General features: G+C 39.9%; 4 protein-coding genes and 4 long non-coding RNA genes across 10 annotated transcripts; 6 read left to right on the forward strand and 2 right to left on the reverse strand.

The window, feature by feature from the left end:
* Window positions 1-2,222: 2,222 nt before the first annotated feature.
* Window positions 2,223-4,483, reverse strand: LOC147650384 (uncharacterized). The gene is made up of 2 exons (XR_015276691.1): window positions 4,208-4,483; window positions 2,223-3,421 (listed from the first exon to the last, which is right to left on the reverse strand). It is a non-coding gene; the product is annotated as an uncharacterized LOC147650384 (long non-coding RNA).
* An 11,475-nt stretch (window positions 4,484-15,958) lies between these two features.
* Window positions 15,959-21,360, forward strand: CCNG1 (cyclin G1). Its single transcript, XM_086851645.1, has 7 exons — window positions 15,959-16,088; window positions 16,462-16,725; window positions 17,735-17,988; window positions 18,578-18,650; window positions 18,733-18,831; window positions 19,073-19,267; window positions 19,833-21,360. The coding sequence occupies exons 2-6, from the start codon at window positions 16,462-16,464 to the stop codon at window positions 19,262-19,264; spliced, it is 882 nt and encodes a 293-aa protein (XP_086707771.1). The 5' UTR covers window positions 15,959-16,088; the 3' UTR covers window positions 19,265-19,267; window positions 19,833-21,360.
* Window positions 21,361-23,914: 2,554 nt separating this feature from the next.
* Window positions 23,915-28,253, reverse strand: NUDCD2 (NudC domain containing 2). The gene is made up of 4 exons (XM_086851646.1): window positions 27,869-28,253; window positions 26,515-26,563; window positions 25,148-25,299; window positions 23,915-24,246 (listed from the first exon to the last, which is right to left on the reverse strand). Exons 1-4 carry the CDS (start codon window positions 28,055-28,057, stop codon window positions 24,163-24,165), a joined length of 474 nt encoding a protein of 157 aa, XP_086707772.1. The 5' UTR covers window positions 28,058-28,253; the 3' UTR covers window positions 23,915-24,162.
* Window positions 28,194-40,877, forward strand: HMMR (hyaluronan mediated motility receptor). The gene is made up of 18 exons (XM_023936273.2): window positions 28,194-28,451; window positions 28,923-29,021; window positions 29,593-29,669; window positions 30,494-30,574; window positions 31,286-31,474; window positions 31,709-31,795; window positions 32,071-32,171; window positions 33,205-33,279; window positions 33,413-33,591; window positions 34,367-34,515; window positions 34,812-35,026; window positions 35,605-35,721; window positions 36,545-36,703; window positions 37,816-37,968; window positions 38,072-38,171; window positions 38,433-38,609; window positions 39,103-39,265; window positions 39,907-40,877. The coding sequence occupies exons 1-18, from the start codon at window positions 28,397-28,399 to the stop codon at window positions 39,924-39,926; spliced, it is 2,196 nt and encodes a 731-aa protein (XP_023792041.2). The 5' UTR covers window positions 28,194-28,396; the 3' UTR covers window positions 39,927-40,877.
* Window positions 40,878-42,210: 1,333 nt separating this feature from the next.
* Window positions 42,211-55,706, forward strand: MAT2B (methionine adenosyltransferase 2 non-catalytic beta subunit). 3 transcript variants are annotated; one of them, XM_086851644.1, is made up of 8 exons: window positions 44,209-44,266; window positions 44,355-44,803; window positions 47,687-47,881; window positions 48,500-48,614; window positions 48,903-49,055; window positions 51,854-52,047; window positions 53,004-53,117; window positions 54,099-55,706. In XM_086851644.1, the coding sequence occupies exons 2-8, from the start codon at window positions 44,741-44,743 to the stop codon at window positions 54,267-54,269; spliced, it is 1,005 nt and encodes a 334-aa protein (XP_086707770.1). In that variant the 5' UTR covers window positions 44,209-44,266; window positions 44,355-44,740; the 3' UTR covers window positions 54,270-55,706. The 3 variants fall into 3 exon arrangements, with proteins under 3 accessions (XP_023792042.1, XP_086707769.1, XP_086707770.1); XM_023936274.2 differs by lacking the exons at window positions 44,209-44,266; window positions 44,355-44,803 and adding an exon at window positions 42,211-42,543; XM_086851643.1 differs by having other exon boundaries at window positions 44,177-44,803.
* Window positions 45,174-46,144, forward strand: LOC147650385 (uncharacterized). The gene is made up of 2 exons (XR_015276692.1): window positions 45,174-45,243; window positions 45,981-46,144. It is a non-coding gene; the product is annotated as an uncharacterized LOC147650385 (long non-coding RNA).
* A 23,281-nt stretch (window positions 55,707-78,987) lies between the features above and the next one.
* LOC111935748 (uncharacterized) lies at window positions 78,988-81,501 on the forward strand. The gene is made up of 2 exons (XR_015276693.1): window positions 78,988-79,146; window positions 80,071-81,501. It is a non-coding gene; the product is annotated as an uncharacterized LOC111935748 (long non-coding RNA).
* Window positions 81,502-125,037: 43,536 nt separating this feature from the next.
* LOC147650386 (uncharacterized) lies at window positions 125,038-131,489 on the forward strand. Its single transcript, XR_015276629.1, has 2 exons — window positions 125,038-128,972; window positions 129,235-131,489. It is a non-coding gene; the product is annotated as an uncharacterized LOC147650386 (long non-coding RNA).
* Window positions 131,490-143,364: the final 11,875 nt, after the last annotated feature.

Genomic DNA, 143,364 nt, shown 5'->3' on the forward strand with positions numbered 1-143,364 from the left:
AGAAATATTTTAGTTCCCACACAAAGGATTTTATTGGACTGTGATACCGTTAGGCATAGAATCATTTTATGTATATACACCAATAGAATATCTGTCATTACCCAGTGCAAGTTAATTTTGGGAGGTTTTAGAGTACCTACATAGTATTTCTAAAGGAGTTTAATATTTTCATCTGGATTTATCTGTAAATGAAGAAAACAGGTTGAAATTGTATCCAGCTCTCCAATATGTATAACTGTATTTATAAACATGGACGACTATTCCACAATCATTCCCATTTTTCAAACACCCAAGCAAAAGAACTTCACCAGAAACCATATTAACTGAACCTTGCAAGTCCTCCATGGAACATGGAATCCCTGCTGCAGACAGCTGATTTTAAACTAGTTTTTAAATTAGTGAGATAATCCCTATTTTTAATTTGATATTTCAGTAAAGGTTTCCATTGATCTCAGTTTTCCAAGTGCACTTGAATGCTTCTAAGTCACAGCAGTAGGCTGATTTTTAATTTTGCTTTCACACCACTTGATTGGATTCAAATTCTGTGAGGCAAAATGATATTTGGCAGCAAATGACACAAGATGCCACTTGGCATCATATTCTGATTTTTAAGCAGAAACTGTTGGAATGCTTAAAATCATTTCTTTGTCTTACTATACAGTATCTGAAATACAGGTCTAATTTATTAACAACTCCAAGGTCAAACAGAGGAAACCAGCACACTAAAACTGCCTTTTTCTGTAAATTGGAAGGACATTGATTAGATGAACTGGGGGAAAGTTCAAAATATTGCAGAGTAACATGTCTGAAAATTAAGACCTATTACATAGTCAAAAAACACTACAGACAAGTAGAGATTTTACAATCCAAGGATTCAAAATGGTCAGTTCAGGAATGACATGCATATTTTACAGACCACTGCAACCTCAAAACTGAATTTGATCAGCCTATGGTTATATCATGAACACTATTTAAATCGGGATATTTGACTTTGTTATGTTTAGCCCACATAAACACTCACTCTATCTCAGCTGAGCTGCAGTACCACAGAGTATTCTGAATATTATTTTCACGATTCCCCCACCCACATCTCACATTCCACTACTCTTTGTTACCCTCTCATCTCTGTGACTTTGCCATTTGAATGGCAATTTCTGCTAATAGCTTTACTCAGCTTGAAGACTGTGCAAAATGCTGAACAAAGCAGAACAAATAATTCAAGCACCTTTAAGAGGACTACAGAGCCCTTTAGCAAGCATTAGATAAGCTCCTGAACAAACAGTATTTATTTTGCAAATTATCCCTAAGGTCACTGAATTCCACAAAATCCAGAGGCAAACCCGACAAAGAAGAATGCACAAGGAACACCTTTACTTTCCTCTTCTAGTTAGGGTACTCAACCAGACTTAGAAAAGAGATGAATGAGGTTTAATTCTGTAAAGCAGCACTAATTCTTACTAATGCTTGCTTCTGGTAATCAAGAAGCTTATCAGAGAGAAAAAAAGAACAAAGCAGTGACAATACATCTCCCAGACTTCCTCTGGTACTCCAGGGAAGAATTCATCATTACAGACTCATGTTATACAAGGTAAGACTGTTTAACATCTCTTGATATTCACACTTAATACAGTGGTCAAGGGGTACAGTTTTTCACACCTGTTTTTAGCCAGCATAGACCCATTATCATTGAAGAGGAGACCTTTAAAAAGCAGTAATGAAATTTTGTCCTGAAGATACGGAAGGACCCACTATTAGTGCATTCCTCTGGTTTATCACCAAGGATGTAGACAAGACTCATTTCAATCTCTACTTCAGAAATATCCAAATAACCAAGACTTCAAGCCAACTTCCCCATAACTGGAAGCACAGGAGTAGGGAAATATGTGCTGCTGATGTTTGGGGCCCAACCTCCAAGTTCTGACCAGAAGCAACATCTCAACCTTTTCAAACCAAACATTTATTGAAATTGGCCTATCCTAAGAAAACCACTTTGTCAAAAATATCTTAACCAGCTGCCATTCATCAGTTAAGCATTTAGTCTCACAGAGGCAGGTTATTTTTTCTGTTTCTCTCCCAAACAGTAAGAACACCCCTGGTTTACTCAGGCAGTTCAAGAGTCACTAACATGCCTTCCCACACAGCTGTCTCAATTCAGCCTCACATCTGAGCAGAAAGCATGTTCACATGAAAGAGTGGGAAATGAGAGCCTGGCACTTGTTGGGTTTATAGACAAAAAGTAAGATTTATTTTGGTAGATGACAAAACTGACAAGAAACATAGATTTAGGAGCTTGAACATCACTAAATAAGCAGCAGGAATGAAAACATACCGTCCATTCAGACTTGCCAAACATCAGCTTCATTTGTGATTCTAAGTTATAAATCTTTTATAGTCTGGGGCTGTGGCAGTGTCCAGACTGTAATGAAACACTGACTCATGGAAACAAAGCATAAAACAAACAAAACAAAAACAAACAAATGGGAAAAAAACCCAACTCCAAACAACAAACCCTTGTGCCTACAAGTGACTGGGGTCCCACTGCAGCTCAGCTTGCAAGGCGTGAAACAAGAGATGTTTTCCACAAAAGAAGCCCTCAAAGTTACACTGCAATGTTCACTGCTGCATCAAAACCCCATGCCCTTCTCCTTGCATTCAAAAGAGCTGTAAAGAGTATTATTCATCCACTCAAGGGTCTGCCCAAGACTATTGAGAAGTCCCTCAGGTTCAAATATCTCCTACAAATACCCTTTTGAATACTGACCAGAAGTCCTGGCCCAAACACACTGTGTTAAGCAGCACATTAAAGAGACTTGGAATAACTGTGGAGGGGAACAAGTGCAAAACAGTCCCTATGTGACATTATATTCACTTACTCTAGAGCAAGGGTGTATCTGTTTCTGTGTCTCAGGAAAAATCCTACAAAGTCCACAGTATTCAAACCAAGAGGCAGCACACTTGTATTTGTATTTTATCGTTTTTCCCAGAACACCATCAAAAAGACACAAACAAAACATGACCACTCACACACTTACAGAGCTTGTACCAGAAGGAGCTTTTAAAATGTTACATTTCAAAGTGCTAAGATGATTGTTCACAGAAACAAAGCCAAGCAACAGAGGCACAGAGCACAGACAAGCCAGCACTGGACAACAGCCAGCACTGGAGCTGGGCAGGAACACAGTATTTCATGACATCCCCACTCTGACTTTAGCCTCAAAAGACTTTTTGTCCTCAGTCCAGCTCCCACTGCTGCCAGCCTCTGCCCTGATTTCAGCAAAAGGTTGACTGGGCCTCGGGCTTCAGTTTCAGACACGCTGGATGTGTGTTGAGTTCAGTTGTTGTGAAGAATGCTCAGCAATGACATGCTGCAGGTCTTTATCTCACAGCAATGACTCTGAAGACAGCCTTTATAGGTCTTCCTCTGTTGGTGTGAAAAAAGTTCCACGTTTCAATTAAATCAAATCAGATGTAAGAGAAAGAAAGGTATGAAACATTGAAGTGTAAAGATGCTCATAACCCTGAAAGAAAAATTAAACTGCATACAGTTTAGACTGCGTAAACCACACATTCTCATGTCACCAGCCAAAACAATCTTATTGATATATATTTTTAAATCTGACATTAGCTTGTAATAACATTTTCAAACAATAGGTCTTTCCTATTGATTTTCTGTGCAATCCATTACAGCGAATGCTATCACCTTTGAGTCAGCTACAGGGTTTTAACCTTCCAAGAAGTCTGGGAACACAAATATGACAGTTTTTCTGAGCAGCTCTGATTGCCGCATATTTTAAGTTATTCTGTAGAGGAATACCAGGAAAATAGCTTCTAGATGCATAATGTATAAGCTCATTTACAGGAAGCAAGGAACAAATCAAAAAGGGAGAAGTGACACCTAAGAAGCAACAGCAATTTTGTCAAGATACATAACAACTTGGAAATTTAACCTTATGGAAAACTCTCTTTATTCAGAGCAGACATTTTGACAAACAGCCTTTTAATTTGCAAACACTGCTTCCCAAAGGTAATGAAGAGTACCCAAAACAAAAAGAAAGGGCATTGCCCCTTGTCTCTGAGACCTCAGCACACAGAGATAACCTGTTAAAGCTCTAAAACGTAGACCTCCCTCCCACAAACACCCAGTGCACATGGAGCACAGAACTAGGCTACCTGGCCTACACATATTTACATACACATATTCACAAACCTCACAATAAATGTTAAATAGATGGTTTGCAAACAGAATGCTGCCATAATTCTCCATGCTTCTGCAGTTCTTCAGACCTAGACTCATATTAGATTCAGATCAGCAGCCAGCCAAGTGTAAATGCCTCCTAGGGAAGGGTTTCCCCAGACAAGATCAGAATTAATTTTCTTTCACAGCTCTAACCTGAAAACCATACTATGTTACAACATAATAAACATCCAGCTAGGAGTCCATAAATATTTAACTAATCAGTATTGGTTTTGTTTCAGGTTGCTTGACAATTTACAGCTGTGTGCTTAATGAAGCACAGGTTCTCCAGGCAGCCACAAAGCTCAGCAAATCACAAGAGGGGTGTTTTCCCTGCCCACATTTTAAGAAAAGATGTCCTAACTCCTGGCACTGACCACTCTGCTCTAACCATGCACGTACCAGCAGCCTCAAAGGAAGGAGCTGGTCCATCATAGACCCCGCTACTTGAGGCACAACAAGTGACCAGCAAAGATGCTTTAACCTCCACATTCCTTACAAAGAGAACATCTGCAGAATGCCTGAAGACATGCAGGTGCCAAAATGGCACCATTCAGCACACAAGGTATATTTGTACTGTGAACAAAAGTGCGAAGCTGAGTTGGAAAGTGTCACTTGCTCCTTTTGCACATTGAGACAGCAAAGACCACACAATACAGCACATTTAGCCTGCAGTTATCCCTTGGACAGCACACAGACCTACTCCTCCAACATCCTGCTCATCTCATCAGAAGTTTGCTGCCTACATACTTTGAAAATATCATTATGTTTTTATACAGACTGAGTTTAGATTCCCACCTCCAAGGCCCATCCATGCCATTGCTTACTGGGCATAGAAAGCAGGAAGCATAATTCTATGGTACAAGACTGCACTGGCATACTAGTAGATAAATCCAACAAAGAGAAATTTAGCTGGATAAATTTCTTAAATTATTTTAAATTTAAGTTTAAATTAAATTTTATTTAAATTAGTTTAAATTATTTGCAAGTAGAGCTAATATACTTGTTCTTCAGCTTAAAATAAAAGCTCTCCCTAGCAGTTAACTCTCAGAACTGAAGTGAGGATGTGCTCCATGTCACCTCAAAGCCAGTGACTCTATCACTTTTCGTCAACCAGAGATTAGATATCCATCTCACATTGCTCTAGCAAAGCCTTCAGGAAACTCTCATCATGTACAGTGGTGTTAGGAGGCACATAAATACAAACATCCCACCATTCCACAGCCAGCAGCAGTTGTGTTTGCAAGGAGTTACTCTTTCACTTCATTTAATCATCTGCCACGTCTTCTGCAGGGACCTCAGCTCACTGTTCTGCACCATTATTGCCTTGTGACTGCAGAGTTGCCAGACTCACTGGAACACAAGCTTATGTAAAGCTGAGCAGACACAGAGAACAAACAAAAGCAGACTGGACATAATATCAGCAGATTCTCAAAACCATAATATCCAATTACATAATTAATTCTACTATTCAATCCAGTTCTTGTGCCACCTCAGCAAGCTTTCTAGTTACAATCTTATCTTCACTGCTACATTAACTGCCCCAAAACCCTTGTCACTAGATGCCATATCAAAAAGTCCTCAATTGGTAGAGAAGTCACACTTCAAAATATGACATCCATTAAAAACACCTGCAGCAACATACATGTTTTCTCACAAATCCATTAATATTACTCAAAACTGAAAGCAAATTAAAAAAAAACCAACAAAAACATGATGGGTCTTACGTTACTGCAAAGGGAGGGGAAATTACTCATCTAAAACTTCCATAACTCCAAAGCAGCCACATAAGGATGCAGCAATTAAAAGATTTAAGTGCATGTAAGTAGATTTGGTGGGTATCATACTAAATGGTAAAATGAAACACTTTGTATGGAAAATAATCCTTCAGCAAAAAATTGCAAAACTTGATCATTTGAAAATCTAGAAAACTTCAGATACAGATTTGCAAACTCTATTTGTCAAGTGAGTGGATCATATTCCCTTCAGCAAGTTGTCCTGATTTTCTTCAAAACTCAAAAATCCTTCTAGGGGGAGGTTAAGTTAAAAGTCCTCTATATAAAAATATCTCCCTTCACATTCTTTTCTCGTATTTCTCAGCCCTGAATTTATAAAAGTAATTCCACAACACATTCGCTGAAACTCCTAATATAAATACAGCAAATCTCCCAGTCTGCAATGAGTGTTACATGAAACATGAGCAGGGACTGTGCTATCCGTGAGCCACCACTGCCCTCAGCCGGGAGAAGGCTGAATCTCACGTTCTGCTGGGAATGACTTCAATTTTCCACACGATTGTTTGTACCATTAGTTTTGGTACTACAGATCTGAAAATACATGCTGTCATTTACATTTTCCTTCAAGTTTGAGTGTCCTCTCTCAAAGGGATTCCTTTTAGATCCCCGAGCAAAACAAGGAGAAAAACCTGCTAGTACACGTGGGCAAACAAACAAAAAAATCACCAAACCAACAAACCCACAGCATTTGCTTCCACACGAGTGGTAACAAGTGATTTCAGTGCCAAATCCACAAATTCAAACACCAAATATGCAGTGCAAACAAATCAAAAGCTGAAAAAAATTAGGATTCAGATCAAATAGGAAGAGGTAACAGAACCAAAAATACTGACAATGGGAATAGCTTAAAAGAGCTCCACTATTATTTCTAGAGGCATAACTACTCAAGGGTGGATGAAAAACCAGCCTAAAGGGGGCAGGACAAAAACTGCTATTGAACAGGTATAATTTCAAAAAAAGGCAAAGAAATGGAGTCATGACAAGAAAAAATTGATTAACCATAATTTAAACCAAAACAATGTGTCACAAACAATAAGGAGACAGATCAGTTTAAAGGAGCAGAAGGAATCTCACAGCCTTGACCTGCTATGAGAGAGAAACACATAAAACCCAACAACCAATATTATTTTGCTCCCCTCTTAAGCAAATCACATCCCTGTCAAAATAATTTATGATTTTAAACAATAATTTTGGCTGTTATCATTTGATTTATAGCAAAAAAACCTATATGAAATGTCTCTATTCCACAAAACATACACTCATAAAGAGAATTCTGTTCCATTTAAGTTGATTTTTAAACATTCCCTACAGAAGATGGAGTCATGATAATATTTTTAAGGAAAATATTTACTTAGTTGTTTAGTCTAAATCAATCCCTAGCAGTATCATTAAATATTTGCCTATTTATTCCTTCAATGCACTACTCATTTGGTCCTTTTCACAAAAAAAAAGCAAAGTCATCCCTTCTCAGACTGGTAGCCCAGTCCCTAAAACTGGCAGCAGATTCTGAGGATCACAAGCTGAATTTTAACTGTTCAGTAATCAGTGCTGGTTTCTGCAGAAATTACTTGTCTCAGCTGTTTCAGATCTTGTAGTGGGAGGGTGACACAAACAGAAGTCAGTGAGGCTGCTCACAAGCATTTCTTTATTTAACCAAGGAATAATGTTTTCCATGTTTTCAACAAAGAGCCAGCAGCTTTGGCCAGCTGTGAGCAGGTTGAAGGGCACTTACTCCCACTACAGGATTACTGAGTACTTCCAGCACTGTTTGAGCCTCTATGAACTGATATCAGAGACCACTGACCAAAAAATGTGGAACTCTCTATACCATAATTGAAGAGAATGATGACAGAAATAAGTAGGAGCACATTCAGGTTGTAAGAGCAACACTGAGGGGACTGCAGCATCTCTTTGAATTACCACATTTCACAGCACTTCTCTCACCCATATATTAAAAAAATAAAAAATAGACTTTGTTTGCCCTCCTCTGAGACCTGCTTTTCAAATGCAGCACCAGACAAGCAGCACAACAGGGCTCATGTTTACCTCAGAGACAACACTGTCACTCCAGATACATTTGTCTGACATTTTACATTCACACATTAGGAAAGGATGACTATTTCTGGACTGCAAAATACTATCTGAAGGACAGACAGATTATATACCATGCATTCGAAAGTGGCAGGTTGCTATGGTTTCTCCCTGCAAGAACAAAATTCACTTCATTAGGTTATCTGAAGATCTCCACTGAAACCAAAAGGGGCCATCAGGGAAGCAGCCTATCCTTTAATCACAGCTCTGCCTTCATGTCCATTTTTCTTCTGAAACAGCTCTTGAAAAGAAGAATGTAGTTCTGCACATGAACTGAAATATCCTGATACTCCATATTCTGAGATGACCTCTAACCACAGAGTTGGCACAACAATATGCATACTGACTGACTTGGAAACTGCTGTACTATAAACCTATGGTTTAGAAAAAGATATTTAACTTTTGGTTGTTTAAACTACTACCTGAACTACTTAATTCATTTGATAAATCATATTTGGAATTAGCCGACCCTTTTCTTGAAAGTAAGACACAGATAACAGGACAAAATATTTCTTTAAAAAGACACAAACCCAGCCAAGGCAAATTCCCATGACCAGGTGTCACCTTGCTTCTGAAGGTTGTGGCAGGAATAATGTCTTCAAGTTACTCATTTTTTTCCCCCAACAATCTTTTCTGTGTATTTTTGCTTATCTCCAAGTCCTACATGATCCATCAAAAAAAAAAAAAAAATTACTTGCTCATGCCATCTCTTTGGGCTCTTCAGGAAAGCACAGGACCAAAGATCCCCAGGTACTGCTTTTAGCAAACTGTTTTCAACCACTGAGAGCTCCTGAGCTCTCAATTAATGTTTCAAGTTGCATTCATTTGGGATTTATTGAGAAGCTGACTTCGTTAAAAATAAAAAAAAGCTTCCAACTGCAAGTGATTGACTTCCTAATTTTTTTTTTTTCTTAACAAAAAAGACAAAACATGTATTTCCTTCATGTCAAGTCTCAGCTTAGAGGGCTCACCAATTGTTATTCCAGAGTAGTCAGGAACAATGAGCTCATTATCAGTAATCCTAAAGCAAATGTGCAGCACCCACACAACTGTTGGAAACATTCCATTCATAAGCAAAAAAAAATTAAAATATTGAAACATGAAGCATGACTTTGTAGTGTCTTGTAATGACTTAAGTATTTCCAGTGGTTCTCACTGAAGGAACCTGACACTTTCCCCAGGCTGCTCCTCTCATGGTGATTAAAAAAAAACCCACACACACTTTTGCAGGCTTATTAATCATCACAAGTGCATGGTCTCAGCTTTCCCTGTCTATTCAACAAATTATCCTGTGTTCCAAATCCAGCTGACATGACTCTTCGTAAAAAAGCAGTCCTGAATCTTCTCAAAGTGAGAGAAAATACCACCAAAGTGGCTGAAAATTATCAGCAGAGAAGATATAACCATGAAGGGTACAGGACTGCTGCTAGCTTTTAAGTTTACACTGCAGATCCATGATTTCATACCCCATCCACAACTTCTTCTAGGGCAGCCAACTACACACCAGTCATACTCATAATGCTTGCTGATGCTCTTAATTAAGGCTGGGGGAAAAGAGTGTGAAACAGCAAAGATTTCACTGAATTATGTCAATAGTTTTGGGGTAAAAGATTATTTTTAAAATCAATGCACCACAAAAATAGCTCAAAGAAATCACATAAGCAAACATACAGCACAGATACCAGATACAGACAGAGACTAGCATATAGATTACATATTACTCAAGTGCAGTAATAAAGAAAAAAATAGCTAATGGACTGCCATTATCCCTATCCAAAACAAGGATTTGGGCATTGTCTTTGCAGTCAAGGTAGAGAAACCCCTGACAGACTCCTCAATCTAGCAATTTCACATACTATACAGTAATAAGTTTTCTAGTTTGAAAAAAGAGATACCCTGTTATTATCATGTAATTCTTCTTTATTAAGAAAATAAAGAGAGAAGAAAGCATGCAGCTGATGTTTGACTAAGAACAGTGTAAGAATATCAGTAGGTAATTACAGTGCTTAAATCCTTTCCAGGTTTTTTATTTTTCCAAGTCTTTTTTTATTTATGAAAAGTTTTACAATCTCCATGGTCTGACAAAGTGTCCTTCTCTCAAATGATTTATAGCAAGGAAATGCAGAGCTCACTGCCTTTCTTTTTGGCCTGTAGGGTTTTTACCGGTTAAAATCTGAACAATGAAATGTAAGGCAAAAGTCAAAAGAAACTTTTGAATTAATTTAATCTACATTTCAAACAAATCACTTGCTGTCAGGGCTAACTGAGCCCCCTCTGGTCACTGTGACCCTTCTTCTTCAGTGAAGTTTAGACATCTAAATTCTTTACATTAAGGAGGGTGGGTGTTAGATGCATAAATTCATTCAAGAATCTGGATTTCCGCAAGCTTTGAAATGGGGCCTTTGAAATCAGATTTCTACAGTTCCCCTGAGCCTAAACTGAACTTAATACTATGAACAGAATTTCCCTAAAGCAGGTCCAAGTGACTTAAAGACTTGTCTCCTTTGCTTCCCACCTCTATTCCCAAGCTCTTGTACTTGAGCACATCTCAGATCCTTACTCTCTCCTATGACATACTTGATATAACGGGAATCAGTAACAGCAGAGAAAGTAAATCTCCTACAGGATCTTGTACTTCAGAAGCTTCACCTCTTTCCTTTTGTTTGCCTTTCTTAGTCTTGTGTGCACTTCTGTACAATTATGCTAATGAACTAAAGACAATTATTACAATAAGGGAACAAACACGAGAGAAGAGGCAGGCAGAAACCTTTCCAGCTGTTACAGTAATTTATTTTTTTTAACTGAAATCCCAGAAAAAATAATTGTAAGAATTTTTATGTTTGGATGCTATAGTCATAAAACAGCAAAGAGTGAAAAGCCAGCATTAATTTCTACAGCTGTCTTGAGAACGGAGTGCCAGAAGATACACAGTTCTCTTTCCACAGAGGGTAACAAAAAAGCTGAGGCCAACCCTGGGGCAAAGGCAGCACAGAACCTCACCAACAAAACCACCAGGCCAAAGCAGGAGCAGAGGCAGCCTGGTGGCAGCCATGGACTCCACTGTCATCAAAAGACAAACCAGGGGACACAGCAAGTTCAAGGCACATGTGGGAATCCAGTAAACAAGTCTGGCCAAGCAGGGGAGAAGACCAGCCACAGTCCCTCCTGGACCATAGCCTTGACCTTAAAAACTGAGGCTCCTGGATCCTTAGGCAAGGAGTATGGGTTGAAATCTCAGGTGAGACTGATGCACATAGTTAAGCCCTTGTCCTAGTTTAGGGCAAATCAGGAAGGAAAACTCCAAATGGGGATCTCCACAGGGAAATGCCCCTCCCCACTAACGGGTCCGGGAAAAAGGAAAAAAATTTCGTGGAGAGAAGTGGAAAAAGCTGTTTATTTAACAGAAATTGAGTAATATTAAATAATAAAACTTCTTGCTGTTCGATGGGATGGTAAGTCTAGGAAGAAAAGTCTTTTTCATGTGGCGTAGCTCGGCCTGCTCAGGTTCTCATCAGTCCCTCTGGCGCTGGAAAGTGCCGAGACCCAGGCCCCGGTGGGCCACAGGCCTGAGCTCCCGGGGTTTGGCTGCGTGTTCAGTCCAGAGCAGGCTTGAACAGATCCAAGAAAATTGGAAAAAAAACAAAGGTCCAGGGAACTCTTCTGCCTCAGCTAGCTAAAACTAACTAAAAGCCAGAGAAAGCTCTGTCCTGCTGTCTGTCCGTGCTGCAGACACCACAGTTCAGGAGCGGGGTGTGTGGGAGTGATGTTTTCCTTAACACACTGTGCTTCTTCTTCCCCCTCTCTTGCTCTCAAAGCCAGTCTTAAAGGTGCAGAACTTAATATATAACATAAACCAGACGATTGGGGATACCAGTATCATAAAGTCACCCCAGGACAGCCCTGAAGGTGCTGACTGTGGCAGTGAGGATTAGACACAGAGATTTCTGAAAGACATCTGACACAGGTTAAGTAGAAAAGAGGTGAAGATATCACTCCTGCAACTATCCACTCTGCTTCTATGGCAGGCTCACCAGCCACCCCTGCAGCACTCCCAGCACTTCTCAGCTTGGCACAGCCACAGACACTGGGAGCAACGTGTGTCCTCAGCTACCAGACCAAGAAAATTGTGTGTCCTTGTCTCAGGCAAGACAACCGCTGAAGAGGCAGAATAGACATCTAGGAGAGAAGATGTAGCATCTCTACTATCCAGTCTTAATCCTCTATCTCATCTCTGCCAGAGCTACATGGGAACAGCTGCAATGCATTTCAGAAGTTCCTGGTGCTCTCAGTGTTTGCAGTCACTCTCTTGAAGCACCTTCTACCCACACACAGCAGCCTGCAGAGCAGATGGAATATGTGCACCCACTTCAGACACTGCAGCATGAAATCTGGCAACTCAGAGCAAGACACATCTCAAGCTGCTACCCAAGTGGTTACAGTAGCCCCATGAAGGTGTTTTGGACTTTTATTTGACAAGTGCCTAAGACCAAAGAACATTTTAAAATCATAACTTATATTTAATTGGCATGAACTGCTTTTCCATGCCATCACCTCAGTCCAGAATCCTTACTGTAAGAACAAAAAACAGGCCTGTGATTTCTCCTGATGTTAATGGCTTCAAACCAGATCCATGGCCCATGCTGCTTTTTACAACACTCCCTTCTTCTATTTTTAAGAGCAATTTGAGAAATAAAAGCTATTTAAAACAAGCAGCATGAAAAGAAGTATCATTTGCTTCACATGATTATTATGTGCATAGCAATGACAGGAAGAATACTGCAAATGTTTTCCAACTCTTAAAAAAAAAAAAAAAAGAACACTTCCTTTGCAATATATAATTTTGAATTTTAATTTAGATAACTCAGACTATTTACTGGCAACATAAATATCCATATTCATGACATCTGATTTACTATAATCTTTATTTCTGATGTGCTGCATCTGTGAATACTTGAAGTACTTGAGTTTGCATTCATGGGCAATTATATGGGAATGTCATCCAATAGCAACAGATTGATTTACAGTTTAGAGTTCACTGCACCAAAAGACAATTCATTTTCTCTCAGATGGACTGTGGCATGAGACCTAGGATTGATGTTTCCACTCTCATTTTTTTTTACAAATTACTATTTCTTGTCTGATAGACACTCAAATCAAGGGCATAATAATGAGTCTCAAACAAGTGCCTTTTAGATGCACTCACTCAAGAAATAGTTTGCAAAGGTTTGAGGAAGGAAAGGAAATGGACAGCAAGTAAAAACTTAGATTTTATGCAAGTGTTTTAGAGGGAAAAGAGGCACAGGCACAGTATTAGGTCATTTCACGTTCACACCCAAGGACTTCCTCATGCTGACTTCCACTGAGCCTTCCTGAAATCCAAGCTCTTGCTATGAAAAACACATTTTTCTTAAAAATCTCTTCATGTTGAACTGTATTTCCTTCTAGTCTCACCTGCTGGAAGTTTTTCTGATGTACGAAGATTCTTCCAATAAAACAAATTTTAATTAATTTCCACAAGTAAGTGATAGGAAGAATTAAACCCACAATAAATCTCCAGTAAATAGAAAAGGAGAAAGTAGTATGAATATGGCTTTTGATGTATATGTTGAGTAAATAAGGTGATAAAGCATGCATCCATGAAGGACCTTTTATGGTCCTTCAAATCAAGGAGCACAACTGCAGGGAGCTCAGAGAGCACAACTCAGAGAGCTGCCATCAGCAAGATGTGTGTATGTTCAATAACTGTATCTGACTAATAATCTGACTAATCTTGACTGTATCTAACTGTATAGTCCAGAGCTATATATCACTTAATGTACTAGTGACATACTAACATGTATATCCTTTCAAGAGGGAAAAGATCAAATACAGTTAAGAGGTCTGCCATACTAAAAACCTTGCTTTCCAGTAAAGGTCAGTTCACTCCTCAAAAGAATTTTAAGCCTTTCAAGCAATTCACAGTAACCTTCATAAAATACCTTGAAAATTTTAGGCTTTAGTAGAAATAACACCTGTTATAAATGAAATTAGAATTTGGACAACTAGGTCCCTTGGGTTAATGTCAGTTTAATTAAAAATGAATACAATTTAGTAGATTGAATAGTAATTTGGAATAAAAGAATACAGTTTAGTAAAATAATATAATTTAGAAAAAAAATTACAATTTATATATATAATCTGCCAGTAATTAAGTATGATTAAAGCATAAGCAAAACAGACTGGGGTATGGGGAGGGCTTATGACCCCACCTCATGTACAAAACCGACCGGGGTACAGAGAGGGTTCCTCACCCAGCCTCATGTACAGAACAAAGCACTTCAAGCTAAACTTATACACTGTATGCTTATACATATTCATTAATGTTTGCCATATATTTCCTTCTATTTCCAGTTTTTCTGACTTTACATCACTTTTCTTCACAGTGCACGCCTCACTTGTTGTTAGGGGGTCTTCAGCCTTCCTTTGGTGGTCTTTTGGCGAAGGCTTCTCCTCCTCCTCATTGTCCTCTGGATAACCTTACAGGTTTGCACATGTGTACAAAGTGTTGTGTTATATAAGTCTACTAATTAGTCTTACATTTACTGATTTTTAGGCTCAATGCCTAAAGTCGTTCTAATTTTGTCCATCTCAAGGCCGTTTTCGTCTTGGGACATCACTTATCTTCCAAACTACATCCTGTACCTCAATTTTAACATTTAACATCTGTAAAGGGGTGCATCTGACTTGTAACACTGATTCTTTTGATTGCTTCTAATAGTAACTTTCCAAATAGTTACAGTTTAGTTAGCACAAATCAATTACATTTATTACAATGCCTCAACAGTTTTAAGAAAAAACTTAAGTACTTTGAACCCATTTGGAATTCCGTCATAATGGTCTGCAAAATGGATTCTTCAGCCATTGTTCAGTGTTTTTAAGGGACTGGTACTTTGGCTAAAGTAGCAGATAATGGAACATTTATTAAATAAATAAAAAAATGCCTTGAGCCTCAAGCATGCCCAAAACAAAAGCGCTTGGCAGTATGCAATTCCCTTTACTTGCTAGAGTCTGTTCAGGAATGGAGTATTTTCAGCTCCTGGAACAGTTTTCAATGCTGGTTTGAGTGTTGGATGTGTCATAGAATGTTTTTCTCCGCACTCCCGGGCTATGTTTGGATGAAACTATTTCTGTTGCACATCCTGGCCAGAATAAAGCAACGCCTTGATTCTCTAACACTACAAGTGTTATTGGAGGATTTCTGTTTTTCCTGCAGTTTTGGTGACAATCTCATCTTCCAAGAATGTACCAAAATATGTCCATGTGGCTGGAAAGCATTAAAGACATGAACCCTTTAATGCCTTGTAGCTGAGATGTTTCAGCCGTGCTAGAGGTGAGAGCAGTAAAGCACCGAACCCCGCCAGCCTTCAGCCCTGGGAGACAGCATCTGCCCTGGCCTGGAAACCCAGGAGCCATCGCAAGGGTTTAGAAGCCATTTATGCTTTAAAAGCCATTTGTACCAGGGCTGAGTGCACGCTCGGGGAGCTCCCAGCACTACAAAGACCGAGACTGTTAGAGGGGGCGGGAGCAGCAGGGCCGGGCCTTACGGGGCAGTGCGGGGCTCGGCCTCGGGCCAGACGGCGGCCGGGCCGGGCCGGGCCGGTCCCTCACGTGCCCGTCCCTCACGTGCCCGTCCCTCACGTGCCCGTTCCTCACGCGCCAGTCCCTCACGCGCCGCCGCTCTGGCCAATGGGAGCGGGGCGCGCGCCCGCCTCAGGCGCAGGCGGGTTGGCGGGGGCGGGACCCGGCGCGGCGGGGCCGCCAGAGGGCGCCACTGCGCGGGCGGGGCGGCGGCGGCGGCTCGCGGGCTCGGGGTGCGCGCCGGTGCCGCGGGGCCGGACTGTGCCCGGACTGTGCCCGGCCCCGCTCCGGACACTCCGGCCCGCCCGGCCCCTCCCCTCCCGGACAGGGAGCGCCGCCGCACAGAGAAGGTAAGGGCTCTCGGCTGGCTCCCGTCCCGCCGGCTGCACGTTTGGGTTCCCCGTGCCGTGTCCGCTCCTTTCCCTCCTGTCCCTGCCATGGGATGGGCGTTGTTCCTCTGTCCCTCCATCCCCCGGCGGAGCCCGCAGGTGCTCGTCCGCCGGCAGAGCCCCGAGGCGGCGAGGGGCAGGCCCGGGCATGTCCCGGGAGGCGCTGCCGGCGCGGCCCCGCCGTGTCCGCACACTCCCGGGCTGCGGGGCCGGGGTGCTCCGTGTGTGCCTGGGCTGCTGGTGCCGCTGCGCCTTGGCCCTAGAGTTTGTGAGGGCTTTGGTGAGTTTGCCGCATTTTAGCTGTTTGATTGGCTGGCGTTGTTTGTCGCGGCAGATGATCGATACCCTGGCGAGCGGCGAGGCCCGGGACCTGCTGCTGCAGCTCCCCGCAGCGCTGGAGCAGGAGCTGCGGGCTCAGCCCCGGGCCGCCGGCCTCAGGCTGCTCGAGGCTGCCCACGACAATGGCCTGAGAATGACCGCACGGCTGCGAGACTTCGAAGTGAAAGATCTCCTCAGCTTAACTCAGTTCTTTGGCTTCCACACTGAGACGTTCTCACTCGCTGTGAATTTCTTAGATAGATTCTTGTCGAAAATGAAGGTAAGGGTTTTTAAAGTATAAGCTCTCAGCCTATTTCCTATTCAACGCAAGAATTAGAATGTGTTGGGTTTAGATGAAAGCTTAAGCTCCTTCCAGAGATTCTTGATTGAGTGGAGCTAAAAAATGGTGTTCTCCGTTCAGATTTTGGTATTGTTGAAAAACGTGTTGCCTCTGGAGAAGGAAAAACTGGAGGATGCCCATGGACTAGGAAACAGGATGTGTTAATGGCTTAGACCAGACAGACTGCCTGTCCTGTTGCATAGATACAAGAACATCTGAAATTACTTCTTGTTTAACTGCCTTTTCAACCAGTCAATAAGCCTTGTATATATCAAGATGCTGTTAAAATCTGGTCAAACATTAGTTAGCACTGCATTCTCCTGTGCAGAAGTGACATGCTGACCTGGGTTGTTTTTAATTGTCTAACAAGACAGGATTACCATTGTACAATTTGGACAAGAACAAAAGCTTGTTTTCTTTGTGTGTTCAAACAAAAATGAGAAAGCTAGATGGAATAGATGGGAAAATGATGATTTCAAAGACCTCTGAATCCAGAATAAGTAGTAAAAATTGGGACTGCATTGTCTATGGAATCAAATAAGACTATATGTACGTATATATGTGTGTATATATACTTAAAATACAGTTAGAAACTCCCAATTTTTTACTGTCACCCAATATGTACAACACTTTAAGTCCTAAAAGCTTCCTATTAGGCTATTTTAGAAACTTATTAACAGGCCAGTTCTACTTTAATCAAAATTGTCCTGCAATCTTGCTTTTTAGATGAATGAGATGCAATTTAAAGTGTGTAACTGTTTTTTTGTTTGGTTAAATAAAGATAAGAATGTACGATAAAAGACTTGGTTTTCAATCTCCAAAAAACAAAACAACCCCTTGTCCCCCATAATTTTTTGATGAAATAGATCTGTGCCTACAGTTTGATACTTGCATGTTGTAATAGCTGATCAGAGGCCTTCTTTGAAAATAACATTTCACTTTTCTTTAGGTACAGCCTAAACACTTGGGTTGTGTTGGACTCAGCTGCTTCTACTTGGCTGTGAAGGCATCAGAAGAAGAGAGAAATGTGCCCTTTGCCACTGACCTAATTCGAATAAGCCAGTATAGGTTCACTGTTTCTGATATGATGAGAATGGAGAAAATCATATTGGAGAAATTGTGTTGGAAAGTCAAAGCTATTACAGCCTTCCAATTTCTACAGCTCTATCATTCATTCATTCATGAGAATTTAAGCTGTGAAAGGTACAATAGCTAATCCTGATTTTGCTATAACTATCTATGACCAGAGAATATAGAATGTAGGAAAAAAAGCAGGGAAATTGCTTGAGTAATTTGCCTTTCTGTACTTGAAAAATCCCACAAACTTTCCTCCTTACTGGTAATTGTCATAAATGTGAGCATCTGTGGTTTAATGTTATTGTAATTTTAAATATTGTTTGCATAAGTGGAATATTGCTCTCTGAGCTGGAAACCAAACTTGCTCAATAATGATGGTATAATAAATCTCTGCTTATGCTGCAGAGAAGTATTGCCTCATTGTAAAGATTGCAAAATCTGGTTTAAAAAAGATTCCTTTTGCTAGTAAGCATTGAAATTCCTTGTTAAGCCTGCGTTGATAATGCAGCTCTTCCCCAGTGTAACACAAGATTTATTTTTGGCATTGGGACTGCCAAAACTGAGCACCTGTTTCAATGTAACCCCAGAAGTTCTGGGACAAATGAGGCCTTTGTTTAGATAACGAACATTCTTGCTGCTTCTCTGAGTTCCCAAAGCGATGCTGCCTTGATCAAGCTTGCATTCATCTAGATTTACTCATCTGTTTTTATTACAGGAGAATTAATTTTGAGAGACTTGAGACACAGCTTAAGGCCTGTCATTGCAGAATCGTGTTTTCTAAAGCCAAGGTAAAAATCTTGAAAGTTCAAAGAAAATTAACCTGCTGAAACTTAACAAAGTAGTGTTTAAAAACATCTTCTCTCTCTCCAGCCTTCGGTGTTGGCACTGTCTATTATAGCACTAGAAATAGAAGAACAAAAATTGCTGGAGTTGACGGAGACATTGGAATTTCTGCAGTTACATTCCAAGGTATGTGCAGATAAAATTTCAGGGAAGGGTGGGAAAAAAGTGCATGGAAAGGTCTACACAGTGGGGAAGGGACAGGTGCATTGGCATATTGGTTTCTTTTGTGGATTTCTTGTGAGGTTTTGTTGTTTTTCATTTGGTTTGGGATATTTGGCTGCCTGTCATGTTGGAGAAGCTGAAAGTATATGTACAAAGTGAAGATTTAACTAGTTATTAACATAGGACATTCTGTCTTGTTATGTAGATAAGCAATAGAGAATTGACCTTCTGGAAGGAGCTAGTGCTTAAGTGCCTTACAGAATATTCCTCAAGCAAATGTTCCAAGCCAAATGTGCAGAAATTAAAATGGATTGTGTCTGGACGTACAGCTCGGCAGCTTAAACATAGCTACTACAGAATAACACACCTTCCTACCATTCCAGAGACCACCTCATAATGGGTAAGTCCTTTTAAAATCAACTTCTGACATTGTAAAATCAACTTCTGATGATGTAGAAGTAAAATTAGCTGTTAATTACCTCCAGAGTCCTTATAGGTTACCTTCTGGTATCATGGAGAAATAACTGATGGCTGTTTTGGTAGCAGAAATGTTCTACAGACATTGGGACTGCATTCCCACTAAAATGTGGGAATTTCCAAGTAAAGCTTGGAAAAGGGGAAAAAACCCCTTGCCTTGCTCCTATCCCAAAAAGAAAACCAGCTTGTTAGAATAAGTTTTTTGCAATTGTTCACTTAAGCCACTTACAAGTAAGACAATTTTATACAGTTTTTCTTGTATAACTGCTTAGTGAAGGCTAAAACCTGTAATGCAGTTACTGCTGTTACTGTTGTTTTACTCTGTAAAAATGGTCAACTTCTTCCTTACCTAGACTTTACTTCCAAGAGGCTACACATTTTTCTGTAAGAGCTCTCTTGCTGTTGTCTTGCTGAATTAAGATCTCATGCTTTGTTTGGCTCTTGAAGAAAGCACTTCTGTTGACTGGTTTGTTTGGGTTTTTTTATAGGAGTACAATAAAATGAAAAGACCATCCTGTGACCTTGCCAACAGGCACATGAATATTTGAGGAACAGTCTGAACCGTGATCTTAATAATGAAGAACTCAACTCATGGAAAGAATATGTAACATTTCAGACTAAAGATCCTTCCAGCAAATACCAGTTCTTTTCGTGATGAAGTCAACAGGAGTTGGTTTTCAGTCTTGGTAGACTGTTTACTAGTCAGTGAAATAACACAATCCCAATACAAGGAATTTTAACACCTTGTAGTTTGTAGAGCAGTTTGTATAATCTAACCTTGGTTTACAGTAATTGCAGGTGCTGAATTAGGTATTCATTTTTAAACCCTGGTTCACTTTCTGAGGATTATGCAATACTAGGAAAATCTGATGTGCAGTGCTGCAGTGGTTTAAGAAAAGAAAGACTAATCCCATTCAGTATTGACGACAACAGCAAATGACTGTCAGCTCACCTGGTGTGCTGTTTGGGCAGTGCCTTGTCCACGTGTTCTTGCCAGGATGGGCACTGGCCTCCTACTACAAACACGTTAAACATTAGCCTATGTGATAGCCACTGAACATGTTGAGTAGGTAGAGCAGCAGCAAAGAGAAACTTTACTGTGCTTCTCTAGGAAAGACAGTCACTAGCACAGCATCAGTAACTGCAGTACTTTGTAAGAGCTGTAGTTTACCAATGCCACGAGTTATCTCATTGAGTGTAGAAGCTTGGTGATAGCTAATGAAGACTAAGAAAAATAACTGGGTCACATGTAACCCTTTCATGGCCTAAATCTGACATAAGATTTCCAGAGTTTTGCTGTACTAGAGGTAAATGCTGATGCTGAACAGGCACATTGTTACAGTAGGAGCAGGGCTAGTTCCCCATCTTGGCATGTGTGTAGGAGCAATCCAGTTGAGAAACATTGAAGATTTCTTCAATTCTGATCTCTTTGAGCTCTGTAAAACACAACTGTTCTGAAGACCAGGTCAGTATTTGAGGCATTCATGCTTCTAGTGCTAACAAGGAAGTGAATAATAAGAATGTATTATTGTATGTTAGATGAAAAGAGGTTCTGGGAGAGTGTTGCTAATGTCCTCTTGAATTCTGCATCACTGTGGGACAGAGGCTGTTTGCAACAGGCTGTTAAACCTGATTGTCATATGAACTGATGGAGTGGAGAAGCAGAGATCAAGAGTGTGGGATGAGGTGTTAGCCAGCCAACCCTTCCCTGTAATGGTACCAGCTGAGGTGGAAACTATTCTTTGTATATCTCAAACTCGTTAAAGCTTTCACAGAAGACTCCATACCAAAGCTCTCTACTGGACAAATCAAATCTTCTCATGAGCTCATGGGAGTGATTGCACTGCAAAATGTGTAACTGGGTATCAGACCTGTCAGTGCTGCCTGGGCATTGTGCTGACCTGTGCAAAGTGATTCAAAGGTGTGGTCAGCCTGCTGGGAGAGGATGAAATGTGCAATTCTAATTGTCCTGTCTCAAGATAAGTACCTTTAAATTAAACATTGAAATGTACTTAACTAAGTAGCTTTTTTCTTGTTCATTATGAAATGTCTTAGTAGGAAGCCTATAAACGTGACTTACAGCTGAACAGTACCTAGAAAAAACTTCCAGGCAAGAAGGTAAGACATAATGAAGATATTTTTTTTTTCACAATTTAGTTTAATAAGATACTGAGGCTGCATGGAAACAGTTAGAAGACGACATGAGTAAATGGTAAATATCTCATAATATCTGTTCCTCAGTAGTGAATCACAGAATGGGTCAGGTTGGAAGGGACCGTGGGTGGGATCAGCTGGTCCCATCTCCTTGCTCAAGCAGGGCTATCCCAGAGCACATGACACTGGATTTCATCCAGATATTTCTTGATTAACCCCAGTAAGACAGACTCCATATCATCTCAGGGAAACCTGTTCTGTGTACAGTCACTGCACAGGAAAGAACTTCTTCCTCCTGTCCAGGTAAAACTTCCTGGGTACCTGTTTCACAGAATGACGAGGTTGGAAGAGACCTCCAAGATACCGAGTTCAACCCATGCCCTAACACCACAGCTAAATTGTGGCACTGAGTGCCACATCCAGTCTTTTTTTAAACACATCCAGGGATGGTGACTCCACCACCTCCCCCAGCAGACAGCTCCAGTACTTTATCATCCTTTCTGTAAAATACATTGGCACAGCTTGAGACTGTGTCCTCTCATTCTCAGTTGCTGCCTAGAGAAAGAGACCGACCCCACCTGCCCACAGCCACCTTTCAGGAGGTTGTAGAGAGTGATGAGGTCACCTCTGAGTCTCCTTTTCTCCAGGCTAAACAACCCCAGCTCCCTCAGCCGTTCCTCACAGGGTTTGTGTTCCCAGCCCCTCACCAGCCTCGTTGCCTCCTCTGGACACTCTCAAGAGTCTCAAGGTCCTTCCTAAACTGAGGGGCCAGAACTGGACACAGCACTCAAGGTGTGCCCTCACCAGTGCTGAGTACAGGGGGAGAATGACCTCCCTGCTCCGCTGGCCACACCATTCCTGATCCAGGCCAGGGGCCATTGGCATTCTTGGCCACCAGGGCACAGGGCTGGCTCATGTTCAGCTGCTGTCACCAGCACCCCCAGGTCCCTTTCTGGGCACTGTCCAGCCACACCATCCCCAGCCTACAATACTGCAGGGGGTTATTGTGCCAAAATGCAGGACTTGGCACTTGGACCTATTAAACTTCATCCCATTGGACTCTGCCCATCCATCCAACTGTTCCAGGTCTCTCTGCAGAGCCCTCCTCCCTTCCAATAGATCAACACATGCTCCCAGCTTAGTGTCATCTGTAAATTTACTAATGAAAGACTCAATACCCTCATCCATGTCATCAATAAAATATTGAACAGACGTGGCCCCAGCACAGAGCCCTGAGGGACACCACTGGTGACTGGTCCCCAGCTGATGCAGCACTGTTCACCAGCACTCTCTGGGCCCGGCCATCCAGCCAGTTCCTAACCCAGCACAGAGTGCTCCTGTCCAAACTGTGGGCTGCAGCTTTTCCAGGAGTTTGCTGTGGGATACAGTGTCAAAGGCCTTGCTGAAGTCCAAATAGACAACATCTACAGCCTTTCCTGCACCCACCAGGTGGGTCACCTGGTCATAAAAGGAGACCAGGTTGGTCAAACACGACCTACCCCTCCTAAACCCATGGGTGGCTCTGATACCCTGGCCATCCTGCACATGCTGCATGAAGACACTAAGTATAAACTGCTCCATTACCTCACCAGGTACTGAGGTCAGGCTGAGGTCAGGATCCTCCTTCCCACCCTTTTTGTGAATGGGCACCACATTGGCCAGTTTCCAGTCATCTGGAACCTCACCAGTGAGCCAGAACTGTTGGTAAATGATGGACAGTGGCTTTGCAAGCTGTCCTGAGGACAAGCTGTCTTCCCACTAAAGACTGAGGCAAAGAAGGCATTAGGCACTTCCGTATTCTCATCTGCAATTCCTAAGTTCCCTTCCTCATCCAATAGAGAACAAAGGTTGGTTGGTTTGTGCCCATTACCTCTTGTCCTGTTGCTGGGCACCTTGGAGCAGAATGGTCTCTGAGCCCTCCCTGCAGACAGGGATGAGGTTCCCTCTTAGCTGCCTCTCCTCTGAAGGCTGAAAACCACAGCTCCCAAAGCCTTTCCTGAGCTTCCAGAACCTCCACATCCTCTGGTGGATTTGCTCCAGGAGATCCATGTCCCTCCGGTCTTGAGCAGGCCCACTGGACACAGCACTCCAGATCTGGCCTCACCAGGGCTGAGCAGAGAGGCAGGATCACTTCCCTGGCAATGTTCTTCCTGATTCACCCCAGGATATAATTGGCTTTCTTGTACCCCAGGGCACTGCTGGCTCAAGGACAGCTCATTCTCCACCAGGACCCCAAGGTCCTTCTCCACAAAGCTGCTCTCTAGCAGATCAGCCCCAGCCTGGTGCATGGGGAGATTTCCCAGTGTAGATAAGGAAGAAAAAGAATATATCCTTGCCTAAAGACAAGTGGTAGATTTATAACTGATTCATTTACTGTGGTGTTTCTAAAAAGGAAAAAAAACACCCAAACCAAACATTCTGCTTAAAGACCTCACTTTTTTATGTACACCTTGCTCTATAGTTTGTGTCTTAGGATCATAAAGTTATCACAGCTTATAAATCAGCTGGTAACATTTTGTCTTCATTCTGCTGGAAAAGATCTTTCTTCACTGAAGTACTTTTGACAACAATCCATTAAAGAGATCACTGAAGTCTTCAACAGTTACATGATTCCAGTCCTTAACTGTAACATGTAAATTGTCTAAAGGATCACATATAAAAAGTTCACTTTTCAAGACTAGAAAAATCTGGTCCTCCTTTGCTGTAGTTTCCAGAAATTTCTGCCCCACTGAAGTCAAATCCAGGGTTCTGATGGAAGTAAAATTAAAAACTGTTTAGTAAGTAAATTATTTAGAATAAAAATGCTTTAAAAAATCACAGACAACCCACAAACAAAACCCCTAAATTGCTTTTTGTTAATATTCTGCCATTGTAACAAGAACACATAACAATCATCTTGTCATAGATTTATCACAGCACTGAAATTCCTGGAAAATGCATCAACAAACTCTGAATTGTCACAGTTTGGTTGCCCACTGCTGAAGTAACTTTGTAATGCTGTTCTTGACTTAGCAAGTAGTCAGACCTCCCAGAAAATAAATTAAAGAAAGTTTAAATAAGAGATCTGGCTCTTGTTGTCCTTTGAAACTGCCTTTTGAAATCCAAGTACGTGCCCTGATGGATAACAAGGTTCATAAAACTGCTGTTCTCTGCTGCAGTACATAGCCTGCTGATTCATCTGGTATGCAAAGTGCTGTAATTATACAGCTCTGCAGACATGTACAGGAATAGTTGTGTGCCAATTTAGGCAATTTTAGTAAAAGTGCAAGGAACATCTTTTCCAGCTGACTATTCCACTCCATCTTACATTATAAACAAACATAGCCAGTAGAGTTTGATGTTCGAATTTTATTGTAAATATGGCTATGTCATAATTCTAGATAACAGAAGTTGTGTGTAGCCTAACAAGTGAAAAGTTGTTAGGAAGATGCAATTAGTAAAACAGCACTAGCACCTCCAAACTCACCTGAACTTATCACAAACCCTGCAGAGAGAGTGCAGACAGAATAATTTCTTCAAAGCACACTGATAAAGCCTTGTAAGCATTTTATAGGTATTGAACTAAAGCATATATTTCCATGGCATTTGCTCATTTTTTCTGGCCATAACCTCTGTGTGCTAACAAAAAACATAAGGAGTATTTACTTACTTCTCTTTGGAATCGCTCTAGTGTAAGTTTCCTTTGCATCTGGTCCTGTACCCAAGGATCAGCAGCATATTCATTTTCTAACAGAGATGTCCAACAGTTTCCAGCATCTCTATTTGTCTTCATTAGAACAATTCGTATCAGCTGCCTGTCTTCTGTTGAATGAAAACACATAGAGCAACCTTTAAACTCACTCCTACGTGCTTTCCTTGGTTTGGTGAATTCACCATTAACAAGCCCAAGATGTGAAGTAATTTAAATTCTTAATGCAAATGCCATCCTAGTTCTTGATAAATAAATAAACATTAACAAAAAAAAAAAAGGCTGAAGCAAAGATAGCCTGTACTGTCATCTCTCCCCTTTTGGCCTGTAAGATGCTGAAGCTGTTTTAAAGGATTAAACACAGTTCATACTTCTATTGCAAAGTAACCTCTTGGAGGTGCTCACAACAAAGATGTAATCTATTTATAAAGACAACTCTGCTAAGGCAATAATGAAAAAACTTGAGGTCAGGCTTTACAGAGAGTTATTATCAACAAAAGCCAGAACTAAGTTTTAGCAATGAACTAAAATATTAAAATATTCAAAATTCAAAATATTCAAAATATGAACGGATGATTTAAACAGAGTGTGTATTGCCATAGAGAATATATCAAAAGCATGTTTCAAAGTAAATGTGCAGGGCATTTAGTTCTACTGAAGTTACTGAATACAGCATTAGAAGTGTATTTTGAAGACTATTTGTATACTGAAAAAGGGCTTTGCTTTACAATGTGTATTAACACTTTTAATGCTTAAATTACTAAATTATCAATATATATTTAAAATAAATATTGAATGGAAAAGAAATTCCTTCATAGGAAAACACTGAGAGGCACAGTCCACAAATATGATTGCTAAACGCCAAAATAGTCTGAATACTTTACAATATTTATGCTTTTTTTCCCCTCATTATATGTAGGAACCGTAGTGTGGTTTTTAAATTTCTTTCTGATTCACTCAGACTGTAGATTTTGTTACTCGTTCAAAAAATGTAATGCATAAAAAGTAATAATTATGGAGAGTCATTGACCACACAATTGTACCATAACTGTTTACCTTTAAAAGAAGGTTTGCAAAAAACTTCTGTGTGGAAATGTTTGTAACCCATTGATTATGACCTTCCAGGACGTGGCATTTTCTCATTAACCTTAGCCTCAAGTGCTTTTGTAATACCTCAGTTCCTTAATCCAGCAATAGTGACTGCCTTTTTACAAAGCTATGGGAAGAATGTAATCGTTCCCATTAATAAAGAGGGGGTAAACTATTCTGCAGTGTCTACTAAAAAGTTTTACTGCTTTTATAATGTCACTTCAGATATAGGTAATTACCTAAGGTCCACGTTCCTTCATCAGTTACTGTAGAGTCAAAAAGTTTACCCTGCAAAAGACAGGTACAATATTATAAATCAGTAAAACCTCTTCAGTACCTAGTTCACATTGAGTTATATAGTTTTACTCACAATTTAACCACTTTGTATTCTGCTGCAAATAAACAGTGATCTGCCCCTACAAGTATAGGCTTGTATGTAGCTTGTCAAAGAATTATTACTTGTTATGCAATTATTTTTTTAATTGAAGCATTTAATACCTTAATTGTTTCAGTATCCGAAGTCATTGAAAATGCTTGTATTTTTCATCAGGTAATGCCATTTTTAAGAATCTTGTCATGAAAATGCAGGTGTTTTTGCCAGGAGTAATATCTAGCTCTGATGCAGGGTACAGGCAGTATGAGCACTTCATTGTAAATGTGAAAGCAAATCTGTTTTTAAGCTGGTTTTTTTGGGTTTTGTGGGGTTTTTTTTGTTTTGTTTTGTTGTTTTGTTTTGGTGTGTTTTTTTTTGCTTTCTGGTGCAATTGAAACTGTGCATTGAAATGCTGTCCATATTAAAATCCATGTGAATTTATATCTCTGTTTCTCACAGAATCACCGAATGGTTTGGATTGGAAGGGACCTTAAAATTCATCTCATTCCAGCTCCCTGTCATGGGCCAGGACACCTTCCAATATCCCAGTTTGCTCCAAGCTCCATCCAACCTGGCCTTGAACAGTTCCAGGGATGGAGCATCCACAGCTCCTCTGGGCAACCTGTGCCAGGGCCTCCCCACCCTCACAGGGAAGAATTTCTTCTTAATATCCCATATTACACTGTCTTCTGACAGTTTAAAGCTCTTCCTTCTTGTCCCATCACTACATGGCCTTGTAAGAAGCCCCTTTCCAGCTCTCTTTTCATGTACTGGAGAACAGGCATCAACTGTAGAACCTCGTGCAGGTGAACAAAACTGTTTCCAATGAATGTAATTTTTACTGTACCAAACCTGGGACAAAGAACAGAGAGGCACCACAGGGCACAGATATGCAAACCTTCTCCCAGGCGGCTAATTACAGCACATGAGGACACAGTCAAAGCTGTGCCAGGGCAGGTCTGGGTTGGACATCAGGAAGAAATTTCACAGAAAGTGTGACGAGACATTGGATCGGGCTGCCCCGAGAGGTGGAGGAATTACAGTCCCTGGAGGTGTTTAAGGAAAGCCCACGGTCGGCTGACACAGTGCTCGGTCACAGGCTGGACTCGACGGTTTCAGAGGTATTTTATAACCGAACCAAGCCCGTGACCCCGCAGCGCCCTGCGGCCTCCGCGTGGGGCGCGGCCGCCGGCCCGTTCCCCCCGGGCTGCCCGCGGTACCTGCAGCAGCTCCTGCCCGCACACGGCCAGGGAGATGTGCCGGCTCCGCAGGCTGCAGCGCACGTCCTTGGCGCGGGTGCCCGGCGGGACGCGCACCTCGATGAACACCTCCTCCAGCGTCTGGTACCAGCGGCCCCACGGCGTCCCGCAGGGTACCACCCCGCTGCGCTCCTCGAACGGAGCCGACATGGGACACGGCGGCAGCGCTCGGCGATCCGCACAGAGCGAGTCGAGCCCCGCACAGAACCCCGCACAGAGCGAGTCGAGCCCCGCACAGAACCCCGCACAGAGCGAGTCCCTCACCACCCCTCAATCCCAGCCCCGCTCCCCGGCCCGGCCCGCCGGGAGCGCCCGTCCCGCGCATGCGCACCGCCAGCCACGCCCCCGCCGGGCCCGCAGCGCGCGTGCTCCTCGCTGGGCTCGCTGATTGGCTGAAGAGGGAGGGGCGGCCGCAGCTGATTGGCTGGGCGGTGCGCGCTGCGGCCGTTGGCCCTTTTGAACGCCGGGCCGCGGGGTCCCAGTGCCGTCATGGCGCTTGTGCGCGCGCCGTCCCGCCGCCACCTCCACCGCGATGGGAGCGCTGGTACGTGAGGAGAGGGGATGGAGGGAGCGGGGTCGAGCCCTTCGGCGGTGCCCGGGAGGCCGGGACCGGCCTCAGTGAGTCTCTTACTGTGAGGAGCAGCCAGTAGCGCGATGCTGGAGGACCCTCTGAGTTGTGGCAGGGGTCCCCTTCTAAGGTAGAAGGTCCCGACTTCGTGTCTAGCTCTGGTATGCAAAACACGGTAGCGAACGTGTATTATGTATGTAGTAAGTAAAGTGGTGCCAAGCCTCTCTTGCCTCTGGTTCCGTAGTACAGCGCTGTAAGAGGAACGTACAGAGCTTGCCATGGCTGAGGCAGTGCTAGAGACAGGGTTTTATGATGTACGAGTCTCTCGCAGTGAGATTTTGGCTGTAGATTTACCCTAGATGTGTTATCAGCATCAACTCATCGAAGCTCAAAACCCTGTCATTTACCTTCATTGTTCTTTGCTGTTCTGAAAAATCTCATTTCTAGCACGTACCTCCCTGCAAGGATCCCGTAACGTAAAGCCATCAGATGGAGTGGGAAGTTTGCTGTCCTCTGAAGCATGCCAAGGGATTAGGAAACAGAAGAGTAAGTAAAAATTGTATAGAACACAATGATATCTTTAGGTGCTACAATTGTTAGTTGCTGTTACTGCTCTGCTGTTCAGAAATTGGTTTCTGTTGCAAAGACTCACTGCCTACCTTTCAGCTCAAATTAGCAGCTGTAAAAGCATCTATTGGAATCTTCCAAAAACAGCTTTATATGTGACTTCTGCTAACTAGGGGGACCTCTGGAGGTCTAAAAAACTACTTATTAGCCTAGGGTTAGAGATATTTTCATGCATTTTTAATATCTAAAGCATCCCTCAGTTGAAAACTGGCATTATGGATCTGGATCATGGCAGGGAAACTTGGCAGAAGTGGAAATATCAAAGCTGTCTGTCACCTAGTAGTCTCTCTCTAAACTTTGTCGAGTGCCCAGATGGCTAATATTGAACTGGTTGATTGCAGTAAAAAAAGTAAAGCTGGTGTTGGGCTGTGAAGTTTATAATCTAACAACCAGGTGGAATAAATTAACCTTCTGTAGTTTGGTTATATTTGCCTCCCCATATGCATGCACACCCTCTTCCTTCACCATTCTCTTCTACATCCTTCTATAGATGAGACAAATCTGAGCAGTGAAAAGAGTGCACCCACCCCAGTAACTGCAAGGAGACTCACATCTCTTGGATCAACGGTAAGGCTCTGCTGTGGTGTCTGTAGCACTGTTAAATCCCAACTAAATCTCTCTGACTGCTTAAACAATTCAGCCTTTTCATACGTTTGTATTTGATCTACCCAAGTGAACTATGAAACATGTTGTGTCTGTGTTCCTTAAGACCTAAGCAGGAAAAATGAAATTGCTGCATCCTTGGGAATCGTGTGGTAATTAACTTGGGACTAGAGAGCAGCTTGTTATATTTGGTGCTACACTCTTGTGTTTTCTTTTCCTCTTGCTCACCATGTAATTATGGTGTGACTCCTTCTTTTCAAGGAGATGGTGTTTTGATTCCTGCTCTCATGGACTGGATAACACAGAGTGGAAACCCCGTGGTGAAAGAAAGAGGGAGGCATGATACTGCATGTACAGGTTCTCAATGTCCTGTGCAAGGATATGGATTTCAAGATTAATAGTTTAACAAGCTGAAAAATTATAGCCCTAATGTACTAATTAGGTTCATAAGTATTGATGATGTAGGATGAAATTGTGCAAACAAACCTGAGGTGAAGGTGTTAAAATGTTTTTATGAAGCTTAGGGGTGCTAAAGTCTCCAACTTTGTTAATGATCTTCCTGTCCCTATGTTTATGGGCGGTCCCTTCAAAGTAATGCTGATGAGAAAGTAGAAGGGTAAACCCCATCCTAGTGTAATAGTTTTCTGCCCTGTCTGGGAGAGACAAAGGTTTACCCTTTATTTGCTGTGTATCTTTGTTGTATTGTCTATGTGAAGAACCCACTCTTGTATTTAATTGTGTTCAGCTACTATGAAGGTAGAGATTCCTAACACATCTCTCTTTCAAAGCCGGCTAATGGGATTGTGAAGACTAAAAAAGATCTTATGCTTATGAAAGAGAAAAAGAAACAGAAGGCACTGGAGAAGGAGGTATGAATCCATTATGTTAATGAAATCCTGTCATGTTTCCCACTTAAAATAATAAAAAATACAAGCTGGTAGAATTGGTCTCTTTTGCATCACACAGCATACAAGTAGTTTACAAACAGCTCTGTGCAAAAGAAAGATTATCAGATATTATGGTTGTACAAAGCTAATGGAATTGCATTAATTCCTGCTGATTATGAACAACTATTCTCAGTCTTTTCAAAAGCAGAACTAAGTCCTCTGTTGGCTACCCCAAAAAAGTTCTGTTTTGTTGAGCAGTCTCTAGCTGAAATTTTTTGCTCACTGTCGTACTTTCAATGCTTAAGAAACACCATAAACTGTATCAGTATGCTCCTGTCTATGCTAATTAATGCCTTGTGTCTCAAATGTCATATTCTACCTTTTTGTCTGTCACAGCCAAAAAGGAGACCTGGCTTTTGTTGCCCATTAAAGTTAAGACTATTCTAATTTTAATGTTGTACCAGCTCGGTACAATAAAACAAGTCAGATGAAACATTGCTGTTGTATGGTGTGTAATAACAGAATCATCACAATTCTGTTATTTCCTTCCTGTGAATGAGAGTTGCAGATGCATATTCTGAATATGAATGTGTTATCTGAAAGTAAATACAGTTTAGATACCTATGCCTGTGATTTACTTGGAGAGGCTAAACTAATGATAGTAGGAAATAAAGAAAATACCTCATGTTTTAGATTCGTGCATTAGTGAGAGAACGTGGAGAGCAGGATAAGAAACGTCAGGCTCTGGAAGAAGATCTTGTTAAGATTGAAGCAAAGCTGAGTGCTGCAGTTCAGGAGAAAACCTCTCTTTCAGCAAATGTTGCATGCCTGAAAAAACAGCTTCTGGAGTTAACGAGAAGCAATGAACTACTAAAGTCAAAGGTATTCAGACAAAAAAGTGCATCTTGGCTTTGCCTTTGCTGTTATTGAGCTTTCTGTGCAAGAGGAAGCTTTAGTTGCTGATCAGCATCTGTTTTGATATAAAGCATGTCTGGTTTGGGATCTTGTGCCTTTCTGTCTAAACACAAGAGTGGGAGGGAAACACTTTGAAAGGGTTTTGTGAACAGCAATTCATACAAATATACACTTAGTGGTTTTATCTTCTTTTCTAACAAGCTGTCTGATGATGGAGTGCAGAAGAAAATGAGCAGCCTGTGCATGGAGCTGATGAAGCTCAGAAACATGAGAGATGCTAAAGAAAAGGTATGACCATTTGCACAGGACAGTAATTCTGAGCTGCTCAGGAACAAAACCAGTGATCCTCAGTGTAGTTTGAAGCTCTTGGTGGCGGTAGTTGTTTCACAAGTGCCTGATATCTTTACAGAGGGATACTTGCAATCACATTCAGCATAGTAGCTGGTGCTATCATTAAACAGGAGTGATGATTAAATTTCAGTCACCACTCTCTTCCACAATGCCTTTTTTGACTAGGTCTCATTTTACTGTTGATGTGTGGTTTTTTTCTTTGTTTATTTAAGACTGCACTGGCAAAGCAGGAAGACATGGAAATGAAGCTGCAGGAAGTGCAAAGGAATCTAGAGCATTCAAAAGGAAAAGTAGCACAGTTACAAGAAAAATTGTAAGTATTAGGAAGGGAATTAGATAAGATGATATGACCTGGTGTTTCCATGCTTCTCTTTTGTAGTAATCAAAATTGAGGCTGTCTCCCTACTGAGAAGGAACAGATGCTATCAGTGTTTGTAATCTGAAATAAATAGGATGGAATGAAATTCTAACAACTGCTGTGGTTTGATGAAATGACCATAGAAACATTGTTTCTGTAGTGTATCTAACCTTTTTCCAAAATACAAACTGTATCATATCGACCCTTTGTCCTCCAGTGTGGAATGGATGAGGTTTTCTTGGTATGGGGTGGGAAGGGAAGACATACATCTTTGTTGTTCAGGCTGGAAGAGGACATTTGTATGGATGGGACATTTCTGGCTACTGAGTTAGGAATAAACAAGAATAGAAAAGCATTAAAGCAGGAGCTGAAATCCTAATTCAGCAGTCAGATATTTGGCATGGATTTGATGAACGCATTCATGTTCTCCAGAGAAGTGCTTTGAAGAGCCACTGTGGTGCCCTCAGAGCTGCTTTGATGCAGACATGTGCTCTGAAGAAAGGCGTCTGCAGAGTCTCTTGGTTTCAGCAGTTCTGTGTAGCTAGAGAGTGAGTTCCAATTTAGTACTTCCTATTCTGCCCAAGAAATGTCATGTGCTGCACAGGAACAGTGCACTAACATGTAGCTGTTGCTGGGGATAGTGACCTTCCAAGCTGTGTTGGCACAACTGGCACTGCAGCACAAGCTGGGCTGTTGAAATACACAAAGGTAATAATGCAGATAGTGCAGGTCAGAGAGGGAGGAGATGCTGAGTTGCTACAAAAGCTGTGTTATGTTGATGCATTATTATGTTTGTGGCATATTGTGGCAAAATGTGACTTAGCATCTTTACTACCATGAAAAGACTACCTGGAACAGGTATGAAAAGAAGGTAGAATCATGTCTTAGAGACAATATCAGTTTTTCAGCAAAACTGGGAGATGAAAAGTATGTGTTACTACTTAACTCTAATTTGTTTAAATATATCTGTTATAAAAACTGGTTTTAGGTCTGCTACTGAAAGAGAGAAAGTTGAAGAAAAGTCTGACACTGAAAAACTCCTGGAATATATTACAGAGCTCAGGTAACAACAAATTGCTCTCAAGAAGGCAGTTTTCCTCTTGGAAACCAACAGTCCTAAACATTTTCCTTTGTGTTGATGTGTAAGCCTACAAACAAAACTTAGTGGTAACAAGTGCCTGAATTTTTTTCTACAGTAATGTTGCAGAAACAGCTGAGAAATACAAACTAGAAGTTGCCCAGATGGAGGAGACACTGAGTAAGAAAGACCAAGATATTGAGATCCTGAGGAATACCCTCAAAGCAAAAGAGGAAGAGTCGTGTAAACTGATGAAAGAACTTAATGAGAGGTGTCAGTTGCTTCAACAAGATAAAGGTAATTGTTAGTTCTTGTACACTGTTCCATATGTGGGATCACTCACATCTCTTAAAGGATCTCAAATAGGTGTTTTCTGAAATGTCCATTAATGTTCCAAGCAAGAAGTCTGAGCTCCAGCTAGGAACACCAAGGCATGTTTTTAGTAACAGGGAATCACTTCACATCTGGCACCTGTTAAGTCTGAATTGCTGTTTCTGTGGAGGATAACTTGGGTGGATAGTATACAATGGAAATTGTAGGAGTGGCTTTAATCTGAAAGGTGGACACTAAGAAGTTCTCGTTCCTTACTCCTCACTGGGAAGCAGTGTAATATTGTGTGAATTCACTGCTAGCAGCTCATACACAGGTTCATTGAGGTGTTTGGAATGTGGCAAGGATCCTTTTCCATCTCCTTACTCCCTCTCTCCCAGCACCAGCCACTCTGCAGTCTGACACATGCAGTACCAGCTGCCTTCTTTGTGCTAGCTTGTGGAAGAAGCTTTGGGGAGCTCATGTAGTTGTTTTCCTTGCCGTACTGCTCTTCTGATGAAGGCTAATTGCTTGGTCCAAACACTTCTGCTGTTATTTTCAAGTGGTATACCTCGAGCCAATTTTGAGGTGTTTCCAGATGGGTTATAGGTATGGGTTTGTTTTGTTGGGGGGTTTTCTTTCCTTGTTTTTGGTAGTTAGGCAAGGCAGAAACAAAGATGGAATGGAAGTATTATGATATGTATTGTAGCTATTTGAAGATAGAGAAGGTAACTTGTGTTATATTTACAATTTTTCTATGCAGAGAAAGAGTTGTCTGATGCCAAAGGACACTTCCTGAGTATGAATGCTGAAATAGAAGACCTGAAAAAAAAAAATGATTTGGTGGAACAAGAACACCAAAAACTGCTTCAGAAACATGAGGAGGCCATCTCTCAGCTGCAGCAAGAGAAGGTAAGTACAGGTTATAAATTAGTCTAAAAATAGATTGTAATCCCAAGGATTGGCACTAAAAATTGTTGTTTTGGTTATGCATGAGACGTGCATTCCACAGATTAGGTTATCATTAATAAGGCAAAATGGGTACTGGCCTGCAAGAGCTTGTGTGGCCTAATAGGTCTAAGAATCATTGCTGATGGGAGGGGGTTTTTGGTTTTTCCCATAGACTTCAAATTTAAACACTGCAGATTAGTCCTTTAGTACCCAGAAAGTACTGGTAGTTTTAAAATCTGTGGTACTTTGACATGCAGGAGTTATCTGCATCAATGCAGCAGAAGTTACTGGAGTTTGAAGATGAAGTAACAAGTGAGAGACATCTTCTGGAAGAAGAGCTGAATGATACCATGAAGGAGCTGAATAAATTGCATGTGAAGGAGAAGAAAGCTGAAAAGTTGGTGAAGCAACTGGAACAAGAAATCAAATCTCAAGGTCTTGAACTCACACAGATGGAAGAAGAATTGAAAGGGTTTGTGAAGGAAACTTTCTGATTCAAGCTTTGAAGGGAAAAATATTAAATTAGTAGTGTAAACAGAGCTTCTGAGCCAAATTCAAGTTTTTAGAGACCTGAACAAATCTGAAGTTATTTCTTGCTGATTGTTGATTACTGATAGTGATGATATCTTATCACTACTAGTAGTAACTTGAGTCAGTTTTACATTGCTGTAATTTAAAACAAAAAAAAAAAAAGCCAGTTGGGGTTTGCTAGAAAGGCTGGTATTTTAGTGCTCAGATCTTGTTGTGCTGGGTAAACTATGTGCATGTTGTACTGGCTATTTCTGTCCTGGTTTTTCAAACCAGTTGTTTCTTGTCTAAGTTTACTATTAGGTCTTCAGTCTATTCTATACCTCCCTTGGAAAATAAGAGGAGGGGGAAATCCTTAGTAATACCTGTTGTGAAGATGTTGTGCTTTAGTATGTGGGAAGTTACTAGTTTGTCAGAATTACATTTATTTCTGCTGCTTCAAGCCTTCTGTAACTGATAGCAGCATTTGGTGATGTTCACACATACTTCTCTCCAGAGTGCAATGCTGAATTTTTATTTCAGGAAGAATGTGGAGTTGGAGCAAATCAAGGCGATGCATAGCAGTGCTGTATTGAAAATCCAAGAAGAGCACAACAGTACACTGGAGACACTTGGAAAGACTATTGCTGCCTTTGAAAGGTATTTAAGTTTTATTAAGTTATAGGACAGGCATTATCTCTAAGATGACAATAAAATGTACTGTTCATTTATGTGCCTTAGCACTTCACACCACATGTGAGTGTTGGCATGGTATTAGAGCAGAGGATTTTGAGATGGTATTTGGTGGCATTAAGAATTTATTTCTTGAGTATTAGGCAAGTATAATGACACAGTATCACTGTGTAGTTCAGGAAATTGTATATTTCTTGTTTTAAAATGTAGCCAGTAGGAGGAATTCAGTGGTGTTGAATCACAATGAGATTTGTAACTCGTGATGGTGTTCTTGGCACTGAAATATGCAAAAAGACTTGTATAGACTCAAAATTTGCACTGAATTGATAATAGTTCCCTGTAGTTTGCAATTCTAATTTTAATATTGCAGTTCTTTTGCCTTAAAGTATTCAGGTTTAGAAAGTATATAAAAAGTGATACTGTTATTACTAGATGTATGTCACCCATGAAGGATCCTGTGGGATATTTGCCAATGCCAACTACAGACTGTAGATACTTTGCTGGTTAAAATAAGCTTCAGAGAGAATAGGTCCTTTGTGTTTTAAAATATCTACAAAATATAGCAATATCTGTATCATTGATTTTGTCATAATCTTACTGCTTACAGCTTTATGGAATTGTGTTGCAGTTTCTTTCTTGCCTTTGGATTTATTAGTGCCTGTATGCTACCATATCTTCAGATTGTAAAATCTTTGATTCTTGCTAGGACAAGCTCTTGTAAAGTGTGAACATGTCAATCTGTATTTTGCATGAAGTAACAAGATTTTTCTCATTTGTACTGTAATACCAGCTATAAGAAAACATCAGCTGAAGAAATTTGCAGTTTTAAACTGGAGAATACCTCTCTGCGAGAAGAAATTGCCAACCTAAAAAAAGTAAGCCAAGAGAATCTGCAGTTGCTTCAAGAAGCAGAACACACTAAAAACAAAGCAAATGAAGAATGTGCAAGGTAGTACACAGACAAACTTCTCCTTAAGCTAAAGAATGCAAACTGAGGCTTGCCTTTCTAACTAGAACCTCATGTGATACTCTAGAAGATCAGATCAGTATTTGGTGTAAGCTGAAGTTTCTTGCTTTACCCAGCACAGAAGGTTGAAAATACTGTCAGACAAAATTTATTAAACTTATATGCATTAGGAAACTGGTCTGTCCAATCAGTTATTTTGACTTTTGTCTATATATGGAACATAGAGAAAAAGGAAAATATTTGAATGAAATATGTTGGAATATTGGCTGTTTCAGAAATATCAGTTACTGTGACTGCTCTGCAAATAAGATCCCCAGGGGAGATAAGCAAATACTTAATGCAGAACTCACTCTTTGCCACTCCAGTGTGAACAATGTCACCTCACATTCTGCTTACAGGCAATTAATGATCCATAAATTGCCACACTGTGGTGGTGTAAACTGAGGCCCTCTTTCTGCCTAATATGAGGCACCACAGTGCAGCTGATGAGAAATAACACCCAAGAAGCTGTGTTAGGGCAGTAGCTTGAGGACATGCTTCTCTGACTGTCTAACAGCAGTTTAGTGATACGTGTTCTCTATGGTTCTGTGCTGGTTAAGGTGCTGCTCTTTCTTTCCTTCCACCTGCTTAATGTCTCCAGTCTCATTACAGCTGATAAAAGAAAAACTGAAGAGGTATTTCCTGGCTGAGGTGGCAGGGAAGGGATGGAACAAACAGCTGGGGCTGAAGAGCGGTCAATGCTTTTAGGTGTAGGCTTTTTGAAGTCTTGCATACATTCACACTGAACAGTCTTGATTATTTCCTGCTTGAACAAATCTCTGCATGTAAAGCCTATTTACTAAACTGTCCCTGCTGAAAGCCATTGAACAGCCTTAAATGAGCAATGCGGTCTTTGCTTCAAAAGGATTGCTTGCATCCTTATGGGAAAAGGTAAAAATGTTGATCATAAGTTTAATTGCCTTCTCTACTACTGTTTTCTTTGTGGCACTGTGTGTGCAAACCTTTATTTCAGTTCTACTAGCAGCTTTTCAGCCATGGTTACTTGTGGGTTTTAGATTTAAGGGCTCTTTAACAAATTAAGGTATTTTCCTTAGGATGCTTTTAGAAGTCCAGACCAAGCTTGCACTAAAAGAAGCAGAAACAGAGAGAACAAAAGAGTCTTGCCTTGCACAAATGAATAAACTTCAGGAAAAACTGGAGGAGCAAACTCAAGATCTGAAAAGAGAACTTGAAGCAGAAAGATCAAGGTGACTTTCTCAAACAGCATATTATGGCATAGCCAAGTTTTATTGGGAAGAAGTGCTGAGAGGTAACAAGGAACATAATAAAACTGTGATTCTTGCTTTTTAGGAAAACCATAAGTGAAGATGTGACCTCTAGCTTAAAGAAAGAGATCAAGACCTGGCGTAAACTGTATGAAGATTTACATAACAAAGTTAAGCCTTTTCAGGTGTGTTGTGAAGTAGGTGTTTGTTAGTATCTGTTGACCATAAGACTTTTGCAGTTGGCTCAAGTTCTACTCTGGAGAAGTAAATATGCTACTTTCCATTCTAAAGCATTTATTCTGCAGTGGTTTCCTAAGTTGCTATCTAATGAGCCAGCTATTCACCTTCCCAAACTAATCTTCCTTGGTAGATTTCAGTTCAGTAAAAAGTTCTGTGTAGTTGAAAGGAGAAATGTAATACATTTGAAATACTCAAATGTATTTCAGCAACAACTAGATGCTTTTGAAGCAGAGAAGAATGCACTCCTGGAGGAGCACGGGGTAGCCCAAGAAGAACTGAATAAACTGAGTGATGCATATGCTAAACTACTTGGTCACCAGAACATGAAGCAAAAAATCAAGCATGTTATGAAGCTCAAGGAAGACAATACCCACCTGAAGCAGGTTTGTGAAATGAAAATTAGAAATCTGCAAGTTACTAATGTGCTTGATGCCTTTGTTGCTCTAAATATTTATAGACTAATCCTGCAAGCTACTTATTTCTTGGTTCTTAAATTCCCTGCATGAAGCAGATTACAATAAACCACCAGCCTCCAGAAATGCAAGAGTTTTATTTTTGACTGAATTTGCAACATACAGAGGGATCAGCAGAAAATAAATACCTCTACTCTTAGCTTGGTTGGCCTTTCCTACCTTTTTTTGGGGTCCCAGACTTAAACTGTCTGCTGAAAGTTTCGGACTGCCATACTGCTCAGTGGTGTTACACAGTACCTGAATGTGCTGCTCCATTCTCTACACCTGTATGTTTGGCTTGGGTTTTAATGCCACCAGTAATTGTCTGTATGTTTGGCATTAGGCAAAATGGCTCCCTCAGTAAATGATGAAGCAGGCTCTTTTCCTGTTCTTCAATCTAACTTCCAAGTACTGTTTTCTCTAGGATGTCTCAAAACTGCGTGCATTGCTAGCCAAGGAAAAGCAAACCAGCAGACATCTTCAGGAGCAGCTATGTGCAGTACAGGGCATTAAGCGTTTTGATCCTTCCAAAGCTTTCCAGCATGATAGCAAGGAAAATATTCCTCCAAAAACACCTTTAAAAGAAGGTAAGTTTGATATTGATGTGGCCTTTGTACCTCTTAAGCTTAACCAAAGAGGATATGATAGTCTTGCATGGTCTGCTGCATCTGGAGGAGGTGAATGACATCTCTTGTTCCACAGCAGATGTTGGAGGCTGCATCAATGGGGCACTCCCAGTGTAGAGCTTGCTACTGTGCTTTCCAGCCAGATCCTTACAACCTGTCAGGAATAGGTGGTGTGCCAGGTCAGCAGAGACATTTTCCTCCTGTTACCAGTTCACATCTTCCTGCTGATGAGGTGACCTGAAGTGTCCCTGCATGGGTCATGGGGTACAAGTGTCCCAGCCCAATCTTTGCACCCTGGTTCTTTAGCTGCTATCTGGCAGGACCTTACACCACTGCAGGTGTCAAGGTAAGATGCAAAAAGTCTGCAGATAAATGTGGAGCAGAGGAAAAGATGGAGAGAGCATGGGGACACACCAAGGGAAGCAGAGTAGGGAAGTAGGGAAGAGAGTTTCATTAGAGTGTCTGTTCCAGCATCTGAAATCCTGTGTTGCCTTGTGAGATTTCAGTGTAGGGCCTTCTACCCTCCAGGAGACAAGAAATTACTTAATGTGGTGGGAGCAATAGGTGAAAAACTCAGACTTAGTAACAATTTTCCATTGCAGGTCATAAAAACAAAATTTGAAATCTTCCTGGTATTAAGAAAATAAATCACCCATAAATTTGTGTGCTACTGGAGACTTCAACAGACTGCTTCTTCAAGGTGAACTTGGATGCTGTATATAATACAAATCAGTAGGAGCCCTAGAGAAATGATCTAAAACTATATATTTTTAGAAAAACTATATTTTACTGGGAAGCAACAGGTGACAGCACAATCCTAACTCCTGGTAACATCATTACGGGCATGAACTCTGAAAAGTGTTTACTGTTGCATGTTTTGGATATGCTGAGGCTGCTTAATTAGGTTTTAAACAGAGCATTTTAAATTTGGAAAAGGAGAATAAGCACTGGAGAATAGATTACAAATGAAATCAGATCTCATGTAAGTTGTGTTTTTTTTGAGTTTTTTCGTTGTTTAATTTTTTGTTTTTATGTGCTTTTTGATGTGTTTGGTTTTGTTTTTTTTTTTCCATCTATCCCATGTATACAATTCCATGTTAAATTAATTTTATTGCTTGTAGCTGCTTTGGTACCAATGGCAGCAATACTGCCAAGAGATCCTTTTACTTCTGTGGCATACACACCATGGAACCAGTGTAGAAATGGGACTGTACACTCAATTTTAATATTCTACAATGTTGCAGCTGTTGATCTTCAGAAGAATATTTTCAGGTCAAAGTCAAATTGACTGCATTTATCAAAACATTTGTGCACTGTGCCTAAGATTAGTGTCTTAAGAGCAATGCTGTGTCTGCTGGACTCTTCAACTGCCACAAAATCTTTGTAGCTAGCTGTTGTGAGTGATCAGTGCTACAGTGACAGGAAATAACAACAGAACTTCTCTCACTTGGGTGGGAGGACACCTTCAGAATTCACATGCATTGTACAGACTGGCACTTTTGTAAGGGGGAAAATCTGTTAAACTGCATTTAAAATTAAGAACATTTTAGCACAATAAAAATTTTAAATTAAAGAATTTGTCCATTTACTTCGAAAACCAGGGATAAAACACAAAATTACGTTACAGTGGGGTTTATCTAATGTAGTTTTTTCTAGTCTTCAAAACAAAGCCCAATGTCATTCTTGCCTCAAAAACTCTAGTTTTTCTTGAGTCTTAGGGAAATTATTTAGCTGAACTATACAATACATACTACCTGCAATTCTCTTATTTTCTTAATACAAAATATTGAATTTAAGCCAAAGGTGGAACTGTGTTTTTGTTAGTGTATGTCTGTGCAGCTGTCTTGCACAGAGCTGCTGCAGAGGCAGTACCCAAAGCTTAGCTGGTAGAATTCATTGCCATGTATGCTGACATTGTGAGCTTACAGAGATTTCATAATTCCTAGGAAATTATATACAAAAAATGCATGTTAAGTCCAAGGTTAAGAAGTTGCTAGATGTCTTTTAATGCCATCTTTGTGTATTTGCTGGATTACTTGATCCTCTGAAGATTGAGGATGAGGATTAGTTTCAGGTGTTTTAATTAAGAGAGCACTCAATATACAGCCTGAAGTGTTGAGAGACATTTTGATAAGTTGCTAGAAGTATTTTATACTGGAGTTCTCTCCTTGTGGAGAAACCAATGAAGGCTTTCTTGTCTGAAAGATGTAAATGGAGTAAAAAAAAAACCATGTAGAGGAAACAGGAATGTTAATGGAAGGTTCCACCAAACTCAAAACATAAAAATGGAGACACTGAGTTAAGGTTTTGTTGTTGTTTTTTTTTTTTGACTGAAGGTACAAATAGGCAAAGGAAAGCTAAGAATGGCAGGTGTCATGGGACTGGGCTTTTAGAGTTGCTACATCCTTGTTTGATGCAGCTGCCAGGAAGAAAAGAGAAACTCCAGCAAATAATTCTTCTAGACTTACAGCAAGGGTGGTCCTTGAACTTTGAAACATTGATAAATCATGTAGAGCAGAGTGGGGAGAAAGGCAAAGGGTGGAAGTCAAGGGGAAATTGAGGGCTTTTTGTCAGCTTCAGTCTAGGAAGCTTTTTTTGCTTTCATGCACTATGAAATGAAGTATTAAAAACTGAAACCTTGACATTTGTAGCTCAACTGACATTAGTATTCACTTCAGGAATCCATTACTTTCATGTTGTGGAAGATTATTTTTTTTTTAATTGAAAAATACATGATTTAACACAAAAGTTACTGCTCTGATCATTCATCTTGCTTTATTGTAGCAAGAACTGGTCTGTGCTTAGTTGAAATATAACCTGAAGAGCTCTTAGAATTCTCAACCTGCCACACCTAATTAGAGCCCTCCTACGGTTTGCTATAAAAGACAAACTGTGTAAGACTCAGTGCCAGTGCTTTGAATGGGTCTCATGCACACAATGGCTGTGCTTGCTCATGCTGGCTGTTATGGGGTAAAAATTTAAGCTCATACTGAGCTGCTTAAATGGTACCACTGAGACCAGACCAAAAGCTTTACAGGATTTAGAGCCACATGTGATATAGGGCTTGGATTTGTTTTGGTTTCAAAGGTCAGCAGAGCCAGTGCTGCTCTCAGTCCATGTGTTCTCTGCAAGCACAGCAGACAAAGGGACAAGTGCACAGTTGAACTGCAATGATTTCCTAGGCTGGTAATTCCCTCTGTGGTTTGGCAGTGCCTGAAATGCTGCTGGAAATGGAGCAGGTAAGGCTCTGGGTATTTGCATTAACAGGTTGCTACCACACTTTGGTTACAAAATCAAGGGAAAAGCAAATGGGGAGGAGAGAGGGAGACTTAATTATGCTTTAGTCTCTCCGAATTACAGTCTGAAATGTTAATTTAATGAGTGGTCCATTTAGTCACCCAGGGATGCATAATGCTTAAGTGACTGTGATCTAGACAGCAATATAATTTTTATTGTAAAATCATAGTGTTTCATAAAGTGGATGTTACAATAATAAAGAAATTAAAAGTGTAGGTAGAACACTATTATTATAGAACATGAGCTCTGACTTGAGGTAAATATTTGAGGAAAAAAATTAGATTATATTATATAATGAAGATACAAAAACCAGGTATAATTTAACTTATTCTGGTGACAAAGATGGTAAGACATTTTACAGGCTCATTTATGATTGTAGCTTGAGATTTCAGTGTTATGCTTTTGCTATTTTCCTCTTGCTCTGAGCCTGAAAGACAAAATTTTTATTTCCCCTTCAGGGTATTTTTGTTAAAATGGACAGGGGAGCTCTTCCAGGCTGTGTTGGGAGAAAATGATGTGACATCAGGTCTTACCTCCATGCTGCTAAACAGTCTGGTATTTCTTTGTAGATTCTTCTTCTTGATTTCAAGCTATAAATTACTGATATTTTGAATAGAATTCTAAAGTTAATGGAAAGGAATTAAATGTCAATAACTTGTTACACAGGAAAAAAGGGCATCTTTTCAGTCTCATTCCATGAAGGCAGAAACTGGATGAAGTACTTCAGTTTTTTTATGTGTATGCACTTTTTTATCCTTTAAATGTTAGTTGTTTGTCAAAAATAAAGGCAATTTACAATATTCTATAAAATTTTAGTATGGTTCTATTAAATTTTGGTAGGCTTTTCTGGTGTTCTTCCTTGAGTACTACTAATTAAAACTATTTTAATCAAATCAATTTGAAATAAATTCATTGGCATAGATACAAATGTGAAGTAGCTACAGGGAGTTTTAGCCAGTAGTTTTTATGCATCTACTTAACTTCAGTTCTTTTGCTAAAACAATGCTAGGCACAGTCTCTGCCTTTGTGAGTCAGAAATGGTACAGTAACACTTTGTATACCGTATCCTGTTACCTTCAAAACTTCTATTAAAAAAGAAATAAAATCTGTCACCTTGTAAGCATGTAATCCCACATGTAGGATGAGTACTGTAAGCAGTAATTGTGCTCTCAAAAACAACCCTTCCTTTGTGGGATTTACCAGTTGCTTTTACATCGAACTCTGGATAAAGGCAAATTGAAAATGCTTATTTTTCTCCATTCTAAAAGGAGGAATAAAGTGATTTATAGTGAATACATGACAGAGCTATATGCAGGATAGTATGATATTTTGGTCTAATTCTGAACTTCTACTTTGTTTTTTACAAATGAGAAATCACAATAGAAAAGTTCACAGTTTCAATAGGCGATATGTGGTCAAATATTAAAACGCAGCGCCACACGTACTTACTGCAGTAACTTTTATTACTATTTAAAACACCATGACCATGAAAAGCGGAGCCAGCCCTGCAGGTACGGCAGCCCCAGCGCTCGCGGTGCCCCGGGAGCACAGGGCCCCTCTGCTTCCCTTCTCCGCGCTGAGGCCGGGAGCGTTACGGGGCCACAGCAGCCGCTTTTGCCAGCCGCGGGCGCTGCTGCTGTGAGGCGCTGTGGGGGACGCTGCGAGGCGCGGTCGCTCTGAGGCGCTGTGGGAGACGCTGCGAGGCGCGGTCGCTCTGAGGCGCTGTGTGAGGCGCTGTGGGAGACGCTGCGAGGCGCGGTCGCTCTGAGGCGCTGTGTGAGGCGCTGTGGGAGACGCTGCGAGGCGCGGTCGCTCTGAGGCGCTGTGTGAGGCGCTGCGAGGCGCGGTCGCTCTGAGGCGCTGTGTGAGGCGCTGTGTGAGGCGCTGTGCCGCGGGGCGGGGCTGCCTGTGGGCGCTGACAGCTCCCGCGCTCCCCCCGGCCCGCTGCCGGCCCGCACGTGCGGCCCTCCCTGTCCCTTTAATACCCGTCCTGGCCCCGCCCCCTCGGCGCGCCCCGGCCAATGAGTGCGCGGCGGCGGGAGGCGCGTGCGTCGGGCCCGTGGCGCTGCGAGGGCGCCCCCTGCCGCGCGGCGCTCAGCACGGGCGCGGAGCCTCCCTCGAGCAGCGCCGGGGCCCGCCATGGTCGGCAGGGAGAAGGAGCTCAGGATCCGCTTCGCGCCGGGACGCTGCGAGCTCGTGGAGGTGAGGGCGGCGGGGCCGGCAGCCCGCCGCGAGGCGGCTGTGCCGCTGTGCAGCGCGGGGCCGGGCGGGCAGGCCCGGAGCGCTGACGCGTTCGCCGCGGGGCCGCGGCCGCTGGGGCTGCGCCTTGAGGGGCCGCAGCTACCTGAGAACTGCAGCTGGGAGCGCCCGCGGGCTCCGCGAGTTGGGTTGTTCTGTGTCCTCACGGGGACGCTGTGCTCGGCAGCCCGCGGTGCTCGGCAGCCCGCGGCGGCGCTCTCGGTGAGCCCGTGGCCCAGGGGAGGGCTCGGCGGTAGCGGCTGTGTGCGGGAACTGCACACAGGATTCCTCTGGCAGCCGCGTCCCTGCTGCTGTCCCGGGCGGGGGCGGTGGTGCCCCACAGGTGTACGTGAGTTGCCGCGACAGTGAGGTTGGGCGTGTAGGGAAAGACAGAACAAGTCCAGGTAACGCGACTGTAGATTCACCTGTCGTTCTGAGCCTTTGGAAAGCCAGAGGCTTTGCCTTTTGTTTTCTGTGGCTGCAGGGAATGTCAGAGCAGAGAGAGCTCAGTCTCACGTTTCTTTCCCTGTAGTAACTTGGATCTCATTGTGTTGTTTTGTAAATCTGTTACACCAGTAGCTTCTGGGTTTTAGTGGCCATTCCTTAAACTGGTGGTTTGAATTCATCATAATTTTCTAAAGAAAAATACAGAACTTGAAAAGCTTTATAAAAAACTTTAAAAGCACTTGTTTCTGGTTTTCAACTTGAAATGCATCATGTTTTGTTCTTTTTATAAATTATACTGTTATTTTATAGTTTAGTAATGTCTACAAAGTGATCTGGCGCCTCATAAATGCTATTTTTTAATCTGATAATGATGTAACTTGTTTATGTGCATGAGACTTCTAAACACAGTGCCTTTTTGCTATTCTTGGTTAATATGAACATCAGATGACAATAAATGGGTAGCTGCATTATAAACCTCAAAACTGTATGTTTCAGTAGTGTTAGTAGACTATAGAAATGCTGCTGCAGCTAGGTCATGTCATGTGAAGGAGCAAAGCAGCATAGGGAAAAGAGTTCATCTGTTCAGGTTGTTTGTCACAGTAGTGTTCAAATTTCTGTCAAGAAGAGGTTCAAACTGGTAATTAGTTGGTGTAGGATTTTTGAGAAACATCTGTCATTTGTCTTTCTCTTTCAGAAACAAGAGGCAGGAATCAATTAGTCTTGCAGACAACAGCAGTAGTATGCAAGATGTGCTTGGTGAAAGCTGTGTTTGTGTCCAGTTCAAGCTGTGCTGCTGATCTAACATCGTCTTTATAATATGTAAAATAAACAAACTTAGATGAATGAGGCTTTAAAACATCAAATTTGCAAATGACACTTGTTTTTGTGTTGGTCATTTCCTACTTACTGAAGATATTCAGTTGTGATTTTAGAGAACCTTTTGACTCTGTTTTGCAGCAATTGTTGGATATTTATTAGCAGGCACCTCTAGCTGTGGAAGCCCTGATCATAGGTCCTGTGACACTCTGTGCAGACTTTGCTAAGAGGAGTACAGAATAAAATAGCAGTTGCATGGTCTTGCTCATGCTTTACAGATGGTAAACGAGCTTGTGTTCTCAGGTAAAATTTAAGTAACTTTTTGAACATCACTTGCTGTAATCTGTCATTTTCAGACAACTGTCCAGATATAAAGTATTAATTATCATCCACTACTAATGGGAATAAGTCAGCCTTCATCTGGAGATTTAGAGTTGAGAAAAATACATGCCCTGTGCTGGGAACTTCAAACAGTTGTTTTGATGTAGGCTTTTTCCATCATGCTGCTCTGCATATACCCTTATGGAACAAAAGCTTTCTGACTTCATGGGTGAAAGACAGTAATTTGGAAGTGGCTTCCTGTGGTGCTCTGGTACAGTGCTTAGAAATTACTGGTCTATTGAGATTGCATAGCAGAAAACATTCTATGATATTATAATTCTACAGGAATTATAGTAATTTGTCACAAATTGTCCTTGTGTGTAAAGTGGTCAGGAAATCCAAGATTTGTGGATTCTGCACACTCAAAGTTTTTTCTGCACAGGCATGGTAATGATATGCTTTCATTTTTGTTTTTAGCAAGCAGATTTTGGGGTTATTCATGGCAGAAGGAAAACATCAAAGGAAAATAAAGATTTCAGAGACAAACGTGGATCTTGTGTTTGGTGTCTTAAAAACTTGATGTTCTCGTGAGAGGTTGGATGAAGTTTGTGTGTGCTAATGTTCACAAGCTGTCCCAAGTACCAAAATGTGCAGGAGCTAAAGTACAGCTTTAGTCTATTGAATAGATTGAGAACTGAAATTGTCAAATCATTTCCAGATGCATTTTGTAAAACTGACAAGAGATCCGTATCTTGGTTTTACTTATTAATAGACTATTGTGTTGAATAACAATTAATTACTCTTCTATTTAATAATAATATAAAATATTTTAATTACTACAGTAACTTGTATTGTATTGCTGCAGCTTTTAACAGGCACAGTCTATCCAGAATTATTTGTTGTAGGATTTGGACCCTAAATGTTACATCTTTTAGGTCCATTTTCTAAAGAAGTAAATTCCCTCCTTTTAGATTGCACAAAGTTATCAGCTTTTGAATGAACTTAAAAATCTGTCTTTACTAGTGTTTTGTTGTATAAGTAAATGAGTTGCTCACTGAAGTTTTGTTTTTATTACCTTTGAACATATGTTTAAGTAGATGACTGCTTCAGTATTGTCCTCCCAGATGTTGGTGTTCCATGAGACACTCCAAAAGAGTCAGGAGAAGCTTTTTTAGTACTCTGACTGTAGTCTTGCATACTTTTAAAGAAAAAATAGTAAAAACTACAGTAGAAACAAAACTTTTCCTGTTGTCATTTCCCTAGGAAGATGTTGACGTTCCCAGTAGGCGAGTTTTGATCACTGGTGCTACGGGACTTCTTGGCAGAGCTGTATTTAAAGAATTCAATGAAAATAATTGGAACGCAGTTGGTTGTGGATACAGGAGAGCTCAGCCCAGATTTGAACAGATTAATCTTCTGGACTCTATTGCAGTTCATGACATTATCCATGATTTTCAAGTAAGTTTCTGGAGTATAAAGTGGATGGGAGGGGTACTTTATGTGTCCAGTAGTCAGCTGATAGTGCTGCTGAGTTCTGGGGCGTGAGTGGGGCTGGTGCTTTGGCAGAGCTCTGACAAGGTGAAGCTGCGTGTTCTGCCCCACCCAGAGCAGAGGTTTGCTCTGTAGGTATAGATAGCTCTGCTCTTTGCTGTGCTCACCACAGGCAGGCTCCAAGCACAGCTGTAAGTGCCAGCACACTGGAAAGGAGAAGATATGTTTATTGACACAATAATGTGTCAACATGCAGTTCTAGAGAAGTGGAGGAATATTTGAATACAACAGCAGTAATTCTGTGTAGTGGGCAGTGTTCACTGGTTTTTCAGTCTAAGTGCCAAGAGGAATATATAAAACCTGAAATACATTATGCAGAGTGCTATTCTGTAGAAGAGTAAATATTATCTTAATAATCTGCATACATCAAGTAAGCCATGTGTAAATATTATACCTAAAATTTTTAGTACCCTTGTGTGTGTGAGAGATGTATTTTATTTGCCTGAGGGGTGTCATCACTAGAGTTAGGGTGCAACTGCCATCTCTTGATATGTTGGTTGTTTAAAATTAGTCTTTAATTTCCAGCCTCATGTTATAGTGCACTGTGCTGCTGAGAGAAGGCCAGATGTTGTAGAAAGTCAACCAGATGCTGCTTCTCAGCTCAATGTTGCTGCTTCAGCAAACTTAGCAAAAGAGGCAGGTAAGGAGACCATCTCATGGATTTGGTGTCTTATTAAAATCCTGCATCTATTTATACAGGAGCATCAATAGAAATGGTACAAGTGTGAATGTCACTTCTGCCAGCAGTGTGCTGTCAACCTGTTTTCCATAAGTGTGGTGTGCACAACTCTGAAGGATCAGGGAACAGACAAAACAGCAGGAATGAATGTGCATGAAAGATGAGATCATTGGGAGGATTTAAGGGTCTATTGGGATTTCAAAGAAGGTATGAATTAATATAGATTATCTATAAAAATTTTCTTCATAGCTGGAGTTGGAGCATTTCTGATCTACATTAGTACAGACTATGTATTTGATGGAACAAGCCCTCCATATAAAGAGACTGATGTACCAAATCCCTTGAATTTATATGGTAAAACCAAACTGGAGGGTGAAAAGGCAGTTCTGGAAAACAATGAAGGTAAGACACTCAACTATTTTTAATATAGGCTCTCTATTTTTACTCACTTATATATTAGCTTAGTAGACTCTTAAGCCAGTGATGAAGTTGCAAAACCATGGAAACAAGTTTCAGAGAAGAATGTGATTAGGAGTTGGTCTCCTTGCTCATGAGCAATCCCTCTTGCTTATATCTTGACTAAAGCTTTTATTTCTTACCTGTTCCAGTCTTTATTCATGTTAATTGTCTCTCTCTGATGGATATTTAAGAGCCTTTGTCTGTTGTGAATCTGCAGTTCCTAAAGAAAGATAAAATACATAATTCAACACATAGCTGCAGTTATTTATGGGGATGCATTGCAAGTGTTGTCAATGTATGTTTACTTAAAGGGAAAACCAGACGTGATTCAGTAATAATACAGCTCAAATCAACAAGGAGCCTTGTTTCTCTTTGGGTTCTGCTCTATTACATATGCCAACAGGCCACTCATGTTGGTTTTACTCACCTTCACACATCAGATTCCTTCTTGTAATACTTTCTGAAGGGTTAATAACATATTTATTGTTTTAAACAACAAGATTTTTAAAATTTGTTTATGTCTTTTCTTAATGAAAATTTGGTATACAAAATACACAAACATAATTTTTAAACTTCTATTTAAAGGAAAAGAGCATGTTCCCTTTAATTTAAGATTTGTTTCTTGTATAAAGAGAGATTTGGCTGTTTCTAGTTAGTACACTTTTAGTGTCCATTCACAGATTATAAGGAAAGAAGCACTTGTTTTTTTAATCAAAAAATCTGAAGAAAATAATCTCAGTACACATGCAGAAGAGGCTTCTGATATGTCAGTATGATACTCACACTCTGGTTTTGTGCTTCCCAACCAGAGAACCAGTTTAACAACCTATTGTTAAATTAATGTGATGGTCTTCTAGTAAGTAAATATGCTGTGTATGATGGATGTGGCATTAGTAGTAAGAAAGAAACTTTGTTAAAAATTACTTTGATAAGAAAAGTCTTGTTTAAGTAAAAACAAATTTAAATGACAAGTTATTCCCTCCACCTCTAGATTAAATACCATCTCTGGATTTGACTGTGATGCTGTTTGCTCCCTCTTCTAGATTGCTAATGCAGATAAGACTTTACCAAATCCAAGTATGTGTGGCTATCTTGCTAGACCCTTCCCCCAGCTCAACACTGCAGTTTGGTTTTGTAAACTTTTGGAGCAGGATCTGTCAGGCAGCAGTGATGTTATTAGCAGGAGGAGCATTGAGGTGGTGCTGAGTAGAGTTAGAAAATATGACTTCTCTTGATTCATACAAATACATGTATTTTCCATGTACTGCAGTTCCAACCAATAATTTGCTGATATGGTGTAGGTAGAATTCCATTGGTCAAATCTGTAGCTGTGTTAACTGCCCTGTCCATTTCTGTTGTAAAATGCAGAAATCTCCAGTAAGTGGGTTTTACATTTTTTTAAAAAGATACTTTACCTTGGTTAAAACAGGATGCATGCATATATATATATGTGTGTGTGTGTGTATATGTATGTATGTATATATATGTATGTATGTGTATATATATATGTATATATATGTATGTATATGTATATAGTCATGCTTATAAAACTACAAAGTGTTAAGAGGTCCTAAGAGCTGTTTGTCCTGAGGCTGATCCTCTCCATGTCCCAGAGGGCTGAGAATGAAAGGAAAGCGGTTGTCTTCTCAAAGAATGAATATTTTTAAAGCAATTAAAAATAGATGTTTCAACTAGTATTTAAAGAGGAAGAACTCACCTGCTGAATGACCAAATAACTGCTTCTAGAAGCAGCAGGAAATCAGTGTCATGTTGGGTTTGCTATTTGTTTTTCTTGTCTAAGTACTTATTGTGGTTTACTTCTCTGTGAGAATAATTTCTGTATTAGCTTTTTCTGTTTGTCTCTTTAATAGCTATAGCATTTCCCTCCAAATGTATTAAGAATGGCAATGTTTTGGTGACTTCAGCTTCTAATTTCAGTTCCAATTTTTTTTTGTTTTCTCTTTCAGCAAAACTATTACTTTTAAGTAATTTGTCATAGCCTTGGATTTCTCCTCAGAGGCTTTTTGAGTCTTCATGATAGAGATATACTAGTATGATATATTCCATCATGAAATATGCTTCTCTTTGCATTTTGTTAATTTCTCAAATCACTGTCCTGGAATCTTATTATTTACTATTTTTTACTCTTTTATTACTAAACATTTACATTATTTACTGTTGTATTCTGTGAACCTATTCCTTGTTTGTCAAGCTTTTAATTTATTTCAAAGGTCATATCTTTTTTCCTTATTATTTTCTTAATATTATTTTAAGTAATATCCTCCTTTATACAGGAGGTTTCTGCATGATGGGTGAAAAATCTTTGTAATTGATGCCTGAATATGATGACTTGTGATTGGTGGGAATTTTTCTCCTTGCTCTTACTCAGTGAGGGTGGCAAGTTCTGGAGTAACTGCACAGAGTAGTTGTTTTTTTTTAATTTCTTAATTTTTGTTTTAATCCAAACAGGCATCTTTATGCAATTAATTAAGGCTTATTAACTTATTGGAAATAATAGCATAAATGAAAAAAAAATAATATAATAATGTCTAAAATTTTAGTGTTTATAAACTGATTTTGATAAAAATTAAAATTCTATTCTGTGAGCCAACATACTGCTTGCATTTTATTTGTGATTTGTAGATGCTTAATATGATCAGCATATTTCTTAACACTTCCACTTTTCAGATTTTGCTGCAGCATTTATTCCCACCCATGATCTAAAATATTATTTCTTTTAGAAACTGCAGTACTTAGGATTCCTGTCTTGTATGGAGAGGTGGAAAGACTGGAGGAAAGTGCTGTGACAGTAATGTTTGATAAAGTACAGTTCAGTAATAAATCTGCCAACATGGACCACTGGCAACAGAGATTTCCTACCAATGTCAAGGATGTAGCAGCTGTTTGCAGACAACTAGCAGAGAAGAGAATGCTGGTAAGAGTGGCAAGAAATGAGCCTCTGCAAGGTGAAAACAGTTTGAGTTCTCAGCTTTGCTTCTGAACAACTGAGAACTGCACATCATCTGGATTATTTGCATTTCTGGAATGCTAGGAGGGAGGAAAGAACTGGCTGTAATACTACAGGATCTTTGCATGACTATAAGGGTATTGTGGTCTTTGAAACAAAAGTGGTTCAAGGGATGGGACTAGAACCTTCTGAAAATTGTTTTGTGTCTTCGGTATAGAGGAGAGAATTAGAAATGCCGAATTCATTCTGATAATGCCTTTTACAAATTGCTAGTTTGAACTAAACAAAACCATGTGTTTGAATGTAATTCTCAAATATGCCCTTGTTTATTGTATTAACACTGAAGTGGCAAAACAAAGCCCCTGGCCTGAATTACTTCCTTGTATTTGTTCACCACAGCACCTTCAGATTACCATCTTTGCAAGGTAACAGAACCAAACAGTAAACAACCGCCTTTATTTTTTCATACAGTAACTTTGTAAACATGGACCGTGGACATTGTGCAGTCAGCTTGACTGGACTTGTACAGGGTTTGCAGCTTAACATTCAGAATGTGTGTAATGCCTTTTGCCTTTGTTTTTGAGTAAGTGAGCATCACAGAACAGCTGAGTTCCTCCTCCCCAGCTCTTTGATCTTGCTTGGTTGGTGGGCAACTCTTTCCCTCCTGTTCATTCTACAGTACAGGACACAAGCTGTTTGTGAGGTCAGGTCAAATAGAATTAAACACCAGTTTCCCATCTCAGTCCCTGCTTGGGTGTTCTCTGAAAGGGTACATATGTTTCTAGAACACCTCTGAGGTAGTGTAAGATGCCTTTTGAGATAGGGTCTTGCTGGATGCTAATTCTGCACAGTTCTTGCACAGGAATTAGCCTGAGGGCCTGCTGGCTGCTTCCTTTCATCTGAGTTTCCTCTTTCTTCTCTAGGACCCATCAATAAAAGGAACCTTTCACTGGTCTGGCAATGAACAGATGACTAAGTATGAGATGGCCTGTGCAATTGCAGATGCTTTCAACCTTCCCAGCAGCCACTTGAGACCAGTAAGTGATGTGTTGTTGGACATACAGGCAGACAGATGTGCCTGATCATTGCAAGTAGCAGGTCTCCTGCTGGCTGTATGAGTGAGCTTCCTCTTCAGGATGGGCTGTGTCTGGTACAGCAGCTCTTGCTGAGGGGATTGGCTGGTATCAAGCTCAGGAAAACAACAGCTGCTTTGACCTGCTGAATTAGGAAAATTAGTCAGTTGGTCAGTCACCAGTTTCCCAGTAGTGTAATGATATTTCTGCAGATCAGTTCCCCTTAGTCAGAAGCAAATCTGTACTTTTATGTTACATATTGATAGAACATTTACTTGAAGATAGGGCTCTGTAAAAGCTGTGCAATGTCCAGATTTATTTCTGAATACATTTACTTAAGAGCTACAAATTATTTTTGCTTTGCTTAAAACACACCTCCTGCAGTTTTATTGACACTTGAGACTACTCTTAAAGACATACTGGTAATGTGGTGGGCATATAAAATGTCAGGAAGGTTTTATCTATGTACAAAATAAATTCTGAGGATTCAGAATTGGTGAACACTGGAACTCAAATGTGACTTGGAAGATGGAAGAAAAACAATAGAGAACACTTAGTCTTAATTTTTTCTGCCCAGCTCTTTTTCTCTTTGAGTATATTGATCAAGACATGGTTCCATTTACATTCTGGAGCATTCCTTACCTTGTGACAATAATCACAGAATGAAAATATGAATAAAATGTTAAAAAACACAAATAGTTGCAGTAAAGAGAGTGAGAAAAATTTCCCTTAGGACAATTCACATGGCCTGATGTGTTGAAATAAAGTTAACAATAAAACAAGTAAGTAGCAAAAAAAGCCAAACTACAAAAAACCCCACAAAATAGTTGTGAGGGTTAATCTATGTATAGAAAGCTGTGAAGAAAAAGTTCTAATGTACAAGTATTTTTCAGTCACTTCTGATTGCTTACTGGTGTGGGACTTTTCTCCTGTTTCTGATTTTAGATTACTGATAGTCCAGTTGTGGGTGCTCTTCGTCCGAAGAATGCTCAGCTGGACTGCTCCAAGTTGGAGATGCTGGGGATAGGTCAGAGAACGCCATTTCGAGCTGGGATCAGAGAATCACTTTGGCCTTTCCTTGTTGACAAGAGATGGAGACAGACAGTCTTCCATTAGTTTGTAACTTTTCTAGTAAAAGTATGGTATGTGGCACTTTTTTAAAAGAAAAAATAGTTTTGTATGAGTGTTCTTAAATTGTGACATTTATGAGCTTTCATTTAATTGGGTAAACAAATGGTCTTGCACTAGTGAAACTTAGCCTAAAAAATGTTCAGTGACAAAAACTGAGCCTATTTGATGTCATGGATTTTTCCCTCCATTTGTACCAGTCTGACTTAGTATCTGTTCTTGGTGGATTGAGGTTCTTAGTAATGAGTACTGTGTGATGCTAAGAATGACTCGGATCACTTGCTGACTTACTTTTGGCTGAAATATATTGTTGATGCTTAAGGTCTGTGCCATTGTTGTATATACCATTTCTCTTCATTAAAAGACATGGTCAGTTACTTTATCACCAAAAATCTGAGGGTTTTTTTTTTAATTTCTGAAGGTGGTGTTCTTAGGAAGTTAAGCTGAAGTAGGAATCCTTAAATGTTTGTTTTGCTTGAGCTCATTGATCAAAATGTTTTTTAAAAAAGTGAAGCTTTATTTTTGCAATTACCAAGTGTACTTTTTATGCTTGAAATATTTTCAGAATGTTCTGTAAATTGAATGCCTGCAGCTTTGTATTTGTACAGTAAGTTGTATGCATTTGTTTTCATGGTGACTTATGGGGGAGGGTGAGGATGGTGGGAAACCATTAGTTTTGACCTGGGGTTTTTTTGGGTGGGGGATTGGAGTTGAAGGATTTTTTTTTTTTTATTTTGTACTGGGTGGTTATTTGTTTTTTGTATGAAAACACAAAATACCTTCATCCTTCCCTTCCCTTTTTGGGGACAGCATTTGCAACTTGTTAAATTAATGGAAGATGTTTGTTAGTCAGTACGTGGGAGATGGAGAGGAAAGGTGTTTAATAGTTTGTAGCACTGCAGCGGCTTTTGCACAGATTGTCAGACCTAACACCACTGCAACTTCTTCTGGAACAGCAAGGTGTATGTGGTGAAGGTTTGAGGCATAATAAAACTGCAAGAGTCTAATATAAGGCAGTCTTTAAAGCTAGACTCAATAGCCAGGTCATGTGGAGGAAGAAGATTGTAAAGCTTTGCTTCCTTTTTAAAGTTGTTGAATCAACAATATAAATGTTCTGATATTGCTAGCAGATTATTAGTAGAGCTAGTAAAAGGTGCAATTGGATGATCATTTATTTTTCTTCTGAAATGAAGGAGAAGGGAAGGATGTTTAGATTTAAATTTTTTTTTTAAGTGTATGGGGGAGACACACAAAAATAGACCAACTGAAGGTCTTGTAAAGGTCAGCTTCACATTCAGTCATTTCATTTCAACTGGCCTATGCTAAGCATTCATAATCCCAGTTTGTTTTTAGTCTGAAGTCCTGATACACACATGGTAACCTATCTCCAAAATTACAATAAATATATATTGCCAGCATGAGAAACAGTTGTTGATTCTTTCTTTACCATCAGGATTTATTATCTGAATCATAACTGTTTGCAGTTCTTGAAATCTGTGTGCCCTTTCAGTGTTGGGGGCTTTTTCCCTCTTTAATTCAGTAATTATTTTCAGGCTTGGATTAGATTGGATCAGTTTCTCTGTCAATGTCACTGCCTTGGACATGTGATAAATGTACACACAAAAGATACAGGTGTTGAAATATGAGCCCTGAAACATCTTGGGCCTCAAGGCTGGATCAGGAAGATTCTATGTTCCTTCCCCTTGCAGAGAGAAATTTGGAAGGAAAAAAGGATTACTTCTCTCCCAAAGATAAAGGACCTAAGTGAGATGAGTTGGGCATTTTACTGGAAGGACAAAATTGAAATATTTGAACTTTTTTTCCCACACTGAGCAAGTAAGTCCCACTGTCCAGTTACAGCCTGTCAGAGGGGATCCATGTCCTCAGCATCCCCCTTGGAGACTGCAGTCTTGAGGCATTTGGCTACTGGACAGACACCTTGAATGACATTTCCCTCCTCTGGTTATAGAAATCTAAGACAGCACCAATAAATATGGTAAGAGGCAGTGAAACTAACACTGTCATTTTCCAATCACTTTAAAGATACATTGCTATTGACAGAACTTGTCATACTCTTTCCTTTTTGTCTCTGGCTTTGTTTCTGACTGTGTGACACTGGAGGTGTTTGTGTGCATCCACAAGGGCCAGGAACTTCTTAGGGTCAAAATAATTTTGATTGCATGAGACAGTCTTGGTGTTGGGAGGAAGGAGTGGCCTCTTTTTCCAGCAGCTGTGCCAATTTCTGCCAGGTTGGAGATTGTGGAAGTACGGCAATACACAGTCCTTGAGTCCCCATTCGAGGGTTGGAGGTTTATATTCATTTATTCATTGCTGTCTGTCAGCAGTGGGCATAAAGAAAGGTCACTGGTTTTAAAGTCTCATTTTCTGTTTCAAGCTGCAACAATGCAGTAGAAGCCCAGCAGAGGAGGGGCTGATGTGTGTCTCAAACACTGATAGCCAGATGGCTGCGGAGCAGGCCAAGGACTGTTGATGTCTGGTGAAGAGGCCATACAGGGGTTGGGCAGCACTTTTCTGGGACAAACATCCTTGTTCTGGCTGCTGAACATAAGCACAATACATACTGCACAAGCATGGGAATGTGGTCCAGAAGTGCATACATTTTTTAAAAAGACCCCAAAGCTCTCTGACCTATTTCTTGGTTTAGAAGAAGGGACTTCAGGATAACTAATTTGCATAGAAAGTGATAAATTTCTCTCTGGGGCAGGGAAAACGTACCTAGGGACAGGTACCCTGACCAAGCCCAGGACCCTGGGCACCTCAGCAACTGGATCAGCACTGGAGCCAGGACTGGTGATCTCTTTTTCTCCCTTTTTTCTTCTTTCCCTCTCTTTAATTAATCTCTTCCTCTCTCTCTCTTCCCTTTTGCCCATCTCCTTTATGTAAAACCCCCTGCCATGTGCTTATGTAGGGGGTCAGGGACTAACTGGTATCAAATTCCATGCCAAGTGTGTAATTCACTAATAAAACTGTAAGCTTTTGTAGACCCTCTGACTTTCGTAGTTCTTTACAATATTTGAGTCATTTGAAGAAATCTCCTGGTGGTTTTGGGAAGCACAAGTGTAAGAAATGTTTGCTTTTCAATAGAAACTCCGTGTAAGTGCCAGTGATGTAATCTCCAAGGACTTGAGTCCTTCTCTATAACAGCTGGAAGAAACAAATGGAACAAATCCACAACCTGGGAGAGGTGATGGAATGCAAGCTCAGCAAGTGTGCAGATGGCACCAAATTGTGAGCAGCAGTTGTTATGTTCAAGAACAAGGCTGCCATTCAGACAGATCTAAACAGGAGAACAGACACTGGTAGTAGTCTAAGTGAGTTTATTTGGCTCATTATTCATGAGAAAGGCTGGAGAAGGTCAGATACTGGAAACTGGAGTAAGTGAGATGTTAAAAGGTTTTATGATTATGCTGGAGCAGACGGTCAGTTATAAGTATTAAAAGCTGACAAGGCACAAGGTCAAGATGAATTATATATTTCTATATTCTAGCAAGGGTGAGAAGTATTTTGAGCAGCAAATGCTTTGCAACAGTAGAGCTTCAAAAACTGAATGTAGGTCTAAAGAATTGAAAATTAACTAACATGACCTTGTGTATAAAGAGGCTTTATTTTGCTCAAATTCAGTTTGTGAATGAAGATGGCAGGAAGGGAAGAATTTGTTAATAGAAGAGTCCAAATGAAAGCAGAGCACATTCCTCTGTGTGATATTCTGTATATTTTCTCAAAGTAGTTAATCTAAATTGTAAATCATTGGTCCTGCAATAGTTTTACTGTTTCTTGCAGGAAAGGGCAATATAGGAACACAGCCCAGTGGGTAACAGGAGGAGTATTTTTTATCCCTCCCAGGTGTGTGAATATCAAAGAGACAATATGAAAAACTGCTTGGTAACCACAGGTGAAGTGGTTTCTGATTTTCTCCCTGAGGACCTAGAGCACCAGATATCCTGGGGGGACAATCTCTAATTAGCTAAAGGGAAAAAAAACAGGGACCAAGTTTGTGCCTGATTGTTTCAAGTCTTTAGTGGATAGTTATTTCAATAAAAATGCAATTGTGTACACTGATAACAGCAATACACAAATGCAATGAATACTGGAAGAAAAAAAAAAGCACAGAGGCACATTGAAAGTACAAGATAACCAGTACCCATAAACAAGAGCTCTCCATCTGAAATCAAATACATGAGTGTAAATGAAGATATGCTTAACTCAGTAACTAAAAGGTTAAAATGTGTAACATTAATCTTATATTTTCATGAAAACAAGATGTAAATACTTATTTCCTCCTCTCTTTGGGGCAATACAGGTGGAGTTGAATGGAAGTACAGCAAAATACCTTCGTATTCAGACTTTCTTTTATTTTTATTTTATGAAATAAAATTATGATTTACGTTATGATTGGTCTCTTTCTTGTTTGATTTTTGAAGAGGATTTCCAGTAGGAAGAGGTAAAACACAGAAAGCTGAGAGTATGGAAATGACTGCAAGGGGTGACACAGAAAACAGAACAAATACTGAACAGATATGAAAAATGCAATGTCATGTTCTTAACAGTGGAGTGAAAGGCTGAGAGACATGGTTTATGTCAGCAGGGTACACTGCAGATACATGTCAGGGCTCTGAGGGGGCCACTGGCCCTGGAGCCCCTTTCCCTGGCCCTGGGGCTGGGCTTGCCTGCAGCGTGGGGCCAGCTCTAGGATGGGGCTGCCAGGGGAGGCTCAGTGAGGAAGAGCTGGGGGAAAACTCCCTGGGCCTTTGCCCTCAGATGTGGCTGTGGCCACTGCCAGGCCCCTTCTCCCCACAGCTGGGGACAGGCTGTGGCCAGAGGATGAGGAGCTCAGCCTGCCTGTCCCATGCCCCTCTGGCTTCTCCCTGGCCAGGGAAGTAAAAAGGCTTATAGGAAAGAGAAAGACTCTAGGCTGGGTAAGATTAGAGAAACGACTTAAAATGCTTCTCTTCTTGAGTCTTAATGATGGCTATTTTGACTTTTTCATTCTGAAGTATTTTACTGATAATTTATTAAAGGACAAAGCACAGCATTAGGCACCAGTGAGCATATAATAGAAGCAGAAGGACTAGAAGAAGATTGAGAACACTGTGGGCTTGTAAATCTGATCTCAGGCAGAAAATGCATGGAGGGCAATTATGCACACAGAACATTTAGATATATGTAATTGCTTAAGGGGAGTCAGCATGGATCCTGGAAAAAAAGATTAGGCAAGATAAATGTGCAGGCAGGACAGCTAGAGTGGATATCATTTATCTGGATTATGGGGAGGGAGGGGAAAAATTTTAATTCTACATAAACTGAAAGATGATTCATTTTCAAAGCCCATAAACATAGCTTGAGAAAAAGCTGGTGGACTGGATTATAGCAGGTAGAGACAACAGGTATAAGTATCATGTAACTCTTGTACAAAAATTCCCCATCTGATTTTCAGAGACTGTTCAGTGAACCCCTAAGGCTTTATGTTTCTCTCAATTGTTTTTAAGTAACCCCCACTGGCTCTAGGACTGTCCTAATATAACCTGAATCATGGTACCAGTTTGTGTGGCAGAGGCTTGAGTCTGTATTCACCTGTGAATATCCACTGTCACAGACTTGGGGATACAGGAAGGGGTTCAGCCTGGCATCAAGCACCCTGGCAGTAATTAAGTCACCCATTACTTGCTCCCTCCATTTATCCATATTAGATCAGGTGAATAAAACCAGTAACATTCCTCAAGACTTCAGGTCAGGCTCAGGATCATTATGATGTTGGTACTCAGCCACACCTGTGAGAGCTCTTAGTGCTTCGGGTGATGTGCATGAAACTGTGGATGAAGTTTCCAGGAGCCAGTTTCACCCCTTTTATAGTCGAAGGCCAAGTGTCCAGAAGCTACTTTGGTTTTGGTTTTGTGCTGGGAACAGGTTCCAGAGAGGAGAGTGATACACATCTTAACCTTGTCAGGAAAATCCACAAACACCAGAGGTTTAGGTCCAAAAAGGAGACAGGAGAGTCCTTCAGCTTTATTCAAATAAGGGAGGGTCCACCAGGGCACACACCCGAGGGTTTTCTCTCTCGGGGTTTTGGAGGGCTCAGCCTCCTTTTATCCCAAACTCCCGGCCCCATGCTGCCCTCTGCCTTTCCCCATTGCTGAGGCACTGGGAAGGTTCAGCCTTCCCAAACCTCCTGCCCCATATCCACCCCTGAACCCACAGTTTTACCCCAAAGTTCACAAGCTGAGCCTTGGGCAGACCTTGCCTGTTTCAGGAGCCAAGCTGTCTGGGCCTGGTAACAAACCTGCTGCCCAAGGGCAGTAGAGACATTCAGCCCAAAGGTGGCTGAACCCACACCTTCACCCATGGAATTGTTTCTGAGGACATGAGCACACATCTTTCCTTTCAACCTCTTCCTTCCCGTGGGGAAAAACCTCATCCCTTTTGCTTGGCTGTTCCTAAGGAAAGCACAGCCAGCAGCTAGCTCAGAGCCTTCAGGAGCTCTGTGAGTGTGCTCTTCCTCCTTACAAAAGGAAGAATTGATACAGGATAGATGCTAGTATCTTCTAGTAATGCATTAAGTGGTGCAGGTTAACAGGAGATAATGATGAGAACAGCCTGTGAACTCTAGCAGAGTGGAATCTGTGTAAAACTAGTTTTTATCCAGCCGAGAGCTCCAGATGCTGGCTGGGGAGAGCTCTCCTCTAGAGCCCAGCGCCAGTGCAACAGCAGCACTGCTATTCCTGGAGGGATTCCACAAGCCTCTGCTTGACACCAGCCTGTCCTGGAAAAGGTGCTATCTCCATAGATATCTCTAACAGTTCTCTCATGAAAAAGCTGTATTTTTTATGTGTGTTGGGGTGGGGGGGTTATTTCTGATTCTGTTACTTTCTTTTTGTTTCTGCTCGTTTCTGGGTTTTCGTTTGCTTTGTTTGGGTTGTTATCTTGTTTAATTAAAGCTCCCTGTGCAGTGTGAAGGTGATAGAATAGACTGAAACTGAAGCAAGTTATCAAAGAGGGTTTGCAACAACCTTTCCTTTTCGAGTTGTCCCCTCGCTCAAGGATCAGCGTTCGGGAGCTGTGGTGGTGTTTGCATTGACTCCAAAGCTGTCCGAGGCTGAGCCCGTGACACTGCCCTTAGCCAAACACCCCAGTGGGCAGCGGTAAGGACGGAATATGGCAAAATCCCCGTGTCTGCGGCCGTAAACCAAACACACAGGTAGCCAGGGACAAGAACGGGATAGTGGAGAAGTGCCGTATTTGCCTCAGTTATTCAAACACGCGGGTGTTCGACACCGGGGGGATGGAGGGGCTGAATTCCATTTTTGGGGGGCTGATCCGAGCAGCACAGCCCCGGGATGGGGATGGAGGGGCTGATCCGAGCAGCACAGCCCCGGGATGGGGATGGAGGGGCTGATCCGAGCAGCACAGCCCCGGGATGGGGATGGAGGGGCTGATCCGAGCAGCACAGCCCCGGGATGGGGATGGAGGGGCTGATCCGAGCAGCACAGCCCCGGGATGGGGATGGAGGGGCTGATCCGAGCAGCACAGCCCCGGGATGGGGTTGATGGAGGACCCGGGTCCCCTCTCGGCGGAGCCCCCTGCAGTTGCACAGCGCGGCCGCCCGAGGGCGCTGCTGCCGCGCTGTCTCTGCTGAGAGCAGCGGGAGCTCGGCGGCCGCCGCTGGAAAAAGACGGGCGATTTAAAATTTACATTGTTTGTTATTTCTTCATGTGTTTACTTTGATGCAAGCGGCCAGTAGCTGATTATCTTCATTTGTCGGTTTGATGGACACGTGCTAATTGCGTGAGCAGGGCGCTCGTTCCCCCGCAGATGCCGGGCTTGGGAAACAGGCGATATTTAGTTGATAGCACATCACTTGCTGGATGCTACCAGCCAAACTCGTCATTAAGATTTCAGGCAGATTAAGATTACAGGCAGAGTGAAATGTCTGGAGGCAATAGGATCATTTTTTGGGGGGGAGCTGGGGAGGTAATGAGAGTTTATTTGCTCCTTTTCTGCTTGATGGCTGAGAAGCAATAACAATGCCCAGAGTCTGAAGGTTTGTGTGCCATCAAGCATGATGTTACACTGTAGTTTTCTCAACTGGTGAGAAAATCCTTAACACAATCGGTTTGGAGGTTTTCTTGTAAAATATACTGTGGGAAAAACTACAGGATTTAGTTTTGTTTATCTAGCATAAATACAAACAATCTAATTTTCATAATGTGTGAAACTTCTCTGTTTTAAATGGAGCCTTCATCTGCTTCATCTGGAAGTGTCATTTGTTCATACATGATGACAGAAGTGTATTAATAAAGCAGTCAGGAACAAAATGCCAGGGCCTTCTTGTTCTGTCTCTTGACACCCTGGAAATCCTAGTGTTTAGTTTTCACTTACTTTAGCAGATTGCATAAGTATTGGAAAGAAATGCACCTAATCCTGAAATGCACTTTCGACCCCTTGTCTTTGACCCTGACACATGTTGACATTGGAAATTAAATTCTGGCAGTTTTGCTGCATTCAGTAAAGGGAAGTTTGCAGAGGCAGACAGGAAATCCATTCCTACTCTGTAGATTTATCACAAAAATGCCGAAAGCAAATAACAAAGCAAGTTTGCTTTACTGGAAACAAACTCACACCTTTGCTCTTTCAAAGATCCTGTTTACAAGTTAAAGCCATGGCTCAGACTGTCTTTCTTCTTAAACTACCAATCTATAGGTGCTGCCTGAAGGCACTTGCAAAGGAAAAGATCAGGAGATATCCTGCTGCTATCATGGTCTAACAGAAGCACTTGATGTTCTGAATACTGGATGATTGTGTTTCAGTAGTCTGAGAGCCTGGGGAGCTGATGCTGAAATGGAGGCACAGGTGTGCTGTCACCAGCAAAATGATTGCTCTGTGTACAAAAACTCCAGCTGAAGTTACCCAGATCAATACAAATCTTTCTGGTGCAAAGTGTATTCCCAATAAGTGTATTAATGGGCTATATCATAAAAAGATTTTAAAAGGTCAGTTGAAAGGACTCTTGATGTTACCTTCTTCAAAGGCTCTGCCCACACTTGGAATAGAGCTGTGTTTGAAAGTGGTGTTGAGGCACAGTTTGAGTTTGGCTCTAGCTGTTCCAACAGCAGCCTGGCAAGAGCTTGGATGAGATGTTAAGAACTCTATTTTCTTCTTGGAGGAGGAGGAGAAGAAGGTTTTGAGTTTTGTTAGAATTAAACAAGGTGCTGTGAGGTAGAAGTAGCTTTATTTTTTAATTTTTAAAAAAATTTATTTCCTTAATATGACTGGATTTGTGCTAAACATTTTTCTATATGACAGGTCATGGATGACACAAAATTCATTGTGGATTGCTTTTAAGACTGTTGTCTGCAGAGCTTTCCTTCTCAGAATAGACCCAATCTGTATTTGGAGAGAATTAAAATAAAATCATTATAGAATAAATAATTAAAATAAAATCATTATAGATTGTGAAACAGACCTAGCAATGAAAGTGTATTATGAGAACATGACAAGAAATTGTTCCTGTCACATGATGGTTGTGAAAGTTAATGCACAGCAAAAAGAAAGTGATGAAAGAGTAAATGTGTAGATTTGTTATGCTGGCTAGAAAATAAATGCAGTAAGTGTGTAGTGTAATTGGGAAGAAAACACAAGTATTTTGGTGCCCAGTTCTGCACTCTGTTTGCTGGCAATGACTAATTTGTATTTTGGCACTCTAAGAAAGTGGTACATGGAGGTGACTTGTTAGGATTGCTGATAACTTGTCAGGTTTCCACTGGGCACTGTTGTTGTTACAGTTTCTGGTGTGAAACTCCATTTTAAATATAGAACCAGATACAATAAAAAAGAAGTAAAAATCCCTCCTTTTTCCTTTCTGTTCAGGAAATTGCTGTAAACACTTTTTCCAAACTGTTTCCTCTTTCCAGAAGATGTTTTTACAGTCAGTGAAGTAGGCAGCATGGTGTAGTCAGGATACCAAACAGAAGACAAGCTCCAAACTTAACATCCATGGAAGTTGCTGACAGCTGCTTCTTCCTTTTCATTACCTCTTGCTGCTTGGTTCTGCATCATCACTCCCTTACGTGGGTGGGTTCACTTCATTCTCAGTTATAACATGGAATTTTTCATTTGCACTGAAAGATCACCTACAAATATAATGGAAATGTAAGGGTATTGTTAAGTTGCCTCACCTAAACATTTGCTCAAGAACAGGTGCCTTATCTTTGAAATCCTCTTGATGGCACTGAAGCCTCAGATATATATACTCAGAGCCTTTTCTTTCGGGTACCAAATCCTATTATCTAGGTTAGCTCATCTGTATTCAAAAGATCAATGTTGCATTATTACAAAGATCCTTTCAAGTGTAAAAAGGATGGCACTTCATTACAGAAAGTAAAAGAAACTAATCAAACTTTCTTGGTGAAATCATTGACTTTTTATAGTAAAGGGCAAATTTAAGAATTTGAAAGTCCGAAATGTAAGAGTCTTACAGTTGAAGCTCTGTGCTGCTCTAACTTAAATCTTCTGTAGCACAGTCCTTGGATTTCCATATAATCTGGAGAAGAAAGTGGTGTGATGTAACTCCCCTGATGGCTTCTGGCTAAACCAGGTTGCCATTTGTCCTACTGCAATCTGATATTCTGCATTGCTTAGAAAGTGTCTAGTGTGCAAAGAGGGTATTTATATGAGATAATCTCTTTGCTGAGGACAGTTAGGTTGTGCCTTACCACTGTGCAGATATTCAGTTAACCTGAAATCAGAATGTGTTTGAGTCCTTGCCTAAGATGTCTTTTAGCTTTGTGCAACTTGTCATAACAAATAATCGTCTGTTTTTTCCCTTTTTGTTATGTTTCATTTGTGAAAGGACAGCACAGAGTTGCACAGTTTCCTGTTTTATTTCTGATAGCCAAATCTCCTGTCCCATGTCTCTTACTTGTAGCTTTCTAAATGCTTTGTTGCAGAAATGGTTATTACTGCTTTACATTGCCTGGGGATAGATCCAGGACAGAACTCAGACCACTGAACTTCCACTCCTCAGTGAACTGGTACTGATTCCTGGTCCTCCATAAACACCTCACTATGAGTATTGGTAATCACTTTTTTTTTCCTTTTGCTTGTTTCCTTGCCTGATTAGGTGACTTGTGTAGCTCACCAGCCATTGGTAGACCTTGCCATTGAAATTGCTTCTCAGAATTCCCTTTTGTTGACTGAGTGCTTAGTTCATTTTCATGAATAAGTCTCTGGCATCTGATCATCCACAGAAATGAATATAAAATGGATTATGAATGCAGCCAAATCAAAATTCAGCTTTAGTTTGAATGCATATTCATGAATGTTTCTTCTCACCACCTCCTTTCTCACTGACAACAGGCAGGAGTGAGACTGCCAAAGGTCAGTGCAATAACAGATTTCACCAGCACTTAAAGCAAATCAGGCCAACCAACTTGTACCAGTTTGCACTTGGAACTTGATTCCAGCTTCTCCATCACATCTCAAATAGTTTTACATTTCCTCTGTGCAGGGAATACAGAACTGGCTGTTTAGTAGTCAAGGTGAGATATTGGACACTGCAACCCTGAAATAAATTGTAATTAACATGGTATTTGATAATCCAACTACTCTATCCTAAGTACTTCAAGTTAACGATTGTTGCTGGAGAAAACAGAACATAAAGCAGTATTTATCTCAAGGAGAAAAGGAAACATCTTTCCTTATGTTTTAGGATGGGTTCACCTTGGGATTTCTTGCGATGAGCTGGGTTGGTTGGAGCACAGTGTTAATAATGCCGAGATCCTGGGCTGGATCCCTGTCTGGGCCATTCACTTGAGCTGAAGTCAATGATCCTCGTGGGCCCCTCAGACTGGGAATATCCTGTCATTCCCTGTATTTCTGGAAACAGCTGGTATTGTTTGCCATCAGACATGAGGTGCTGGATTAGATGAGCACTGGATAGTTGAGGGGTTGGGAGGATATATTGGTAACAAATGTACTGCATAGGCTGTGCAAGTCTATCAAAGGGTAGAAATGTGTACTGGGCTGAGGTTTCACTTTATTAACTATGACATTGGGGAACATTTGTAAGAACACATACAAACCTAGTTAGCAATTATTAGGTTATTTCTGGGAAATAATGAACAACTACAAAAAACTAATTTATTTTCCTTGAAGGTGATTGCATTTACAGTTTGTATTGTGATTTCTAAATTATGTTAGATGTCCTTTTTCCCCTACTCTTTTTTTATTGTTATTTTTAGTAGGTGTTTATATTTTATCTTGTTTGCTGAGGTCATGTAACAGTTCTGTTACAAATGTCCTTGGCACTGCTGCCCCAGAACAGAATGCACTAATAAAAAGAAATTAAAGTATCTTACTTCTTCCCTCCATGGCTTCTGTTTGCCATTTCTGTCACTTATATTGCAGGTTTAGAGGATGCAGAACTGAAATCCTCTGCCATTTTACTGTGACTCAGGAAGGCTAAAGTAGACTGCACAAAGTTATCAAGCTGGATTGCAAGCTTTTTTATAGGGCTGTTTTCCTTACCTTTCAGCATTTTATTTGCTCACCAAATGTTTTGATTGATTCATCATCTTCAGGTGCTGATTTAAGGGAAACGCTGTGCTTGATCTGAAGAACAACACAAATAAATGAGGATTGTAAAAATAAAGGCTCAAAGTAGTCTGAGTATCCTTTTGCAAGAATTAAGAGGAAAACAAGTTGAGTTGTTGATTTTTTTTTCTATAAACTTACAATACTGTTATTCATCCTTTGTAGAATATGACCCTATTTAAAAAGGCATTAAAAGTATTTTCTGTATTTTTAGATATATTTTTTTTCACTTAGACAGGTGACTTGTACAAAACCTAATGAAGATAAGACAGACACAGCTGGAAAGTGAATTAATTTCATTTCATAGTAAATAAAGCTATGATTTTTTGACTATTTGTATTTTAATAAAAGAAGTTAATCTTTTACCTAGATTTTTACTTCTTAGGCTTATTGTCAGCTGCTTAAAATTTGCCCTGTAACTGCATGACTTTTCTTCCTGTGTCTTGACATTTGTGGTGCTGTATCCCATGTGAATTGGAAGAGCTAACTTCTGCCAGTGGTACACGGAAGTAGGGCACTCCATTGTCAGAGGATTTTGCTTGAAAATAGCAGGATGTTTCTGTATCTCAAATACTTAATATTAGCTTTACTGTTGGGAAGCAGTATATTTTAATAAAAAAGTTCAAAATGTTCACTCCTTGGTTTCAAAAGTCACTACTTGGAGTGTTAGTGGCATTATAAAAACCCCATGATAGGTTTAGAGAACATTAAGAGCATGTGTAGAGTTCATTTATATTAGATCTTCACGTTGTTCAGCCATGCCCTTTTCTTGGTGTATCAGCCCTGCATCAGGGACCAGCTACCCTGGCACACACAAACCAGCACAGGCCAAATCCCTAACAGCTCAATTTTCTATTCTGCATGCATTGGTGAGGGAGTTTAAGAGTGGAGTCCCAAAATGCCTTTAATTCTGGTTAAGACCTGTGTCTGACTACAGTTAATTTTCTTCTTCGTTATGATTTTGACTCATGTGGCCCTGAGTGTGTCTAGGTTTCCTGTTAATCTGTACCAAAAAAACCTCACACTGATGCACCTGCATATTCCATTAAGCCCGTCTTCCCATCACTTTATCTCATTAACTACTTGATCAATGTCAAAAAAAGAATAATCTTTCATTAGCTCTCAACTTCAAAAGACTCAGATTTTCAGATCAAACAGTCTCTGAACAGCTGCATAAAAGCCTATAAATCCAAGAGGTTAACTTCAAAGAACACCTTGTGGGTGTTCTGAAACCAGTTGACAAGTAAACAGTAATTTATGACCAAAGATGTGCTCTAATGAAATGCCTTTAAAACCATGGGTAATCTCCTAGTCTTCCCTTTTTTATTTTAGTGGGTGGCTCCTAAACTGACAGCAGTGCAAGTGGATGGCTTCATTAGCCATGGAGCAAGCAGTGATGTTCTGGGGTTTTTACTCTACCATTCTACCAACATGTTTAAAATATTCCTCATTTTAAAAAAGGAACAGCTAGGACTTCATTTTCACTTGGCCTGTCTGTAAAGGCTGGACAAGTCATATTTGATGAGCTGATCTGTAGAGCACCAAAAGTAATCAGCAGCTGGTGTTCTAAGGGGTAATGAGTGGGAAGCTGGGAGGAAAACCTGGTGTTTTTGTGCTCTTCTATACCCATCTTATAGGGTAATAATACAAAGACTGATACTTATTCCATGACTCAGGAGGTCTAACTGTTCCATGTGTGATGCTGCTTAAACTCAGGAAGTGATTTGAGGGAGGGCATGCAGAAAAAGTGGTGGTTGGGAAGAGAATTTGGGCCTTGTGGCACAATTGCCCCCACGTGCAAGTCCTGCCTCTTACCAAATGCTTGACTGAGAGTATCAAAGGAAAGCTGGTGCTTTGGAGTATGGTCTGAATAATTTATTCCTTTAGAATAAAGGTATAAAGAATATTGCTTTTATTTCAATTTTGAGATTGAAACTCACACTCTAATACAATGCTGGGAATTCTGGATGTTTTAAAGACACCAGAAATCCAGGCCTAAAGAAATAAAAAACAGTAAAGGCCATATCAGGTCATTGCTTCTGACATTTGTGATTGTATGATCCTGAACAGAAACATCTAAATCATATTTTTCTGGAAGACAGGTAGTAGTGTGTCATTCTATGTGGATGGAGGAAGGAGAATACTTCTTTTAGTTAGGACTGATTCAAGTTTCTGCAAATATTTTTTCTGTTGCACAAATAATCTTCTCCACATTTTATTTTTATTACTATATCATATTAATTATAGACTATACATATTATATTATTACATTAATTATTATTTTAATTCTTTGGGCTTTGTCTTAACAGCTCAATCTTGTGTGACAGTGAAAGAGGGGAAAAAATTCTTCCATGATAAATGCATATTGCATAGGGATTGTGAAGTGAGACACCAACTGTGCTGGTTTGGGCTGGGTGGAGTTAATTTTCTTCACATTGTCTGGTATGTGCTGGGTTTTGGATTTGTGGTGGGAAAGGTACTGATAACACAGGGATATTTTAGTTATTGCTGAGCAGGGCTTGCACAGAGTCAGGAGCTTTGCTGCTTCTTGCATCACCCCACCAGGGAGGAGGCTGGGTGCACCAGGAGCTGGGAGGGGACATGGCCAGGACAGCTGACCTCAAGTGACCAAAAGGATATCCCAGACCATACAGTGTTATATCCAGCATATAAAGCCAGGAAAAAGAGGGAGGAAAGAGAGGGGGGGGGGGGGTGTTTGGGATGGTGACATTTATCTTTAAAATCACTGTTACACAGGTTAGAGCCCTACTTTTCTGGGGAAGGCTGAATTTCAGCCTGGCCATAGGAAGCAGTGAATAAATTTATTTCTTTGCTTTGCTTTGCTTGTGTGCATGGTTTCTGCTTTGCCTGTTAAACTTTCTTTATTTCAATCCCCAAGTTTTCTCAGAGTTCCTGCTGAGAACAACACCAACACGTCAAGATTCTTGATCTGTGGGCCATTAAGCCTCCAGATTGTTTTTAGTTAGCAACATTTCTGAGTGTAAATGATGACCCTGCTGAGGCAGGGAGGTGTGGGAGACAGAGAAGGTGTCTGAAGTGATTAATTGGTGTTGTAGTGACCATGCTAATTTTGTGTGGTGTTGGACTCCTATGTACATTTCCTTGTCTGACACAAACAAACACAGACGTATCCTCCTCCTCTGCCTTTCATTTAATTACGGTCCATAACAACTAATCCCTTTTCTTAGCCTGAGAGCAACCTTCTCTGAAAGTTTAGTTACTCTTCTTTCACTCATGTTCTTTGTGAAACTTGGTGGCCCTTCAGTTGAGGCATGAAGGCCACACATGCACCCCTGCTTCTTCAGAAAAGCACAAAAGCCTCCAGGCAGATAATTGGAAATACTGATCAAGTTCATTCAAGGTGGGTGTCAGTGTTCAGACCAAATAAAATTGCCTGTCTTACTGCTCTTCAGCTGCACAAGAAAGGTGCATTCGATTCAGAGCCAGCATGGATCCACACCATGCAGATCTGCCAGCAGACTCAGCAGAGCTCTCAAACTGCTGGTGATCTGATGCTCAAGCTGTTTCTGCTCCTCTGGAGGTGGCCCATCCACTGAGCCACCCAGGCAGGCTGAGGGGGCAGCATCTGAAGCTGACACCATCCTTGCCTGGGCTGCATCTATCTTTTGGATTCTGGAGAACTTTCATATTCTCTTTCTGCTGCCTTTTTCCAACACTTAATAAACCTTTTTGAGTGTACTTGTCTCACAGCTGACATGATTGGGCCTGCCTAGTACTGTCCTGCTGTTCAGTGCAGATGTGATGACACTGTAGGAGAGGGATGTTCAAATGAAGGAAAAGGTCATGTCAGTGAGCATAAGGGGAAATTGTGAAAGTGTGGTACCCACAGAAGAGAGGGATGTTAAGGGTAAGCCTGTGCTAAGCATTAGTAAGCAGATATTCAACTGCAGAAGTAGAGTACTCAAAGGCAGTTGAGAGCGAAATGAATCAACAGATGGATTAGTGAAAATTTTTCAGAGGTTAATTCAGCAAATGGATTTGTATGGAAGCTTATTCATACTCTTACTGCCTTCCAGGATAACTGTTCTGGTCTCTTAGTTCAGGCAAAAAAAACCTGATGTATTTGTGTATGAAAGTCATGGATTTAATATGACCAGATATCCTTTGTGTATAAATGCCCAGAAACAGGTTAAATCAATCAAGCTTTCTAATGAACCAGCCACACAGACACTACCCAGGTATAGGAAGGAATCTCTTCCTGCTGTATCCAATTTATGATATCCTTATGTAAATTCAAATGTCTTTATATTGATGCACAAGAAATTACTGAAATTAAAAAATAAAAAAGGTAGGCAAGCATGGCCAGAAAGTCTGCAAAGGTTCAGTACTTGGGTTGAGCTCAAGAAAACAGTTTGAAAATATGTCCAGAGTTTGTTCAGCATACCTTCAGCATTTTGTGAAGTGAAAAAGCTGAGAAGTGTCTTGCTGCCTACATTTGCTTTTTAAGAGATGAGAACTTGACACTTCAGTATTTTTGTCTGTGTATGTGCATGTCTTCTTGTCTGTATTTTAAAAAGACGTGTATTGTTTTGTATGTCTGCAATAAGAGAGAGAAAAACATAGGCCACAGCAGGAGAACCACCTGTGAATAACTTGCTCTTTCATTTTTAGCTCATTTTGTTTTGTGATGTGTTGGCATGTATTGATTACTTGGGTAGATTTTCAAGATGATGAGCTAGAGAAATTGAGCAGCACATGCAGTAAAAATAAAACAGTTTGATGAAGAATGATATTTTTAATTTCAACTTCAATGCCACTTGCTTTGTGCCATACTCTGTCCTTACCTGTTCACTGTTTAGTTGCTCTGTTGTAATCTTGAGTTTAAACAAATCTGAATTCAGCATCATAACACCATATTTTTCTTGACTTTTTTCCTTTTTTTTTCTTTTTAATTTCTTACTTTGTTATCATTTTTTAGGTTGTTTAGTTTAGTACTATGTTTTATGTCTTATATATTTTTTTTATTCTTCCCACTTACTTTTTGTTGTTATTTTCCAAAATCAATTTAGTAACTAAAATAATTTAGACTCTCAGAGGATTTACAGGGAAGTTATTTGAAAAGGTTGTGAAGGTTGATAATGTTAAATATGGTAGTCTCCAACCTGATTTGGACATTTAGGCTTGCTGTTTGACAAGGCTCATGTCTGGTGTAAGAGACCACAAACAAGAAATCAGATTTTTTTTTTTTCCTACCATTTTTCTTTCTTGTTAAGTTTCATAATTAAAGGTTGTGGCTTATGGGATGGGGGACTTCCATCTTTGTGGCTCCATTCCAGTGGAGCTGGAATGACTCTTTGCTTATATAGAACTGATTGAAGTAAAATGAACACAAGTTGAAGGAAGCAAAGGAGAAAAATACATTAAGTGCTGTGGTTATACCCTGTAGGAGAGGGAAGGGGTTACAATAACTTGCACAGCCATAAATGTTTTAGAGACCACATCTATGAGAGAATGTCCTGGATTGGCCAAGTCATTTGGGAAACAATTTTCAGTCCCTTCAGTTGACTTTGCTCAGCTTTGCATAAACTACTGAACATTCTGTGGAGCTGTGACTGGAGTCCCTGGTACATCTTCAACTTGTGAACTTTGGGGTAAAACTGTGGGTTCAGGGGTGGATATGGGGCAGGAGGATTGGGAAGGCTGAACCTTCCCAGTGCCTCAGCAATGGGGAAAGGCAGAGGGCAGCATGGGGCCGGGAGTTTGGGATAAAAGGAGGCTGAGCCCTCCAAAACCCCGAGAGAGAAAACCCTCGGGTGTGTGCCCTGGTGGACACTCCCTTATTTGAATAAAGCTGAAGGACTCTCCTGTCTCCTTTTTGGACCTAAACCTCTGGTGTTTGTGGCTTTTCCTGACAATGGTGAGTCTGAATGTTTGAGAAGTTTGAAGAAAATGTTGCTGAGTCTGAAGATGAGTTCTGCAAAGTATAACTAATATAGTATAAGCTAGTTGGTGGAATTAGAATTTGAAGGAGCTGTGTGTGAGCACTCGAAGTGCTCTTGCAAGCCTCTGGAACCACCACAGGTGCTCCAGCAAAGCCCTGTGCTGAGAATGGCACATAACTCATTCCCCAGGCAGCTGCATATTGCAGATTACCCAAACCAAAAAAGATCTCCTCTCTGTCAGCTTAGTTGTTTTCTTCCCTAGTCTTGCCACAGTGGAGATTTTAATGAGGTGACAGAAATTTTTGAAATCCTGATTTGCAACGTGTAAGGCACTATCCCAAATCTCGTTTGGCTTTAAAAGTAGTCTGAGTTGCTTTTTGTGAAAATACCTCCAGTGCTCTGTAGTTCAGTGCACTAATGTAGGTCTGCTAGCCTTGCCTCAGCTCTGTGCCACCAAGAAGAAACCTGAAAATAATGAAGAGAACGACTGAAGGCATAGTTCTTACACTTCAGCTCTGCCATGTGGTGTTAGTGTCTGCAGCAGGAATTCTACAGCTTTTTACACAGTTACAACTAGATGTAGACAAGACCACACTGAGTTCTCTCCCAGTCTTCTGCTGCCTTGCAAATTTCTTTTTTTTTTTTGTCTTCTATGCTTAAAATTCCCTAGAAGACTTGCATTTGATGGGCTCTATGGCAGCCCACCCCTCCTTAGGCAGTGCTGTCAAGCAAGGCACAGAGGCACAAGCACCCAGCCTCCAGCAGCCCTTTCTTGCTGGCTGCTGCAGTGCTCTATAATTAAATGTTCAGCTATTGTAAGCATACTCGAGCTTGCTGTAACTTCCCTTTGTTTCAGTCTAGGGACTGGAAATGACTTCTGTGGGCCAAACCTTTTACTTTTGTAGTTTGATTGAAACCAGTCATTTATTGTGGTAAAATCATCAGACTTTCTGCAGTGTTTACAGATAAGCTTTCTGTGACAGTCCTTTAGTCTACCCAACAACCCATATATTAAAGATATTTCACATTTTCCCTTTCTATGTTCAGACAAATCAGCTGCTGATTTTAGTTTGATTACATGTCAGTTTATAGAGATCCTATGAGTTCACTCCTAACTTCTGCTTGGAGCAAGAACACTTTTTGCTGTGGCTGTGCTAGTGTTTTTTTTGGGCTGTTGCAAATTACTGATGTAAAACTCATTAATAAAGTGAACTAAATACCTTTATGTGTACTTTGTTATGAATCCCTTTTTCTTATCACTGCATAAAAGCATATACCACCGCTTCATGAGGTTTTGCAAATATTAGTGGTTTGGAACCTACTGATATTTGCTTTATCAGTTATTCACAAAGTATTAGCTAGAGTTCATTTACAGAAATAGAAATATTTTGTTTATTTCCAAGTTTTCCTAGTAACTAAGTATCTGAAGTCTGTGAGTGCTTATGAAAGGAACCAAAAAACTTTAGAAGAAAATTGGGATGGAATTCCTCTGAGCACTCCTCTATAGTGAGATGGTTGTTATGTGTCAGGGGTTAACTGAGTCATTTCTGGGATGGGTAATCTGGGTTGAGGGCATTTGGGTGATTTTATGTCCTAAGAAATTGAAATAGAAGTTTTTTTTATGTTACTTATTTAAAATTGGATGACAGTTAACAATTGATAAGAGTCTTGCTCTGACCTAGAAGTAAAAAAATGTGCAAGGAGAATTCAATGAATAGAGATCTTTTGGAACTGTTTTGCTCATTTTGGTGAGCTTTGTGCAGGATATTACCTATTATCACACCCTCTGCCATCTAGGGTTCGTGCTCCCTTTAAAGAGAGTGCATTCAAAAGACTTTATACCTTTTCAGACTTTCTTCTATAAAAGAAACAGGTAGTAGTTCAGATTTTGACATTTCAGAACTCTATCTTTTATTATTCAAATAATTCCAAATGATTTGTAGGAGTATCAGTCTTTGTACCTCAAGGCAGCCAGATAATGTGTGGCTCTGAGGATTATGGGTCTGACTCTTTTGCCTGAGCAATCAAGACTTCTGCTTTTAGACTACATGCCATCTTCAGGTTTACCTGGATTAGACTCGCTTAAATCCATAGTTTAAATTCTGTAAATTATGACTCTATGCAGACTTTTTAAGATCATGTGTTGTATGGCACGGAGACACTGAGGCTCCAGGGTGTTAATGGTACTTTATGAGCAAGTTGACTTTTTGGATCAGTTTCTTTGACCTTCACACAGCATTTTCTTTAGCAGCATGTTTGGTAGATACCAAACTGTGACACAGTGCTTCTGCTGGTAGGGCTGGTCTTGAGGGTTCTAAGTTTGAGAACACTTAGAGAAAGCAAGATGGGAGGAAGAGACTACCTTGCTATCATATGATTTCCAGCCTCAAGAACACAAAATTGTGTCTGCTTTCAGGACAGATATGTTGTAGATACTTGCATGAGGATTTTTTGAGTTTTACTCTTTCAGCTAATATAGATTTACATTTTTCTGAGGGGATGACTGTGGAGATGTGTGTCACTAGGGGCTGGTTACATTTCAGCAGTAAGCAGCATGGATTTTGTTGGAATGACTCAAATGTGTATGTAAATATATGTAAAACTGTGCTGATCAAAGCAGGATCTGCCACAAAATGTAATGACATAAAGATTGGCTTTGCATAACTCATACCACTGTAGTGATAATGTGGCATTTGACTACTTGTGCCCTGTGTTCTTCTTATTTGCCCTCATGATTTCTTTAATTTTTCAGGTTTTTTTTGACTGTGTGGTTTTGTTCATTTGTTTTGGGGTTTTTTTGGAAGGTGAATAGGTGCTGTTGTTCATGATTTTGAATTTTTTGAGCTGCTTGTCCCTTTGTTTTTTGAAATACTGCTTTTGCTCTGGTGCCAGGTTAGACTGAATAAGCTGTAGAAAAATCCAACCTAACAGCTGTACTGAGAACTAAAATACTATTGAATTGTTTAAGTTCTTTAAACAGTTGTTTTTTTGTTTTTTTGGGTTTTTTTTTTGCTTTAAATGCATCTCATTGGTGCTACAAATAAAATTGAATTAGTTGTAATTTACCACCTCTGCCCTATGGTAGAATGAGCTAAAAAGCTTTACATAATCAAGTAATTTGGAATTTAACTAACTTGTTTATTTAAACAGAGTGCATTTTTCAAAGAAATCCATAGTCTACTTTGTAAATTCTTTTCAGATCTTTTTATTTTTATTGACTTTGATTAGCCAGCTAATTTGTACTAAATCGATAAGTGTGATTCTGATAGCTCATTTTGAACCCTTAGCATGGAAGACTGAAACAAAGAAGGGATTAGTGAAGTGTTTTGTTGACATTCCAATCTATTTTAAGTGAATGCAAGCTTTCTAATAAATATTTAATAGATAGTTGTTTGTGGTTTAATAGAATTAGATAATTCTATTAGAATCCTGTTTGGAGATTTACATGTACCATACATCACTGCCGAGGACACGGTTAATAATTTAGGTTAAGTGACTAGTAATTAGAAACACAGTCAGAGTAAGCAGGGATGTTTTTTCTGTCATCCAAGGAATTAGGTAGGTGTTTGCTATGCAACTGCAACTCAATTCTTAGGTGCTCTTTTCTGCAGAAGAACTCATTTGGCAAGTTTGGGACAAGCCTCAAATGTGATAGCAAAGCATGAGGTCCCTGGGTTTATTTAATATCTTATCCTCTGAGTTAATGAGTTGGAAAATAGTTCACTGTTTATTCACAGTAGATTGAGCAGATGTTGCCAGTTCAATTTTATGGAATGTAATATCTGAGGGATTGTCTTCTGCCCATTGCTTTTTCATGGTTTGAATCTCAGCTTCAAGAGAACACTTCCCACACTTGTCATGGAGTTGTCAAAAGATCAGAGCAGCAGAACTTGGTAAAAGCTGGTTAGTATGGGGAGGCTTTGTGAAGAGAGTCTTTGGAAATTTTTATGACAAAAATTTTCATTTTTATGCATGAAATTTAAGTTGTAAACTAAATGGCAAGGAAAAAGATGAGCATCTGAGAAAACACTGAGGAAAGATAAATATTAAATTCCGCCATTTACATCAGCTTAGGTTTTCAGGTGAAGCTTTGGAAATGGTTGTACAGGAATCTCTATGGACCCTTAATTTGGGGTTAGTACAAACAGCTGTTCACAGCTGCACCAGGAGACTGCTTGTTGTTTAGACCTGATCTCAGTGAGTGAGGTTTGCAGGAAAGATGTTCTCATCTCCTGCAGCAGTCCTGGAATGTGAAGACAATTGGAATGCCAGCTGAGTGAAGGGACCATGCCCAGCAAGCTCTTCATCCAAGCCATTCCCTGGTCAGTGAGATGAGGAGGCTGTTACTCATCTGCACTGTGCAGGGGGTGAGTTCTTGATCTGCCCTCTGGTTACTTACATTGGAATATCACCTTTCTGCATCCCCTTGGCTACAGAGCAGTCAGCTACTGTCTATCCAAGTAGTGTGGGAGATGCTGCCCATATTCCCTGAGGCATTTGTTCTCACATTCACGTGTGTCTGTGAATCCTGGAGAGCCAGAACTGGTGTTTTCAAGTGGACCCAGCATTTCAGCTCCAATGCTGTTTACTTCATTCAGTGTACCTTTTAAATGGTGCAGAGCAGCAGGAGCACTGTTGTGCTTGTTCAGAGTTTAGTCTGTAAAGCCTGGGTTACTTTAAGATTCACTTTTGTAAGCAGGAGAGTTCAAGAGGCAATAGTACTGCAGGGTCAGCTTGCTGCCACTTCCCTTTTGTTCTCACCAGCTGTAAGATGTGTGTTACATACCTGATAAACATAATTTGCAGAATTCTTCTTTGAAGAACATTGATTTTATGAGACTGTGTAGTTAGGATTGTAGAGTTTGATAAAGGCTAAAAAGTCATCCCTCCAAAAATGTCATCCTTCCAAAATTCAGTTTTCTTTTTAATTGAAGGTGAGCTAGTTGATGAGTGTGACTAAGTGTGGAGATCTGATGAGTATTATGTCATTGTTCACAATGTGTCAGGAAGTTCACAGTAGTGTCAGGAAGTGTGCAAGAGCACAATTTCACAGGAATCTTCAACTTAGATGTGGCTGGAAAATGATGAAGGAATGAAGAGATATGAAGTGAGCATTTTTTTGTTGTTGTTTATTTGAATTTTTTCTTTGCCTCATCATCCTTTTCACTTGTCAAAGGTGATATCTCAGTCAATACTGAGTATTTACTAATAGTAAAACTGGCTTGAACAGAAGCTAGGCTCTACTCTGGATACTGCTAAGCTCAGAACTGGACCTCTTGGGATTTGAAGATGATTTAATTCTTGACAATTGAAGAGTCAGTTCTATGGAATTCCTGCCATTCCTTGGGTTAAATCTGCTGAAGCTGAGGCCTAATCTGGCCTTTAATTTTAGTGTATGCATGTGTGTATGCATGTGTGTAAGAAAACCTTCCTAAAGTGCTCTGGGCAGGTTCTGAGGCATCGCTGCTGATGCTGAACTCCCTCTGTACAGCAAGGTTAATAGGTACTGCACTGGCATGAAAGATAGGATTAAAACCCTTCTTTTGAGATGCTTTTTCTTAAGGTTCTCTTAGATTTTTTCTAGTCCTGGCATAGATAAAAGAATAGCTTCACCCTGGTTCCTGTGCTCATCTGAAGTTTGCTCTGTTCCAGTTGTACCTCTTATGAGGTAGTGATACATATTGTGCACTCTGGAGAGCATTTCCATTACTGTGAGCTGTTAGTTCCACTCAATAGTCACTCCTTGGAAACAATGGTTTGATGGGCTGGGACATGGATTGTTATATTAAGCAAGAAAATAACTTGAACTGCTCCTGTAATTACTCTGCATGCAGTCAGTCTCGGGATTTCTGGCAAGCTCATCTTCATTTCTACATATATAATGTTACGGTACTTAGCATTTCTGTAACATGGCATTACACCTTCAAATTGTTTCCTAGTTATTAACTAATTAATCTCATAACACCCCTGTAAGGTATATCTGTTTGTTTCTGCTTGGGTGACTGTGTGGAGGATAATAATATGTGGCTTGAATATTAACAGACATAAAGTAGTGTATTGCATTTATAGTTGGTGCTTTGTTTTGAGGCCTTATTTTGGTTTAACCCTGGCTGGCAGCCACTCACTTGCTTCCTCTCAGCAGGATGGAAGAGAGAGCCAGAAAGGTAAGAGTGAGAGAATTTGTCAGTTGAGATGAAGACAGTTTAACAGACAAAGCAAAACTGAACAAACTAAAAAGTAAAATAGAGAATTAATTCTCTGCTTCCCATGGGGAGGCAGGTGTTCAGCCATCTCCAGGAGATCAGGGCTCTGTCTCATGGAAAGGTGACATGAAGGTAAGTGCCACAAAATTCAATGTCATTCCCCTTCCTTCTCTCCCCTGGCTTTTGTTGCTGGGTGTGATGCCTTGTGGTGTGGATATCCCTGTGCTCAGCTGGGGTCAGCAGTCCTGGCTGTGCCCCCTCCCAAGCTCCTGTGCACCCTGAGCTGGCTCCCTGGGGCAGTGTGGAAAGGGAGGAGGCTCTGTGTGAGCACAGCTCCACAGCAGGTAAAATATCCCTCTGTCAATGCTCTTCACAGCACAAATCCAAAACACAGCACCATAAGAGCTACTGTAAAGAAAGTTAACTCTTTCCTCACCAAAACCAGTACAGACTTGGAATTCAGTTACATGTTTTCTTCCTCCCAGCATCTTTGCCTCTGATATGCAATATTGACTTGTCTGTGCCTAAAGGCTGAACAGAAATGTGCTGTTAAACAAGTGGGTAGTCCTGCAGGAGTCAGACTGCCACAGCTGTGAAAGGAAATATTTTTCAAGAAAATAGAACTCTTACAAAATCTCCTTCTTCCTCAAAGGAAGAAAAACAAAAAAAAAAAACAAAAGCCAAACCAAACTGAAACCTAACCAATTGAAACTAAAAAAAATTCCCCCAAAAAAACTAAACTAACAACTCCACCTTCCCAAACTACAACATACTCAGTCTTTGGATGTAGAAAGTACTTTATTTTGTGGGTGTGTCAAGTTCCTCTGTTTGTTTAGCAGTAATCTTACTTGATGTTTCCCTGACCTCACTCCTAAAATCAGATGGTAATTCTTCAGCTTTGTCCAATTTAGGTATTTTCCAAATCTGATTCTTTGCCTTCTGTGTGTTTGTACAGTGCCTTGTGCAGAATAAGGATAATTTTAGATAGGCATTTGGATTGTTGTTATAAGAACCTGACTGAAACTTGTGTGGGTTTTTTTTTTTTTTCTTTTTTAGGGTTTGTATGAAGCAGCACCATTTATCCTGTCACTGAAAGAAGGAAACAGAGGCACTCGGCGAAACTATAAAGAATTGTATATCAACCATGGAGGACAAACAGGGAAGAGGAAGAGTAGGGTGCCCTGGAAGCTGTGTTGATTATCAAAGAATACCTGTTTTGGCAGATAAGCTGCAAGTGGAGTTACCAAGGAATAGTTTGAGTCATGACAAGCATCATTAGACAGTTCTCTCCAAGGTTTTGGCTAGGTCACTGACTAACTGTGAATTTGGGTCAAGGACCTGACTGGGTAAAGCAGCCTCATTTATCATCTGCCATGGCTGAGATAACAGCCATCAGTTCATTTGACTAGCTGAGGAGGGAACAACTTATTTTGGTTTAGTAATGATTTGAGAGCCTTATCAATAAAATTACCAACACTCTTCAGTGCTGTAATCTGTCCATGTGTCAGTGGCCAGCATGATTTCTTGGCAGCAGAGAGAAGGGGGAACCAAGTGGACAAGCTCGTTGTGTTTCCTCTCATTTCCTCTGAGATTGCACCTTGGAATCTCAGGACTAATTCACCAAGGTTATCCATGATGGGATTCTCTTATTCTACAAAGCAGTTCTATCTTGTTGCACAGAAATAGTTGAAACCTATATAAGGCCGGAATATTCTCTAGTTTTGTGCAGAAATTGTTCCTAGAATTGTTCCTAGAAATTGTTCATAGAGCACTGATTGTGCTCTTCCTCCTTATTTTGTTTAATTATGAACAAAGTAGCTTCCTTTGAACTATCCCCAGTTCATGTTGACAGAGGCAAGGATTTGCTTAGGCCGGATCAGCAGGGCAGGTTGTTTTGCTAACACAGTTGTGGAACTCTCAAGCCAGGTAACATCTGGCCACCTTGGAGGGCAGGCAGAGCAGATTTGCATTTCCTTGTGTGTAATTTGCCATTGTAGCCTGCCTGCAGCCCTGTTGAGCTGCAAATGCAGACAGAGAAACACTTGGGTTGATTTGAGCTAATTGAGTTGATCAAGTGTTGACGATTAGCTCAATTTGCACAGTCCCACTTCTCTTGCAGCAGCAGCAGAGCTGGCAAATGAATTACCTCATCACAGCTCTTGTCACCTATAGACAGTAGAGGAATGCATTGTTTCTGTAGTGTGAGAATGATTGACAGGCTTTGGAAAAAAGCTGGTTACTTGCAACATTTGACTGATCCTGAGAGGTGATTTATTTTTTACTCACTGCAGAGAGTTTTCTCTTCTGTAGGCTGCTACTGCCCCAGATGTGGAATTCAAATAACAATAGCTGAGTAGCTACTGCACACTGGCACGTGTTTGTATTTCAACCTATGTTAATTTGAAATTTTCATCTATGTTAATTCTATATCAATGCATTTTTTTCATTCATGCCCCACTTGCCACTCTCCAAATAAACAAGTAAAAATAACTTCATATTTGCAGTGTGATTTTTGTTCCTCTCAGCTGATACACAGTAAGGAAGTGAGAAGCACTTCACAGATGTTATAAGGTGTTGGGAGAGCTGAGACAAAGAAGGGTTGAGTGTTTTGCTGGGGGGTTTCCCTTCAACCATTCATTTACCCACTGAGACTACTGTGTTCCTATGTCTGTCTTCACACATACAAATTCTTCCTAACATAGTTATAGGTAACTAAAAGGACCAAAATTTAAATGTCATTAATATAATTTTGAATTTAAATTACTATTTGTCTTTGTGAAAAATGAGACTCACTCTCCTGGTAAAATTTAAAAGGTTTAATAAGGACAATAAGGGACACAGAAAATAAAGCAAAATAAAGCAGGATGCCTTGGTGCTCTGCCAAGAGCACACCTGGCGTCTCAGGAACACCCTTATAAACCATTTCTACTGCATGGACTTTATGCATATTCAAACTTTTCCAGGAACTGTTTTGCATGGCCACTCCTTGGGTCTGCCTTTTTAGAGCATGCATGTTTCTTGCCTTTGTGGTTTTAATTCCTTTCTTATCATCCTCTGATTTGGGCTTTGGCTCCTTTTCCCACAGGAAACATGTTTTCTTCCTCCCAGCATCTTTGCCTCTGATATGCAATATTGACTTGTCTGTTTTCACTTGATTAGCATTGGAGAAAGGGAGGTTTTCTAAACTCTAGTAGGTCAAACCCAGCAATGACTCATAATCCAGAGAAATTTTCTTCCACAACTCCTGCTTGTTAGCTGTGTTGCATTCATCTGAAAAGATGCTGCAAGTGTTTGCCTGTACCCAGTGCAGGGCCTTGGGCTGCCTTAGAGCAAGCAGGTGCTCACTGTATCCTCTTCTCCCTTGCCTAACTTGATATTAAAAGAGCTTGGGATGCAGCTGTAGGAGTGCAGAAACACATACTCTCAAGTGACTATTTTTTGTCTTGGTCTTTTTCATGTGGATTATGGCTGCTGATGTCAAAACAAGCTTGAATCCAATATTTGGAACTTGAGGGTTGTCCTGCAGTCAGCACCAATGGAACAAGGATTCTTTTCCCAAGGCACCTTTGAACCCTCTTCCCTGAGGATTCATAGCAAGTGTTTCAAGTCATCATTGCTGCATACACCCTAAGGTTTGGTCTATATAAAACTGAAGTGATATTTTAGCTTATAGCTATAAATGGAGCAGATAGTGAAATAACTTTTAAAAAAATTAAGTAAAATTACTTGGTAAATTCTGGTAATGTGCAAAAGACATTTTGTGCTCTGCATTCATGATGGAAAGTGCTTTGATGCCTTGATGTATAATTTTTCCATGTAGTGGTATTTTAGGGAGGGAACAAAGCTTGCATGTACATGGGAATAAATGTTGTCTTTATGCAGATCAGCCCCTTTTCTTGGTAAAAGCTGAAATTTTTAAAGAAGAGTTCTAGAACTCAGCTTCCATGATCTGCAGTTTAAAATTTGGACCCAAAAAATTGCTTTCAGTGAAAACTGTCTGTCAGAAAAGCAAAACAGTTTGTCAAGTAACCTGTTTCACATATTCCTTTATAACAAGAAAAAATAAAAGCTTTCTCTCCCTTTTCTCCAAATGCTTCTACAGAAAATAAAAATATTTTGAAGTCTCATGAGAACTGACATTTTGTTGATTCATATCTCCCTTCTGCTAACTGCTTTTCCCATGTTGCAAATATTTAAACACCTTGTGCATTGTGGGAGAAATAGTCTGTACATTTTAATTTGTCAGCTAAATATTTTGCTTCTTCCCCAGTTATCCACCTCCAAAAAGGATAAAAATGCCCAGAATATTAATTCTCTATTGTCTGCTGCTGCTTTTCCTCTTCTGTCTCTGATCTCTAAACAGTTCTACTTCAACATTTGTAGGTAGTACACTTCCTTAATCTTTTCAAGTTCATTGCATCTGGAAAACATTTTTCTTATTTCTTTCACTTTTTGCATTTCACAGCATTCAGTGCAGAGGCAGTGCAGCCATTTATTTCTCCTTTATGTCAGTGAGCCCTCTGTGGGTTTCTCTACATATCTTTGATATGCTGGCTTGGGAGACAAATATTTAGAAAAAAATGGAAAACAGTGATTTTGAAAATGAGGAACCCTTATCAGGAGGACTCAAGGGTGAATGTAGTACAGAAAAGCACCTCTAATTCTACTTTAAAAAACAATTGAATAAATAAAAAATGTCCAGCCAACCAAACTCTGGTAAAATTACAAATTGTCTCTGTCCTTTTAAAGCAAATATAAACTCCCTCTGAAAGGAACAGATGGCTTTGCTTTGTATGGAGATTTTGTTTTCTTACTCGTATGTGCAGCTGTTTCTCAAAAGATGTGGTTTCTTTTAATGAAGCAGTACTTCAGAGGCAGAGTGAGATGTAGTGCATATGAAAGTTTGGGGGAATTAATTATTTGCAATTTATGTATGTGCCTGTTGGATATTTGCATCCAGATGTTTCTCCAGGAAGAGTCAACCCCAAGCTGAACCACAGCTTTTCAGTAGCTCCATGGTGCTGTTCCACATGAAGAGGAGAGGGACAGCAGTGCTCACTCTGGGAAGATGAGGGAAGCCTCAGAGGTTGGCCTTGCCTGCTGGACTGCTGCAGGGAGTGTGAGGAGTGATGTCCCAATGTCACTGGTGTCCCAATGACCCCTCTCCACGCTGTAACCCTCAAGGGGCAGCACTGGTGAAAGTCCTCTGGGGTCCTGGCTCAGGAGCAGGATTTGGGGTGTTATTTCTGGTGCTCTTTGGCCCCAGGGAAGATGGTTACTTTGCCTTCTTGAACATCCAGGTTCTGGCAGCCAGTGCTATGCTGGAAGTGAACAAGTGTGCTGACAAGTTGGGATACAGCTCAGATTGGTGTGAGGAAGCTGAGAGTACATTTTCCTCTGGATTGAGCTCTGCTGCAGGGCTTTGTGCCTGCAGATCACCCCAGCTGTCCTGCTCTTCTGACACACAGCTGCTCACATCTGTGCAGGAATAACTGAGTAAGACTTTCCAAACAGGCAGAAAGGTTTGCACAGACCATATGATGGTCATCTCTTTCTGAGGGCCTTTTGTGGGAAATGCTGTATTGCTTTCTTGTGGTGCCCACACAGCACTCCAGAGAGCCCCAGGCACAAAGCCCTTCCACACAAGAGGAAAAAAGTACCATTTTTTTGTTTATTAAATAAACACTGATCTTTAGGAATAGTGTTTATTATGAAATAACCACAAAATATTTCACTTAAATTCGATCTTTTTATGCCTTAGAGGTGGCAATCTCTTTTCAAATTTTTTTTTTTTGTTAATGTGGAACAAACTTATGTTAATGTGGAACGAGCAAACAAGGCTCTAACAGCATGGGACTGTCTGCTCTGGGGGGAGCACTCTCTTGCATTATGCCTGTGCCCAGTCAATACTCTATTATTGCATGTTAAGTGGTTTGCTACAGTATCCTGTGTGCAGGGTATTAGAAAGGATCTTATCTAATTTCCTAAGCAATAATGGTATAAACAGTATGCATTTTTTATTATTAAAAAACAAACTGTTGCCTCCGCTGAGTTAATGTTTCTTTTATATCCAGTTAGGACCCAGGAGACTGACTCATAAATCATAGCAAAATTAAATGGAAAGTGCAGTTTTGGAAAACTAGAATTTATTATAGATCCAGAGTCTTTGACTCTACCAGCAGATAAACTTTAACTTGCTTAATAGTATTTTTATTTGACTGCTGTGCTCTTCAATGATTTCAGTTGATTAGAAAGAAGTCCAACCCCAAACCCTACTAACCTTTAGCAAATAAGAACATTAAGATGGAGTGAGAGGAAAATAAACTACATATTTTTATATTGAGAGTTTTCTGATGCTTTGAATGTTGCATCAATTTCTACTCGGCTGCCCATAAAAAAAACCCCATTTTGATAGGTTTCTCATACTATATAGTAGGATCTTTGCTTATGGGAGTAGTGTGTATTACTTTGAAATTCATATTTATAAAGTTGTTTTACCACTCCAATATAAGGACATACAAATGAAATATATTGTATTTTTTAGGATATTTTTATTAATTCAGCTGAGGTATGTGTTTTGTTCCACTTCAGAGGAATCAAGAGATGTCAAAGTTAAGATGTTAATGTCAACACAGATATTTCTTGGATTTATTACCAGGGGCCCAGGTAAGGGACTCCTAATCTTCCAAACTTCAAGTTTTCTAAAACCTTACCTTGTAGCTTCACTGAAGTTCACTGTAACTTCACTGAGGTTAAATATTTTGGTTTTTTCTCCACCTCCCATTATCCTACCCAAGTTCATTCAATACCACTGCCAGAAGTGGGGAGACACTTGGAACTTTTTGCAGTTTTCTGTTTTGTGACAAATCACAGTTAAGTTTTAGGTGAATTGGAGCTAAATAATGGATTTGCAGTGAAAAATCACATTTGTATTTACAATATGGAAACAATATATGCTGCTAACTTGCAGGTAAAATAACAATTGATGTGCAGTTTTTGGAACTAAGTAATTATCATGTGAAAAATGCCAGTAGTGAGCTGGTGTAAATCACACCTTCACTTTTCAGAGCAGTAATTTGAAAGGATGTGTGGGTCTGCAAGACAAGTAAAGGTAAGCTGCTAAGCTTTATGGGACTCTGTTCTTCTTGGTTTACAAGTGGGATGAACAGTTCAATCCAGCCTTTATGCTTTAAGAGTAAAAGCAAATAGAAAAAAGGCTAAATATATATGAGAATCAAGGGCTTTTTGCACCTCAAAGAAATGCCAGTAGAGGCTGCAGAAATGTCATAAATAAAACCTACAAAACAAAGGCTGACCTTAGCTCAGGATATCTTAAGTTGGCATTCTTTTCCTGGAAAAATACAGAGAAGCTGCTATTAAAAGAACTTTTATCATATCTACATTTATGACAAAAAGCTTTAATCCATTGAAAACATTTTCTAATGAGTTCTAAACTCATTTTCTAATGTGTTCCTAGAGGCCAATTCTAAAGCCATTGCAGATGAGAATGTGTCATCCTAAAAAGTTTCCAGGGAAGGGCTGTCTGTGTGCAGCAGCAGAACGTGCAGAGGTTTTCTGTCGGAGGCTCCTGAACTCCAAATGCATTGGTGTGGGATGCTGTGCCTTGAACTGCTGTTCCAGTGGTCTCTTCATCTTAAAACAAATGAACCTCCAAACCCAAGCCAAGCAAAACATCCAACCTCAGAAAATCCTGCAAAACTACAGTAAATGTCTTGTTTTACAGCTGCACCAAGCCAAAGGTTTAAAATGAGCAGAAGTGTGATGTGTAGAAAGGAAGGAGCTGCAGCCAGAGGCATGCACCAGCTCAGGGGTGTGTGGTTACCATGGCCCACAGAACAAGGTGTAATCCTGTGTGTTCAGTTAATCACTGTACAAAATGCCTTTACACTTGTCCAGCCTGCAGGCCTGGAACAGGGTCTTGGGCAAACAGGATCCTCAAGGCAGCATGGCTGGGATTCTGAGGGTGGGTGGCCAGAAGGCAAGTCCTGCACTGAAGAGACATTGCTCACTTGAGCTCACAATATGTTAACTACATCTGGATTTAGCATAATCATCCTTGACTAATATGAAGAGAAGGGAGAGGGGTTAAATGCTGAATAAATAAATTACTTAATTTCATGTTATCAGAGAGGAACAGATGGTCAGTTTAGTGTGTTTTCTGACTGCTTATGCTTTCAGGACATCCACACTGGTTCTTATACAGAAGTTTTCCCAGTAATAATAATTCCTAAGTGTGCACATCAAGCAGCTTTTTGCTCTTATCTTTGAGATGTGCCTTGCTAATACCCTTTTAGGCAACTAAAGGGTCTCAACATCATCAGAAATGAATATTCTTTATCAGTTTCCCTTTCCCTTGTATAGTACCTGTATATTTATTGTAGTGCTAATTACTACTAAAGGTAAGAAATGGCTCAGGATACCACACCAGAAGAGCTGGATGACTGCATGTCCTGTCATATGGGTATTGTACTGTATAAAATATTTCCATATCTCTTCGTTTTTTGTCTTTGGAATTGTCCTGTAATCTTCTGCCAGCTTCTGAGAAATGCTTTCCTCGAGAGTTATCTCAGATCCAGAGTTCAGTGTCTGCAGCATTTGTGTTAGTTGGTCTGGTCTGCTACTGGTGTAGCTCTTGCCTTCCCACCTTTTCCATCTCATGAGGAATTCCATGTGGAAATTAAGTGTAGGAATGTTTCATCTTAGTTTAATGATCGTTGCCTAAATGCAGGGAAGGGGAACAAAATCCTTTTGTAGTATTTGATTATTAAGAGAACATAAATAGCAAAAGGGAAAGTCTCCATTCTGGAACCACACTGATAAAAAAGAACTTTGTCACTGTCTTCTCAAGCACTGATAAATACTTCTCTATTACCTATAATTTCTTAAAAGTAACACCCTTAGTACTTCCCTGTGTGTATACAGTAAAGCAAAATGCAGCAACAAATGACTGAACCCTTATAATAAGGGATGTCCAAACTCTGAATCCAGGATCCATTTATGTAATGAGGTCGATTTCTAAATTTCTGTTTTCTTCTGGTAACCCTTTATTTCTCTGCCTAATCTTCATTAAAACAAAAATAAAATTCTCTTTCAATGATGTCTTTTAAGCAGTGGGCAGGAACGAGAGCTACTATCACGTGGTCAACTATTTGTCAGCATCTTTGATTTCCACACTCCTGCACTCTGACTTTGCAATCATGGCACTGAAGGTCAGGATCCTGGTATTCAGAGCTGCTGGCTTCTATGTGCATGTGATGGTTAGAGGAGATCTCTGTTTTCTGTCATGCCTGGTGTTTGGAGACAATAGCAGAAGCAGGAGAGTATCAATTTCTGTCATGTAATTGGATTAATGATCAGTTTACATGACAGAGCAGGCTCTTCATTGAATTAACTTGAAAAGGAATTAGATCAATAAATATCAGGAAGAGGAAGGCAACATTAGCTACTCTTTGTTACAAATACTTCTTCAAACATCTTGTACAATATCTTTATTCTTTATGGAGGGTCAAACAATTACTGTCCACAATTAAGTCTGGTTTGCTGTAAGTTTTTATTGTAAGAAGTAGTTGACTGCTGGATTGTATCCAGTTGGGAGGAGAGGGGAATGCTGTGGTGGTGCTTGTTTTTTTCCCCATCTAAATCTTCTGTATAACTGGCAGATTTGAATCTGCTCACTTGCAAAATGCCAAAACAGGAAAAAACCCTGCAAAACACACAAGCTGCTCCTTTGAGTCACACAATGATTTTGAAAGGGGGAAAGACAGGTGGGTTGTCTGTGTTTTGATGGGAATGTGCTGGAAGGAGCCCTACTGAATAAGAGCTAATACCTCAATGAATCCACAAGGACCTGAATTGACTGAACATGTCAGTGGAAGATGTCACTCCCATGAAAAGGATGGACCTCTATGGGCTTTACATTTCTCCTTGTTTTGGCAAGGAGCTTTCCTGAAGGTAGAAGAATCACATGAATCAATCATGCCAAAATACAGTTACAAAGCATTTCAGCATTCTGAACTCTTGCAGGAGCCTCCAAAACTTTTTTTAATAAATTCAATTTTGCCTGAAAATCTGGATGCAATTTGAATGAAATTGAATATGTTTCAGGGCTCAAACAGCGTGTCTTCCATCCAAGGCAAAAGGGAGATGAATTTCAATTAGATGTTCCCATTATAATCTGTCTCCACCTGTAGTTTTCATCAAAAATGTTGGGAAGTGCAATATAATGTATGGTCAGGATTTGCCCACTAGCAGCAGTGTGCCCATTATCTTAGTTTAAAAAAAGGTATGTGAGTGTATATTGGCTTCTCACAGTAATGACTTAATTGTGACAGGTAGTTTGTATGGGATTTGAAAGTAGATCTATATATTTTGTGCACGTAATACATACAATGGTTCATGTTTTTTTTCATTCTCATGATGATACCAGTTACTAATTAAGACTGATAAAGCTGATGCTTCAAAAGGTGTATTGTGATATTGGCAGAGTGGAGTCAGTAACTGCTTTAAAATGTGATTCATAGTGATGTTTTGTTATGAACTTGATTTTTATGGAATTTTTTTTGTGCCTGCCCACAAGACAAATGCGAGAGCTTTGGTATTAATTCAGGCTCATGGTCCACCCATGATGTGGGTCAGCAGCACTCCCCCCAGCCAGTGCCCTGTAGTTCTCCTGCCTTACTGGAGCTGTTGCAATGCAGCGATGTTGTGAGGCCCTGAAATGGAGTTTCTTTCCCTCCTGCCCCTTAATAGACACCATTCCTGCAGCTGGAGGATATCTGCTCTGCACAGCTGATGTAACAGGTTAAATGTCCATCTTTCCTCGCTGATTCACACAGAGAAGTTGTGTCATGCATACATGGAGTTCTTTTTCTAGAGAAGTAAGTTAGACTTGTGTTTTAGGCACTGCTAATTTCAAAGCTATGTTAAAATTACTTGGTGTCTTGGCATCTTAAGATGGCAGTTTTGTTCTTTTTTTCTTTGTGACAGTACTGTGATGTTTAAAAACTTGAATTAATACTTGGAGTGGTTACTTATGTGCATGTCTTTTCCCTGAGAACAATTTTAGAGGTGTAGCTTATCCTATGAAGTTGGTTTAGGACTATATAGTGTATTAATACTGTTCTGCTGTATCATGTGGTTTGCACAGTTTTAGGTGTGTTACTTCTTTATATTGCAAGGGACAGAGCACTTCTGCAAGGGAGAAGTGAATTTCTGAGTACTGTGGTGCTGTTGATTGGGTTGGTGTATCCAGATGAGCTGTAATGCTAAGGAACAAAGGTGAGTGTGCTGTGGTTCAGTCCTGAAAAGAGGAGGATAAAACATGGAGTTGAACAGTAAGCATGGGAAGGGAGATGTTTTGATCAGGTTAATAAAGTGTTCCCTGTTCAGAGAGACTTGACAGAGCTCCCTGGAGTTTGGTCATTTCTGATTTCTCTTTAGAGAGATGGGGAGAATTAAATGGAAGATGCAAATTGTTGGACTTCAAATGTGACTTTATCTTTGGAGTGCCATATAAATCTGTGTGAGAGACTGAATCAAATCACTAATATGTAAGTGCTTGGCTTTTGGTGTGATTTAGTTCTGATGTGCATTAAATATGTGAAGATGGAATTGGTCCTCTGCCACTGAACAACTTGGCATCTGCTAATTTAAATGATCTTCAGCATTTTCATTGTGTGTTTCAAGTAAGCTGCACACCTTTGTATTTGATATTGCAGTATGAATAATGTGTTTGTTCTGAGCTGCTGCTGTGAGGACACCAGCCTCTCCTTTTGCTCTTCCTCGCTCTGATGAACGCAGCAGTCCCTCTGATGGGTGTTTCAGTGACAGCCAGCCTTATCTCTCTGGAGGTGTGTGCTGCAGGCTGGAGCTCACTCTGCAGCTCTGGTGTCTCAAAGCTTTGCCAGCAGCTGACATGCTGATAATGGACTCCTTGTTAAGCAGCAGCTTCAATGGAAAAACCAGGTGACCTTAGGTAAGCATGTCTACCTTAGGCTGCAGTGAATCAAATTCACCTGAGGGCTTGTGGGTGAAATAAGCAGAATTCACATTTCTGTACATGCATGATGAATTTTGAGATGGCAAAAGCCTCACTACCAACAAGCAGGATTCTTCTAAACTTTGCAATGTAGAATATAAACATTAGGACTGTCATCCTATTCCTGTCTTCATTGGGGTAAACACTGCAAAGGGAAACCCAGCCCAGAACAAAGAATCAAAATCAATAATAAGGAAAGATGGTATGAAATCAAATGCCCCAGGACAGTACTGGTGGCTTACTGTGATGGCTTTGAAGCCTCCCTCACCAGGAGAGAGTTGTGCAAGAAGTGTAGAGACAAAACATTGCTACAGAAGACACGAGCAACAGGACTGACTGAGGCAGGATGCCAGGGAATGCAGGCTGGACAGGACCATCCAGAGTTACCAGGGTATTTGCTGGAAGAATTAATGGAATTTTAGAAGAGATAGGTATTGTGTCCTTGGGACTTCTTTAGGGTTTGAGAGGAACCTTGATATCTTAATTTTCTCCCTTAAGAATTCTTCAACTTCACACTGGTAATACTGGCCTGTGATCAAATGAAAATATGGGATTTGGACAACTGTGCATGTAACTGGATTTGTCAACCTTCATTCTTACCACTAGATTGAACATTTTAGGCTTTGGTGTATCACACCAATCAATGCATATTTTCTTTTCCCTTGGCAAGTCAGGACAGCAGTTAAGACATCCAGGGAAAATTCTGGTTCTTTCACTTTATTTGTGAATAAATGTTATGCATAAACATCATGAAACAGATGCCCTTAAACCAGCAGAGGAGCTGTGAACCCAGCAGCAGCAACCAACAGGGAAAAAGTCAGGAAGTATTGGTGTATTCCAAGGGCATTTGGATCTTGTTTAGGTAGAAATAGCTCGTTTAGCATTTTCTAAAGATCTTACTCTGCCTTGTGTTCACAGGATGGAAACTGTGATGTTCTGTCAGGGTGAAATGCAAAGCAATTAAAAGTAGTGTGCAAAGAGTAGATTCAGATGAATAATAAGTACTAATATCTAATGATAACTTCGAGTTGGCACATCATCTATCTTTCCAGAAATGATTTCTCAATGAAAACCTCACAGCTGCTGATGTAAGAGGTAGTGGATAAGTGTTTTGACAGTTTCTTTTATTTTCCAAAGCTTCTGCTAGAGGATCTTCATACTGCTGTGAAGTGTTCAGAAAGACCTTTAGTGAGAGAGTAAATTACCCTCTTGATAAATGGACAGTCTCAAGTTCTGTTGTAATAAATATGACTCTTAAATGCTTTTTAGCAGCTTGAAGAATATCAATTACCAGTTATTAGCTTATATAATTCTTAATTTATTAAAAATATTGGAATGAAGTATACTGCTACTGAAATCTTCGCAGCAAAATTTTGTTCCACTTTCTTCCTTTTTATTTTGTTGCTGGTGAGAAGAAAATCAATGATTTAGAGGAAAAAGTCAGACAATAAAACCCACAAACAGAAAGCAATTTTTTCTTTTCTCTTTTTCTTTTCCCCCCTCACTATTGAAAAGTAAAAGCTGCATAGAAGTCATTTCGCCAACCAAAATTTTAATTCATGTCTTCTGAGTTTTGAGTAGCTACAAGTTCTGCAATATAGCAAAGGTTTTTACTAAAAAAAAATTCTCAAACTACATCTTCCTTTGCTATATTTCAGTCCCCCTGCTACTGCTCAGTGTGCTGTATGCAGGAAAAAAACCTGAAGATTTATTTTTTTTCCCCTTAAGTGGTTCAAAAAGGCTATTCCTTGGTGCTTTCTATCCTGCATAGCAAACACAGGTCTATTTAGAAATTCATTATGGGTCCTGGCTCTATATTGCCTCTTCAGGTCACTCAGTTGTTTTCAAATCCTCTAACTTGAGCTATTCTGCAGAGTTTATTTTGGTTTGTGGCTGTTCTGAAACAAGGAGTTTATTTAAACTGGCCAGCTCCAACAGTTAATGCAGCATCTCTGAAACTGCCAGTGAGCCTAAATTAGGTTGTCAGAGTCAACACAGCAATCTAGTGAGCCTATTAAAATCTTAATAACTTTTAAAATTGGACTGTGGGTAACAAAACATTGTCCCTGTGCATTAGATTTTCAGTAGATAAATCCATTAAACTATGTCTTCTCACCTTCCTTCTCTCTCTGTTAGACACTGCCCAAATAGGAATTTTTAGAAATCCAGTGAGTGCCTCTAACAGTGAAACATCATAAATCAGTTATCATTGGGCTGCATTCAGTTCATCCACATCAATTCTGCTGAGTTATGAAAATTTTCTGCTTTTCTTTGGGTCCTGCTGGTGGTGGGTGGAGGGAGGTAAGTTGTTTTAATGAGGCAAGAAGTAGAGGCAAGACAACTATAGTGCTTGTTTGTTGCCTGTTATTTCCTAGCCTATAGCCTGATCTTAGTAAGGCAGCTGTCAATTAGATTTAAAATCAAACCTCTGTTCTCTCAGCTTCAGTTCTTGGCATGAGAATGTGCTTTCAGTCCAGCAAAGTTCTATTGCTTTCTTTCTCTCCCTCCAGTAAAGTGACAGATTACTATATGTGACAAGATCTATAAGGAATTTCCATAAATTGGAATTTCCTCCGTCACTTTACTCTGAATTGGAAGGAAAATTCTTCTTCTGCCATGAGTCTCACGTATCACTTAAGTTCTTCTTCATTAATAGATGTGAGTGGGAGGTCAAAATTGAACTTGTTAATGCGAAAAAAGTTGAAGCCTTAATTAGGGGGGAAATTGTAGATTACTCAGAATAATCAACTGAAGTTTGAATTTGAAGTTTGACTGGCAGAAAAACATCTGTTACTATTATTATTATGTATGAGACCAAATCCATTTGCAGACAAGTACCAAGTGATTAGACAGAACTAAGAGAAGTAGATGGACTTTTATGAGAAACTCATTAGAATTCTTTTCTTTCAAGAATAATTAGTAGCCTTTTAGATATTTCAGCTAGTTGTAATGCTCTCTGAAAGCAAATTAAATAAAACCAAGCATGGTCATATATGACAGCAATAACTGAAATGATCCCTTCTGCTCTGCTATCCTTTAGTCTTTGCATTGTGCATCTCTGTGCAAAGTGCTTATTAACAAAAATTAAGTTTTTTTCCCAGCAATTAGCTAAAGGGGATGTAAAAGGTGGGTTATGTACAGCACATGTAACATGGATAATTTTTCATAGTAAACAATATCTTGGAATCCAGTTGTCAATTCCACTCTGGTGGCGTCAGAATGCGTACTCTAAACTTGGAATAAAACCACAAAACGGGACTTGAGGAAGGCAGACAAAAAATGTGACAAAACAAGTATGCCTGACCTGAAAGAGTCATCATCACAGACTGTGAAGTCAATATTGCCAGCTGCAGTCCAAAATGCTGCTAAACCCACTGAGTGATTTACAGTAGATTTTCCTGCTTTAGCACAAAAGGGTGAAGTTGGCTTGATGTCTCTTGAGCAAACAGAAGTTTTATCTGCCAAGCAATCCAAATGCCAGCACTTGGTTATCATTAAAGCCTAATTGTCAAGAAATCTGTATCAGAGGATAGTAATGACAGTGTATTTTGTTATTTAGACAAAACACTCCATTAGAAACTTGTGTGAGAGAGCAAGTGATAAAGACAATTAACTCTGCTATGTGTAGTCTTTGGTACCTTATCTTTGGATTTTCTCCTTACATGGTTAAATATTCCCTCTGCAATTTATGTTTCATCCAACAAAGAAGATTTGATTTCAGATAATTCTTCTTTTAAAAAAGCAGTTTGGTACTTTAGTCAGCTATTCATCCATATCCACTTATCCCAGAATAAACACTCATTCATGAAAGAATTCAAAATATAGCACAACATGCAACTTCTCATTTACAATAAATTGGTAGGTAGTTTTTTTTATTCTCAAACACTTCCCTACCAGTGGCTATATCTCCAGGGAGATGAGTGCTATTGTGAAATATTACATGAGTTTCCACTTCTCCAAGGAAGCATAGCTATCCTTGTACAGTTTAAAAAAGGACTGCATACTAACCTCAGTGGACACTAGGATTTTTTGTTTTGTTTTTTCCCCTCATTTTTTATAATGATCAAAATAGAAGCAACCAAAGCAGCTGTGTCTTTACAGACAACACACTCCTATTACCTTGTTCCTTTCAAAGCTGTCAGAATAAATAGAAATGAGCAGCAACTATTGTTCCTTAGATTTGGAGGCTGTTGTGCTTGGTACAAATACACTACGTGAAGTTCATCATTTACTCCTAAAGTTTTTATAGTCTAAGCATAAAACTTGTCAATACTGAAACTGGACAAATAGCTGGAGTTAGAGAAGATGTGAAGTGATGACAGAATGGCCCTCAGCATAGCTTCCATCTATCTTTTCATTGTCTAGCTTTTAGGATTTGAGTTTGGGTGGAGGAACCTGTTTAGTCTGGGGTAGGAGGTGAAGGTGGTGGTGTCTCAGATGCAACAAACCTCAGTGAAGCTTGCTTATGAGCATGAGAGAATGAAATGAGGTATGAGGAATCTCAAAACAGTAAACTGCAACACTTTGAGAAATACAGGCTGTAAATATGGCACAGCAGTTAGAAGAAGATAAAAAAACCACCACAAAAAGGACCCCAAAGCAAACAAAAATACCCCCCTTAATGGAGGATCTCCAAACAGCTTGCAAATATCCATTAATTACCTCTCTGTGGGAAACGATACAAAGATAATTTCTCTTGTTTTGGAATTGGAAATCAGTTGCTGTTAATGTGTAGATCAACATTGCTGCCATCTGTTAAAAGCAGGAAAGAAAGCTGAGCTTATGGACAAAGCATTAATTTGCAGTTGGGATGTTCACACACAGAATGTAACCACCTGACCTTGAATTTAAATTTTAAAAAGCAGGAAGAGACATTTAGTGGTTTTGTGTAGTAGAAATCTTCATAGCTCACATTTTGTACCATCTCTTTTGAAATGAAGATTATGCATTCCTACCTGGAAGTCAGAAACCACCTGACTATGCTGTTAATGTGATCATGTTACTGACAATCTGTGCAACTGAAGGGGGTCAAAAGCTCCAAGAACTTTGCTGGCTCTTTGACCCTCAGAGCCTCTGTTGTTTTTTAAGTTACTTAAGTCTCTCCCTCACTTGGGCTGTCATCTTTGCATTAGTGTTATGTTGTAAACCTGCCCATGGTTCCTGGGACGCATCAGGTGCAAAAAAGACCTGTTTCAACAGGGCTTCACTTTTCAGTTCCTCACTTCTCCAGAACTTGTTTTACTGTAGATATTGAAATAACTTGTGAATTACTTAACTGACCTTGTCTGGGATTTTTTAAAATTATACGTACCTCCTATTCATATATTTTTAAGGATTTGGTCACAATAGTAATCACATTTTATTCTTCTAGATTTGTGAGCATATTCATTCAGTTTTAGGTTTAGTTACTGCTCCCATGATAATGACTTTTCTATCATGAGCATATCAGTTAAACCAAGCAAAAGGTGAAATTGCCTTTTGCTGCTTGAAAAACTGGGCCAAAGTAGCCAACAAATGTTTAACATCAAATACTTTCTTCCATGTGAATGAGCACTTTTGTCAGTTGCCTGGGTAAATAATAGCTCCTATTAAGTGTTAGACAGTAAAAATGCATGATGAGAACAATCTCTCATTTTCTATAGAAATAATGCACTGATGCTCTTGAAAGAGCTGTAGGGGATTTTTTTTTGAGATGAACAGCATGGGAATGGGGGGTGGGGAGATGTCTGTGTTTTACTAGGATTTTTAGTTTGGGGCTTTTTAAGCCATTATTCACAGAACTATCATCTGTCTTCTGTTTCTTGGGTTTGATTACCAGTCTGGTGCATTTTGGGGAGAAGAGTGAGATGAAGTGTATGGTTATTATTGCTGGGCAGAGGGGAATATTATTTTCCTGACATGATATTTGAAGGCACACAGTGTCCTTGGTATGGGCTGTTTTGTGGCTTGGTGTTTTTTGGGGGGAGGTTGTTGTTTTGTTTGGTTTTGGTTTTGGTTTTGTTTGTTCCTTTGTTTCTGAGGTGTTATGAGAAGTGACAGTGTGCAAGACATTTTAAGAATGGGGTGGCTTGCATGTCACATATGGTAGAAAGAAGGCAAATAAATACAAAGGTGATGCTTTTAAAATATAGTAAGAGGTGCAATGGCACTAGTGAGGAATATAGGATAGCCTTGAATGTGAAAAGTGAAATGGTCAGATAAAGATTAATTGTGACTGTATCTGATTATGAAAATTAGGATAACTTTGTTCACTTTCTACTCATTACTGACATTCCTATGCTTTTTGTCTACATAGTAATTCTGAACTTCACTTGCTTAAGAGTCCTCTGTGGGAAGTTCTACCTTTGTTATTTGTATGTGTGGATTAAGTAGGATTTCTAAAAACCTGGGCACCCCATTAAAACTGGGAACCATCTTATTTTAACTTATGTGAAGTGCTGAACCATTTTATTTCAACATACGTCAAGTGTGGCTTCTAGTGGGATTGAAAAAAATACATGTAAGACCCAAATTCATCCTCTCACCACTTGGTGCCACTCTAGCTTTGTGAACTGCACTCTCACCGAAATAACAGATATTTCCTCCTTAGGTTTACCAAGTGCTGTCTGAAATACAGCACTGAGACCCATCTTTGAGCTATGCTGGTCTGAGGCAGAGGGCTTTGTGGCTTAGGGACAGCTTTCTGACATTGCTCAGAAGGGGAAGGAGGTGGTGGGATCCATGGTAGGGATTTTAAACTGAGTATGTGGCTATGAAAGCACTGTAGATTTTTGTTTTCTGATGCTGCTGTAAGTTCAAACCTGAAACAGGACAAAACCATTTCAGTGACTGCTTTGAGACTCTTCTTTTCCTGAACAGGAAGAGAAACAGTCACTAAGTGTTCTTGCAGGGATTTCCATAAAAATGAGAAAGAACTATAGTGTTACATGCAGTTGTAGGTTGGAGACAGAAATCATGACTCGAGTCCTCTTGATCATGAGACAAACAGCAACAGTTTATTAGGGAAACTTGCTCATGCAGGGGGTTTAAAACTCCTGTGCTCAGACAACAGATTGGTCTGGGTCTTAACACCGCTTGACCTGTGAAGTTCTTGTGAATGAAAGATGTTATAGTAATGGGTAAAAGGTGCTATATATACTGTCCCCCTTTGTAAATATATTTTTTTCAGTCATAACCTATGAGAGAAATACAAGCAAATATTTGTATACTGCATCTAAATTAACAAGATTAGCTGAGTACTGGAAGTAATTTTTTTAAGACATCACAAGTCTTTATTATGGGCTAATTTATCCTTCATTACCATCTTGCTACGATTTGACTGCTTTCCTGCACGGACTGCTTTGCTTTAATCTAATGTGGATTTCTGTACACTAAATTCAAGTTAGATGTATGGACACACCAGAAAATCTGATCCTTCCCTTCTTTTTGTTTGTGACCTTTAGTACAAAGCAAGGTATGGACTGGATGGAGGCTGTGCCTAGGCTGACATATGTGCAGATGAGTTTTATAGCAAGGTGAGCAGAAAGCTCAGGTTCTAAAGGACATTAATTTACAGTGTAACCCTGTTGCAGTTATCCCACCCATGTGAATGCCTAGAGCTCTGTGAAATCCTTGCTGTAGTTTTAAAAATAAGACTAATGACAGTATTTTTCAAACCACTTGTGAAATGGCAGCTCTGAAAATTGCACACTTTTGGGGGAAAAAATAAAAAATGTTATGCGTAGCTATATAAAGCAGCATGTGCTTTTGATGATGAAAGACAAAATTCCAAAGGAACTCATGAAGTCTGTCTGAGTTTTTAAGGCTATGGTGATGAGACACATAAAACAGCAGATCTTAACAATTGAAAAATAACCTTAAAATGTTCTCTTAGGTGTAAACAAGAAGACAGAAATCTACCGTTTGAAAAACTTCTACTACTAAATAGTTATAATAACTTGTCAGCAAAGGTGGATTTGAGAAAATGTGCCAAGATTCAAAAGAAAACTGAGTGATGATCTGTGAAAAAGCAGATTAACACCTGAAGATGCAATTGTTTTGTTTATTAGTAAGTTGTGTAATCACAAAAAGTACCAGCTGTTTATATTCCTGGTAACCTTGTTCTGGAAAGCAAAGTGAGATCAGTAAGTGTTTTATATTTAGGGCATTTGATGGTGCAGTCCTAGGTGAATTTCAGTTAATAATACTGAAGTGGCTTTTTTTTTTTTTTAAATCTGAAGGAACTATTGGAACACTGCTTTCCTCATGGGAAAAAAGCTGAGCTACCTGTCCCATCAGGCTCCCTCTGCTGCAGCAGATCTGATTCTGAACTGCTGCAGCACCACTCAACTGAGGACAAAATTTGAGAATAAAATGTGTGGTTTTGGAGCAGACTGGAGGGGAAGGCACAAAGCTCAAAATGTGCCCTGACTATGACCTTGCTGCACTCCTGTGTTCTCTGTGAGCATCCCTCTCTGGGTGCTCACCTGCACTGGCTCCAGCACTTGTGGTCAGGCTCTTGAAATAGCCAAGCATTTGCTTTCATTGTAACAATGGCATTAATGTTTGCTCACCATGAAAAATATATTAGTAATCTGTAATTAGTAACCAGTAATCTGGTTAATGGGAAATTTGTGATTTTGAATGTTGAAACATGATGCTGCCATGTTGACTTCAAGTATCACGCCACAAAGGTCAGGAACAAGGAACAGATGTTATTATGATAACATATATGGGATAATTCCTCAGGATCTAACTGAGTATGTTCTAGGGGAAGAAAATTGATTTGATAAATGGAAACTAATCAGCTAACGTTCCATTTATACTGTGTGCTTTTTCAAGAAACATTGCCTGCAGCTGTCTTAGTGTTGAAAAAGAATTGTTGGACCAATACACATTTTCCTGGACAGGCTGAGTGCTTAGGAGTTTACACTAGGGATTAACAAGGAATGGCAATTGCAGTTCTCAAACCAAGATTCATTCTGTTTAGCTCAAGTGCTTAAGGATATGTGTGGATTTGTGGAAGACTGAAACTGTGTTTTTGTCTCAGAAAATAATTATGTAGGCTATATTGAAGTATTTGATTTTTAAGACAACTTTAAAGCATATTACACTTGTCCAAAGGGAAAGTTAAAATGATACATGTGGACTCAAACAGTAATTTGGAGCAGTATTTTGATCACTAAGAAAGAAAGTGAAACAAAGCAGTGAGCAGTAATACATAGTGTGAGTTATTAGTTTCATAGGACAGAGAAATTCAGAAAAGCTGTAGGGTGAATAGGGACAGGAATAGGCAGTGAAGGAAAAGACTGGAATATCAGATGTCATGTCTGGGAGAGTATGACATTGATTACATTGTAATCAATAAACCTTCACTGCATTGTACTTTGAATTGGTAATAAGAGTAATCAACTGTACAGCCCAAGGACTGTACAGACCCCCATTCCCCAGCCTTGCAGGACCCTCAGAAGCACCTGACGCCTCTTAGCAGTTCACCACTGCTGGATACGCACTGTAAAGTCTCAGCATGTGCAAGGTCTTCTCATCCTTCTCTCTGGTGGCAAAGACAACCATGTAGGAACTGCCATCGGTATCCACCAGCCTCACCGTCTTATTGCCTCTGTCTGCAAAAGGACATGGTGAAAAATTAATTATCTTCTTCTGGAAACCCCCACTCTGCAAACGGGCCATAAGAGCATGAAGCCCATCAAGCCTGTCTTTCCTCAGTTTCTCCCCATCCTGCTTTTCTTTCTTGCTAAGGCCCCTCTGAAAGCCTGGGGGAGCCCACAGACCACAAGAGAGCAGAGGGATAGGGAGGTATGGGGAGACAGAAATCCAGGGACAATCTAATGATGATTATTGTGCAAGTGCTTGAGGGGAGTGATCCTTACCCTTTCAGTTCCCTCCTTTAGATCTGCTGTGGCACTTGGTGCTGCATTTGCCTTTCAGAGCTCAGTTGGGTTGGAAACTCCAGTGTTGAGCTGGATCTCAAACAGCAGGAAGTGAAATGTGCTTCCATAAGAGACCAGTTTTCACCTGAAACCCCAAATTGTTCCCAAACAGATACCCATCACTCTTCTCTTGTAAATTTAATAAAAGTCTTGATATAATTTGCTTTCCTAAGACACACTGTGTTTATTTAGTCAGTATGACCTTCTGCTAACCTGGAGTGAAACTTCACCTAAGTGAACCCAGGTTTTTTTAATTTAATTTATATTTTATTCTAGGTCAGCCCTGCAGCAAGTTTATCTAAGTCCATTGTTGCAAGGATATTTTTTGTCAGTCTAAAGAAGTACAAGTTTTTAGATTGTTTTGGGAACCAGTTCCACATGGAGTTTTTAAGAATCCACGAGAACCTCATGCTCATATTGAGTATGCTGAGCATGCTACATATGAAGATAGTTGAGTAGAAATCTCATTTAGCTCCAACTACCCATTACCTCAAATTGACCAAGCTTTGTTTACAGACTTGCACTACATTTCTTTAACTGGTTGTAATTAAGCATATAGGTAGTAATTAATTACCACCAAGTTAATAGAGAAAATAGACTGTAAAGCCAGAACTTTTAACACAACAGCTCAATAGCTTTTACCTATTGTTAACTCCTACCCACAGAAGGAGGAGGAGGAAGAGAAAAAGCTCCAGTCAAGTGCTGTGTTACAGTTCACTTTGAGGACAAAATGATTTGTCCCTCCTTTACATCTTTGATGTGAAAGACATGTACTATATAGGCAAAGCTATTTATTACTCCATTGATTTTCTTTGCTCTCTTTACTGTAAACCTCATCAGCCTTAGTCTGTAGCTGTTGAATAATGTGAAGTTGTGTTTCAGACCTTACAACATCCGTAATCATTGGGTTGAGATCAGCAGCAACTTTTCTTCATTGTTTACTTCCTCTTGAAGATACGTTTTTAAATGGCATGTGGATACTTAGGCAAGGATTTATTGCATGCAATGTAAGAAGCACTGCAGATTTTTTGTAGGAGAAAATGGGTGGAAATAACCCTGAGTAGGTTTGCTGTTCTGCCTTTTGCTCTATAGGCTACATTCAGCTGAAATATTTTTAAACTGGTAGTGACAAAAGGTAGTCCAGGAGTCAACAGAAGTTCCTGTTCTCTGTCAAGCTCGTGATATTCCATTTCTCTGAAGAAAGTCATAATGGTAGCATTTTGCAGAATTTCTAGCTGGGTAAGTGCTGGTCTCTCCAGAGAATTATACTCCCTGTAAGAAAAATGCATCTGTCTGCTGGTGAGGTAGAACCAAGTGAGGATAACACATCACCAGAGGGCTGAAGCTACTAGCTCTACATTTTCTAAGAGAAATACAGTGTTACATTATTTATACAATCTGTAATAACTGCAGCAAATATTAAGAATCCCAGCTGCAAAATGTCTCTTCAATAACAATTACAGAGATGAGGGTATGGGGGTTGGATTCTGTAATAAGGGGAATTTTCTTTGGGAAAAGACAATTAGAAAAATGATTTTGTTTTTCCTTTTAGTAGTTACTTGAAGGGTTGTGCTGGTTTCCTTTGAGTTTATTTCAAAATATGAAAAAATAAATATTCTACATTCCATTGAAGATCAAGTGGAGTACTTCACATGAGGTAGAGATTGAGAGATTGCCCCCTTGAAAATAGAGTTGATTTTTTTGGGGTGGTGTTTTTGTTTGTTTGTTTTAGCTGTTACACAAATGTAATCCTTAATTGCAAGTATACTTAAAGAAGTTTTCATATGGCAGGTGGGTAAATAAAAAAATCCAGTGTTCTCTTCTGATTTCTGTTCTTATTCATTGTACAGCATTCTCCAGGTAGAATGATAACTGCCTCAGGTCTTTGACACTTACCCTTTCTGCTGGCTCAGGCAGTTTAGAGCAGTTAATTGTAATAGCTGTGTTTGTCTTAGGTGGGTTAGAGTTTACTCTGTGACATCATGATGTCCTTAATGCAATGCTTCAGGATTGTTTCCATTAGGATCAATTGAATGCAATTCTTTAAGTAACTTTAAGCTGATCTACGCTAAAAATTGATATTCAAACCACAGCAACTTTGGCAAAAACAAACAAAAAAAATACTCAGAGTAATGATTTGGTAATCAATCAACTATCATTAGCCCTGGCATCTGTAGGACTGGTGTGAACAATAAAGTAGTATGTGAAGAACAAATGGAGAGGTTAAATTCAGTGTAGATCTCACAAGGAAACATCTCCATCTCTGGATGTTTGGTAGAAGGGACTTGCCATGAATTATTTCTTTATCACAGTGACCATGTGTAATCCACTAAGGAGAAGTTGCAGTAGTTAGGGAACGTGTTAGGCTGTCAGAAATTTGTTTTGTTGTTCTAGTGAGGCTTGTCCCTTCTAGAACAGATGTGTTTTTACAAGGGGAAAGAGGAGGGAGTTTGGCTCACGTCCTACCTTAGATGTGAAACAAGGCTCCCTATATCCAGTGACCTTTCATTGTGAGGTTCAAAACTGTGCACAGCTCTAGTGAGATATACCAACATTATCAGTCAGAGAAAGCAAAGACCAGGATTAGATTTCTGAGTTTTTGAGTTACAGACACAGTTCTAGGATTAAACTCAAATTTCTCTTAACTGCACCTTGATTATTTTGGCCCCTAGAAATAGTGTTTTCAGGGTGGCAAAGTAGAAGTGTTAGTATTATGATCTACTTTCCAAAAATGGAACAATAGATCTCCCTCAAGCAGTGGGAGGGAGATCTAGAAATACAAATGTAAAATACCTTGAGGCACAAGTGCACAGTTATGGTCTCAATTGCTTCGAAATTATGAATTATTTTTGTCACTGCTTCTCTTGATCTTAATGCCTGCTGAATAGGAATAAAATTTTCTTAAGACACATGACTGAAACTTCGTGTCTTCTTTTAGGATTTATATATGTTGAAAACATTTTCTAGCTGCTTCAGAGGATTCTTCTGTACTGAGGGATTTATGTTAATGCAAAAATAGGTGCTGAGGTTTTCTAGCTTTAAGTGTAGTTCTTAAATGTTTTCAAGGAAGCTGGACCTGATGTGATTAATTCTAGGGCATTTAAAGAATTGGCTGTGTAGGGAAGAAAGTGGTATCTGGGGAAAAGCAAATATAGTACTTCAGAAGGGGATAGGGAAAGGATAAGTTGGTAATTAAAGACCAGTCTGTTTGGCTTAAATCTAGCAAGAAATAATTGGATAGACATCTTATAAGCCCCTGCCAGTTAGCAAGATCTGTTACCAAGTAAACAGATTTCTCAAGGGCAAATCATGACAAACTCATTTAATTTCTTTGTAGGGCAGTGTTACAGGTCAGGTGGTGAGGAGAGAAGCACTGGATACAATATACCTTGATTGGCTCAAGTTTCTTGCACTGTATTCATGCAGTGTTTTCTTGATTCAGATGAGGAAAAGTGGTCTAGAGGTATCTACTGCCTGGTGGATACAGAATGGGTCAGAAAAAAAATTAAATATGTATAATTAGCCAAATGTCAGAACATGTTAATATATCAAGGAGGGCCTGTCAATATTCTATGTCTCATATTAATCAGTATTTTTATTTATAACTTGGACTTGTAAATAAGTGGAATGCAGAGTATTTTCTGAGTCTGTCAACCCTGGCAGAGTGAGAAGGAGCACAGTACACGGGGAAACAGGTACAGAACTCAAAATGATTTGGGGGACAATACCACTTCAACAGGATGAATTAGCTGCATAAATCCTGCACAGAAACATTTGGCTAAATGATATTCCTGTGTAAAGTGATTTAGGATCTTTAGAGAATCACAGCTAATAGTTTAGGGCTGTGACTGTCGATGACTGATCTGGAAGGAGAATTTTCTTTGCAGAACTGAATGAAGAATTTTGCAATTACATTTAAACATCCTCATATACTTCCTGGCTCAGGAGATGACTCGTTTTGATTCATCCAGATTGGATCTTAAAATTTTGCAGTAAATATCATCTGTTTCTTCCTTCTCTCTCTTCTTTCTCAAAACCAACACTACAAAAACGACATGTAGACTTGTCTGGTTAATGTTGTAAGCCAGGAAAGGTTAAGTTAAAAAACAGCCAATGAGAACTGTAATGACTGAAGGGAGAGAATACCAGTTTCTTCCTATTTCTGGTTACAAAAATTATTTCTCTTTAGAAATTGATCAGCAGTCCCTGGATTACATCAAAAAGCAAGGCTTGTGTGCTTAAAAAGTTCTTACACCTTTTGATAGAAGGAAATATTGGAATTAACTCCATAAATAAATTCTGCATACAGACATGCAGTCTGTCCAGTTGATTGTAATAAAAAACAGGGATACAAATGTACATTTTATAAGAAAACAGACTGGCAAAATGTACTAAGTTAGCCTGGTATATTCTTAGTAAGGGTGCACTGACACATTTATGGTCAGAAGATTTAAATTAGCATTACCTGCCTTCCAGTTGACGGTCTCTGTCTTCCTACTCTTAGAGAAGGAAAGATTTATGATGTAATGTGGATTGGAAAAATCTATGTGATTAAAGCTAACCTTTACTTTCCTCTTCAGCCCTCCATCACCTTCAGTTTTGTTTCAGGCAGTTACACCCCTTGTGTCTCACTGCATTGGGCCAACTCCTGCACCAGGACAAGTGAGGGAGTGAGACAGGAATGGAAACAAGATGGATAGAAAAGGGGCAGAATTACCTCATGCAGCAGCACTGCCATCTCAGACTGTCCTGCAGTGTACTTGAAACTTGGCTTTCAATTAAATGTCCAAACTATCAACTTCTGGCAGCTTTGATTCGGGTCCTCAGACTCCCTGCATGCCTTTTTTTGGTCCACACAGTTTTTTTAATGGTATCTGTAGCTTGCAGAAGTAAAACATGTATTTTTAGGCTTCCTTGGGCTAAAAGGTTAGTTAACTGAAGAACTAAGACAGGTATTATTAAATATTTAGAGAGTATATCTTCATGCTCGCACTGCTGTAGGTTATGTGTCAGAATCCAGTTCCACTGTGCCTGCCCATTTGGCCAGCACAAACACCAGGTACTGCTTTGATGTCAGTGGGCTTCTGGCACACACTGCTGTCCAGTGCAAGGGCTGCACAAACAGTCCCTAGGATATGGCTGGGAGCTTCAGTCAACAAAAAGTTCTAATCACTTTTGATTTGACATTGTGACAGGCTCTCAACTTCTCTTATTTTTCTTGTAAAAATGATATCTGAAGATTTAGCTTAGACCAGAGACTTGGGATTCTGAAGCTTATATTGATATTTTATCCTAATATTAGAAAGTTGAATTGTTAGTTTCTTTTGAAGTATGGACTATTGTTGTTGTTTTTTGTCCCTAGAGGTGCTTTACTAGAGAGCCATAGATATTGCATAACAACTAAATGTTCAGAGTTTATTATAAAAGCAGTTTTAGCCCTGCTGAATTGGTCACTTGTTGTACAGCATCCATACAGTAAAGCTATGGTGAAGAGAGTTCACCTAAATATGAACTTTTGAAAATATATCTACATACGTTTTATGCATAAAATGTCATTTTCTTTTGATGTCATTTCCTTTTTAAGCACAGGAGGAGTGAAAAACATATGGTGATGCAACCTGAAGAGAGAGAATTCTGTACTGCTCTGGGCACAGCAGTCAAGCAAGTAAAGTCAAATGCAGGCACTGTGTTGAGTGCATTATAGACATTCCTTGCTTTGTCTTTTATTGCTGGTCAGTACCTCTTCTGCTCCAGTGGTAACTAACTTGCAGATAGTTTTTCATACCTAGACCTGTTTTACATATGCTTGGAGGAAATTCTTTTGTCCCTTATAATTTCTTCCTTTGTTTTTATTTTTTTTCCTGTTTGTTTGTGCGGGGTTTTAACAATAGGCTAGAAGATACAAAGGTAGATTTTTAGTAAGTATATGAGCAAAAACAACCTGAGTAACAAAGAGGGGAAGTGGATAAGCTTAATGTTAACTTTTTCCCTTTCATAGTCTTCTACCATAAGCAGATTGGACAGCTGGGGAGATTGGTGTCAGGATGGTACACTGAGATTTGAAAGAAATGCATGTTCCAGTGCTTGATGAAACAGTGGCCCTTTCAGCCTTGTATTGTCTGTATGGTAATAGCTCTTGCCACTCAGAGATTAGTCAGAAAAATTTATTCTGCTTTTCACCTGTCCCCCAAAGTTGCAGTCAAATTAATTAGGATAAAATGTTCATTCCTTGTTATTTAAATCCTCAGTTTAACTATCTCATCTTTTGACAAATAGGTATAATTAGTTCTCTTGTATAATTTATTAACTTCCATATTAAGTTGTGTACAGATTAGTGAGGCACTAGGCATGATAGCAAAAAGGGCTTCCAATTAGAAGGTGATAGATGGGTTTGTTGTATTTGATAAACAGGCTTTGTCATATTTTCAAATGAAACTGGAAGGAGCTCTTTTTGTTTAAATCCTGTCATATCATGAGTCTGAGTGGTATTGAACTAGATTCTGTTTTGTGCACTGCCATGATAGCTTCTCAACAAAAGGAGATTTTAATATATTAATAGCTTATAAGAATTTTGACATTGCCCAAGAAGGGTATAAAAAAGGGTTAGAACAGAAGCAAAAAGTGAAAATTTCATCCTTGTCTTGTACAGCGTGCTGACACAAGAACTTGTGTCTAGATGTGCACTTATGCACTGCTGCAGAAAGTGTTCTCTGAGGGCATGAACATGTACCAGCCTGTGGCAGGGGTTGTGCTGAGGCTGCCTTTCAGGCTTTGCTTGGCACAGGTGGGCACAGAGGTGTTTATTGAAACAGAGCTGCAGTGATGGCAGCAGCATTATTGCCATCAGAGTACTGCCCTTTTGGGTGAGCCCTCCCAGCAGATGGCATGGCTCCTGAAATTTCCATGGAGAACAATTTAGTGAGCACTCAAAGGATGTCCACAGGGCAGGACCTACCCAGGGTATCTCCAGAGGGATGGGTCTGGCTATGGGCAAATACATGTAACAGGAAATGGAGATTAGTCAGAGTGAGTTAAAAAAGCAGGTCCCCTGATCCTGTGCCCTGGCTGCATTTCCTTTGGAGTACTTTTTTCTCTGTACAACTTTACATACAAAATAATACTGAAGGGTATAATGATAAAATGGGACTCGCATGAATATACACTGTTATTAAATAATTTCCTTAGCAATTTGTGTTTATAATTGTTAATATTGTGTATCATCATAGAAACAGAGATTTCTGATGTTTATGTCCTTCACCATCAGCAAACTCCTGCCCTACTGCTCTTTCTTAAATGAGCTATTTCCTTCTAAATTGATGATAACTGATTCATATTCTGCACTGAGCTAAACATTGTAAATCTGGATCTATTCCATCAAAAGAAATGCATTTTTATTTTAGAGATTTGGCCTAGTGGCTCTCTTCTATCAGTGCTTGTGTGGAGCTTTCTTTTTCTGCTCCTTTTTGGACACGTTTTTTTATTTCTCAAGTGGGATCTCTATCTGCTTTGCCAGTCTGAAACGAACACCTCCAATGCCTGTCACAATTATCATAACTTAAAATGGTTAGAGAAGTTATTAGTTTTAATTTCCAAAGCTGTGGTTCCCTCTAAAGTTGTTTTGGTCTGTCTTCCAGGTAGTTTTTGGTTGTTGCTTTGTGTTTGGTTTTGAGGGAAAAGGCACAGCTGTTAGGTCAGACATTCACTTTTTTTTTTTTTTTTTTTTAGATCTATTAAAACTTGCCATGATTTTCAATCTTTTTTTTTGTCCTGCTACTGATGTATTGCACAGGAGTGAATCTGGCTTCCTGAGATAGTTTATCTTTCTGCTGTTTCCCTTGTCTCTGTAACTTTGTCATTTCCCTTCAAGGGTTTTATTTACCTCGGAGGTGTTTATACAGTAGGCAACTTTTTTTGCTTTCATTCGTATCCAGCAGATTGCTTTTCATTGAGCTTAAAGAAGAGGTTTTCCTTTGACCCTAAGGATGAAGGGTTACTATTTCAGCCAATATTTCTGGTACAGCTTCTTCCCCTAGGAATTTTCTAAAGGAATGAGCTTGCAATACGATTGCCAACATTAAATATCCAACCTGGAAGTACTGCTTGAAAGTAAAAGACCCTTGGCTTCTGCTCCTCTCTTTCTTTCTTCAAAAGGAGAGGTAATAAGAGTTCTGCCTGTTTGACTACCTGCAGAAAGTTAAAATATCTGGGTAATCTGAGGTGCAAAAACTGGAGCAACTAATGAGCTGGGCGTAGTGGAGACTTGAGGTGATGCAGGTTGTGATGTCTCAGTAAGATTGCCAGTGCCTCTTCTCCTGGTGGACGATTCACAAGAGCATAAAATGCTGCCTGTAGAATTTGCCAAACTTCTTAGAGAGAGAGAGAGAGTAAAAATTTAATAATTACACTTTAATCTTCCATGTGACATACCTGAATTTTGAACTGGGAATTAATGTGGCACTAAGATACCAATAGAAGTGAATTGGTTTTGCTCCTATACAGGATCTGTTACAGGCCCAAGGAGAGATTTTTATCAAATGGGATATAGCAACGTCTTTTGAACAGTCTGTCTTGAGAGTTCTGACTTCATTTTTCCATCTCCATTCACACTGTGTCTTCATTGCCAAACTTGAACATGACTTTCCTGTACCATGGATGCTCCTGAAGAAGTAGCCCACCAGGTAATTCACTCCTATGGTCTACATGTCATCACCTTTCTCACAGATAAGGAACAGGACTACTTTTCAAGTCTAGCACAGCCCAAACCCTCTTTGGGCTGCAGTTTCTCTCATTTCTCCTTGTAATGTCTCAGAGGCTCTTTCTAGCACACATACTTCCTAGCATATGCTGTTGGGTTCCCATGGTAACAAATATCTATCTACTTGATTGTTCTGTTGCTGTTTTGACTTCTATTTTCTTATACCTTGCCCATCACCGTTGTGTTCACTCCCCTTAACAGCATAGAACTGATTTATTCCAGCTTCAGACCTTCTCTCACATCCCCTGAGGCTCAACTTTACTGTCTATGTCACAGGATCCAGCTTGGGCTGTTGATCACACAGAAAGAGGAGTCACTAAGTCCTGTCCTTTATCAACAGGGTTTTGATTTTTTTTAACAGTTTTCTGATGGAAATTTATTCTCCAGACATATTTTGTGAAATATTGTGTCTTTTTTTTCCCTTAAAGAGACCATGGGTTCAGGGTCTTGATCTTACTGGTTGAAAGCTCCTTTGAACCTTTCATTTGTGGTAGCCCCTAGCTAAAGGTGGGCACAAGAGCACTGCCCTGTGCTGGAGCTCTAAGATGCTGAGATAATACAGACTGGCTAAGTAGCACAAACAACAAACTTGCTACAAATTATGGCATGGGGAGTTCCTACAGCCAGGCTTTTGCATAGCACTATTTGTAAGGATGTAAATATTTTTTTGACAGAGGAAAAATATTCAATATTCTTCTGAACGGATGACAAATTTGCCAAAATGGCCAAATATTTCTCAGTTATGAACATAAACCTGCCCAGCTCTTAGAGAGTTTTCATTTGGGTGACTTTAACAGAATCTATTAATGACCCTGGAAACTAATTCCATTCAATTAACTTATTCCATGCAGCTTCTAAAGGGGAGGTAAATCAGCTAGAATGAAGCTAGCAGGAACATGGCTCTTGCCTGCTTTATACATTACTGGGGGTTTCTGAATATTCTTAGCCAAATGTATTTAGAAGTTGTGTTGCAGAAGTCAAAAATTAGAATACATATAAAGAAATTATACATTGGATATATATAATCATCAAACACAGTTGTTAATGGAAAGAGCAAGTGACATCTTTGTCTTCCAGAGTAGCTCAGCCTGTTTGTGACTGTTGGTCCTGCAATAGAAGCACATGAAGCACATGGAGGTGTGTTCTTCCTGCTGCTTGAGGACAATAGTTCAGAATATCCTCTCAGAGCTTCTGATGGTTCTAGTGAGGAAATTGTCCTTGCTTTAACATCTTAGTAAGTAGTGCACACAAAAAAAGGAAAGGGAGACTCTATTCTGGTTTTGGGAGACAAAGCTAATGAATCTCTTAATTTAGTAACTGAATTTGGAACAAATGGAAGAGGTGGATGTGAATTTCTCTACTATTAAGTCTGGAATGTTAAGTTTAGAAAATCTTGTTCTTCATATAATCAGACACCCTTCACTGTGATTTCACAGATAAATACTTTAGAGACTATGCAAGTTCTTGTATTGTGGTTCTGGTGGGTGACAATGCATATATAAGGATGAATTACAAGATGCAAAGAAGACATCCAACCTTCAATCTCCATTTTGAATGTGAAAACATTCTTCATCTTCTCCTAGAAAGAGCTGCAGTATCTTTCAGAGATATCTGAAAAAAAATGTTGAGATTTTTGTGGGTATTAACAGACTCTTTGGTGTTTTATGTATCAGTGATTTTGGGAAGTAAAATATTCAGGCATTAAGGTGAGACTTCAGGAAAATGTGAATATCCCTTAAACAGGGTGCCAACTACAGTAGAATGTCTCCATAGGGTTTTTTTTGTTGTTTTTTAAAATTTAATTTAATTTAATTTAATTTAATTCAATTCAATTTAATTTTGTTATTGCTGGTATCTATTTGGGTTGCTTTGCTATGTATTTATTTATTAATTTAGCTGTGCCTTCTTTTTCTCTTCTCCAGGCCAGCCTGACATGCTCTGAATCATTAACCCTGTGCTCCAGGGAAGTTAGCCCTATGGCAGCATCTTTGATATTAGATTGGATCCCTTCTGGCCAAAATTTAATTGACTGGATTTCTAGGGAGAGAGCTGGTTCCCTCAGTGTCTCACTGCTCCAACATCATTGTCTCAGCAGCTGATTTAGAAGCCAAGTTTGAGCTGTTATGATAGTGGAGGGAGAGCAGGCAGTGAATCAGAGGGTACAGGCTGTGCTTTGAAGAATAAGCTGATATGTTTCTTGATTTGGGGATGTATTTGCTCTGAGTGTACTGGGACTCTGCAAGTATTCATACCAATAAACACTGTAACATGCTGGGCCCTCTGGCTGGGTGTTACCTCTGGATCCTCCATGAGAGGTTCTCAAGAGGGTGATGAATAAAAGAGGGATGGGCACAATTCAGTGACCCAAAAAATAATACTTTAATATCCAGAACAACAAACGTATAAATAACGTATAGGGTGCACAGAAAAGGCTGAGCTCCAGGCTGTTAGAATAACTTATATAATATAGGTTAGGGGTGGAGTTTGAGGGAAAGGAACCAATAAAAACTGGGGATGAGGAATATGTAAAATAATGCAGTAAATCTCAACCAATAGTAACAAAGAAACCATGGAACTTTTTAGATACATTAACATATAACTTTGCACAGGACATTGTGGGTGAGCTTTTGTTCACCCTAAATTAAGGAGATTCTTCTTCTCAGGGCCTGGGGCAAAGTCCCATGGCAATCTTTTGCCCTGGTGGACTCCAACAAAACACAGCTTGAGATGGATGAACACCATTTTATATCACTTGATTAGAGATTAGAGAGAAACCTGGAATTCTGTCCATGGTTATTTAGGGAGACGATCACTGTAACAATAATGTAATAAGGTGATGTATCTAACCTGAAGCTTGATTTCTAAAACTGGGGTTGTGACTGCTGGCAGGTTCAGCCTCTAGGACTTCTTCTAAGTTGGAGAAGAAACAGAGGATATTGATGTGTTTTTTTCTATTAGTCCTGGCTGTAGAATTGGTTCTTACACAAGAGGCCCCTCTTAAGCCAGTAGATCTGTTGATAGCTATTTGCTTATTCAGGTAGTGCATTGTCAATGAGTTCTTCCAGGATCAACAATCAAAGTAGTGTTTGATAAAATACAGAGCAGTGGTGAGGAGAGCAGTGGTTATCCACACACTCCTTCCATGAAAACTTGGATGTGGTACCTTTAGTTGGTAGTAATGAAACCCAAGTGCTCCCTCTTCTATAAATATTCTAGGATAAAACAAGACTTAAAAAACATCCCAAGACAGAAACTTCACAGAAAGCCAGGTTAGTTAAGACAGGTGTAAAAAGAAAGCAAACCAAAGATCTTGCCTTTGTATTTTGGGCTGTTTTCCTGTCCAGCTGTGTCACAGCCATAGCTCAGGAAACCTCTGGGTATCTGACATATTCAGGATTAGTTCTGTAGGTATTCAGTATTTTGACTGTGTGTATAATATACAGGACAAGACTGGTTTTGTAGAAATATGGAGCCAGTACTGGAAAGGCTAATAGAAATGGCATATTGTTTGCACTGCCCTTTTCGAAGAAGCTGTAATTATTTTGAGATATAAGTGGTTCTAGCAGTGTTCTTAAACTTAAAGAGAATATTAAGAAGGACAGCATAACCCAGCAAACCTTTTCCCCTGTGTTTAGATGGATTAGACTCCTTCCTTTCCTATCTAAATCTGGGGTAGTTCTGCTGTTATCTAAGAGCAGTTTCCATTAGAAGAAAAAATGTACATCCAAGTAAAATGTGAAGTTGAAAGTCAGAGTTGAGATGCAGCTGGGTGCGTCACTTGATCTCTATCTGAATACTACTGGTGTGATTATCACAGTGCACCAGCTCAGTGGGGAGGGAGGATGTGCAGGCAGCAGGCAGGAATTTGCTGGGGGAAAACTGAAAAAAGTTCACAGCAGTTGCTGTGGGTTTTCACTATATTTTGCTGAATGGTGCAAATGGAATACTACAAACCTTTTTTGGTAGTTTGCTTTCAGGGAAAGGAGAAGAGAGAATGTGGGGATAAAAATGAGGCAGTAATCAGCAAATTTCCCTGTCAAAACCATTTGAGTTGTGGGAAAGCATAGAAATACAAAGCTGTGTTTCTTGTTACTCCCTGTCCCACAGATCTTGGGAAAGATGAAAGCAGAATCTCAACCCCACAGTCTCTAATTTCTTTTCATGTTCTGCCACTGGGGTGAGTGGCACACAGTGAGGAAACTGGAGCAGCCGGGGAGACTTAGCTCTGCAAAGAAAAATTCAGGTTAGTGAAAGAGCAAACAATAGTAATCAGAGAACTGTGGGGATTAAAAGAATTGCAAAAATGCATGAAAGCCCAGTAAAAAAAAACAAACCAATGTAACAATTGCCCCCCCAAAACCAACATAAAATCCCCTTCCTAAAAGAGTCCATCTACTTGGAGGCACTGCTCTGTCCCAGGCTCATTGTCTGCAGGTTCTGCCTTCCTCTGCCTTTTCTCTTTCTTTCTCCTTCTCTATCCATTTCTCCCTAACTAACCACAGTCCTGCTCTTTGCAATCCTTGTTCTGTGTAGATGTGCCTTGTCCTGGGAAAGTAAAATGGGAAAAGTGTCATTAGGCAGGAGAGAGAAGGACTTCAGAACTTGCTGCGAGGGCACTTGCTAGCACTGCAATACAAATCACATTCTCACCAGCTTGCAGGTGAGAGGGGTAAAACTACTATCTTATTTACTGAGCCCTTCAGAGAAGTCTTTTGGGACAAATGAAGTTCTTCAGCTAGCAAAGGTCTTGAATGTTTTCTGAAAAGCCTTCAGATATTTTTCTCAAATGACTCCCATGTCAAGGCTTAACTGCTGTGCTGCTTTCCTCCTGGATAACATAACCATATACAGTTCTTCGAGGCTATCACTGTAAACTCTGCACCCCCAAATTTCCTGAAAGCTTCTAAATTAGAGGTTTCATCTCTGTCATAACTTGTGTCAAAGCCCCATCATTTTACACTAACTCCCATTTCTTTGCTTCCTTTCTTTTACCACAGCAGCTGTGAGATTTGCAGCAAGAAAGGGTGTCACATACTACATCAGCTAAGTGAGGTATTGAATATTTTATGAATTTAGGTCTTCAGTGTTCATTTCTCTTGCTTTTTTATTTTCATTTAGGAAAACAAATGGTGTCATTCATGTTGCCTAATGTTTTACAGCAGCAACATCTGTTGTTTTTTTTCTCTTTTCTGTTTCTGAGGATATAGACATATCACATGTGGCACTTAAAGCTGCATTTAACATAAATTACAACTGATACACAATTTGTATTTCTCTGCCTGACTTTTTAAATAATTCTTAGAGATTAATCCATGTTCACAAGGATTTTTTTCCCTCAGTAGAGTTTTCTTTTTTGCTCCCTATGCTTATGTTTTGCCTCTGATATGAGGTAAAATCAGCAGCATTTGAATAAAACAAGAAATGTGACACATTCAAAATTGGGTGGTATAAGCTTGTTTATCCTTTCCCATTCTTTACCACTAGGACTTTTAACTAGGCTCTCATAATTTACCATCTGGATTACTGCAACATCCTTACAAGCTGCAAGCAAAGCTATATCCTCCTCTTCCAGTGTGTATGAAAATGCTACATTTCTGAATAAACTGCCTATGATGCCTTCCCTTAAATGAACCCTCTCTTTATGCTTCATTAGATTCTCATTTTATTTCATCCTGTTTACATCTTCTACTACCCAGTTTCCTTTCTTATATAATCTTTTATTGCATTGTTCACATTCTTTCTACTTTATTAATGGTCACAACCCCTTTGTTCAATTTTATTTTTTTTCTCTTCTGCCAGTTAGCTATAGCTTTCTGCAGTATTACTCTATCTAGAGGTTTTCTGTGCAGAATCTCAGTGTTACTTATTCAAAATTCATACTGAGAACCAGTTCTTCAAGGAAATTCTTCTGTTGGTTTCAACTCAATAGCGCAAAACATTTAACTTCCCTGGATAATAATTTAATCTTACTGTATTCCCAAGGATCTTCTTCCCCTTTGATTTTTAAAATCAATTTTGAAATTGACTTTTGTTCATTGACACTTTGAGTCACCCCTGTGATCCTATTGTGGTTCTGAGCTTGCTGCAGGTTTGAGCTCTGTGTTCACGTGGAGTCAAATTGACGTCAATTGACACTAATGGCCTTAGTCACAGTTTGCAGGTGTGTGTCTTCATGGGTTCTTCATAATATGAATTCTTTGCATTATGCTCTTCAGCACTGAAACTAATAATAGAACTGAAACTAACAGAGAGTGTTTATGTTTTAGTAAAAATGAAGTTAAACTCATGAGATGGTAATACTTCAGGATCTGAAATACTTTAATGTAGAAATGTTATTTGTAATTATCTCTGTTTGCAGGTCTCTGATTCTAGATTTTGTAGTATACTGTTGAAATACACAGTTGAACTTTTGATAAGGTATGCATGAAATCTGAATTTTCTGTAACACTGAAAAATAACATCAGGCAAGGTTTATTATTTGCAAAACAGATAGTCTGATTTTGAACCCTCTTGGAAGAGAGTGCCTGTGAAATTTTCATTGCTGATGTCCAGGACTGACCTCAGCTAACACTCATCAGTGAACTTTACAGCTCCATACTCTGCTCTGGTGCTGCTGTTACTGCCAGCACTGTTGAGTAGGAATTCATTGTGATATGAAGTGAGCAGGAGAGCTTCTGGCTTATAACATCTTTAAATTCAATTAGTGCCCCTTATGCCATGGGAGGCCATTGCAATATCTAAAGAGGAGAAAAAAAATAAATTCCTGCAGCCCTCTCTTGTTTGTACTTCTTACTATTTTCCTAGAGCCCTGCTCTGAATTTAAATTGTGTTCATTGCAAGTATCATGAATCAGCTGATTTTAAAAGCAGGATTGTTGTGGTTTAACCTCAGCTGGTAACTAAGACTGACACAGCCACTGGCTCCTTCCCTCTCCTGGCATGAAACAATTGCTCCCCACCAAGCAAATGATGCCCAGACAGTTCCAGAGCAGCAGCCCCTGGACAACCTTGCCCCACTTTATTGCTGAGCACAATGCCATGGTCTGGAATATCTCTTTGGCCATTTGGGATCAGCTGTCCCAGCTGTGTCCCCTCCAGCTCCCTGCACATCCCCATCCTCCTCACTGGTGGGTAAAGTGAGCAGCAGGCAAGGCCCTGACTCTGTACAAGCCCTGCTCAGCAATAATGAAAATAACCCTGTGTTATCAGCACTGTTCCCAGCCCAAATCTAAAACACAGCCCATACCAGCTACTGTGAAGAAAATGAACTCTACCCAGCCCTAAACAGCACAATTATGAAGAAATAAACATTTATCAAATGGCCTTTTGAGAAGTTGAATAATTTAGCTAGAAACATTCTAAAAATAACTAAAACATGCTGCTGACTGACAATTTATTTCATCCCGTTGAGATGCAAGGAGTTGTTGCATGCTGAGTGAATATTGATCTGCTCTATATGGATAAATGAAATTCCACTTACAATTCTTTGGTTGCTCACTTGTCACCAATTAAAACTAAAGAGCATGGTCATGCACCAAAAATATTAACTAGCTCTCTTCAGTTGCTGGTTAGCTGCTGACCCAAGAGGCTGTGAGCTGGCTTGCTGGATCCAGCTGTGTCTGGCCTTCACTCTATACACCAGCTCTTCTCTGGATCATATCATTCCCTTTCCATTACCCTTTGTGATGATGATGAGAATAATAGGACGTAGACAGGTGAGGGGAAAAAATAATTACTTGTTCCTTCCCTCCCCTGTTTCCTTTCAGTTTTATCTGGTCGTTAGTCATCATCTTTTTGGATGTATTCTAGTCACTCTTTCTCACTACGACCTGCAGAGTCAGTGGTAATAATTTAAAAGCTATTTGGATGTGCAATCATGTGCACTGGATGTGTAACCATGTAATAAAGTATGAACTGATGAAAAAAAACCATCTGTACTAGAGTAAAAAATTAACTTCTAAGTAAATTATTTGTTCTCTGGATTATGAGGTTTCAGAAAGTCACAGGACCTCTATCAGGAATAAAACAAATGACAGTATGAAAGCAAGGGAATAAGATCAAAAGGAGCAGTGAGTTTGCTGAGAGGGGTGTCTGGTCAGCAGACTGGCTGAAGCATCTGCTCCTCTGCTTTTGTTCCTCCCCACTGCTGCAGCAGAGCTCTAACAACCTGCAAGGAGGTTGGTCAGTCGAGCATTAAGAAGCAATAAAGGCTCCCCTAGTAGGAGTCAGGTCTCTGACATCTTACCTTTCTTCATGACCAGGGGTTCCAAAAATGCCTTCAGAGAAAAGGCAGAAAATAAATAAGATGATAAGGCTGCATTTTGAGCAGTTTCATTTGCATATCCTGAGTGATTCTTCTAATATGTAATTATACAGGTGTAATGGAGATCATGATCTGGGCCTTGATCTGACAATGACATTTCAGTGTTTTGGCAGCTTTAAAAATACTGGCACTTCTAGTAGTAGGAGACCATGAAAATATTGATTCAGCAACAGAATTGCTTTGTAAAGCATTGATGGCTGGTTTCTGAATGGAAGCATGTTGCTTCAGGTTCTCCATTGCCATCAAGGAAGGAGTAAGGCCATTGAAAACCAAACTTTTGTAGTTGAGAAATACTGCTTAAGAAATCAGCTAAGTTGTAGCTTTCTTACTATATATCCCATTGTCACGTAACGTGGAAAAAAATGAATTGTGTTGAGAAAACCAGACTTGCCCTAGTCTACTATAGACAATAGTAATAGGCAATATATAGGCTACTCTGTACCCTACTCTAAGGCAGGGGAGGGATCTCCAAATTCCTCTTCCTTAATGTATCTTTTAAATAAATCCACTGGATTGTAAAATATAAAATCCACAGCATTTGGAGAAATTAAAATGACAAAACACCACTGGACAGAGCAGGCTTGCTTGTCACTGTCAAAATTTACATGAACCTCAGACATACAAAACACAGCAGAAGCACGTACTAGTATTTACAGTATGAGGGCAACGTAGTTATTTTTTCATTAAGAGAGTGGTAAGGAGAAGAAAAATCAACAAACCTTGAGGAAAAAAATGTGCTTTTAAAAAAAGCATTTTCTTCAGAAAGAGCTTATTCAAGAGCCCCTGCCATGCTCCAGCAAACACTGAAGTAGATGAATGCAGTAGAGGAAGAGCATTTTGGGAGCTGGCATGCCTTGGAGTCTGTGTGTGTCAGAGTAAGGGAGGCAAGCCCAGCCCAGCTCTGAAATGGGCAAGTTTATTTCTCTTGTGTTGGTAATCAACGAAATGAGGGAGACATGGGGGTGAGGAAAGAATCACTTTATTGTGCTGTTGTCATGCTGTTGTAACAAGAATTAGAGTAGACTGTTAATGTTTGTCATGTCACAGACTTCACTGAATTAACTGTTCAGGCAGGAACACATCCTAAGCATGTTTTTCTCCTGCTCTCTCCACTACCTTTTGTCCATTCTGCTCCCAAACTGTCCTCTGGTTCATGTCTGTTTCATCACAAAAAAACCCCAAACCACCTACTTTTTGGGGGTGTTTTTTTATTTGTGTATCTAGAAGGGTTTCAAGCCTTCTTTTAATTCAAAGGAACCAAAAGGGTCCTTCATTTGTTGATGCATTTGCATAGAAGACAAAGTTAGAAGGCCAGAGTCTTGTTCTCATCTGGTTTAGTCCTGTCTTCCCTGCAGCTGGCAATTTCATAGAAGAGAGAGTGTCCAAGATCATGGCAGTACAATTTTAATAGTGGATTCACTTCAAAATCCCCTGAAGAGAAAAATTTAGACCAAGTCTAGCATCAACTAATGCCATTGTGCTGGAGTCTTATCAGCAGTTCTGTGAATCTGTTATTTGAAGGTTGGTATTAGCAAGACTTCACAGGTTGTTCATCCAAACATGAGCATTGAAAATATCTGCAGTGTGAGGGAAGGGGAAGAGAGACAGGAGAGTGAGATTCAGCTCCTGTTCCTATGGTAATAGCTTATTCTCCTGGTATGTGGACAACATGATTGCTCCCAAATCAGTAATTTAAAGCTTGATGAGCCATCAATGAAACTGCCTTGCAAGTAGCACACAAATCAGAAGCCAAGCCAATGATTCTAACGATCACTTCTTTCCCTCCTAAAAGTTTCTTGTGTTTTAGGAACAAGACACTGCTGCTGCTGCATCACTCTACTACTGCCACTGTAGTTGCATAGAAGGAGCTTACTACTTTTGATTCATCCCCCATTTTATTTAAACTCAAAAGTAAAAATATAATTCCATTTCCTCCAAACCAAGTGTAACATTACAGCTAGAGTGAGTGAGGTAGTATAAGCTGAATTTAAGGGAAATCATCTGGGTGGCATCTAAAGCTGAAAAAGTTATGGTATTTTACCAGTAATCCAGTACTGGTAGTGGGCAGGCTATGTAGGGGAAGTTGGAGAGTTCCTCCAGTATTTCTTCCAGTTATATATATAAACAAATTTGTATTTTTCAGCCCAAACCTATTAATGTTCTCATAAATAGCATATTCAAATTTAGGTTTTGATTGTTCATCTAAGAATATACTGACCACATCAGGCCTTTCAGCTGGAAACTTCAGAAAAAGAAATTCTTAGGAAGCTGAAGAAAACTAACATTCCAAAGGCTGTTCTCTATCGATGGGGCTGCTTTCTGGTCGCACCCATACAGCTGAGGGGAGGCTCTTGATACCTTTTCCTGGTCCTAGAATTATAAACCCGACACGGTTAAGGGATAGAAGTGTTTTTACCTTGGTATTTAGTAAGGATCCTTAAGTGCATCGATTTGTCAAGGTGGAAAACACCAAAATGCACACCCAGTATACTTAATATTCAATTGTATAGAACTGTGAAATAGCATATCTGACAAAGATTCCCCAATGAGACCTTAAATACATGGTGTGGCATCACACTATTCCCAGATGGGGATTAATTCTGGTTTACAAAACATGTTCTAGAGAGAACCTTGGTTTATTCAAGATAGTGTACGGCTTTCTGGCCTCCAGCTGTGAGGCCTTTAGAATGTTTTGTCTTCTTGCCTAGCAGAATACCAGGACTATGATAAAATATCATGATTAAAGAATTACAAGTATGTATGCTAGGAATACTGAGAATACATAAAAATGTATATAAAAACAAAAGGCAAAAATCATGGCATCACTGTAGTCTTGTACCATCTTGGCCTCTGTTGCACTTGGGATTGGAAACTCAGCAGTCTCTTTTTCTTAAGAGGAACTTTGAATACTGGACTTTCAGTTCAAATTTTACACAAAAAGGCAAAAAGAAAAGCTCTTTCAGAAAAAAATAACTGCATTTTCCCCAAGATGCCAAGGAAGTGGGTTCAGAAACATACCATGAAATTGAAATTTCTCAAAGTGCCTCTCAAATCTTTGCTCCAATTACTGTAATTCACAATAATAGATTCAGTACTATTTTTAAAAGCTTTTGAAAGTTGCAAGTAACATCCAGAAATTGTCGGTTGTGGGCAAGCTATGAAACCATAGGTTTCCAGGGCTTTTATTTAAATGAGAATGAGAGAGAAAGATGTAATAAAAATGGTTATGAAAAAAAAAAAAAACAACTTATGAAAGTTTGCATTGTGATGAGCAGAAACTAAAGAAAGGCAAGGAATGCCTTTAGCCTTTGTAAAAGTTGTCTTCAGGTTGGACATCAGTGCTGGTTTTGCATTAATTGATATTTGGTGAGAAGGGAAAAAACTACCCACAGAAATGATTTTTCTGGAAGGAGCTGCTAATTTCTTCCTCTGTGCCTGGCAGAAAACAATAGCTGGCTAGCTCTGAGAATTGACAACAATTGAACCATTTAGAAGCTGGGTCCGCTTCTGTGAGGCTGACATTTTAAAGAAGGCAAGGCTAGGAAAGTTCTGTCTTGGCCTCTGGCTTTTGAAGAGGTGACAAACCGACCCGACCGTGTGGCCGGGCCAGGCCGGCCCCACGCGGCCCAGCCAGGATGTTCTGTCCCCTGAGGGGCGGTGAGCGGGCTGCCGAGCCCCTCACCGGGGAGTTCACCGGGACCTGTCTGGGGCCCCTTCCCGGCGGGGCTGGGCCCCTTCCCGGCAGAGCCAGCCCCTCCTTCTAGCGGCACCGCCGGGCCCTGCCGGGCCCTGCCGGCGGGAGGCTCTGTTGGGGCCGGGAGCGGCCATGGGGCCGAGACATCAGCGCGACCGAAACAGCGGCACATGGCTGTGGCTGCCTCAGCAGGGCTCGCGATGAACTTTGTGTGTTTAGTTGCTTTTAGCCAGCCGTGCTGTGGACAGAAGGACAAAAGCAGCAGCAGCAGCTTTTCTTGTTTTCGGCTCTCGGCATGGAGAAAAGCGCTGAGGGAAGGCAGCAGCCGGCACGGCTCACACGGTGTCTCTACCCACCTGGGCTGATGCGTTGTGGTAGGGATTGTCTTGACATGATTTTGCAGTCACACAGCAAAGTATGAAAGGGATGTCACATAACTCGGTTGTTAATGAAGAGCTCCTCATTGAATGCTACAACTTATCATGTGTCTTTTCTGACATGGCATGAAAGAAGGAGCCTTATTTGAGAAAGAAGAAGTGCCAATGAGAAATGAAAAAGAAAAGCTGTTGAGTAAAATATTTCTCAGTGTTGCTTGTTTTGCTGTGCGAATGCATTGCAGGTAGTTAGGTGAATCATTTAAAAGAGAGTGCCCACCTCCTCAAACGTTTTGGTAGGCTGGTGATTGCTCCCAGGCTTGTAGCTGAATGAATTTCTCATCAGTGGTTTGGCATCCCAGGCAGTGATGTAGATCTTCTGACAACAAAATCAATTGCATTGCTAAGTTTCACAATTTGATTACTTTATAAGAAGTCTCTAGAGCAGCTCTCCGTGTGATTATATAGACTTCTGAACTGCAGGCTTAGTCCCACATGCTTCACAGGTCTAAACAATTTGTAGTAATTATTTTGATTAGACATGTACTGAAACGCTACTGCAGTAATGAACAAGGCAATGTGCAAATTATAGACAAGAATATGCATAAAAGCCTTAAAGATAAATATAATAAGGTTAAATGCAGCTGAAATTACTGCATGAAGCTTCCTGAGGTTTATGTTACATTATGTTTTTGAGTTCAAGTCCCTTGTCAGCTTGGATGTCTTTGCAATAAGAGTAGTTTTGCAGATGAGATTTTCCATTTCTCTTTTTTCTGATCTGTTTTGAGTGATCAAATATTAAAAATAATGTACATACATAAGAAATGGTAAAGTGGGTTACTGTTAGTAATGAGCCTATTAGAGAAAAAAAGCTGTAGACATTTAAACTCACTAAAAAGAAAATATTGATTTTATCACAGGCAAGTCATCCAGCCATCTGGATCTGTTAAACTGTTTAATATCATCCTCAGTATCAAAGTATGGTTAAAATAACAGAAATTAGCCAAATTAACTTCAGAGCTTTGTGTTAGTAGGAATGTATTTTCGGCCTGTAGATCAGGCCCTGTGTAAAACCATCACTTGTTACTAATAACAAAGTTTCTGAATGTCATTTTTGGAGATACTCAAAACTTACCTAAGATCCTAAGCAACCTGAAGTAATTGGATGTGTTTTGAACAGGGGAGTGGGTTAGAGAGCTCCAAACTTCCCTTCCAAACTAAACTTATTCTAGGGTTAACTGATAAGCCTTTTTGTGTGACAAGAAGAATGAAAAGCAATTGCCTGCAAGAAAATCAGTTTATTTTAAATAGGTGGAAAAAGACAAATACAGATAAATTAGTAGTTTGAATATAGCATGTTTGGGCTTTTTTACTTCTTTCTTGGAGCCCCTATATAATCTCTTCTCTCACTTGAGATGTACAGATCTCCCCTTAATGAAAAGAATTCACAAACTGATTTTAAATAGTGTCTAGCTCTTGCGCTGAAAAGTGTCAGCAGAAATGGCAGGAATTAGGGGGAGGAGAATATTTCTTTTGAAGGCCTACTTTGTTTGAGAAATGGGGTTTAATGACTACTTTTTGTCCAATTCTATTTATTTCTCAGCAAAGATACGAAATTCATAATACCAGAAAATGTGAGCCTTGAAAGTAGGATGAGAAGGTAGGGCTATGCAGTGTGGGCTTTCCACTGAATTGGGGGTGGAACTGATTTTCAGAAACCAGTGGGGGAGCATTAGTTCTTATTTTAGGTGACAACAGTGTTGGATAATTAAGGTCCTATTTTCTCAGCACTGTAGGAGAGTGTGGATATTACAATGCCTGCACATTTTCTGTCTCCTTTGCTTGAAGGCTGCACTCAACCTTTATTTTATGTGTAAGAGAATGAGCCTGGTTTGAATTTATGACAAGTTCTTTCTCCATAATAGTCTGGCATAAGGCATAATTTTTGCTTTCTCTGCATAAAATTCTGTGTATAGCTTCTATTTTACTTTTTCTTCATGCTGCTTTGTAAGAAAGAGAGCAACCACTGTTCTTTGTATAGAGGAAAGTTCAAATACCTTTCATTTTTAAAGGTGACATCAGTGGCAGTGCTAAGTGATTTGGGAGTGGATTAGAGTGATGCAGATTGACTGTCACAGCAGAGATTGGTGAACTGTTTCTTACATTTTTTTCTTGGCAATTTTCCTGGGGTGTGGGGTGTATTCATTTTATTTATTATTGATTTTATTTTTATTTATTTTTAAATTTTAGGTCACACTTCAGGTGGGGCCAAACATGTTCTTCCTGTGCTGGTAAAGAATGTGCCTGTTGTTCATGTTAAATAATAACAACTGTGTTTTCACTGAGTATCTTTGGGATGCATTTACCTTCCTTTAGATGGAGCTAAACTCTCTTTAGTCCTGGAGTGTGGTCTGCATTGAAGCTCTGTAGCTGTACTACAGAAATGACACTTCAGTCCTTCTATATATAATTTTACAGTAGCCCTTTACCATGTGGCACGTTGCTTTTGGCACTGAGAGGTATTAAAACTAGTTTTGATGAAAAAAAACCCCAAAACTTTCAAGTGGCAACATGAACATTGTCAGGATGGATCCAGAAAGAGATCCACTGGGTCTGGAGTAGCATCCTTTAACAGTGCATCATAGTGTAAAAGTCAAGGAGAGAAATACAGGAAGGGAGTCTGATCTGGTTAAAAAAAAAAAAAAAGGGCAAAAAGATGCATAAAAATATTTAGATCTGATCAGGTTAGCATTTGCCAGTGTTTTTTCATCCTGTTGGTGCTTTTTCAGATAGCTGAACTCCTAAAATATTAGTCCCAGTTCTATGACTTGTAATTTGACAATTTCAGGCTGTATAGTGGCACACTTGCCCATAAATCTCATGGCAGAAATGGGAACATCAAGACAGTAGATGCTGAAATTGGATGAGTGTAAAGCAAATACAATTTTTTTTTATTTCTTTGCTTCCAGTTAGGAGGTCTGTTCACTTTTCTTCCATTTCACCACAGTTGTGTCAGGCAAGGAAGGAGTTAAGGAGCTTGACAGGATATGGAATGGACTGGGCCCTACACCATTATGTGCCTGTAAAGCGTGTTGTACATCTACTAACAAGCCTGCCATTCACTTTTTCAATAAATCCTGCACAGAGGTATTAGGGTCTGTGAACTGACAATTGATTTGCTGCCTGGAAAATTATTCTTTATTGATTTATATTACACAGAGGCAACCACAAATCTATAGCAGCCTTAATCAGAGAGAAAATGCTAAAGTTAGTGTCATTCTTACTTAGTCAGGCAATTACAAGTAGGAGAATTGGTTTAGTACCTCTAGGTGACATCTACATATTATTCAATTATGAATCTCAGTAATCCATGAATTACAATACATAAAAGTATGTGAGATCTGGCTAATTAATTTTTTGTAATATGAACAGTGCCCTTTGTGCAAGAAGGTGTTTTAAATGTCAACCTAGCATTTAAAGTGAAATTTGGCACCAGAAACGAAGTATGATTTTTAATGAAGATTCTTGAGATCTTTACAGTGCCTGGAATTTTTCTCATATTTTGTGTGAACTGGACAAAATGAATATGAGATATTTACAGAGTTTGTATATGTGATATTTTTTTTTAATTGTAGATGTTCATTTATTTCTTTTATTCTGAGCTCAAAATGGAATGTGTGTGCCAGGATAGAGCCATCCATAGACACAGGAACTGTGATTCTGGGCTGGAACTGTCTTGACAACAGACTGAAATCAAACAGCAGAAGCCCAGAGCTCATTCTGGACTGAATTTTCCAGCCTTACCTTCCATTAACTTTGTAGTCTGTCTCAGGTCCAGCTGTGTTTACATGGCTGTCATTGCAAACCCTCAAGTTCTGTGGGTTGGAAACTGGTTGCTGGACAGACATGTGTGCCAAAAAGATTTTCAGAAGATGGGGCTGGTACTGAGGAACTGGAAACTAAGAGCTGGATGGAAATACCTCTTGATGATTGGGTTGGAATCTCTGGAGTTTGACTGCAAAGCTTTGGGAACACATCTGAGATACGGAATTTAGCCCTTTCGTTTTTCTCAGAAAAGTATGTCAAAATAAGTGTACCTCACTCTGTTGGTAAAATAGAGATGGATCTCTGTGGGTTTTGAGATGGGTCATTCAAAGAGCATTTTCCTTCTTAGGGAAGAAAGTGTGGGGATCAGGAAGGAAAAACAGACTGTGTTGTATTATGTAAGGCTACAGTCTTAAAGGTTATTTCTCCTGCAGGAGTAGAAGGGAACTTCCTCTCAATGGATTTTGTATTTATTTAATAGCTAAAAGATATTTTTTTGCTTTGCAGGTAGTGGTATCTGGTATGCCCCAAAGTTTTCTGTGGACCTGGTCCTGATCAACTAGGCATCTTCATTAAAATAGTTTAGAAAAAAATAAAATATTGGTTTAGGGGGGAGAATTTGCTGTCACTGTGGCTCATTATAGTGAGGTACTTTTTCCAGGCAATGTGAAAGTGCAGCTTCTTCTGGGTCTATTTCCATTAAGTATTAAAGACCCTTATAAGTTTGTCTGTACTGAGTGACATAATTGGGAGTCTTGAAAAAATTCCAGATCCCAATTATTTCATCCTGCTGGTCACTGTTAAGTCCCTGACCCAGAAAGCAGAATTGGTGAAGTATGAACCAGGTGTGTGCTGTGTGTGGCTTTGTCAGTAGCCATGCAGAAGCACAAAGAAATTGAGTGCCCAAGTCTCCTGCACAGCCTGTGCTGCTCTGTGGTGCTGCAGCTCTTCGGCTGCAAAACACACACTGCTGCTGCTGCTTGGCAGTTCCAAGGGATGGCTAATTGTCAGTATATGTGTCCAGGCTTCCTTGTACAACACAACATGCCACCAATGGTTTTTTTAATTCTATTACTTTCTGCCAACAAAGATACTGGCTTTTTAAAACCAGCCGTTTTGAAGAGGGAGTGGTGATTGTTGCTGTAGACAAGCAGGTTAATGAAGATGTTACTAAAATGTCTTTTCATCAATGAAAGCTTGAAAATCAATTGCAAAAGCCATTCCCTATCTCAGTGTGATTTTGTTATGTTTGACCAGGGTGTTTGATAAGCATTAGTTCTTGCTGAGAGCAAAAAGAAAATTTTATTTCGGGTGTTGCTTTACTGTGTTTGGAAAAGGGAAGAACCAGGAGGGCACGTAGACCTGTATGTCTGATCACAGTGTGTCTTAGTTGAGGCCCTATGGGTGTGGAGAACGTGGGATGAGCTTCAACCACAACTCCAACCTCATCACCCACCGGCACATCCACACCGGGGAAGAGGCCCTACGAGTGCCCCAGTGTGGGAAGAGCTTCAGCCACAGCTCGCACTTGACCAGACACCAATAGAAGCACTGGTAAGGGAAGCCCTGCAAATGTCCCAACTGCAGGAAGAGCTTTGTGCATTGCCCCAACTTCATCTCCCATTGGAGGACCCATGTTGGTGACAGTGACCCTCTTTGGGCAGAGACCTGGTGACACCCATTCCAGATGATCCCCATTGGGTGGGGGGAAGGTATTTTGAGAGATTTCTTTCACTTCGCATTCTCCTGCTCTGATTTTGTTGTTCATAAAATCCCTGTCCCCAGGCTGGGTTTTTTTCCTGTGCTGGTGATCGGGGAAGGATCTCTCCCGGCCCTGTCTCAACTCCTGGGCCTTTCCTCAGCCAATCAGCAAAGTCACAAAACGATTTTTAGGCAATCAGAGCTTTTCTCGCTGGTACCTGGCAAACCCACAGTGCCCAGTGCTCCCAACCTGGACCCCACCTGTGACCCTCCTTACCCAGCGTCCCAGCGTCCCTGGGAGCCAAATTTAGGGAGGGGGTAAGTTTCAGCATCTGCCCAGATCTGGGGAATGGAGCAGCTGGGGCTGTACTGGTGGCACTGGTGGTACTTGGAGCACCCCTGGCCGTGGGTGCAGAGCTCTTGGATGAGTGGAAGGGGTGGGAAGAGGAGCCGGGGTATGATCATAAAGGTGGGAGAGGAGGGGATATGGGTGGGTGGGACCCACAAAATGAGTTGGACAGTGAATGGGACCACCCAAAGTAAGAATGGGGAAGGGAGATGAGGACTGGAGGATGACAGCAAAGGTGTGGGAGAGATTAGAAAAATGGGAAAAGGAAGGGATCCTGAAACTGAGTGGGAGGGGGCTGGGGATTTGGGGGAGTGGTATGAAAAGGGGTGGGAAAGGGGCAAAAAGGAGGGACTAGGACCCCCAAACCGGTGGGTGGCAGGGGCTGGTGACCAAGGAGTGATGGGAAAGGAGGTAGAACAGGGAAAAGAGTGGAAATGAGGGGATGGAATAGGATAGGATGGAAAGGAGGGTTGGTCCCATGGCAGCCATGGGGCACAGGGGTGTAGAGTGGGATCTGGAGTTGCCCTCAAAGCTCCTGGCTTGCTGGGGGGCCACTCCCTGACCTGTGTCCAGGGCATGGATGGCTCTCTGCAGCAGCCCATGGTTGTCAGCCTATTAGTAAGTAATGTTAATAAAGAAATACCCAAATAACTTTGGAAAGTTCTTAGGTTTTAGGAGTTTGTTTCAAAATGCCACTCTTGAAATATTTATTCACTATGTTCATTATATCTTTTTCTTGTATTTTTGTGATTTTCTGGGAGCTCTTAAGCATTCTACTAGAGTACAGTGTAGGAAAAAATTACTTCTAGCTGAAAAAGCAGATGCTGTGTGCCGTGGTCCTCCCACCCCTGGCAGCGTCTCTGGATGGAAGTGTTGTGAAAAACAGGCTGCTGAATAGCCATTTATAGTTAATCTCTATTACAAAGAGGTGCAGATGATTTCAAAGTCAAGGTAAGGATAGAAATAGTACACACATGCTTGGATTTATGGTAGGGGTGTAGTAGAAGTGCTCTAAGGAAATGCAAGAAGGCTGTTTTTTTCTAGAGCTATGAGAAATCACTGGAGTAGTGAATGCTCATCTCTGTTAGACTTCAGGGGGATACATTTAGGTACCCATGGTCCAGCTCTTGTTCATGGAACCAGAACCTGAAAGGTCAGCAGGGCTGTGTCACACAGATACAGCAGCACCAAACCCCTTTTTCCTGTCTTCAAGGTGTGTTGCCATTGATGCCATTGTAACCACTGAGACAACAACAACCTCCAACAAGAACGTCACTTCTGGTAAAAGAGTATGGAACAGAGTTTAATCAACAAAAACCACAAATAAAACAGTGAAATAAAGATTTTCTCCCAGGAGAAGAGGCAGATTTGCAAGATTCAGGTTCACCAGATCAAGGAAGAGACACATCAAATTTTAAACCAAGGAAATTTTCAGGAAGAAGTTTAAAATCGATTGGGGTTGTTATAAGTGACCTTTTTGTTGAGCCTGGGAGGTTAATTAAAGTTGCTATTACTGAAGTGTTAATTGATGTTATGAGTTACAAAGTTATAAGAGGTAAATGTTAATTATGTCTAATTAAGAGGTAAAGTTGTTAAGAGGATGGTGAGTAGCATTGTTAATGATTTTGGCTTATTTGGGGTCGAGAATGGGTTGGGATCTGGTGGTTGGAATATGGCGGATTGGTAAGAAATATAGGGGCTTGTGGGGGCCTGGAATAGTAAAAGGGAAGAACATTCGAGAACATGAAGTAATGAAGATACTGTCAACACCTTAAGCAATGATTGGAAGAAGCATCCACCAATCACACGATGCCTTGGGAAGATGATTAGACCAGGATGAACGCTCTTGCAGACCAATCAGAGCCTGAGAAAGCGACTAATGCCAAAGAGGATCCAAAACGGACCAATCCAGGACTAGGGAAGGGTATAAATCAGGGTGTCAGAGGTTATTGGGGGCTTTTGCGTTGGGGAAACTGGTTTGTAGCATTTGTTTTTATCTCAGTTTGTAGCATGGGGTACACAAGCTTAGCTTGGTCTCCCTTCGGCCGTAGCACAGTGTTAATAAACGAGCCAGATTTTTCTTTTCATCTAAAAGTCTCAAGACTTGTTTACAACAGGGGTGAAGTGAGAAGAAAAGCTTTAAAGGGAAGAGATTTCGACATAGCGAAAGAACAGGTTCGCTAGATGTGAAGGCGAGCAGGAGTGAGCGAGAGCAGGAGAGCTAAAGGCAAACGTAAAAGGCCAAAAGGCAGGCTGGAGCCACGACAAAGTGCGTAAGACTCACAAAAATCCCCCCAAAAGACAAAAGCAGAAGTCCTCACTCAAGAAGCAAGTTCGAGAAGTCCCCGAGGCTGCTGACGCTGTTACTTTTTCTGCCCCGGCTCCTCCCAAGCTGTGCCTGCTGAGGGACACCATTGCTCAGTGTAATGTCCCGCTGCGGCCCAGCCGTGGGGACCTTCTGCCGTCGATTGCAGAGTGTCTCCGGGGTACAGCCTCCTCGGGGTTCCCCTACTGACTGCCTGTCCCATGGGAGACATGGACTGGTTGCCAGGCAAAGTCTCTCCAGGACAAGGCTTTCCTTCATCTTCTAGCAGCCTCGTGGCCGCAGCAGATGTGCAGCCCTTGCCCCGCATGCCTCTGACAAATCAATTGGCTCCTCAGAGCTCGGTGAAGCTGGGCATGGCTGATGGGGGGCCCTGAGCCCCCTGCCCAGCCCTGCACGGAGCCCTTCCAGCAGAGCACTCAGCGTGTGCGGGGCTGCAGTTCCCTGCCCTTGGCTGTGCTGCCCCGAGCCCCATAAATTAACAGCCAATTACACAATAACGGGAGGGATGGCCTTTTTCATGACTCATCACTTCTCCACAGCTCACTGCTTTTGGAGCAGCAGTGCTGTTCGCTATATTAATGTAGCATTCATTTATGATGATTAATATTAAAGTACTATCAAATATTTTATTCTGTTTTATTATTCTGAAAAGCTTTGGGGAGAGCACTGTATGAATGTATAATTCAATCATGTAGATTATGGCATGGTTAGTTTCTTGCAGTCAGTAATACTTCGTTCAGTCATCTGAACTACTTTGGAGATAAATTTCTATTAAAAAACCCTTTTATTCTAGATAACAGCATTTTGATCTCATTAGCATGGATCATTTTCTCTAAACTCAGCTAGACTCTAGTGTAGCAACAAAAAGCTCCTTTTTATATCAATTAAAATATTTTGTCTTTTGACCTGCCATATAATTAAGATCCTGTTTATTAAAGTTACTAACATATTAGAACACTAATTGCATTACAAGCTTACTTTCTTATTTCTGAACTGTTTATGATTTAATTGACTTGATTAAATTAATTTTCATGTGTCTGTGCAATTAACACATTAGCTGAATTTATTTACACATGCAAATACTAATACATCACCCACTGTACTAGCAATGATTTAAAGAAAATAAAATTAATGCTCTAATTGAGTGAATTTTTCGGCATGAATATGCAATCTGATAACACTATAAGCTGGCTAGGAGTAATAGCACCTTTAAGAGTGTGCCTTCCTGCAAGGAACTGAAGTTTAAAGAGGGCAACATGCACCATAGCCGTTGTGCCTAAATGATCTTTCATTGTACACAAGAATAACCTTGAGCAAGGGGAAAATCAAGTAATTTTACTTATTAGCAACAAGATTCCTGACTGTATTAGAATATTTTTGTTATTACTGTAGAGACTTGGTAGTAATAAAGCACAATAGAAGGAAGATTGTGGAAAAGGAGCATCTAAAGGATGCTTCTTGTAAGCTGTAATCCAAAGTCCAATGTTGTCAGTACTACTGTTCCACTGATTTCAGGTGATTTTAATATCTGAAGGAGACAGAAGTCAGAAGTGCACTTTTTCAGACCATTTTCAAAAAATAATGGATTTTAAATCTTCTAATTTGACAAACACAAATACTGGCGTGTAAAGAAAGATGTAACACTACTTTTCAGTCCAGAAAACCCATAAACTGGAGAAATGTATTCTGTTAATCTCTTACCTCTTTTAAAAGCCTCAAAAATGCCTTCTCTTTCATGCTCCCACTCTTTATTTATGTGCAAAGACTTGCTTGAGTGGCTAAATTCCCTAAATAGCTACAAAGCTATTGTGATAAGAACAGGAAATGCTTTTGACAATATATCATGTATCAAATATAGCCCAGCAAAGGCTTTAGGGTGCTCAGGATGCAGTTTCAATATATGATTTCATGCTTGTAGTGGTTTGTACTTTTATTTTAGCTTCCAGCTATGAGGTATAAAAAGGCTGAAAAATAAAAGTATTCCTTAAATATACTTATGCTTTAAAATTTTATGTTTATTTTTAACAGTGGAAATGCTGTTTATGCATGTAAGATCCACTTCTTAATGTAATATCTTTAATTGTGTCTTGATAAATGTTTATTTATAAATACGGTTTACTAGTAAGCTGTTTTGAAAAAGTCAAATGATGTTTTTTTCATCTATGATCAAACATTTTAAGGTACTCCAGTAAACATTTTCAGGATAAAATTACACTTAAATCAGTTGCCAGTGGTGCCACTGTATAAATCAAGAACCAATAGTCCTGTGTAAAGGAAAGATCCATTATAAACTGCTTAAAAAAGAGATACACACTTCTAATGTTTTAATTTTTTTTCTTTAAAGGAAAAACCCTTACCCAGGTAAGGGTTTATCTTACCTTAATAATTAATTACCTTAATGCAAAAGAAAAATACCATTAACATACACTGGAAATAAAAGTAAACCTGCTCCACACCAACTGAAAGCGATGTGTCTTAGTAAATTAGTTTGACTGGGGTAGTTTCTTTAATTTTTTTCTAGCGTTTTGTCTCCTGATTAGTCTAAAAGTGTCAATGTGGTCCATAAATATTGCTGTGTTCTATATGGCTACATTAGACTGTACCAGGAGTGCATTCGCTGGGGATTTATTTCAATATATCATCTCCAGGAGTGGTAATTAGTCTTTTGGAAAATGAAGGTTATTCTTAAGCTTGTATTGCCAGGTATCTGAGCTATAAGCCTCAAAACTTGCCAGCAGTTCATCCTGCATCTGCAAATTCAGTGTTGAATTTTCAGGTGAAGGTTGATCTGGCATCACCTACTTCTAACTCTTTTCTTAGGAGATCAGATTTGTAGGGATGGTTCAGCAAGGAGTCCCCAGGGATGGACACAGAAAGCCTGTGTAAGGATGCTTAGGAGAGGTCTACTTCTATGTAGACACACCTAGTGCTCACTTAAGTTGGGTTCAGAGAAAGTGAAATAATGCATGAATTCATTTTTATCACATGTAGGTGAAAGGGCATTGCAGTGTGGCTGAGTACAATTCAAGATTAATCCTAAACGTAGATTGTCTTAGATACTGTGGCATAGGCACAGTGGGACAGTGTGGGGAGGAACCACACTGACGAGGGAGCTCAAATCCCTTCCAAAACCTTGCCCTTTTCTAACTGTGCCACCTCAGAGTTCTCATTTTCTGTGTAGATATCCAGTCTAACTGTGTATCATTGGGCTTGATTCCAACCGTATCTTCTGGTAATGGGTTTCACAAGACTCTCATTTCTTGCATGGAGGAGGTGAAAGATCCAGTTTTGTTGATGGCTAATTAGAGCTTTCTCATTCACGGGGCAGGCGATGGGGAGGATAAACCTCAACCCAGCCCTGAGTTACTCATACTGCAGGGGAGCCTTTTCTTGCTTCTGAATTCAATTTACAGAAGGAAAAGTGCCAAATAAGAGCAAATGTTTTAATTATAAAGAAACACTTTTCTTAGGTAAGACAATTGCTATGTTTGCAAAATGAATTTAATGTGATACACAGTCTACCAGAGTTTTTAATGAACGCTAAGTCAGAAGAAACTCCATGAGGCAGCTGTGTTGTATTTGCATATTTGCTCAGGATAATTGATAGAATTGTTCAATTAAATATTGTAAAAGGTAATAGCCTAATACACTCTGTGCAAGAAAAGGAAAACCATAGGATTCAGTAATTTCTCTGATTGAACCTTTTGTATATTTAAGCAGTATGTCTCCATAGACAACGCATTTCTGGGTCATTTTAATTCAGCTTGGGTGGAAATGGGAAACTTCATCATGCAGAACTCTGAAAAGGTTTTGCTACAGCTGCGCTTCAACCAAAACTTTCATTTCATGTGACTGTAATCTTAACTCTAAACACAAACTCAGATTTGGCTTCTCCTTCTCTGTAATAATATTCCAAATGTGTTATTCAGCATAAAATCTATTCTACAGATCTTGATTATACAGTAATACGTGTTGGTATGTACTGTATATGATATATATATGAATATGCTAGCAATCAAAAAGAGAAAACAACAGAAAACCTAGATATCTAGGAAATCACATTTCTGAACTATTACAATCGTGTATTTTGCATCTATCCATTTTTCCAAGGAGTAAAAAGAACAATATATGCTTTGGAACGTCCTTTGCAGTTGCCTAGTTTCCCTGAAATAACTCTAAAAGGAGAAGTGATTGATTCATAGACCTTTAATGAAGCTGGTGTGTGAAAAGAAGAGAGGTGGACTTAACTGAAGTCATCAGACAAAATTCACTGGCTGTTGCATCCCAGGAGCTGGTAGGAGATGCTTTTACTGGAGTGCCCTGGGATTCGACCCCTGTTTAAGGAATTATTCTCTCAGTCTCTTGCTATGTACCCCAGTTACATCATCCCAGTTACATCACCCTTTGTCCCCACCCCAGGATTATGTCATCCCTGTTCTCCACCCCAGTTCCAGAATAATCTCTGCTCCTCTCTTCCCTATTGGTCCCTATTCACTGTCACTCCACCCCTGGACCCTGGTTGGAAGTTAACCCTTCACCACGCCTCTGCACCACCCTGTGCCCTCTACCCATTGGCCTCAGACCCCATGAGCCACACTTCCCTTTCTCTATAAAACCCTGCACCCTGCCTTGTTCTTGGGTCTTTGTCCCTGGTTCCCTTTTTGTGGGGGCTTGATAAACTCACAGGAATACCACACTAAGAACCCCTCTCATCATTCATGGACCCTCAGATGCAGCCGTGGTGCGTGAGCGTCTGCTGTGCGGAGCTGTCCCTTTCCGCAGAGGGAAGGCAGCGGTGTCGGCAGCTCCTGCGCCACTGCTGCTGGCCAGCGTTTTGTACTGCATCATACATCAGTTAGCATGGTGTGTAATTGGAATTACTGAAAGCTGAGGAACTAATGATGTGCAAGTGATGAAACATCTGTAGGGTAGGAGAGGAAGGGGTTTGAAACACTGATTCCAATCAGTTATTTATGTGGGGACAAAAGAACTTACACTGATTGAAATGCAAACAGAGTGTATGAAATCCTTTTCTCAGTGTTTTCTTTGAATAGGTTACATACCTTTCTGTGGTGTAGTATTACCATTATTTACAAGACTTAATTTAAATGTATGGTTAATGCAAGCGTTACATATAATATGATGTATTAATAATTTATAGTTGTAGTCTAAATTGTCACTTCAATTGTCACTGTTGTAGTCACTTCAATTGTCAGAGCTGTTCACTAACAATAAAAAGTTACTTCACCTTGAAAAGTTAGCTTTTGTATGAGCCTTCCTTACAGGATTCTGTGTATTTTTAATAATAATCACTTGTTTTTTATATGTAATACTTTTGGCCACGTTATGGATGGCTGCACCATCCCCCTTCAACATATAAATAATAGCTTGAAAGTAGTACACTGTAAATATGCCTGTCTCCTTTCCCACTTGAGGATCAGGTTTTTGGTGTTTTTCCTGGGGGTTTTTTGGAAGCATCAGGCAGCAAGCATTTCTTTAATCCTTCATACTCCTTCTGACCACCTAAAGAAGATGTTAGAGACAGTTGCTGTGCAGAGGTGTTTCAGTGATGTTTGTGCTTGTTTTCCTGTCGCTGATCAGAGTCCTGAGCCTGCCTTGCAGAGGTTAATGCAAGTTGTTAAATAGTGGATGTCAGTCTTGGAGAAACACATAAAGTGAAGTTGGTGCAAATGGTGTTTCAGTTCAAATGAAGTCAGTACTTTAAATCAGACTTTTTAAGGGTGAAACAGGTCTTGGACAGTTTCCAATTTAGAATGCAGTGTGGAAGCATTAGTGATGGAGCTACTGTTTTATAGGACAAAGACAGAAACACTGTTTAATTTAGTTAGGATTAGGGGTGAAGAATTCAGGGTGTTGTTGAATTCCAATACTGACTTTCTGGCAAAGATTTTTCTGTGTGTATTGCAGTTTTTGTAACTGGCACTTTCTAATATTGTTAACTAATACACACAAAACAAAATTGCTAGGCTATAATAGTTCCATTTCTCTCATTTTCCTGGGATCTCATTTTCTCATTTGTAATCCTTATATTCCTAAAACTTAAGAATCTCATATTTTTTCAAGAGGTATTTGAGACTATGAAGAAAAAAAGGAAATTCATCTCTGCAGAGACCCTTCATAATAGCATGGTACCAGTGCACTACTCTTGGTGTCTTTCCACGTGGAATTTAATGGTTAGATTTTACTTGTCATTTAAGATTTCCCAGTTGGTCTAAAGGTAATGGGTGAAAATGAAGAAGAGCTTGACATCCAACTCCATACAATTGAAAACTCCCTAACATGGGATCCTGTGATCCTGTGAAATTGCAAATCCAATGATTTGACTCTGAAATGTAACACAAACTAGTTCATGGACAGGTGTGTGTCTTATTGCTAAGGGAATTAGGAAAGCCCAAGGTCAGCAACGTGGATTATACCCTCTAGAACTTCTTTGTCATTAATACTTTATTTCTTGGATTCTTTTGCAAAAGAAATTGCATAGATAATATAACAAGGATTTTATCATGCTATATCAGATTCCTTTTGGGATTCAAGCTGCTGTTTACTTGCCAAAAGGGAGTTCTTTGTGGAGTAAACACTTTTTGGAGTGTCTTCTGAGATTTATGGACTGTTATTAAACAGGTATAATAGTGTATATTTAAAAGAAGAAATTAATGACACAAACAATTTTTGCCAAAGAGATGAATTGCCTAATCTGGTGTATCTGTCAGACTACAGACACAAATTTTATTTGAAACAGATTTTTTTTTTTATTAATAACATTATGTTGTGACCGTTTTTCTAAAGGTTATTCAGTTTTGAAGAAGGAATAGAATGCATGCCATCTGAGTGATTTGACAACTCCCTCATACTATAAATACTGTGTTATTTAATCCCTTTCCCAGGAGGAGTGGCTTCACATTTCAATGGTTTCTTAAAAGCCTATGGTGAGAGAGACTTCCTTCACTCTCTGCTAGATCATCTCTCATTAGGACATGGAAATGCTACATTTAACAGTGTCAATAAGATGATTCTAAACATATATGGTATTCATTATTTAAATTATTACTTTGGGGTGCAATTGGATGTGATGCTGTTTGATTTATAGGCATTTCAGCCTGCAAGTTGGACACAAACAATACAAAAATGCAACTAAGTTGATTTAGACATTCCAAGCTAAAGGATGTTCTTTTAGTATCCTTCCTGTCTCTACAAAATAGAAAACAGTTCTTAAGTATCTGGGCCAAAGAAAACACCAGTGTAGTCCCAAGTGATTATAAACCATTTTGTTTTTCACATTAGTCTGTGACACTAAAATAGTTTCTAGTGACAAGACTGTTTCTTCTTTGCTAGTGACCTCCAGTAGTAAAGGAAAAACTGAAAAGGTTGTCAAGCAGTACCTGTCTGGAGTACTGCAAAGAAAAGAAATTGGAATACAGGAATACATTCTGCTCAGATTCCGAGGATTTGGAGTTAATCTGAGGCTGTAGGGTAAAGTTTGAGAAAGGACTTAAATGTCTGCCAGTGGATTTTTAAGTTGACAGGGGTCTGTCAAGGCTCTGGAGCCCTGGGCCTTGGGGACTAGAGAGGAAGAGAAAGAGCAAAGCTCTGAGACTGCTGCTTCTGCTTTTGAGGAACAGACAGTGCATCTGTATCCCCCTTTATCCTTTGTGAAGGAAAGACTGTGAAATGTCTGGCATTCCAGTGGAACCCTGACATAAAGTTCCTTAGTGCAGCAGTGACTTTACCTGTGTGACAGTCACCCAACAATGCAGTTCCTTCTGTATTTCCCAGCCTGTGGTTCACCTGACTTAGCCTGTGAAACCTTGTGTTTAGCACACTGTACCAATTATATACAGTATTTCCCATTGTTTTACAAGCATTAGTGATTCTTAGGTGATCACTTTAGTGATGAAGTTGAGAGGGCTGATTGAGAAATTTTAACAGCACTCATTTTACAGCTACAATTCACATGCTGACCCAGTATGTTTATTGTAGGGAACTGATCACATTCTGTGTTCTCTGAAATCCTCTACTTGGTGATTCTGTTTTTTGTGTGTAGTTGTGTTGTTCTGATTGATTGGGATGGGTTTTTGTTTGGTTTCTGGTGCCTGTCATAATTAATTTACCAGTGCTGCATTTTAGGCAGCTAAAATCCAAGGAATGAGAGAGGGATCTGTGTTCAATGTCAAGACATACTTAAACAATGGAAGAATGCAAGAGAAAGGACAAATTTGTACTACCATGATGATTTGCTGCTAAATCTACATGGATAAAAGAGCAAATATGCACAAACATACCTTGGAAAACAAGCCTAATAGATTAAATGCTGACCATACTATGCAGCCTGGGGTTCTTATTTACTACTGGGAAAGGTTTTTTTGATCAAAAGATAAAAATATATAGTCTTGTGCTTAAGGTGACTCCTGACTAATAGGGAGGGGCTGAAAGAAAAATTAGAGATGAAATACAAACACCGGCAGGAAACTTTTCGCTCTGGTACCTTTTCTGAGTGATGGGTTTTGACAATTGTGAGATCTGGCATAATATGCAGATACAATTTCTATTAGACATTGCTCTTTAAATCTTCCTTACTTCAGTTCTCCTTACTTAAGTCTAGCTCCAAAGCTGCAAACTATGTCTGTTAACTCTTTTTTCAGCCTTACAGACTATTCCTACACATACCCAGCTGATAGAGAATGAAAAGTGACACCATGCCACTTAGCCAGGCAGGTCAGAAACCTCTTGAAAGTCTGCAATGAATGTGAAGCTTTGTGGTCCATTCTTTGTAAATTCTGAATAATGCCTTTCTGTTTTTAAGGACAGAAGTATTTGTCCTGCAGTGTCTTGTCAGGCTTTTAAATTGTGGGAACAACTTTTGAAAGGAAGAGGTGCAATTAGTTTGCAAATACAAACATGATTATTGAAGCCACATCATCCTTTGATTTAGGACAATGCAAAAAGACATTTTAATGCATAGTTTTGTCCACTTGAGAACAATTAGGACTGTCAGCATAAGTGGTCAGTTGAATGTTTAGGTTAAATTGCATTTCTTTTAGATGTTCTCTTGGATTGAATTTGGAAATCTTCCTTTGGAATTGCAATCACAGCCATTGACCAGATAGCTGAACTGGCAGAATCTAATTATTGCTGAAATCCTCACGGCTTTGCCTTCTTAAAATACATCACAAACAAACATCTAAAGAAAGGATGGGGAGTGGATGGATTGGTACAAGAAAATGTTGCTAATGGAGGCAGTCTTTCAGTGAACAAGTGGATCAAGCAATTAGAGCCAGGGTTTCTGCCTCAGCACATAGTGTGTCTCTGGAAGAGACAGGAGAAGACATGGCAAATGTGTATGTTTAGATTTCTGCCTCTAAAAAAAAAAAGTTCAGGAATAAAAGGGAAAAAAAATATACCTGGTCCAGTGCTGCCATTGGTAGAGGCAGTTTTCCTAATGTATTCGCTGTCAGTTCTGACATGTATGTGTATGTAATTGAGTAAGTATTTTTGAGTGTATATATCTTTTTCTCCACCTGTTGCATATTGGGAAGTCAGCATTTAAACTAATGAGAAACTTAACCTATTCTTATAATTCAACCTCAGTAAAAAACAAATGACTTAATGTGATATTTTGTAAGCTGATTTTCTGCCCTGACACATGCACAGTGTAACCTATTGATTGCTATGGTGTCTCACAGGATATATGCTGAGTTATCTGCATGATTTCTGTGCCTGTAATCCAGATTTGAATTAACAGGTTAGAGCTTTATTTTGACCTTTTCTGACTTTTTTTTTTTTCTGTACTCATTGACTTTTTTAGCGTCATTATAACACTTTTTCTAATGACAGTAAAATATCTGCTGGAGATGGGCTTAATGACCTGGAAGTAATTAGAAGAGTCTGCAAACAAAGATAACTGCCACATTACAAACAGAACTGATATTTTATTCACACAAGCTTCTAGCTACTGCAATAAATCTAGATCAGCTACTGTACTCATTAAGTAAAGAGATAATTAAAACTTGAGGGAATTTGGATAAACCACCTGGCAGAATAACACCTCTTAGGAAGGGAGACAGGAATCAGGTCTGCAAGTCTTGAGAAGGCTTTATTAAAATAATCAAATGCTGCTTGAAAGATGCCCATAAAACACCATTATTTTTCTGTGTGGAAGGACTGCATATTATAGTGGAAAACTAGAGCAAAAGAATCCAGTTCTGTGAAGTGCATTAGTTCTAGGCTTCACTCTATGTTTCTTATGCTTAGCATGAGACTAGGTCTGTCCTCGATTGTTTGCTGTTCTGTGGTAGCTTTAAGATATTCTTCTGTTGACAGGTACATGAGATAAGGGACAGTAAATTGTGATGTGACACTTTGAATTGAGGTTTACTAGAACATGAATGCAATGACCGTATAAAAATGTAATTGCATGATTCTATTTTTGTTGAAATATCTCATTGTTCTTTTTTTTTTAACCTTCTCAAGTAGTCAGGTAGATCTTGGATATGAACTGTTCACATCATCAGTAAAATCTGTTTTGCTGCAAACAGTTTTTCTCAATGTCAGACTTCTGTTTTCAGTTTACATCCATGCAGACAATCTGAGAGGGATACCGTGTCAAAAGATGAAAACAGCTAAAGCAGCCTGATTGATACTATGTCATATATCACTATATCATATACCTTCAAACTATGTGTCAAGGGCTGATTAAATACAGAAGATTCAAGAGTGGGAAGATAAGAATTCAGTCACTCAAAATGTTTCCTCTTACAAGTTTTAACTTTATCAGAAGGTATGTTAAGTTTGCATCTAGTCCATGTCAGCTCTCTGGTGCATTTAACCCTACTTGTTTAATAGCTTGTAGTTAAGAGTTCAGCCATCTGTCAGCAATTAAGGGCTAGGCACTAATTTTCATGTAGTGGGACACCTTACAAAGAGAGCCATTTGCTGGGACTGTCTCTCTTTAATGGCAAAGCCAAGTAGGAAATCAATCATGCTTTTCACTGGATCAGTAACCAGTGTAATGTGGGTTTTAGTATAAAAAAAGCAGCAAAACCAAACTTTGTCAGTGTGCAGTACATCACTGTGGCATGTTGCACAGGTATAAAGGTGATAACAATTTAAGTTCCATTTGAGCAGGTAAGTCATGTCACAAATAATTGGATAGGGCTTGATTCTTGTAGAAGAGTTAGAGGCATGGGTTCTTCACTCTGATTTTTTTAATGTAATGTGTTTAAAAATGGGAATGTAAATATTTTCCAAAAGATAAATTTCACCTGAACAGCCTGCTTGGGATTTTGATCAGTGGGAGACAAGAAGATTTTTTGTTTGTTTGTTTTTTTGTTGGATTCTTTTGTTGGAGTAAATTCAACACAAATGAAAGGAAGGAGATTAATAATAATTAGGACTATAATCTCCTTCCAAAAAATCCCCCAGCCCAACCAAGCAGTGGCAGTGCAGATTTCACTCAAAGAACTGTGTGTTGGCGCTTCACTGTTTGTCAGAGGCTCCTTTTCTGCTGGTGTTCTATCAACTCTACTTAGGACTGTCCAGATAATGTAACATGAACCTGTCAATGATGACCATCAGTACAGAATTGATTTTATGATTTGATTTGGTGGAAAAAAAAAATAAATTTCAGCTGCCTTTTTAATTATTTGGATAGGAACAGTTCTGTCTATGCTGTATTTGCACTGTTTTAGTTTTGCTCAGAACTTGATCTTCAGGGATAAAGGCATATGTTTAATGCAGACAAAGAAGATAGCCATTTTTAAGATAAAATTTATGTTTTGCCCTGATGTGGATTTTTAAGCCATGGATACTACCAAGTTAAGCCATTTATTCTAAGAAAAAAAAATTCAAAATGTAAGCAGAGATAAATGTCAAAAACCAGGTTTAATAACTTCTATCAGCTATGCCATGTGCATACCTGGAAATACATCCTAGCTCTTAGTGAGCAATCACTATTTCATTATTTTATAATTTGATCTTTAAGCCCTGCTGTCATCTGGGATAAAGCAAAATGTTCTAAGGTCATTTACAAAAAGAAATTGTTTTGAAAATATACTATTTGAAATGACTTATTTTCTGTACTTGAACAATTATCTCACTAATAGCAGTTAATGTTGTACCATCTCTTGGACCAGTCTGTTCAGTGCACAGCAGTGCTGCTGACCAGCTGGAGCCGCAGAATGTGGGGAAGTTGAAGGTGTTCTCAGTGTATTTTCTATCATTTTGTCTGCTCTGCTTGAAAAGTAACAAAACCAAACCCCAAAGCATAACAGCAGAACTGAAAGTACTGTAGTTTATTTCTGAAATTGCTGTGTGGCTGGTTAGTTTTGGATCTTCATTTAGAGCTGGGAATTGATGCTGTGTGTTCACTTACAGACTGGCTTTAGTGTAAACAATCCAAACCCTTTTAAGTCAATGCAAACTAATTTTGCTGTGTTTGATCTTTGTGTTGATGCACTTACCTGTTATTTGTTTTGTGACTAACTTAAGCTATAAAAGCAACAAAAGGTTTTCTCTTATTCAGTGATACAGTCTATGCAATATAAGCAAAATTGTAAACTCTATATACTCCATTTTAAGATAAGGATGTGATGTCAGTGTTTTAATCTATATTTACAGACACATTTGTGCATCCATTTTCTTTGCAATCTGCAGAGAAAGCAGGAATCTCTGCAGAATTAACTCTTTAGAAAAACAGCCCACTTGGCTATAGGCTTAAACACTTTCCCCTAAAGTAGCTGGAGTTGATAGCAGAGAAGAAGTATTGTATGCAAAATTGAAGAGAAAAAGCTGCATTAAAGAAATTCTTCAAGTTTAGTTTAATCTCCAATGAGTACACGAAACTGGGAAGATGCAATAAAGTAGGAGAAGTTTACAGCAATTGTCTGCCAATAGTTCAGAAGATGCAGAACATATTATCAGTGAGAAGGGCTCTCTGCTTAAACTCCACTTGTGAAGTTGAGGAATCCATTCATCTACACTTCCTTTTTTTTTTTTAAATGG

Source organism: Cyanistes caeruleus, chromosome 15 (genome assembly GCF_971803275.1).
Source record: "Cyanistes caeruleus chromosome 15, bCyaCae1.hap1.1, whole genome shotgun sequence".
NCBI lineage: Eukaryota > Metazoa > Chordata > Aves > Passeriformes > Paridae > Cyanistes > Cyanistes caeruleus.

Bases quoted from the DNA above. Each gene is read 5' to 3' on its own strand.
- HMMR (XM_023936273.2), top strand. From the start codon at position 28,397: ATGGCGCTTGTGCGCGCGCCGTCCCGCCGCCACCTCCACCGCGATGGG. The intron at 33,280-33,412 runs GTAACAACAAAT...TTTTTTCTACAG, and splicing joins GAATATATTACAGAGCTCAG to TAATGTTGCAGAAACAGCTG. The intron at 38,172-38,432 runs GTGTGTTGTGAA...AATGTATTTCAG, and splicing joins ACAAAGTTAAGCCTTTTCAG to CAACAACTAGATGCTTTTGA.
- CCNG1 (XM_086851645.1), top strand. From the start codon at position 16,462: ATGATCGATACCCTGGCGAGCGGCGAGGCCCGGGACCTGCTGCTGCAG. The intron at 18,651-18,732 runs GTAAAAATCTTG...CTCTCTCTCCAG, and splicing joins TCGTGTTTTCTAAAGCCAAG to CCTTCGGTGTTGGCACTGTC. The intron at 18,832-19,072 runs GTATGTGCAGAT...CTTGTTATGTAG, and splicing joins TTCTGCAGTTACATTCCAAG to ATAAGCAATAGAGAATTGAC.
- MAT2B (XM_086851643.1), top strand. From the start codon at position 44,741: ATGGTCGGCAGGGAGAAGGAGCTCAGGATCCGCTTCGCGCCGGGACGC. The intron at 52,048-53,003 runs GTAAGAGTGGCA...TTTCTTCTCTAG, and splicing joins TAGCAGAGAAGAGAATGCTG to GACCCATCAATAAAAGGAAC. The intron at 53,118-54,098 runs GTAAGTGATGTG...TTCTGATTTTAG, and splicing joins CCAGCAGCCACTTGAGACCA to ATTACTGATAGTCCAGTTGT.
- NUDCD2 (XM_086851646.1), bottom strand. From the start codon at position 28,057: ATGTCGGCTCCGTTCGAGGAGCGCAGCGGGGTGGTACCCTGCGGGACG. The intron at 26,564-27,868 runs GTACCGCGGGCA...TGTCTTTTGCAG, and splicing joins GCGGGCAGGAGCTGCTGCAG to GGTAAACTTTTTGACTCTAC. The intron at 25,300-26,514 runs GTAATTACCTAT...TTCATTCAACAG, and splicing joins TGAAGGAACGTGGACCTTAG to AAGACAGGCAGCTGATACGA.